Here is a 126,665-nt window from a genome sequence, read left to right on the forward strand (position 1 = left end):
AGCCCTGAATTTATTTCCGAATTTAGACCAATTAGTTTGTGTAATGTTATTTACAAATTCATGTCTAAAGTTCTAGCCAACCAAGGTATAAGATAGGGTGATCCTCTCTCACCTTATCTTTTTCTCCTTTGCATTGAAAGTCTCCATGGATTAATCAACCAAGCTATGTTATCAGGGAACATTAGGGGAATTTCCATTTGCAGAAATGGCCCAAGACTTACCCATTTATTTTTTGTAGATAATAGTCTCTTTTTGCAGTGCCACTAGCCAAGAATGTTAGCATATTCTAAATATCCTTTTGGCTTATGGAGGAGCATCCAGACAGCAGCTAAATAGAGATAAAACAACTCTATTTTTTAGCAAAACTGTTCCACAAGTGATGCAAGAAACTATTATTACAATGCTAGGTAAGCTTGAGATCAAGCAATATGAGAAATATTTGGGTCTCCCCTCCTTTGTGGGTCGAAGCAAAAAAGCTAGCCTTCTTTATATAAAAGAGCAAGTGTGGTCAAAAATTAGGGGGTGGAAGGAGAGACTACTTTCTCAAGTTGGTAGGGAGATTCTTTTGAAGGCGGTGGTCCAAGCCATTCCAGCATACTCTATGAGTTATTTTAAACTACCCACCACATTATGCAATGAGATTAAGATCATGATTTGCAAATTTTGGTGGGGTCAAAGAGGTGATAGGAGGAAGGTTCATTGGGTGAAATGGAGCAAACTTTGTAGGCCTAAGAACGAAGGAGGAATGGGTTTTCGTGAGTTGCAAAAATTTAATGATGCTTTGTTGGCCAAACAAGTGTGGAGATTGGCGTCAAATCAAAACTCTCTATTTTTTAGATTCTTTAAAGCCAAATTTTTTCCAAATGGATCAATTTTTTATGCCAAGGAGAAAAATGGATCCTACGCATGAAGAAGCATACTAAAAGGGCATGAAGTCATTATGAGGGGTATGAGGTGGAGGATTGGTGATGGGTCTTCAGTCCAGATCTACCAAGATAAATGGTTTACCAGCAGCTGAACATGGCAAGATCATCTCTCCCATTTCGAACATCACTTCAGATGCCTTGGTCTCCACTTTGATTGATCATGATTTGTGCAACTGGAGAGAAGCCGAGATTGACATATTATTTTTGCCAATGGAAGCTTCTATTATTAAAGCTATTCCCTTAAGCTTTTGTAGTAGGTGTGACACGATATTCTAGCCAAGGAATCATGATGGGGTCTATTCTGTCAAGTCCGGGTATAAAATGCTCATGGAGATGGGGAGTGTGAGTGAAGAAGCACCTAGTTCAGCCTCTGCAGGAGTGATGAAGAGCACATGGAATGTAATTTGGAAGTTGGAGGTCCCAAATCGTATTCTTCTACTCATGTGGCATGCTGGGACTGACTCATTACCTACAAGAGTTAACCTGGCCCGTCGTAAGATGATGATAGAGACTACCTGCCTCCACTGCAAGCTGGGACCCAAGGACACATTACATGCTCTCTAGACATGCCCACTTTTATCCATGGTATGGCAAGTATCTTTTGCCGAATTGGTTGATGCTACTAACTCTGTTTCTAGCTTTCTAGATGTTATTCAACTTGCACAACAGGACAGGTCTTGCTTTACTTTGTTTGCCTTGACGACTTCATTGATCTAGATGTGAAGAAACAAACTCCGCCTAGAGGAAGATGTAGTTCTGTTAGTAAAGATCAATTCCATGGCTCGCAAGGCACTTCAGGAGTACCATCAACTTTGTCCCATTCACGCCAAGATCTCGCATACAACAAGATCAATAAGGTGGCGTCCTCCACCGGTAGGTCTGCTCAAAGTTAATTTTGATGGGGCATTTTTTGCTGAAGAAAACACTGCTGGTCTTGGTATTTATAATCCATAATGATAAAGGATTGGTTATGGCTACTTTAACACAACAGATTCCACTACCTGCTTCAGTAGATGGTGGAAGTGCCAGCAGCACGCCGAGCTCTTTGGTTTGTAAAGGAGTTGGGTTTTTGAAACTTGATAGTTGAAGGTGATTCAAAAGTTGTTATTAACTTGATCAATGGTTACAATATGGCCCAATCTAAGGTTGGGCATATCTTACAAGACATTAATTTTCTTTGCTCTTTTTTTAGTTTTGTATCTTTTTGCCATGTTAAGAGGCAAGGTAATTGTATGGCTTATAGCCAGAAGAGCTATATCTAGTCCTTTGGATGTTTGGATGGAGTCTGTTCCTCCAAACACGATTAATGCTTATAATTTTGACCTTTGTTTCAATGCTTAATAATACTCCCTAATGATAGGGGTTTCTAAAAATTTAAAAAAAAAAAATTATCTCATTCATTTAAAAAAAGGGGGAGGGGGGAGGGGGTTGTAAGAAAAGTACAGAGAATGAATGCCTTCAAGAAGAGTAAATATAAAGACACCAGTGTGGTGTCAACCACCAATGCTTTGATGTTTAAGACAACAATATTTTTGTTTTAGCAAGGAGGATGAATATTTTTCTTAGGCTGTGTTTGTTTTGGCTTCAAATCACTTCCGGAAATGTTTTTCCGTAAATGCGGGTGTTTGGTTGCGCATGGAAAATAAATTTTCCGGAAGTTATTTTCAGTTGACCATGCGTTTTAGTTGGTTTGACCCGGAAATTGGATTCAGTCCAAATTTTCACTTCAAACCATTTCCGGACTCACGCGCAAAGAGAGAGAGAGCCCAAATCACTCCTCAGACCGAGCTCCAGTTCAACAACCCACACTCCACCGATCTCGTCAATCGCAGCACCGCGCCGATCGCACCAGATCGCATCGGTCTCATCACACCACGCCACACCACACCGACCTACACCAACACCGATCCACACTAGTGCCGATCAAGCAAAGATCAACTCCAACGCCGATCGCATCGCGCCAATCGACTCCAAAGTCCGACGACCCACACCAGCGCCAATTGCCAATCGCACCGCGCCGATCAAGCAAAGATTGACTCCAACGCCGCTCAATCTCGCCTCCGTCGTGCAATCTCGCCTCTAGATCGAACCCAGTCGCCTCTCTCTCTTCCTTCTTCTCTCAATTTGACCGGATTTGATGAATTTTTTTTCTGGGTTTTGTTTCTTTTGTGTTTCTGTATGACCGGATTTGATGAATTTTTTTTCCTGGATTTTGTTTCTTTTGTGTTTCTGTATTGAGAAATGATATTATATATTTGTTTGGCAGCTGAGAAAATGTGAGCAACAAGTAGAAAATGTGTTTTCTACGGTATTTTCAAGAACACAACCAAGCACCAGAAAATATTTTTTAAAACATTTTTTGAAAGGCAACCAAACACTTGAAAATATTTTCCTTTCCCGAAAATAGCATTTCCGGAAAATAAATATTTTCCGGAAAATATTTTACATGAACCAAACACAGCCTTAATGATTTTTTTTGGTGTACCTCTAATTAATTCCCTCTCTTCCTTGTTAAGGTTGTTTCTCTACAATTAATTGTGGTCATTTCCCTTAATTCTTGTTGTCATGATTAATTATTAGCAAATAAAAATCAATCTATAACTATTGACATTGATCTCTCTTTCTTTTTTTCTTTTTTTGATGAACGAAATGGGTGAGCAGGGCGACCATTGTGGCAGACCCCCATGAGTGTGACCATGGGGCACTCACCTACTAGGAAATGTTGGATTGAGCCATAGTTACGTTATCCGAGGTGACAACAGACTTCATCCTAACCCCACGAGAAGGCTAGTACCCTTGAGCTAGTTGCGGGAGGGAATTCCAACGTTCCGCCCATTGGGGTTCAAACATGGGACCTCAAGCAGTACTGCATTCTTGCCTTCGCGCCAAGACCATTAGACCACCCTTCTCGGTGGTCTATTGACATTGATCTCATAGCATAATTAGGTTGTGGTTTTTATTGGGCTTTCATGCTAAGGATTTGAGGTTATCATATTTTCCTGGTTTATTCCATATAGTTCATCTTACAAGCCAGCCTTACCGTGTTAAAATTGAGTAAGTGACGTGACCTTGCCATGGCCAGCTGAACAAGTTATGTGTGCTCTTATATACCGGGCTTATCCATATCAAGTGAGTTTCCTGTCAAGACGTAATTCTTACTTTCTTAGTCTAAATTTTCCTGCAAAAGATTTTAAATTAATATAACTACTAATGATAGTTCAAGTATTAACACTAATACTGCAACAATTATTTTGATTGCATGAGAGAGAGAGAGATTTTGATTGATTGAGGTAGACTTAGACTGTCCTACTTAGAAATATATCATCTTAAATTAGTATATTTGCATGGAAGAGACTCTCATTCGGTCTTGGGCATAATAATAATACATATTCTAGTCCATGTAGATTCTCTAAGAATAAATACAAATTTTGCAGGGTAGGTGTACAATCTTCATACAAAACTCAATTAAAAAGTAAGCTCTCAACCCCACATAGACAACAAGACCTAACTGACAAACTCATTTGACCTCTCAAAATTCAATATGGTCAACCTTGCACTTAATATATGAAATTTTTATCTCTAATATTTGCTTTTGATGTTGATTCTATCTCTTGATTAAAGCAGATGCAACCCTGAGGTTTGTCTCTAAAATTGGTAAACAATTGGATTGTGCACAAAAAGTAATTTACAACAAATTGGTAAAATTGGTAAAACTTTATTGGCTTATATTGGTGGACAAAAAATAATTTTAATGACCTGTTCAAGTTATAACTAATAACTGTCTGTCACTTAAAATTTGTTGTGAAATTATTATAGATGAAACAATTATATACTTGCATTGAGGATTACTTCTTTGATCATTTTCTTTACTTTTTTAAGGCAGGATAGTGGCACATCCTCAATTGCCCTATATATTCCACATGTCATTATATTGTGCATTGGAGGATAAATGTTACCTCATCATGCACAATAGGTTGAACTTTGAATTAAGTTTTTAGATTAAAGAAATGATTAAGAATAGCATAAGATGTATTTGAGATAACAAAATCTTTGAACCGTGTTTAGATTGATTGATAGATACATTATTATTAATATGTGGGCATTATTATACACGTTTGGCATTCGAGAACATATATAGCAGTTCTACATAATCAAGACAAAGAGAAAACTTGCTTGTTGACTTGTAAGTTTTAACTTTTAACGTAGTGAATAATTTAAAATTGCGATGAAGTTATAGTTTAATACAATTAATTGATTAATATTGTTGGAGGGTTTTTCTTTGGCTTGTTTAATGTCAACTATGGCGTTTACAACGATGGACAATAACATTCAAAAAAACTAATAAATACTCGATGTGGGACTCAACACACGCTTGCACAATATATACTCAAAGAATCCAATCCAATCAAGATCTATACAATTTAGAATATCACAATTACCTTCACACTTGTTAAGAAAATTACGCTTAAAAATCTGATGCATCAAAATCCAAGTGAAAATAGTGGGTTTTATACATTTTGTATGTAATCATGAACACTTGTGCAAGTGTGCTATAAGAATTTTGGGCTTGACTAAACTCAGAAATCTATTTCTTGTATAGGTTTTTCTTTTAGTAACTAAATCAGAGAGAAAATTAACACAAGAAAAGTTGGGAGTTAGCCAAAATTTTGGAAATGTGATTTCAGCTGCATTTTGAGACAAATTTGCAATCAATGGATGAATGCCTGGCATTAAACTATTTTGTAGTTTCATCTAGATTTTGAGAAAAGAAGAACTTGTCAAATTAAGTTGACATTTTGAACGAATCTAGAATGATGATAGTGCAAGTAACATATTTTTTTGTATAACTATTCTGCGTGCAAGTAAAATTTCATGATTAGGTCATATTGGTCAACCCAAGATGGAAAAGGTCTAATGGTGAAGCCATGGCACAAGCAGAGACAAGTAACTAGGTTCTAGCAATGAAAGACAAAAAAAGAGCTTTTCTAGTTTTTTAAAGAACTGAAACTCAAATCAAAATCAATGTGTATGTGATGTGAATATCCTATATCAAGAAATGAAAATTTATATTTGTTTTAATGTCTTGGCCGCCTATAAGTCAATGTAGATGGTGCAAGGGATTGGAGAAGCTTTGTTCTGGTAATGAGGGAAAAGTATGTCCACATCATCAGAAAAGCTTTTCCCTTGAAATTTCCTTTCTTGCACTTCATTTTAAAAGATAAAAAAGTAACTAAAAAATAAAAAATAAAAATTTTCCTTTCTTTTTCTTGATTTAGGAAAAAAAAGTTAGTGAACTTGAGAAGTAATACTTTCCATCTAATTAATATTTCATTTTTTTGTCTGCTACATTCTACACATTTTTCAGCATCTACCAAACATTTTCCTAAATCATTAAGCGGATGCAAGATCGAACCTGAAGGAGGAAAAAAGATTTCCATTGAATAAATGTTTGTATTTTGACAGACTAATTAATTTGTATGTCTTACCTCTCTAGTGCTGGGCACTAGTTCCATAGGTACCTTATGCTCCAGTTTAAAATTGAAATACACACACACTTAATAAGAGCCTTTTGTTTTAGACTTTTAGTGGCATTAACCTGGGTTTAGAGCATTCACATCCGGACTGCTAAATGGGATATGTAGGACAGATTTAGCATTAAAGCCCAAAAACCACCCAACACCAGGATTTGTAAAAGCTTAGACTTGCAAAAAAATTTGCAATACTGCTACAGTACCATTGTAAATTTACGATGGTACTGTAGCAGCATTTTACGATGGTACTGTAGCAACATTATAAAATAAAATAATAATTTTTTATTCTCACCAATAAATTTCTGCCACTTTCTCTCTCTTTACATTGTCTCATCTTCTCTCTCTCTAGAACATTCTTGGTCTCACATCTCTCTCATAGTGGTTCATTTTTTCTAGCGTGGTCATGGGTCCGGCAGAGTGGGTCGAGATCGTCGAGTAGTGGAGATCGGCGTGGTTTATGGGTTTCGATCAAGCAGTGGAGATCAAGTGGGTCGTGGGTTTTGATCGAGCAGTGGATTCCGCATGGTTGGACTTTGGATTTTGGATTCAGATTGGTTGGTTTGGATTGGTTTGGTGGTGGTGTGGTGATTGATGATGATGGAGGTGGGGGTTACCGTGGCTATGGTTTGCTAATGTGGGTTTGTGTGGTGGTGGCAATGGCAATGGTGGGCAGAGGGCAGTGGGCATGGTGGTGCCGAGTTTGTTTGGTTATTTTTTAATGGGTTTATGGTTGGTTTGTGGCTGGATATTTGCTGGGTTTGTGGTGGGTTTGGTGTCATGGTGGTTGCTGTGTGGTGGTGATTGGGTTGTTGTGTGGAGGTGGTGTGGTTGAGAGGGTGGTTGCTATGTAGATGGGTGTATTAGGTTTTCTCTGTGGTACTTGACCACTGGTTGAGAGAGAGGAAGGGAGACAGAAATTAGAGAGAGAATGAAATATATTTTATTGTATAATTTATATTATTTTAATGTGTTGTATTATAAAATAAAAGTTGGGATGTTGGGTGTATTGTAAAATGGTATTGTATAATTAATAAAGTAGATTTTTGGGATGGTAAAATAGGATAGGATGTAAAATTTGGATGCAAATGCTCTCAAATCCCTTCTCTTGTTAGCAAAAATATATAAACACATAGAGAAATATAAAGTTTCTTTATGATAATTGTTCTTTACTATCAAGTTAAGAGACACCAATAGGTTTTATTTTGGTGTAAATGACAAGATTTAAACTAAGGTCAGTTGGCAAGAGACTTTACCAACTGTGCTAACTAAAATCCATCATGGACGTGAGAATGCAGATTTTGTTTTTCAGCACTAATAATAACATAGTATTTGAGAAGAATAACGTGAACCAACTGATAATGGAATGCTTTCTCAAAAAAAAAAAAAAAAAAAAAAAAAAAAAAAAAACTGATAATGGAATGACTTCAAGACTCACCTCTAATCATCTTTATTCTTTATTACTATCTATCACATAGAACGGAGTCTAAAAAGCTCGTAGAAGTACAAAAAAGAAAGAAGAATCTTGCTCAAGCTGTATTAATAACTGCCTTCCTAGCCAATTAAAGTATCTTATTGGACTTATACATGAAATATAATGAAAGCAATATATAGTCTGACATTAATCACTCACCAAACTAATTAAGTGCAAATACAGAAAAGCATAGGCTAATTAAGTTACGCTAATTTTTCTCAAAAAAAAAAAAAAAAAAAGTTACGCTAATTTTCTATAAAAAGAAAAAAAGAGTTACGCTGCTTAAGCCTAAGAGGTGGCCAGCTAAATATTACCCTTGGTCTCCAGATTGCCCCCTCTCATTAGTTACTCAATAATAGAAATTAATCAATTCAATTCAGCTTTATTACTATATTTCATGGCCTTTTATCACAAGACTACCTGTTACAAAAAAATCCATATACATGGAGTGGAACAAGGATAAACTAGTACCGAAAATTTTGTTCAGAAGTCTTGTAACCCAATTGATTAATACTTTTTGATATTTAATGGAAAAATCTAAGGTTCAAATCTCTCTCCCGTCCACCCCATCTATTATCAAATTATCAAAAAAAAAAAAGTATTCTAAAATTTGAAGGAAAAAAAAAAATCACCTTATGTTAATTATAAATGAGAATTCAAAAAAAAATTATATATATATAGACACACACAAAAAAGGATGGATTTTAAAAATTTTATAACAATTTTGTTGAATAGAGAAGTGTATTTTTGCTATAAGTTAAAAGTACAAAGATAAAAAAGAGTAAGAGTAACGTCGGTGATGAGGATAAAATCATGATGGCAAGGGAGACGGTACAGACCTGACAAGGGAGACGGCACAGACCTAACAAGGGCGAAGATGCAGGCGTGATAGGGGTGACGAAACGATTCTCGCCGTCAGCATTCCTTTGAGGCTGACGGTGACCCAAGAGGCCGAACATCCTGAAGTTGACGGGATAAACGTATGCTGACGGGATATCCTAAACTGACGGCGTCAGTTTATGGAATGACTATTCTGCACGTTTACGTGTAGAATTAACTTGCTCCCCGCGTTTCATGAAACCTAAGGACTCCTATATGGAAAGAATCCCGTAAAATACGCCCAAGAAGACTCCGATAAGGAAAAGACTTCTACTCCAAGGAAAAGAGGGTCAACTCTCTCTACTATAAAAACCCAAGCACCCTCACAAACCAAGGTACGCATAATTTACCCTCTCTAGCACTCTAGAGCAGTGAGAATAATTCTAACTTGACCTTCGGAGGGTGTTTGGCCGGTACCACACCGGTACCCCCCGCTAGGTTACTCCTTTTCGTTGTGCAGGTGCCATTTGCGATCGGGTGAGGAACGTGCGACTCATTGGTGGTATTATTTTCGGTATCATCAGTCGGTAACTATCCCCCATTGAGTTCTACACAAGTTTATACTTTTTAAATGTTATTGTGTGAACTTTTGTATTTTTTAGTCAACAATAAAATTTGTAGGGAAAAAAAATCACCTTATGTTAATTAGAAATGATAATTAAAAAAAAAAAACGCCTATTGCATTGTTCATGGGAATGAACAGTGCAAATAGGCATATCTACAGAAACCTTTTAGTGGATAGTAAATTTTTTATTATTTTTTTTTTTTTTCAGTTTTCAGTAAAATAAGCAGTATTCAAATTCATTCTAAATATTAACGTGGCAAACTTATGTATTTTTAAGGCGACAAAGGTCTACTTAAAATTCTTTTGGCTATGAATTCAAAACTAAATTATTATGGTCCACATAGGCTACATCTGATAAAATTAGAGTGGTGCATAAAACTAAATTGTTATGATAACTTTTATTAAGGGTGTGTTTGGATACCGTTTATTTTGTTGAAAACTGAAAATACTGTAACAAAATAATTTTTAAATATGTGAATAGTACCGTGAGACCTATTTTTAATGAAAATTTTGTTGAAAAAAGAGGTTTGTGGGTCCCGTGAACAGTACACGAGACCCACTGGAAAGCCACCATAGCCATAGAAACTGAGAAACATGCTTCCGAAAAATAAAAAAATAAGCAGACACAGACGCGTAAACATGCTATCTAAATGGGTTCTAAGTCCATGTTTAAGTAATTGTACAAATACATCATTTGGTAAGGTGTTTATATGAAAATGCTTTTAAATAGGCAATATTTTTGTTTGATAATAAAAAATTCTCATTAGAAGCAGATATAATAAGTTAAAACTTTCTTTAAAATATATATATATATATATATATATATATATTTATACTAGGCAAAATTTTGATTTTTAAACTTAATAAAACTATATTTAAAATTCTAAAAATTAATTTATAACTCCATAATTTTAAAAAGATATAACTTTCCCTATATAATGGTAAACCATTTAAGGTACATACTTTGCCAACTCTGTTACATGAAAAAAGCAAACTAATTATTGTAATGAAACAACATCATCACATGCTAAACAATGCATATAAGATCAAACAAATAAGTTCACCCTTTTCATGTAGTGATCATATCAAACATCAATTAAGGAATTTTTTTATAAAAAAAAAAAAAAAAAGTGATATCATTATGATTTGACAACATAATTTTTATTATAAACATTGAACAAAGCATTATCAATAATAATATAGTGCTTCCTATGAGTCAACCCCTCCCCCAAAGTTAAATGAAGGTGCATGGGATATTATTGAGTAGTGACAACGAGTTCAAAACAAAAGGAATATCCACATCTGAGGCAAATTAATTCTTATCCATTTAGTTTCAAACTCTTATGTTTTGACTAACAATTATCATTTTTTTGCTGAGTGACTAACAATTATCATAATAATACTTGTAAATGTATATATTAGCAACTAGTATACATGCATTCTCAAAAAAAAAAAAAAAAAAAACTAGTATACATGCATTATTATAATTTAAAAAGTTATAGTCAAATAAAGTGAAAGCGAAATCAACTATTTATGATAATTCAATTACAAAAGCCGCCCTCCTGTTCTACCTTCTTAGTTACCTGGACGTATTCCATTCCTTTCAAGCAACAAATAAGCTTGTGAGTTTGTGACCACAGAATTATCTTTGAAAGGAATGAACCGTTGCAACACTCAAAGAAACCCTAAAAGTCCCACCATCACCAAAAACATCCTCATCGAGAAAATTCCTTACTATATATATAGGTCCTTTTATTCTATTGATATCATGTGGCTACAAAACAAGTTACTATAGCTTTAGCCTGAAGAAACTGAGAGAGAGAGAGTTGTTATTCTCTGCGTTTCAGATCAGAGGTGAGGAATTAATTAGCTCTAAATGACATACTATGAAGGGTTCAAGCTTAAATTTTTGTTCAGTTTTTTTTTTACTATATATGATATTAATGCTATTTTACTTTCATTGATCTTTCCATTTGTGAATTCTCATTTTTTTGTTGATGTTTTCCAACCACAAATTGAAAATATTTTCTTTTTCTTTTTCTTTTTTTTTTTTGAGGAAGAGAAAATATTTTCTTCTTGAGTTTAGAGTTTGAGATTTCTTCAAGAAATTCAAATTGAAAAATATCGAAGATAAAAGGACCCTGTTGACATGGTATATACACGAATTTGTTTGGATCAAAGTTACTTTAAAAAAAAAAAAAAAAAAAGTTTACATACACGTCTCTTTTGAATATATTTCAGTTTCATTTTATTTTTTCTCTTGAAAAGCTACATGTATTGGCTTCAAGCCTTCAAAGAAGAAAAAGTTTTCAATTCCTCTTACTTAAATGTATGCATGGTTCTTTCAAACCTTACTATGATAGTCACCCTTCATCGAGTTTTATATTTTAGGGCATTGGATAATTTGGATATAGCTTCCAAAGAACATGTATATGTTTTATAATATGTAGTCAATGGTCATTCCAAATCATAAAATGAGACTCGTTCTGTTTTGAATTGTATATTAGGCCACTGGCCAGGCTCAAAGCTTTGCATCAAGGTTTTTCAGTACGAGGTTCTGATCTGCAAGCATCGCTTTCACTCTGAAAATGAGGAATGCTCTTCTTCAACCCATCTCCTCACAGCTTCACAGCTTTGGTAATGTCTTTCTTTCTTCTTCTTTTTTTGGCTCTTAATGGAGACTAAAAACTTTGTCTTTGGTCGGTTCAAATAATTGATTGGCCTTTGGAAGATGTAGCTGACAATTTATTTATTTATTATTATTATTTTTTAAATTTTATCCAGGTATCAATCAAGGCCAGGTGCCAAATTTGGATGTCTCTATGGCTATGCCGATGGATAGCGAAGTGTATGAATTCTTTCTCACCATTATTATAATTCCAACAAAAAGAAATACTATTTTATCACATATCGCTACCCTCTATAATCTGTCATATCATATTACTACTTTCTCTTTTTTTTCCTTTTTCTTTTTTAATAAAACAAAAAGAAAGATAAGATCGTAGGACTAGTCACTTCCTAATCCATAAGATAAGCCCTACACATGTATGATCCCATGACCTTAAGAGTTAGGTAATCATGGTAAATCAAACCCAAATGTTTCCCTAGCCCTGACCCAGGGTTGTAATAGCACTACTTTTAATTTTGTCATTGTGGAAAACCTCATACTCTCAAATGTATTACCTTAAACCCCATACTTCTATTGATGTGTCAAACAAAAACTCACTAATAATAGCCTCAGATGTTTAATAATTTCTATTTTCTAAGTATATTTGGCACAATAATAAAAGTGTAGGGGTGAAGTTTCACATTTGAAAGTATAGAGCACTAGCAGAGGGACTGAGGTCTGAGGGGGGGGAGGTTTGAGAGGTGTTGACCTGACTTCTAAAATTTTCTTTCCTCCTTTTTTACAAAAAATAAAATTTATATGTAATTTCACTAATGGTTCCTCAAAAAAAATGCATGGCCCTACCACCTGGGACAAAGCTTAATTTGTCATCGGGTGTGGTTGGTGCCCTCTATTAAGCCTTTTCGCCATTCCACTGCCATACTATACGTGAAGGTCATCTCTATACAGTATAAAAGTAGGTAGGGAGAGACTTTGAAAGAGTTTGGTGTGAATGCATTTTGCTTAACACTAGCTTTTTCACGGTTCTCCAATCATCTCACTACTTCAAGTTTGGCTATAAAGAAAGTTCATAGGTAGAAAGCCTATGCTTATGGCCCATTGCCGAAAGCAGATAGGAATGGGAAACCGGCAAAGACCCAATCAAACGCTTTTTTAAAAAGATGGGGAAAAATTATATTTAAAATGAATTTTACAAGCCAACATATTCTGACATCTTCTCAAAAAATAAAATAAAAACATATTCTGACATGACATATTGTCCCCAAATAATTATAGGAAAAAATGTTTCCTCTATTGGTGTAATTTCCTCCGACCTAAAACACGGGGACTCACTATGTGACCACTGAAGAGATTATTAATGTATAGTTAAGTTACATGATTTATTTTATGAATCACATAATTTGTTCAAATAATATACATGGATTGTTTTATAAAAGTCACATAGTGAATTGAAAGAGATTTCTTTAAACCAGTTTGGAGCTCAATTTTCTTCAAACAGTTATGGGCACACCATTGTTTTTAGTTGGAATGAAATTCTATATACATACCCACATGGGCCCAAGAGGAAAGTTAAAAGAGATTTGAATAATTTACAATTTCTGCAGGGAAAGGATGCTGATTGAAATCTCTGTCTCATAGACTAATAGCATAGCTCAATTTTCTACCGTATTGCTGGATTTTGTAATCAAATCTTGCCTTCCAACTCTCAAATGATAAATAAATATTGAGATGGGATTGAAGTAGAGCTAGACTACTTGTGCCTTTCCCCCAAAATTTTTAAAAATGAAAAAAATCCAGACCTTACTTCTGAAGCTTGACCGAAGCTTGCAAGTTGGTACCAGTGATATGGTCATGACTCATGAGCTTGCATTTGAAAACGATACCTTGTACTTATGCTTGTGAGTTGTGTGAGTGAGTGCCCGACACTCTTATTAATATCTTCAATTTAGAGTAGTAGATCACTAGATTCCAATTCATTTCGCTATTCAAAGGTCAAAGTAAAAGGTAATTGAAGGTGACTCCCTATTTTGTCCGTACTTTTAAACATACATGCACTTAGAAAATAGAAATCCAACATTGATATGATATTTTTTAGAAAAATTTGTGACTTTCACATTAGGAATAAATACTACAAACTCTTATTCAATAATGTTACCGACAAAAGAAATTTCACAACCTTTTCCAGTTGAGATGATAGATTATGATTAGTACATCTCTTTATATGAGACTATTATTAATATCACTTTTATCAGATACGAATCACAATTTATCATTGACAAAAGAAATTTCGCTACTTTTTCCAGTTGAGATGTTAAATTATGATTAGTACATCCTTTTATATGAGACCATTACTAATATCACTTTTATCATACACTAATCACAATTTATCACTGTTGTGAAGAAAAAAAAGAAGTGAAATTTGTTTAATTATGTCATTACTCATTAGTCTTATTGAAGTTTTATTTAGTCTCAACCCCGTGTCAAAATTCACTACCGGGTTGGTCCACTAATAGTTTCCTTTTGTACTCTTTTGCAGAAACGTCCATGGCAGTGGCTTCTGTGACAACCAGCCATTGGGAAATGAATGCTTTACTGTTCCTTTTGGGTCCCTTATCAACTATAGCTATCAATCAGGTTAGGTGAATTTCCCTATCTGCCTTAAGCTTAGGAACATTTTTTCTAGTCTAAGCCTAATTTCATTTACCCTTTATTCTTCATTAGCCGTGAACCTGTACGTTGCGTGTGATAATTATTTTTATGGTGGTTTTATTAAATTTTTTTTTACAATTTAAGTAATCTAATAATGAGTAATGTATTTCGTAATTATATTTTTATTTATTATAGGAACAATCATAAATGTAATATAGGAACAGTCCAAAACACCAAAAAAACATAAACTAAAAAAATTAATAAAACTTAACAATGATTAATTGAACCAATATTAGGATAAAATTTTGTTTTTGATAATCTATTAAGGTTATTTTTTTTGTAGAAATTATAATTTTGGCCGTCCAAAACATATTATCAAATAAACAATTATTAGCAAAATCTAAGAATAAAATTGCAAAAGTTAAAATTTGTCACCTATCTGATTATTTTCGTTTGGCTAACATTTTCTTTTCTTTAAATAAATGGTATTATAAAGTACTTCTAATACAACTATTAAGAGTACTTTGTCCACCACAAAGGATTAGAAAATAAACAAAAATTAGTAAGGTCTTATAGTTTAACATCTAAATTGAGCACTATAAAAAACATGCTATGTAACAGAATAAATATCAAATTATCCAAATTATGCTATATAATAGAATAATATTATATTTTTATATGCTATATTTAATTCTTTAGAACGCAATAGGATAACATTTAACAATAAAAAAGAATAAAAAATAAAAAATAAAAAAAACAACAACAATTTAAAAAACAAAACTAAATCACAATTTAAAAAACTAAACTAAATCACATTAACCCAAAATAGAGTTTTAAAGAATATAAAAAATTATCAACCTAAAGTAGAGATGCAAGAAAAATAAAAAAAATCCACCAAAAAATTTAGAGAGAGAGAGAGAGAGGGAACCTTTTTTTTTTTGTGAGGGAAAACTATGCATAGAATAAAAGAGATAGTGACAAATTTATAGTAAAAGAATATGAATAAGAAGAGACAAAAATAAAGGAAGATGAAGAAAAAGAAGAAGAATGATATTAATGTAGAGGATAGTGGGGAGATGAAAAAGTAAGGGAGGGAGAAAGATTGAAGAAATAGTGGGGAGATGAAATGGTAAGGGAGAGAGAAAAGTTGGAAAAGTGTAAATATTAAAAATAAATAAATGTTAAAAACAATTATAAAAAAAATAAAAAATAAATAAAAACCTAAAGCTTGAAAGGCTTCAACATTTTGTTTTGTTTTGTTTTTTTTTTACTTCCTTTAAGCTGAAAAAGGCACACACAAAACCCTAAAACTGAACCGAAAAGGTTTTGGGTTAGGCTTGATAGTGGAACTAAATAAATAAGAGGTGGGCTAAATTAATTATACAGATTTATTATAAGGTGATAGTAGAAGTGAATGAATAAGTAGTGGGCTGAATTTATTATAGGGTGATAGTGGAAGTAAATAAATAAGTAGCGGGCTGCATTTATAGGGCTGAAAATTGTAAAAATCATTTAAAAATTGTAGGACAAATTATATTTTAAAAAAGAAAAAAAAAATGACGTGGCAACTGATGTGACACAATGTGAGAGCAGCAACATTAAACGCTACGCTTCAGTTTTTAGTAATATATAGATATACCAACTAGTCAACTACTCTGAGCTATAATTTTGCAAGTTAAATGCATAGATGCATGGTAATAGAGAGACTAAATTGCCTTCTTTTATGACAGGTTATCAATCTGGTGGTACCTCCATCTGTACTGACATTCCTCACCAGTTGATGTTGCTTAGCCAGAAACCTTCAATTCCACAATCTGTAGATGTATATACACATTCTCTCTTTTATTAGTCACTATATTCAAAACTCTTAATTGTTAATGATGACAGCAACACTCATGGCTATATGTCCCACCTTGAATCTTCAGCTCCATAATAATAACAATAAATAAACTTTTGATATTTTCACTTAATTAACAATTAATATATTTGGAATTCAACTTCTAAATTTTTGTTTTGGATGAATTAAGTGAACATTAATTGGAGGGCTGATGATGGGGATCACACCTAATACTATATGATCTTGGCTTATCTTTAAACAAAATTAATTGTTAAAGACAAATAGTCCAATTTTTTAAAGGTACCCTATTTATTGATTTGCTTTTTCAGGACTTGCAGACCATGCCAAATGCAAGGAAACGTCCAATTGAGGTCAATGACTTATTGCCCAAAACAGGCACTGATATTCTTGATAACATGATGGAATTGAAAGAATGGAAGAGAAACAAGAGAAACATGACCACAACCACTGAAAAACAATGGCAACATCAAGTCAGAAGAGCACCGACGCAAATCCAAGAGCAAAGAGTAAGTGAAATTACATAAATGAAAATGATATATCATGTTTTGATGGTATTTTCGAAACTAAGAAATCATTAAAAGGAAAAATAGCATATTCTAGCCCCTAGGAGCCTACGGCTTCCTAAATAAAATTTGATTGGTTAGTATTTGAGTAAAACTTAGGTATAGTTTCTTAGATATTGTACTTTGAAAGGTCCAATTAAATTGAAGTATTCAATCATGTGTATGCAATGGCCAATATAACATAATACTATTCTTGCTTCCTTGGTAAATATAATTTGAAAAAACACCCAAGGAACTGTATCTAAATTTCATTTAGCATGTATTGCCCTTCCTTGATCAGCTTCTCTATTTTATGTTTGCAGCTGCATGTGCCTGTGAGGAGAAGCCAAAAGCTTAGTGACAAGATCACAGCTCTTCAAAAGCTGGTCTCTCCGTATGGAAAGGTTAGCACTTGCAACTCATTAGGATGTTTAATCTTAATGGTCATTACAATTCTCAAAATTGAAAAATTTTACAGTAAATGAAACCAGGGTTTTGAATAAATTTATTGCAGACTGACACTGCATCAGTTCTTCAAGAGGCTTCTCTTTACATCAAGTTACTTCATGAACAAATTCAGGTATATATCTCTCTTTGCCTAATCATGCTTCACTTTAACATAATAAATAGTCAGAGAGGGAATAACAAAAGGAAAATGATAAGAGAGGGGATTCAAGCTTGGTTTTTTGCTTGTTGCAACTTGCTAGCTACTTTTTCACTACTTTTAAATATGTTTTGAAATTTAAATTATCATCACACATCCTTAAGATTCTCCTTCTTCTTTTTTTGGTGGGGGATTGTGACAGAATTTGTTTCAATTGCTGAGTAGCTCATACAAAAGTTCAAGTCAACAACCGGTAAACATGCAGTGACTTTTTAAATTGTACATTTTTTTTGGGGTGTAATTTACTATGATACAAAAGTCCTAGTTCAGATCAATGACATATACTGCAAATTAAATTTGATTATATAGGCCTTACAAATTGATATGTCATCAATTATAATAAAAATAATTGATCAGACATTTATTCATTATGTTCATAAAGCAGGCACTGATCACATTTTTTGACATGTCAATCTGTAAGTTTTCTGTAATAAAAATGATGGTAATTTTCAATTTTCAATTTAATTTGGAAGCAAAAACATAAATTTTTTTCTATAAATGATTTATATATAATCTTTCTCTAACCGTTGTTGTTTACAAAATGGAAATTTCAGCAGGAAATTGGAGAACAGCTAGACCTAAGGAGCAAAGGGCTTTGCTTGGTACCTGTGTCAATTACTCAGAGAGTCAAAATGGAAAGCCCTTTTGATCATGATGATCTGTGCTGGAAACCCATCACACAGAGTTATAGAAATGTCTAATTCTAAACCTAATTTAGCTTGACCCCAACATGACATCTTTCTTCCTCTACATTCGACTTCTGTTCCTGTGGTTTAAGAGAAGAGAATGCATACCATTGCATCTTTTCATATATAGCTCTTTAAGTTATGTTTTTCCCTCCTTGTGCTTTTTTATGCATTTATTTTTCTGTGTTATTGATTTGCCTAATGGGTATGGACAAACCACAAAATTAAACACAATAATGTTCTCATGAGTCATGGTCATTACTAGACAAATTAAAAAAAAAAAAAAAGTACCCACAATTTGCCTTTGCAACAACCCTCGATAGAGACTATTCCAACCACACGACGAACAACATTGCGTAGGGGTCTTGGAAGCCAATTTCAATTCGCATTCACTAACAATTTTGATGTATCTAAACTCTGGCAAATTATTGTTTTACAATACTTTACACAATATCCACATTTTTCAAGAATATCCACACTTTACCCATGAAAAAATATTGGATATCAAAGCACCTAAATTTTGTAGGATTGTCATTAAAAAAAGTACCCTTATTATCACACAAACATAACCAAACAAATCATATAAGATTCTATTGCTATTAAAGAGAGTGAATTTTTTTACTTCTATATTTTAACACTCCTGTCCTGTTCATGTGTGGATCATGACTCCCCTTAATTATTCTAGTACTCCCTCTCACAACTCACTATGCAAGCAAAGATTAAGGTCATTTTAGCAAGACAACAATAATATGACATGACACCATTTAATCCCATATTAACCAGCCTTAACAAGTTAATTTGGGCCCTATTACAATTTAATTTTCAAACTAAAATCGTGACTTCAACATGTTTTCAATTCAAAAACTAAATTGCGTGTACAGAGTGTGTAACAAGATGTGTGTAAGAGACATTACTCATATTTATTTATGGGTTTGTATGGCACATGGTTTCAAGGTACCAACACATACAATAATTTATTTTGAAGATTAGCCACCTATAGATGATTAAACAAAACCCCCCACCCCCCCACCCCCACCAAAAAAAAAAATTTGAAGGTAGAGAAACAAATAATTAATAAATAAAAAGCAAACAAGTAAAGAAGTCTGATGTTTTCTATTAAAACAATCCGTAAGCAAAACAAATCCTCTTTAAGAGAACCACTTGAAAGTTGAACATGAAACAGCAAATTCAAACTTGAATGATTTTTTTTTTTTTTTTTATGAATTAAACTTGAATGAATTTATTCTCTAGGCTAAAACTGAAATAAGGAATGTATTCCCTAAAGCAATGTACTTGTTAAACGAGAAACAACTTCATCACCACGTATCTGCCGCACCATTAATCTTGTACCCTCAGCATCAATATATGCTGCAACTATTAATTTGCATTTTGCCTCATCTTTGATCTTTCTGCAGAACAAAAGAGCAAATTTCATTCATGAGTCATGACTCGCATAAAAGTATGTGAACCTACGTATCCAATAAACTCTCTAAAACCAAATTTTCAACAAATTGGAGAGTGAACCTGCAAAATCATATTCCAACATACTCTATATTTATTTTTTTTTTTTTTTTTTTTTTTTTTTTGCTAGTATAAAAACCAACTTAATAAAATATACAATAATATTTATCTAAGTATAAAGAAATACTGAAAAAAATAATATTTAAATGAGATAAAGAAAGAAAAATCTGTTAGAAAAAAGTATTTGAAAAAATAGTTAAATAAAATAAAAGTAGTTTTTCTCTAAATTTAGTTGAAAAAAAATAGAGAGACAGATGGAGATACTCTTAAAATGATATTGAGAACAAAACACTTAAAATCTTCCCAAAGAACTACTCTCCTTAAAGATCTCAAAAATAGAAAAAATAAAATAAAAATACACTCTAAAAAAATTAAAATAAAATAAAAAAGAGAGAGAAAAACTTTAGGAACACTTTCTACTATATGGCTATTTCTTTGCCAATAAATAAATAAATAAAACAAAATAAAAAGTGCACACAACCTTGTGTGTAAGGTTTGAGTACTTCAAGTAATAACCCATCTCCAGCTATAAGCCTCAAGCTATTTATAAATTGTGGTCTCGTGATCTTATTTCCCTGTGATCAAAAGGCAAGCACAATCAAGTAATGCCCAAAATTTAAAAAGGCTACACATACAATTACTTGAAGATTATGATTGGCTTACCCGGAAATCGTTATAGGATTTGTCGATCAGAGCCATTTTAGGTGGATTTAAGAACCTTGAAAGTATGGATATCAGAGCAGAAAACGTCATTAACGATGTTCTGGGTTTTGGAACATTTGCTTGCACACTTAGAAAATCTGAGCATTTTTAACAAACCAACCATAGTTTTATATTGTAATAGTAAAATCAATAAAAGTTCAAGACAAAGAATGTTAGAATCTAGAAAGCACGAACACGGTACAAGTACAACACTGCGACACAAAAAAAATTTGAAAAATTATAGCATGAAAGAACTTATATGGCACCAGTATAACACGAAAGCGACATGAGTACAACACCCTAAATGAAATATTTGTGCTTCCTAAGTTGGAATTATTTACCATTCACTAACAATTAAGGAGGAATATGGGCAACGCGTGAGGGAGAGACTCAAAATTATGATTCAATGATTGAATTCACTATTTCCAATGATTTACGCTTTTGGAATAAGTGGTAATTTATCAAAGAATGTAAACAACATTGAATTGCTTACCATTTACGGAAGGGACCTTGAAACTTATGACGAAGGTTGGAAAAATGTGAGAATTCATATTAGCACTCCACACAATGTATCTTCTAGGAGCCAAGAGATTGTCCACACCAGAATCGAAATTCTGAGAACTTGGATGAAACTGGTTGGAACCAGGACAAACCACTTCCATATTTCCCATTATGACTCGGCATAGTAAAATATGCTTCAACCCATCTTCGTCAACATCAGAGGATAATGCGCTAGTAAAAATATAAAAACATTTCAGAAGCATAGCAAATCCACGTTTTCTATGTATTATAACTATATTTTATTTTACTTAGTTTATCTTTTGGTGGGTGGGAGGGATTGAGTGTTGATTGTGATTTATGACATACTAACGCAATGATCACTTAATGGAGTTCAAATTAACTTATTTACACACTCGAAGTATATGTCCCTTTAAGGGTAAAATACAAAAACTACCCTCTTGGTGAAGGCTTTTCAAAAATATTTAATTTGTTATCGAGCACAAACAATACTTAACACTGTTTAAAAGTTCTCCTTCTCCTCCAAGTTTTATACTTTCTTCAAATTGTCAAGACTACACAAGTCTCTCAATGATATATACATGAGAGAGTGACAAAGTAACCAATCAACCAACCTATATATCTATATATATATAATAATAGGTGAAGCTGAGAGAAACTCAATTTATAATTCCAAATTAGAGTTCCAATTTTGTGCTATGTGTTTTAAATTATTTATTCTTAAAAAATTTTATTTCTTAATTTTAGAATCAAATGTAGGACCACATGATAAATATTCATCCAAGTAAGTTATTAAGAACAAAAATCAAAGAGTCTGGAACAAATGAATCATAAAAAATAAAAATAAAAAGTGCTTCACAATAATTTTTTTTTTAAATGGACAATTTACATTTTATACCTAATAATATCCTTACAAATTTTTTTAAAAAATTAACAAAATATAAAAATGACTATTAATAGTATTTAAATTATATATATATGAATTATATTATGTATCTTATTGTATATCTTTAAGTGTATTCATACATATATATGAGGTTACAAGCTAATATATATATAAAAGCAGATACATCATGTTGAAAAGTATGAGGTTATGCCATATGGTGTATTCCTTGAAATTCTCTTTATTTAGTGTTTTTACTTCAACAAAATTTGTATTTATATTAAAGTATTAGTTCATTGAATTAGCCAATAAAGTAAATATACATATATATATTAATTATCTATTGTTGTGCATTAATTATTTATATTAAATGAATTTATATAATTATTTTTATAAACTCTATATACAAAATAATTTTTAGTTGGAATAACAATAATAAATTTAGAATATGACATTCTTACTCATGTTTAGTTGTTTTAACAACAATTGTCACAAAAGTCATTAAAATAAATAAATATTTATAAATTCACTAAAATTAATCTTAATCCCTTAAATTTCCCAACTCCTTTGTGTGAGTGTGTGTGCGTAAGTATGTGTTTGTGTGAAACTAACACTATAATATGTATTCTATGTAATTAGAAAAATTACTAATATAATAAATATGTTTACTTTGTTATATTAATTATTTTAAGCATAATGAAATTTTAACATCATTTTTCTAAGATTTATATGATAAACAATTGGGTTTTTTTTTTTTTTTTTTTTTATGTGAGAAACAATTGATTTGAAATATGGAATTTTTTCTCAAATTTAGTTGTTTTTGCAACAATTGAAACCATGTCTAACAAAAAGGGGAAAAAATTTTAGTAACACACAATCATAAATGTTAAAAAAATAAATAAATAAATAAATTGAAAGATATATGCATTTTTTAGTAGGCATGAAACATGCCTATATGTGGGGCCCAACAATTTATGGGCCAGGCCCACTTATTCATGGGGAGCCCTAAGGCCCAAGCCGAAAAAGGTTATAGTCCAAACTCAATAACGTAAAGCACAAATTGGTCCGGAGAAGCAGCCGAGGACAGTGCAGTCCTTGGCTGACCCAAAACTCCACCAAGAAGAGGGGCAAAAACGGTATAGGGACAAACTTGAAAGAAAATCTAAAATATCTAGGAAAGGCTGCCCTTACTACCCTCCCCATACATAGCTCTGCACCTAACAGAGCCGTATTCTTTAACTTTATCAACCACTCCCAACGACTTTGGTCTTGGACTGACGGGACAAGTATCAGTCTTGGAAAGGTCGACCCTACACGTGGACGAAGGAAAGTGAACGTAGGCTAGTATAAAAGAAAAAAATAAGTAATCTGGAGGGGGGGCTGGGAAGACTAGCCAAAAAGGAAGGGCCCCCCAGTCCACCTCCAGGAGAAAGACTCCAAGGGTGAAGACACCTCAATCACATATGAGCACCACAAAAACCCACCGCTGGGTAACCGAGGCCTAGCCTTTCGAACCCACTCTCTACAAATAATATTGTCTGGGCCCATTCACGTGCGAACCCAACACTACTGCGGTTCGTCGCGGAACGTGTCCCTACACCTATCTATATTAGCTTCTATATCGTGCAATTTTCAATTTGTAAATACATATATATAATATGATCAAATCACTATGCTAATCTTAGTGCATTTCTATTTTGTCTATATATAAAATAACTAAAGATTACAATTTTTTACAATAAAATTTATTAAAATGTCTCTTTTATACATCGATAATTGGGAGTGGAGATCTGAATTCTAAATGTTTCTATTGGAAATTGAGGTGCTAATCAGTTAAGTTACAAGATTTTTGGCAAAACTTATTGAAATATTGGAGATATTGGAGAAAACTAATAATAAATTACACCGCACATCGTGCGAGAACTCAACTAGAGATTGAGAATAAAGCAAGAAAGAGTAGCGAAATTTTCAGTTGAAAGTTTTGGTAGTATCTAACATTAGCCTAAACTTAGGAATTTTGTATTTTAACTTCTTCTTTTTTGAAAAAAAAATATAAATTGCCATCATACAACACAATTGATATATTCCATATAAAAAAACATAATTGATTTTTTTGCACAATTGATATATTCCACATAAAAAACAAAATAGATTTTTTGTTACTATTAATTGTTGATGAGCATAGTAATAGGTGACAGTGTGACACCTTAGATTTGATCTAGCCCTACCTTGGTGAAGGAACATACCTAAACCAAGAAGCAACTTAGCTGTAAGATGAGTCCTTCAAAAACTACTCAACCTCAATAAGCCTTAATAAAACCATCCAAGAAACCAAAATTCTTATATCAAAGAATAAGGAGAACCAAGGAGAAAATCTCTCTAAGGATAAGAAAAATTTCCTCAATTCCAGAACCTACCTTTTACCACCAAGCAGTAGGTAATCCCAAATGGCAGGATGCTATAGATGCTGAATTAAGGCATTGGAAGCTAACAATACATGGACTATCACTAATCTGCCACCTGGTAAATACTAGTCAAATGGTTCAGTTGAGAGGTATAAAGCCAGACTTGTTGCTTAGGGTTTCACCCAAAAGGAAGGGCTAGATTACATTGACACTTTCTCTCCTGTTGCTAAACTGGTATCTGTCAAGTGTGTGCTTGCTGTTGCTACTGTGAAAGGCTGGTTTCTCAATCAGCTTGATGTCAACAATGCATTTCTCCATGGAGGTCAACAATGCATTTCTCCATGGAGGTTTGCATGAGGAGGTGTACATGTCACTTCCGCCAGGCTTTCACAGCAAAGGAGAGCAGTGCAGCAAGAGGGATATGTCACAGATGGTATGTAAGCTCAACAAATTTCTTTATGGTCTTAAACAGGCATCTAGAATGTGGTTCTCCAAGTTTTCCACAGCTTTGATTGAGTTTGGTTTTGTTCAGTCTAAGGCAAATTATTCCTTATTCATTAGACAACAAGGTGTCTTTCATTGTGTTGCTATTGTATGTTGATGATGTCTAAATTGCAAGTAATGATCAGAAAGGGGTTGAGGACTTTAAAGTTTTGTTAGACCAGAAGTTCAAGTTGAAGGAATTGGGAGAGTTAAGGTACTTTCTTGGATTGGAGGTTGCTAGAACAGATAAGGGAATTTCCTTGTGCCAAAGGAAATATGCCCTCTAAGGTTCCTATGGATTAGACTCTTTGAAACTCAATAAATTTGAAGGTGAGTTATTTGATGATCTAAGCCAATATAAGAGATTGGTAGGAAGACTCTTGTACTTAACTATCACCAGGCCTGATATTACTTTGTAGTTCACAAGCTAAGTCAATTCATGGCAAGGCCACGAAAGCCTCATTATGCTGCTCTTAAGGTCTTACACTATCTTAAGAATGAACCAGGTAAAGGGGTCTTCTTATCTGCTAGCTCAGAACTTCATGTGAAAGGCTTTAGTGATGCAGATTGGGCTTCTTGTCCAGACACAAAAAGGTCTGTAACATGGTATTGTATTTTCCTTAGAGATTCCTTCATCTCTTGGAAATCAAAGAAGCAAGCTACTATCTCAAGGTCTTCAGCTGAGGCAGAGTACAAAGCAATGGTTGTGTTAACTTGTGAGATTGTGTGGATTCTCTATTTGCTAAAGGCTTTAGTGATGCAGATTGGGCTTCTTGTCCAGACACAAAAAGGTCTGTAACATGGTATTGTATTTTCCTTAGAGATTCCTTCATCTCTTGGAAATCAAAGGTCTGTAACATGGTATTGTATTTTCCTTAGAGATTCCTTCATCTCTTGGAAATCAAAGAAGCAAGCTACTGTCTCAAGGTCTTCAGCTGAGGTAGAGTACAGAGCAATGGCTGTGTTAACTTGTGAGATTGTGTGGATTCTCTATTTGCTAAAGGATTTACAAGTTAAGCATGATAGAGAGGCACTATTGTTCTGTGACAGTCACTCTGCCACATAGGGTCTAATCCAGTTTTTCTTGAAAGGACAAAGCATATAGAAATTGATTGTCACTGTGAGCGATAAAGTGTTGGCTAAAGTGATTCTGTTGAATCATGTAAGAACACATTGCCAATTAGTAGATTTGTTAACCAAATTCTTGGGATATAAGCAATTTTCTGAATTCGTCTCCAAGATGGGACTGATTAATATTTACTTGCCCTTAGTTCATCTTGAGGGGGAATGTCAAAGGCCTGATGGTGAGATGGTGAAACCAGTTCTGCAGTAGGTGCATTACACAGTGCAGCAAATAGTGCACCAGGGTAGCACAAGCATGCATCAAAACAAGCAAAGCAATCTGATGATACAACAGCAAGTGCTAGAGTAACAAATATGAAGATTGAAGAGTTCAAATATGAAGATTGAAGAGTTGAATGATTGTCAAAGAACTGAATCTTGTATTACACAGCCAAAGAGAATCAAGAATAGTACAAATGCATCTAAATGACAGAATAGAGGTGTAGCATAGTTAGAGTTGTTGTAGTTTTGTATATAACTAAAGCTAGATTAGTGGCTCATGTGTGTGTTAGTGTGTGTTTACACGTGGACTCATCCTAACCAATAAGAGAACCAAGGAGAAAATCTCTCTAAGGATAAGAAGAAGGATAAGAAGAATCAAGGAAAAAATTAGATAGAGTATTTTAAAATTAAAAATCTCCAAAATCACATAACACCATCTAAGGAACCAAACCAAAATCCTTATATAAGAATCAAGGGAAAAAATAGATAGAGTATTTTAAAATTAAAAATCTCCAAAATCACATAACACCATCTAAGGAACCAAAATTCTTATATCATATTTTTACTTGAGCATCAGAGAGTTCTCCATTAACGAATGTGCTTTTTGTTCTTTTGACTAGAGTTTCCTTGCAATCAAGGATATCATCAGTTACTTAAGCCCAATTTGAAGTTTTTGTTTTATTTATTTCCAAACTCCCAACCACTCAATATCTAAAATTCTTTAAAACAATTAAAGAAATAAATTATAATAAATTTAAACTTACCCATCAATGGAAAATTGTGTAGAAGCCAAATGAACTCCAACACCATACGACTGGCCGTTTACAGGCCTTCTTCCACAGTGACTAAATCCATGTTTCACAATTCCAAGAATTTCATCCCTCGTACCACCAAACCATCCAAGTCTTACGTTAGCATTGCCACCACATTTTTCTGCCACTGCCTCAGAGAAAAGCTGAAACGATTCCAACCTCGCTTTCCTTGTCAAAGTAGAAAGAGAATTCTTGTGTATTGCCACAACGTTGGTGTACTTTGCCACCGATCTCATACCCGTAAGAAAGCTACGCGTTATCATGCCATATTCCAGACTCCCTTCTCCAATTTGAACAAATACATCCTCAGTAAACAACCTAAAAGGGCTTGTTTCATCGCACACAGACCCGGAATCTGAAATTTCGTCGTCATTAATAGTCAAAGAGATTTGACTTTCAACATCACCATGAATCTGATCCATCTCTGTTCAATAAAATTTGTACACAGAATTAGATTATATGAATGAAGTTTATAAACTTATACCAGTTTTTTTTTAATATCAATTGGGATGTGTCATAAACCGTTACCTTGACAAAGAAGTTTGAAATTTGAATACACGAGAAAGAAAGAACAGAGGAAATAAAAAAAGTCAAATAGAACAGATCTAGAATTAGGAAGAGAAAAGAGATTTATAGAGGTCTTGTACTTGTAGAGTCAGGAAAATTCGAATTGCTTGCGAAACAAGTACAAAACAACGGAAGACCGGTTGTTTATATAGGAGAATTTGGATTGAGACCAGTGGCAATGGTCTTTCAATCTCAACCATTGAATAAAACAAATTAAAATTAAATTAAAAGTTAAAAAGTAAAGAAGTAAAAATTTGTTGTGAGATAAATATGCCAAATTGCATGATATACATTATATATGACCTAGGTATTGCACAAGATCCTTATCCGTAAAATTCTTCTTTTTTTTTTTTTTTTTGATAGATTACTATTTTTATTATTATTATTGGTATATATTGGTACATCCAATAATAAACCCTAGCAACATAGGTTATTTCATTATTTAATATGGATTATTTTAATATACTAGTAATATTTCTATCTATCATACATACCTTAACCGTTGTTTGATTTTGTCAAATATATTTAAAAGATTCAAATGAATTAATATTGTTATTAATATTAAATATGAAAGTGTATGTTATATTCCATAGAATTTTTCGCTTATGCAAAAAATTTTAAGTAAATATTATTAGTTATTAAAATTTTAATTTATTTTTATTAAATAATTATTATTTAAATTATTTACCACATTAATAGTTCAACCACAGGTTGAATTTGGATGAAAATTGATAACCATTGTCCATTTAGTCACTAACTCTACATCCAACTGATAACCATTGTCCAATGAGTCACTGACTCTACATCCAACGTGTTTTTGAAAGATGAAATTATATAAAAAGACCTAAAATAATTATCATGTTTGAAATTAGATCTCATTTTTTTAATCTCATCAATTAAAGTCTCAAAATTAGGAAATCATTTCAATTAAAAAAATTGTTTATCTTTGTTATTCTAGGTAGTAATGATTGGGAAAAGCAAAAAACCATTGATGAAAGTCAACCTTTTGCTCAGGGTTTGTTTATAAATCAATTTGGCAACCATTGGAGAAAGAAATCTTTGGTTAAAATGAAAAGGTAAAAATAAATAATGTTATATCATAAAATTGAAGATATTTACTTGAATAAGAAAGCAAAGTTTTGTCCATGACTTCTCTTTTTCTTTACTTTATTACTGGATAAAATCAAGAAGATAAATAAAGACTTCAAATTGAAATGATATTATAAGTTTAAAATTTTAATTGACATAATTAAAAATCTAAGAGCATTGATAGCAAACTCAACCCTTTAACATTTCACCAAAATTTGGCGGAACTCAACTAAAACCACCCTATATCAACCTCAATAATTTATCAAAAAAAAAATTATAATAAACAATTGACAACACATGATATATATATATATATATATATATATATATATATATATTCCTTTCTCAATTACTCTCTCTCTCCTTGAGTTGCCAAACATCTCTCCTCATGTTTCTCTCTCTCTCTTTCTCCTTGAGCATGTGTCGTACATGGTTGATGCCCAACAAAGCCGCATGATTGGGTTTTGTTTTGCTCACTACTCCAACCCACTCCTATATATATATATATATATATATATTCCTTTCTCAATTACTCTCTCTCTCCTTGAGTTGCCAAACATCTCTCCTCATGTTTCTCTCTCTCTCTTTCTCCTTGAGCATGTGTCGTACATGGTTGATGCCCAACAAAGCCGCATGATTGGGTTTTGTTTTGCTCACTACTCCAACCCACTCCAATCGCATTATCTCTCTTAGTCTCATGCAGGGCCGGCTCTATGGTGGAGCAAAAAATGCAATCGCCTAAGGCCCCAAGTAAAAAAAAGGCCCCTAAATTTTAACCAATAGGATTATTTATAATTAATAAATAAAATAAATTTTTTTATTAGATGAAAAAAAAATAAAAAAATAGAGAAAAATGCAACGTCGTCCACAATATTTTTCACAACACTTGTACAACTAATGCTAAGTAGCAAGTTATTACAGCCTATAGTTGATAGCAAAAAAATAATTATAGTGATATTTTCAAATAAAAAACAAAAAACAGTTTAAAATCTAGGATTTGTTGTAAAAAATATTGTGAATGTTGCACTTCTAAAAAAAAATAATAATAATAAGAGTTTAATTAGCAAACTTTTACTAGTTTTCATCTAAATCTACCACTAACACCACTGTTTTACTTACCACTATCAATCTACCACATCAACAAGTATGAAAAATTTTGTCAAATTTTTTTTGTCTTAAAAATTCAAAAAAAAAAAAAATTCTATGTAGTTCATATTAATTAGTAGTAATTTTGCATCTAAATAAGATGATCAATTTTCGCCTTAGGCCCCCAAATGCATCAAGCCGCCCCTGGTCTCATGATAGCTCAAGAATATTTAGTTGAGGGATACGACATGTACATGCAAGTTTAGATTTTGGAGATTGTCTTGTAAAGATCTCTAAAACCTTAACAGTAAATTTAGACATCATCTTTGTCAAAAATGGTGTCTTTGTGTTTGTAAGAAAATGAAGAACATAAGAGTAAAGTTGTGAGAGAAATATACAAAAGTTTTTTTAACGTGAAAACCCTCCATGTCGGGAGAGGGAGAAAACCCTGGGCACAAGCCAGTTGAACATTCTACTATTTTCAAAAAATGGTTACAATGGAGGTATTGTGTTACAATGGAGAAAAAGAGAAGAAAGAGGTGGAAAAAGAGCTTCCACTGTAGTGTCAAAAAGTGTCTATCCCATTTTTCATTGAGTCTTTTATCCTTCTTTAATAATGGTGAAAATGGGCACATGTCATTTTCCTAATGGGTAAGGTGTTACCTTTCCATTAGAGAAGGACAAGATAAAGTCTTGACAATGGGACCACACGCATTTGGTGCTTCTTTGACAAGTGTGCTTGTGCTTGTACTGCACGCAATAATGCTTCCTTAACAAGTTGGCCTCTATTGTAATATTCCTAAAACCTGTAGCTGTGATTTGTTGCTGCAGCTGTAATGGTCCAGACTGATCTTGCTATCACTTTCATCCACTATCTGGGACACATGGTGATGGTGAACTAAAAACCAGACCATCTCCAATTCGTCCCTAGAGTCGTCTAGGGCCAAGAAGGTTAACCTAACATAGGAAGGCCATCCACCGTGAGGAGGTCATCCATCAAAGAAGCAGCTGGACGACCTCTCAACACTTAGAAAATTTTCAGAATGAATTTACATACAAAAGCTTATGATTCGAACCACGTTCTACTATTTAGAAGTATAAGCAAAATTCTTGTTCATCGCTATAACTTCCCACTAGGTTATTAACTTCTAATAGCAGTTGTAGAAGATAAGATTAAACCTACTAACTTCTATAGTAGTTGTGGAAGTTAAGTCTGAACCTTCTAACTTCCATACACGTTGAGGAAGTTACTAATTAAGTAACCACTCCAAAACTCACTATATAAGGACTCATCCACATTAAATGAAAGTAAGTTTCCACTGCTCCTAAAATTGGAATTCTTGAGTTCTAGAGAAAAAACTAACTTAAATATCGGAGGGTTCTTGGCCGGTTCACCTCGGTCACCTTTGATCTAGTGTTTCTTTCTTTCAAGCCTTCCAAGCAACTTCCAGTCCATTGAAGTTTGGAGCATTCAGCCTACTAATTTTCTGTGGATCATCAGTTGGCGTCGTCTGTGGGAATAGAATAAATTTGTGATTTGCAATTTATCTTTCTTAGACAAAAGGCTGTATGGTCCAGACAAGGTCAATGGCCACTAGTCCAAGCCATCAGGAGAGTGAGAATGCTTCCAGCCACCCCAACCGTGCTCACCAGTGAGCACCTACCACACAACCGCCTTCCATCCAACAAATACAGTTCATGGCAGCTGCTATGGCAGAATTAACCCGTCAGAATCAAGAGTTGACCCAGGAGATCAACCAAAGGAGGCAACGTCATGAACGACGCGTGGAAGGACAAGCTCAGAGTCAAGAAGTTAGAGAAGGAGAAAATGTTGAGCATAAGAACCACTCAAGGGGTACCACTTCACGAAGGGTGCCACACTTGAAGAGGGAGATGGATCCAATGAAAAGAGTCACGGACGAGATGAAGGAGAATATGCGAAGAATGAATCACGTAAATAATTTAATTCATCGAATTGATTCCCCTTTCATAGCTTCCATCAATAGTCATCCCCTGCCTTCCAAGTTCAAGATGCCTTCCTTGGATTCATATGATGGAACACGCAATCCATGTGATCACAATGCACCTTCAAGACCACAATGCACCTTCAAGAAGTTCCAGATGAGATAATGTGCAGGGCCTTCCCAACCACCCTTAAGGGGCTAGCACAAGCGTGGTTTAGCAAGATACCTCCAAACACTGTTGATTCTTTCGAAGAGTTGAGTAAGTTGTTTGTCAACAACTTTATCGGAGGACAAAGGCACAAACGCTCCTTATCCAGCTTGTTGACTATAAAGTAAGGAGAAAATGAGAGCTTGCGGTCTTTCATCACTCGCTTCAACAGGGAAGCCTTGACGAGGAGTTAGTTCGGATTTATTTATCCACAAGCAATATGATCAAGAGCCACAGACCATGGCTGAACTCGTCCACTTAGCCCAAAGTTTCATGAATGCAAAAGATGCAATCATTGCCAAAAAGAGGAAAAGAGCATAGAGAATGGAAGTAAACCTCCTACTCCATCCTAAGGAAGGCCCTCGTCCAAAAAAGGCCTCGATAGGAGAGAAGAAAGATAGTGATAACAAAAAGGTAGGATTGTCTTCAAGAAGGAGTTAGCACTACAGGCCCTTGAACGCGCCACTTGACTAGGTGCTTATGCAAATCAAGGATAATCCATTCTTGAAGTGGCCAGAAAAAATGAAGGGAAATCCCAACAATCGCAATAAAAGCAAGTATTGCCGCTTCCATAGAGATCATGGGCATGACACGAACGAGTGTTATGATTTAAAGCAGCAGATAGAGAATCTTATCAGGCAGGGAAAGTTGAGGCATTTTATTGGACAAGATCATAAAGATGAGAAGTTGAAAGGAAAGGTAGAAGAGCCATCACAGCCCCCACTTGGAGAAATAAGAGTTATTGTAGGAGGAACTTCAACAAAGCAATCTTCCAAGTCAAGAAAGACATACCTGAAGGTGGTAAAGAGCTTCCAACTCTCTGGACGACCACCAAGGACGAGGGGGCGGACAAGTAGGCCATTACTTTTGCAAACAAGGACACTGGAAGGGTCCATCACCCACATGACATGCAATCATCATCATTTTGCTCATTGTGGATTACATGACTAGAAATGTGTTGGTAGATAATGGGAGTTCTGCAGACATTCTATATTACCCCACCTTCTAGCAAATGAGACTTGGATGAGATCAACTTCGTTTAGTAAATTCGCCCTTGGTAGGATTTGGAGGAATGAAATTACAATCTATAGGCACTATTACACTACCTGTAGTGGTGGGAGCATATCCACAATAGATAGCCAAATAAGTAAATTTCCTCGTCGTAGATTGTTCATCTTCCTATAACGCTATCATTGGACAACCAACTTTAAATAGTTGAAAGGCAGTAACATCTACATACCACCTATCTGTCAAGTTCTCAACAGATTACGGAATAGGGCAAGTACAAGGGGATCAGTTAGCCGCTAGAGAATGCTACTTAGCCATGTTGGCTATGGATGAGCAAGTGTAGACGATGAACATAGAGGAAAGAAGGGTTGTTGCAGAGCCCACTGAAGTACTGGAAGACATCCCTCTAGAAGAGGATAATCTCGAGAAGTTTACCAGAATTGGAACAAGTATGGAAGAGAAGACGAAGCAAGACCTCGTCCAATTCTTAAGGAAGAGTATTAATGTTTTTGCATGGAGTCATGAAGATATGTCAGGAATTGACCCAAGTATTATTACTCATCGATTGAATGTGTATCCATTTTCCAAGCCTATTCGTCATAAAAAGAAGGTTTTTGCTCCTGAACGGGATAATGCTATCAAGGAAGAGGTCCAAAAGTTAATCACAACAAAATTTATTCAAGAAATCTATTACCCAAATTGGTTAGCTAACGTGGTGATGGTCAAGAAGGCAAACGGCAAGTGGAGGATGTGTGTAGACTTCACTGATTTAAATAAGGCTTGTCTTGAGGATAATTATCCATTGCCACGCATTGACCAGTTGGTAGACTCAATAGCAGATCATCAGTTGCTAAGTTTCATGGACGCCTTCTTAAGTTATAACCAGATAAAGATGGATGAGGCAGATCAAGAGAAGACATCCTTCATTACTAGTCAAGGTTTATTTTGTTACAAAGTGACCTTTGGTTTGAAGAATGCGGGGGCAACTTATCAGAGGTTAGTCAATCACATGTTTCATCCACAAATAGGACAAAATGTAGAAATTTATATGGACGATATGTTGATGAAGAGCTTAGACGAGAAGAAACATCTGGACAACCTACAGGAGACCTTTGACACACTTAGACGATACAATATGAAATTGAATTCAAGTAAGTGTGTCTTTGGGGTTTCGTCACATAAAGGAATTAAAGCGAATCCTGACAAGATCCAAGCCATTCTAAACATGGAACCACCAAAGAATGTCAAGGAAATCCAGTCCCTCACTAGACGAGTTGCAGCTCTAAACAAGTTTGTTTCAAAAGCTACAGATAAATGTTTGTCTTTTTTCAAAGTTCTCAGGAATGCATTCGAATGGACGAATGAGTGCCAAAAGGCCTTCCAGGATTTTAAAGCTTATCTTACCATGGCTCCCTTGCTAAGTCCATCCATACCAAGTGAGGAGTTGTACTTATACTTAGCAGTATCCCCATATGCAGTAAGTTCAGCATTGATCAGGGAATAAGAGAAAGTGCAGAAGCCTATGTATTATACAAGCCGAGCACTAAAAGGAGTAGAAGGATGATATCCGATGATTGAAAAGTTGGCTTTTGCATTAATAACAACTTCCAAGAAGCTAAGACATTACTTCCAGGCACATGTCATCAATGTCATGACGGATCATCTGCTCAAGAAGGCGATGAACAAGTTGGAAGCCGCATGACAATTAATCCAATGGGCTATAAAGTTAAGTGAGTTTGATATTAGGTATCAGCCCAGGAATGCAATAAAGGCTTAAGCTTTAGCAAATTTCATTGTGGAATTCACTCCAGGTCATGGTAATCTAGACGAAATGGAAGAGACTAAGACATAGGTCGTCCATGTAGATAGGTTGTCTACACTATATGCAGGAGGAATAGGACTTGTATTGCAATACCCTGAAGGAGATAAGTTAAAGTATATGGCTCGTCTACACTACCAAACAACTAACAATGAAGTTGAATATGAAGCCCTTCTTAAAGGACTGGAATTGGCTAAGTTCTTAGGGGCCGAGTCAGCATTTATCCAAGGAGACTCTCAGTTGATCATAGGCCAAGTGAATGGAACATGTGAAGCAAAAGAAGAACAGATGAAGAAATACCTCAGTAGGGTGAAACGCCTTATTAAGAGGTTTAAGGAAGCCAATTTCTTTCAAATCCCAAGGGAGGAAAATATGGAAGCAGACGCCTTAGCAAATGCAGCATCTACGGATGGATTGGTGGATGAACTTGATGAAGTTCAATACATGTCTACCATAGATCTTCCAGAGGTGCAGCAAATAGAAAGTGAAGGGAATTGGATGACCCCGATAATAGCTTACCTCAAGGATGGAAGGCTTCCAGAAGAAAGAGACGAGGTTAGAAAGCTAAGGATCATATCAACTAAGTATATTCTTATAGACGAAGTGCTATACAAACGAGACTTTTCTTAGCCTTACTTAAGGTGTTTAACTCCAAACGAAGCAAACTAAGTGTTAAGGGAAATTCATGAAAGAGCATGCGAAAACCATTCAGGAGTTAGAGCACTCGTCCACAAGGTCATCCGTGTAGGGTATTATTGGCCGACCATTCAAGCAGATGCTAAGGCTTATATGAAGGTGTGTGATCAATGTCAACGTTTTAGTAACGTCCCTAGACAACCATCAAAGTACCCTACTCCGATGATGGTCCTATGGCACTTTGCGCAATAAGGATTGGATATTTTGGGTCCTTTTTGAATTAGAACCAAGCAAATGAAGTTTTTGGTGTTGGGGATTAATTACTTTATTAAATGGGTGGAAGTTGAACCCTTAGCAAAGATCACAAGTAGAATGTCAAGAACTTCGTCTGGAAGAGCATTATATGCAAGTTTGGGGTACCTAGGATACTAGTGTCAGACAATGGATGATAGTTTGATAACACACCCTTCAAAGATTTCTGCGAGTAACTTGAAATTAAGAATCATTATTCCTCACCCTCCCACCCACAAGCATAAGTTGCAAACTGATCCTTGTTGAAGATCATCAAGACTCGGCTTGAGGGGGCAAAGGGAGTATGGCTAGATGAACCACCAAGTGTTTTATGGGCTTACAAGACGACTATGAGGACCCCCATAGGGGAAACTCCTTTTAAACTAGCTTATAGAAGCGAAGCAATCATACTTGCAGAGGTACACATGGCTAACCATAGGGTGATGAAGTATTAAGACAAGGAGAATGAAATACAACTTCGTCTTAATCTCAATCTAATTGACGAGGTAAGATGGATGCGGAGCACAGAACAGTGAGATATAAAAATCTTATAGCTAGGTAATATGATGCAATGGTGAAACCCAAGCACTTTAACATTGGGGACCTCGTCCTAAAAAGGGTCTCTTTGGCAACTAGAAACCCGACCCATGAAAAGTTGGGGCCTAATTGGGAAATGCCTTATAGGGTTATCAATTGCAAAAGGCAGGGATCATACTACTTAGAAGACCTAGATGGACTGAAGCTAGAGCATCCCTAGAATGTTGAGCATCTAAGAAGATACTATCAATGAAGGGTCAGCCTGGACAAGCATCATCATGGACAAAGTTGAAGCTATGTGTTACTTGCTTCATAATTATTTATGTTTATTGCTAGTATTACATGTTTTTAATATTTTAGTTCCCTAAAAGTGCATTAGTTTTCAACTTTTGCGCTATCTATGGATGAATTTGTGATGGACGAAGTCATGTACTTAGTATATCTGTTTGTATATAAGTATTTTTGATTCCCTAAAGGCACTAGCTTCTAAGCATGTGCTATGCTTGTGGACGATGTTTATGTTATGTATATATAGTTTGGATTCCCAATGTATATAATGTTGTATGAATTTATGATTTTCATGTTGTTTTCATTTTAACTAATCCACAAGAAGGCTAAGGCCCAAGACAAGTAAAATCTCTAGATGCAGGGATGTAACGTCTATAAGCTTATCTTAAAATAAGGATAAAGCAAAGAAAAATAAACCTAAGATATATTTGTCTAATCAATGGACAAGGTAAAACCTAAGGTATATTCGTCTACTCAATAGACAAGGTAACACCTAAGGTATATTCGTCTAATCAATGGACAAGGTAAAGCCTAAGGTATATTTGTCTAACTAATGGACGAGAAAAAAACGTGCACGTAAAAATTATTCAAAATCCATGGATGAATCTGACCAACCAACCAGTCCAGTCTTTGGATGAGTAAATGCTAGAAACGTCTTAAGACGAGTATAGGATCGTCCAATCTATGGACGAGAAATAATGCAAGCTATAAGTCAAATCTATGGTCAAATAAAGCTAGAAACACCATTCATAGATGAGTTACACTTTGTAAAAATTTAAAGAATGGTAAGAGTGTTGAACATAAAAAAAATTATTCTAACATGGACGAGCTAAATGCCTTCATGAGTGGACGGACCACACTTAAAAATCATAAAGATAACATGGATGATGTAAACAAAGGAAATTCATTCATAAAGCACATAACATGTTCAACATTAAATGAAGCATGAATATTGAAACAAATATTCATTCATAAAATATAAAAAGGGTAGACAACCATCGTCCAAAAGCCCTTATATTGTTCAAAGCTAGTGAGGGCCATTGTATCTGCTACACGTCCATAAACTTGGACGAATAGATCATACTTGTAGAAATTTTAAAAATAAAAAGCCCAAAACAACAAGCACTTCCAATAAATTAAAATGATAAATTTTTTCTAAAAAAAAAAAAAATTTACTAAGATAAACCACTAGGGGCATCACCTCTAGACTTTGGGTTGTCCTTGCTAGCATCAGGGGCGTCCTAGACAGGTTCAGTTGAAGCATCATCCACCATGTTGACATTCTCGGAGCTCGTCGGAAGTAGGGAACTCTCTATGGCAGTAGGGATTATGAAGGAGTCAAAATCCGTCTCAGGGTAGCCCTCCTTGGCATCAGTATGGAAGTTTTCATAGCCAACAGCATAATGACAATCTTGACGAGTCTTGAACTCGTTTAACCTTATGAAGGCTGTGACAGCTTCCTTTTGAGCCTCCTCCATGGACGAAGTAAACCCTTGAACCTTCACCTCGAGATGAGTGATACAGGTTTCCTTCTCAATAGAGTCTGCCTTGAGCTCCTCCACTTCATTCTTTAATTTCTGCTCAATTCCTTATAGACGATTAAGCTCCTTAGTCAGCCTGATCACCTCCCTTTTCTTCAAAAGAACCTCATTGTTCAGCTCTTTTCTCTTCTACTTGGCAGCCTTAACATTGTCACAAAGCTCCTTGGTTTGGGTGGACGCAGTGTAAAATTTTGACATGGTCTATAGATGGATGAAGGAGAGTTAAAAATCTTCCTTGAATTTTTTTGAAAATAAAACAAAAACAATGAAAATTACATACCTTGAAAAGGTCATGGATGGCAAAACGCTCAAAGTCCTTCACTGACATGTTATAGCATGAGTTCACCTCATTGTCAGTGATGATTCCTTTGAACGTCCTCTAAGCATAACCCTCGTCCAGTACCAAGTTGGGAGGACGCTTGGTTTTCACTGAAGGGCTGCAGGAGGAGGGAGGTCCTCAGGCTGGATGGACGAAGGAGTAATCTGGACGAGAACCAAGTATATTGTTGAGGCGTCTAGGTGTACCGTCGTAGCAGGGAACTTTGGAACCTTAGGAAGAGGAGTCTTGCCAAACTTCTGTTTCTTGGAACCTCGACGAGTAGGAAGGTCACCAAGGTCCACAAAGCTGGATATACCCTTCCTCTTCCCAACCTAGACACCAAGCTTTTGGATGATCAAGGGAGTGACATTGTCCAAGACCTATACGTCATTTTCACCCTCAGTACCACTTGCAACGCCTTTCCCTTTATTTTCCTTCATAGTGGTTAACCCTATGGTAAAAATGCATTATTATTGTTATTATTATTATTATTATTATTATTTAAAGTTGGACGAAGCTTACTTCGATGAGTGGTCTCCTCATGGCAAGGTTTTCAGCAATAGGCTTAGGACCAAGTCCCCAAGCAGCTAGACGACTCAAGGTCACCATGCTGTGGAAGGACACCTCAGAGAAGGCACGAACTCTGTCAATACGTTCTAAATAAAAAATATCCAAGTGTGGATGAGTAACACCTACACCAATATAAAAGAAGATTAGACGAGGAAAAAGTTAGATAAAATAAATAAAAGAAATGAAGAAAGACATACCTTTAGGACGAAGACGACCTAGGGGGTTGGTAAAAGGAGGGAAGGGGGCACTATCTACATCAACTGGGTCCCTAGCCCAATTTCCAGAAATAAAAAAGTATTCTTTTTTCCAAAACTTGTCAGAAGAACTACGGCCCTTAATCAAACTAAATTGAGGGCCCCTAGAAAAGAACTAGTGAAAACCAGCAAATAGTTTAATCTCTGAGGAATTATAGCAATAAAGGAACTCATCCACTATGAATGGACGGTTCCCATCAAGCGCCTCACCCATAACACTTGCAAGGCGACTATTGTCCTTCATCCATTAGGGTTGAGCTGGTTTGTTCCAATACCCAACCTATGGAAGAGACCTCTACAAAAGGAATTCAAAGGAAATCTAAGATCTGTTAGAAGATAGGAGGTATATACACCAAAACCTGAAAAAGGAAAACAGCACCATTCCCCCTCTTCAAGTAGATGAGGTCTAAACTTGTTAGGAATTTGGTATCTACCTACAAAAGTTTTTAACTTATTTGCATCCAAAGTAGATGCTACCTCAGGGGCACAACTATAGATTACATTCTCTTCCTCCTCTTCGTCTTGAGGAGGACTAAGTGACCTTCTGGACGAGCTAGCCTCAACGTCAGAAGTCATCCTACGTTGCATCTCCTGGAAATCCTTTAAAGGAAAACCAAGGACCCCAGACGAATAATACTCGTCTAAAGAACTACTATCACTACTATAACTTGTACTACCCTTACTACTCTCATAACTATTGCCACCATTCCTAGAGGACACGTCCTGATACTCGTCTATCTCTCTCTCTAGGCTACTACTAGAAGCAGACATAATTAGAAGAATGAATAAAGACGAAAACCTAAGGATGAAGGGAGGAAGTACCTGACGAGACTAGAAGACGAGGACTAGACGAGGCTCTTGGACGAAATGGCAGAACGAAAATTATCAAAACAGTAAAAGGTAAGAGAGAGAATACATATTTATAAGGCTCAGAGGTGGGCCAACGAAGTAACGCGGACCAACCAAAGGTTGACACGTGGCATTTTCCTTAAAAAATAAATCGATGCAACCAGCCAACCGATGAGATTATGACACGTGCAACAATCTGGAACAATAAAATTTACCAGAGTAAGGACAACACGTGGTACAACAATTGACCATAAAAATGTTGATGCGTGTCAAAAAAACCAATGGTTATACTACAGTGTTTTGGACGACCCTTAGATAAGGGGGCAACTGATGGTAAACTAAAAACCAAATCATCTCTAGTTCGTCTATAGAGTTGTCCAGGGCCAAGAAGGTTAACCCAACATAGGAAGGCCATTCACTGTAGGGAGGTCGTTCGTGGGTATAAAGGTCGTCCATCAGGGAAGCAGCTGGACGACCTCTCAACACTTAGGAAATTTTCAGAATAGATTTACATACAAAAGCTTATGATTTGGACCACATTCTACTGTTTAGAAGTATGAGCAAAATCCTTGTTCATCGCTATAACTTCCCACTAGGTTCTTAATTTCTAATGGCAGTTGTAGAAGATAAGATTAAACCTACTAACTTCTAAAGTAGTTGTGGAAGTTAAGTTTAAACCTTCTAACTTCCGTATACGTTGAGGAAGTTACTAAACAAATAACCACTCCAAAGCTCACTGTATAAGGACTCATCCACATTAAATTAAAGTAAGTTTCCACTTTTCCTAAAATTTGAATTCTTGAGTTCTAGAAGAAAAACTAACTGAAGTATTGGAGGGTTATTGACCAGTTCACCCCAATTACCTTTAATCTAGTATTTTTTTCTTTTCAGGCCTTCCAAACAACTTCCAGTCCATTAAAGCCCAAAGCATTTAGCCTACTAATTTTCTGTACATCATCACATGGGTCCTTCTATTTAATTTCTTCTCCATTATTTCAAAAATAAGTCATTTTATCCCTTCATAGATCAAACTTTATTTCTAGTTTTAAGTAACAGTGTATAACTTTTCATATCATTTCAAATTTGAATTTATATATGTGAAATCTAAACCTGACCAACAAAATTGACCAGATTTGAAATTGATAGATCTGATGGACTGGTGTACAGTACAACTGTACATACACGCAAACGACATCGTACCAATAGCGAATAGTACACAGTCAGTCAGTAACAAAAGCCCATTGCGTGACGCCAACGCCACACTCACGATCTCACTGCAGGTGAGGTGGCACTCGTTCAATGGTTCAAAAAACCGTTCCCGTGACCATCACCGTTGCATTAGCAAGAGCCACCAAACTAAAAAGAAAGAAAGAAAGAAAGAAAGAAAGAAAGGGCTTCCATTCCATTTCCACATTTCCTATCCATCCATCCATCTTTTTCGTTCTTCTCTCTCTGGGAGCCCTAGATTCTCTCTTCTCTCACAGTCTCTCTCTTTTCTCCTCCGATATTTTCTCTAAACAAAAACAATGGTGAGTACTTCGATTTTTTTTTTCTTTTTTTTGTGTTCGGATCTGTAAAACTATTTGTTGATTTGAGTGAAATCTCTATGGATTTTCAGTGGACTAGAAATTTAACTAGGGTTTTGTAACTTTTGTTTCGGCTACTGATCTACTTGATTCTGATTTGATCATTTTTTTGTTGTTGATTTTTTCGATGAACCGTTTGGTCTTCGCTACTCATTTGATCTGTTCAGATGATTTTGCTTTTGAGTCCGTTTGATCTGTATGTATATTTGCGTTCTGTTTGTGTGTATCTGTGTACATAGTACTATGTATGTGTTTAAGCTTCGCTGAAATTAATGCTCTGTGTTTCATATTATTCTGTCGGTTGTGTATTCTGTGACTAGGTTTCTGTGTTTGTGTGGTTGGCTTCAATGTTTTGCTTAATGAAATGATTTGGGACAGGAAATTTTCTGAACTCTGTTTTTTAGTTTTTAACTGCCTTGATTTAAAGCTTTGAGAACTTCTGATTTGTTCACTTGATGTTTTATGCCAAAATGAGTTGTGCTTGTGATCTAGTTTGCTTAGTTAAAAATGAAGATAAACTATGAATATAATCAAAGTCATTGGGAAATAACTTGGAGTATTTTAATTTGCTTAGTTGTTATGACAAATGCCGTGAATGTTAATAAGGAGAAGAAAGAAACTAGGATCTTGTGTTGTTATTTATATAATTATATCATTATTTGCTCGTCATGGTATTTTCGATTGCAAGTTGTTGAAAATATTTTTGATGAAAGTTGTATGCTCTTGAAGAAACCCTTGACATCTTCGTTGGCAACACCAGGGGTGCCAATTGAGCTACAAGGCTCTTGGCAATATGTCGCAAGGTTCTATGTTAAAGATTTAGGGTTATTTTTATATTTCATTTCAAAAAAAGCCTCTGTCTATGTTAAATATGGAAATGTTGATTTCAAATAGTTGGTATTTGATACTTGCAACTATTTTATCCAACATGGCAGGCAAACGCAGCATCTGGGATGGCTGTACACGATGATTGCAAGCTTAAGTTTTTAGAACTGAAGACAAAAAGAACTTACCGCTACATTGTTTTCAAGATTGAGGAGAAGCAAAAGCAGGTTATTGTTGAGAAGCTCGGTGAGCCAACTGATAGTTATGAGGTTTTCTCTGCAAGCCTCCCTGCCAATGAGTGCCGTTATGCTGTGTATGACTTTGATTTTATGACAGAGGAGAATGTCCCAAGGAGCAGGATTGTTTTCATCGCCTGGTATTCTTTAGTGTTTCTGAGTTTACCATGTTCTTGTTCCGTGCTCCTGTATTATTGTTTGTTATGCTTTGTGCTTTTACTGATCTATTATATTATGTATGAAGGTCCCCTGATGTTTCAAAGGTGAGAAGCAAGATGATTTATGCAAGCTCTAAGGATAGGTTTAAGAGAGAGTTGGATGGTATTCAGGTGGAGTTGCAAGCTACTGATCCTACTGAGATGGGCGTTGATGTTATTAGAAGCCGCACTAATTAAATTTGAAGTGTGAGCTATGCAATGGAGATCTTTCCAACTATCTGGTTCAATGTTTATAGGTCGTGGAACTTAGAACTTGCTTTAATCTATGCTAATGGCTTGGTGTTTATTTAAATTTTTTCTTATTTTTTTGAGTGAAAGGCAATTCGGCTTGGTGTTTTTTACATTTAAAACTTCCTGAATTGTTATCTGTGGCTTTATTGGGTATACTATTTAGTGTGAAACTATACACACTACTTATATGCTGGATTATGAGGTACATATCAATTTCAGTTTGCTCATTTGAACCCTATATTGTATTGTAGATCAGGCTATTCTTTTGCCTTCCCCAATACTGAGTTTGTCCTATGGTTACTTGATTTTCTTTCCAATTTTTTTGGTGACATAGGAACAGTTTTTAAAGTGCCCGATAGGCCGAAGATGTATTCATCAATTGCCAATAAGAGTAGATCAGTATTAGCATTGTCAGTCCTTGCTATTCTTTTTAATCTTTTTAGGTCCTGGGAATTGATAATTTTATATTTCTAACTTATACCATTACCATTAAATCGATGGGCAATAGTGAGCAACATTATGTTTAGTGTTTATCCATAGACTTGCTTATGCAATCTAAACCCCTGGCCAAGTGAAATGTTCTTTTTATTCCTTTGATCGGTCAAGGGACTTTTGCAAGATTGTATGCCATAGCAATATAGCATTATTGTGGCAGTGGTAACCGGGACCTTTAATAAAAATAACATTTTCGTAATTTTAATTTTAATTATCTTTGTGAGGTTGTATATTTCCCGAGTACAAGGTTTTTGCCTCTCTTTTTATTAAAAGTTTTTCTAATATTAAAAAAATAGTTAAAAGTTAATTGTGATCAAGCAGTTCTTTTATAATTTTTATGTAAGGGAGTGGTAACATGCACAATACATCAGAGTTATGCTGTTCGCTCAATACATTCCTTCCTCTCTATCCTTGGAATGTTAGGTCATGGCTGCACTAAAAATATAGATATTCGGGACTTCCATATCCATTGTCAAGCATTCATAGGCCACAAAGAGTCATGGTGTTGGAATAAAATCTACTAACTCGGTTTGCTGTAAGAAGCTCGTAGTGTAGAGATTATCCAAGTAATAATATTGTGCCGAATAAAAATCATTTGTCCCATTTTAAAATAACTTTTTATGCTATTAGTCTTAGCTTGTCATATTTTTATTTTTATTTTTTCCTTTTAAAATCACCAAAGGTTAAAAAATGAAAAAATGGTTTTTAGTTAGCTTACTTGTAAATTTTCTTGTTATTGAATAAGAGATACGATGATTAAGAGCAATCATCATAGAATAAACATCATAGACTTAAAATATTATCATATCTATCAAAATTCAAAAGAGAAAAAATTAGTTATATGACATATTGTAATTGGTATAGCATAAAGTGAAACACTAAAAATAAATAAAATTTTCATTCAATTGTGCCTAGGAATTCGATTTGGTCTAAATGATAGTCAACCTCATAATAGGTCTACTTAAGAGATTTTGTGTTGATTTAGGGCATGTTTGGTACATAAATTTAAACACACGTTTTCAGTTTTTAAACAACATTACACGTATTTTTACATACTTTTTCACCCACACGTATTTCCAAAAAAATTGAAAACTGTTGTTTAAACACACGTACCAAACAAGCCCTTATAGTTTCAATTTTCATTTGGGTTGAGAGACCAAATGATCATATCTTCAACAAGGAGATGCAGGAGTTCATACAGAGCAATCTCTTGCATACTGTGCAAGAAGAGATGTTCAACTTAGCTGCTAATGTGAGCACAATCAATGCTTCATTTTGGCATTGAAGGAGGTTTAGCAAGACCGGTATAGCAAGACCGGTATAGCCCCAAATTTCACAATTTGGATCTTATTTTAGTATAATAAGTAAAATTTAATTTCAGAATTCCCAAGTGTACTATTCAAAAACTTTATAGTAAAACACTTTCATTCAACACAAGAGAAATAAATTCTCAATGTGTTTTGTACATAGATGTGGGTACAGAATCATCATTGTGATAGGGGGGCCATTATTACATGAACATATCCCAGTCCCACTAATCAAGCAAAGAGCATAGGGTAGAAAAAGTAAAACTTTCTATTATAATTTTGCAGCACACTATTTGTAAATAGCATCATGAAAGTTCAAAGCGACCCTAGATCGTAAACAAACTCGATAACAAAAGACAAATGAATTTGAATGAAAATTGGGTGGAATTAAAAGAAATAAAATTAGATTTAATGAAATTCTAACTAAAATTTTAAATTATTTCTATATATTTAAAATATGTTTAATAATAATATTGTTATAAAATGATTTCATTCATTTTTTTTATATTACTCCTAAACAAAATTATTTACATTACACGTTTATTTTAAAACATCCAAAAAAATCTCATCGAAAAAAAAAAAAAGAACAAGATTACTTTTTTTTTTAGAAGAAAAAGAATACTTAAATACATTCTATTTAATTCCATTTATTTCTATTCTTTATGATATACTCATTTTATTTTTTAAATTATACTCATATTGACAAATTATATTTTTACCAAATGAGTAATGTCACATCCACAACATTTTAATAACTGTGTTATAGCTCAAAAAAATAAAACAACTATTTTATAATAAATTTTATATGGCAAATTATCATTTGTAGGTTAAAAAAATAATGTAACTTTTTTTTTTTAGAGAAAAAAAATAATGTAACTTAGTGTACCAGATTAAAACAAATAATACCTTTGTAATTTAAAATTTGTTGTAGACTAGTACGATAATATCCAATAATTATAATACACACGAACGAAACACGCAAAATCCAACTCACCTTCATGATCTCACAGCAGATGAGGTGGCACCCGCTCAGTGGTTCAACACACCGTCATCGTGACCAGCATAGTTACATTAGCAAGAGCCACCGAAGTTGAAAGAAAAAGGCTTCCACTTTTATCCATCCACCTATATCGTCTCTCCTCTCTGTCTCTCACTCTCTCTCTATATTTCTTGGAGCCCTAGATTTTCTCTTCTCCAGTCCTTCTCCTCCGATATTTTCTCTAAACACAAAAAAAAAAAAAAAAAAAAAAAAATGGTGAGTGCTTCGTCTACTCCTCACTCTCATGCTCTCTTTCTCTGCTAATTTTATTTTTCTTTTGGATCTGTAAATTTGTAAATTTATACGTTGATTTGTGTGGAATCTCTATGGATTTTCTTGAAATTTGACTAGGGTTTTTGCTAGGTTACTGATCTGCTTGATTCTGATTTGAGATCGTTTTTCTATTTTGAGATTTTTTGCGTCAAACCGTTCGGTCTTCGCTGCTCATTTCAGCTGATCTGTTGAGTTACTTATGCTTTGAGTCCCGTTTGATCTGTATGTATATGTGTGTTTCTGTTTGGGTGTATATATACAATACGTGTTTCATATTGTTTAATAGCTAATTTTTTTAATGTCGGTTGTGTATTCTGTGACTGGGTTTTGTGCTTCTTTGTTTTGCTTAAGGAATTGCTTTGGTATGTGAAATTTTCTGATAGTTGATTTAAAGTTTTGAGAATTTATGATTTGTTCGCTTAATTGTGGTTTAGTAAATAATTTGGAGTGCTGGAAAATAATTAGAATTTGAGAAAGAAAGCTAAATAAGAATTCTGTGGTTTTCTAACTGATCTTAAATAACGAATAAACTCTTTTTATATACAATAGTTAGTAACAGAGTAAAGAAAGTGAAACTAACTAACTAACTGGACCGATAGGCTATAGGCTACTTACATGTGTCAAGAAATAACAGGTAAATTACAACCAAACTAGATGTAGTATAGTCTCACTGGACTACAAGTGTTGATGCTCTCGTTATCAATTCTGTCCTCCATCTGAACACAATTCACTTGATTGCTTCTTTGATACTTCCCCTCAAGATGAGCATGGATATTCTTGAGGCTCATCTTGGAGAGTAGATTATGAAGTTGTTGTCCACATTGTTTAGTAAAGGGATCCACAAGTTGATGTTTGCTTGAAACATGAAATGTCTTTCTATCCCGTCTTGAATCCTAGATCTATATGCTAGTTCTATATGTTTAGTTCTTTCATGATAGAGTGGATTGGCTCTATATATAGAGTCTTATCATAATTAAAAAGTGTTGTGTGTTGAAGTAAAAAGTCCTTTAATAAGGCAATCAACCATACAATTTCACTCACAACGGTAGCCATGGTTCTATATTCAAATTCTGCAAAAGATCATGATGCAGTATATTGTTTCTTTGATTTCCATGAGATCAAATAATCTCCTAGGAAGACACAAATATCTGTTATAAATCTTCTAGTGTCTGGGAAACTTGCCCAATCTGAATCACAATAAGACTTCAAATGCAGAGTTGACGGCTGACCTTGATCGGAAGTTGGTTTCAAATATCAAGATCATGTGTGCATCTTGTAGATGAGGGAGTCTTGGCTTTCCCATAAACTGTCTGAGTCGATTAGCACTTAAACTAATATCTAGTTTGGTTAGAGTCAAATATAGAAGTTTTCCAATCGATCTTCTATGTTGATAAGGGTCTGATAGTTCATCTCCCTCATGGTTTGAAACTTTGAGATGCTCTCTCATTGGTGATTTTTACATCCTAAATATATCAGCCCGAGTTCTAATGTATACCTCCTTTGACACACTGCAATTCCATTAGAAGGTCTTGCTACTTCTAACAAGTATTTGAGTGGTCCAATATCTTTCAGCTTGAATTTATCATGCAGCAAATGTTTGAATTCTGTATAACCTTCCAGCTCGTTGCTAGTTATGATTATATCTTCTACATAGACTAGAACAACTATGATTGATGAGCCTTGAAGTAAACACTGTGGTCAGCTTTGGGCTGTATGAGTCAGCGGGAAATATTTTGGAGAATTTTTGTTTGCTCGGTTGATATGACAAATGCCATGAATGACAGAAAGTGAAGAAAGAAACAAGGACCTTGTGTTATTTTTTATATAATTATATAGTTATTTGGTCATCATGGGATTTTCAATTGCAGTTGTTTAACTTATTTTGGATGAAACTTGTTGTATGCTCCTGAAGAATTGATATGTTGCAAGGTTCTTAATCATTAAGTGATATTATTTCTTCCAATTTTTTTTTTATTCATTAGAAAAAAATCTCTGAACATGCACCTTATATGTGTGAGGATGGTGTGTATATCTGTGTGTGGGTGTGGGCATGGGTGTGTATGTGTGTTAAGTATGGAAATTTCGATTTTAAATAGTTGGTATTTGATACTTGTAAGTATTTATGCAACATGGCAGGCAAATGCAGCATCTGGGATGGCTGTACACGATGATTGCAAGCTAAAGTTTTTAGAACTGAAGGCAAAAAGAACTTACCGCTTCATTGTTTACAAGATTGAGGAGAAGCAGAAGCAGGTTATTGTTGAGAAGCTTGGTGAGCCAACTGATAGTTATGAGGATTTCTCTGCAAGCCTCCCTGCCAATGAGTGCCGTTATGCTGTGTATGATTTTGATTTTATGACAGAGGAGAATGTCCCAAGGAGCAGGATTGTTTTCATCGCCTGGTATTCTTTAGTGTTTCTGAGTTTACCATGTTCTTGTTCTGTTCTCCTGTATTATTGTTTGTTATGGTTTGTGCTTTCACTGATCTATTGTATTATGTATGAAGGTCCCCTGATATTTCAAAGGTGAGAAGCAAGATGATTTATGCAAGCTCTAAGGATAGGTTTAAGAGAGAGTTGGATGGTATTCAGGTGGAGTTGCAAGCTACTGATCCTACTGAGATGGGCATTGATGTTATTAAAAGCCGCACTATGTGAGCTATGCAATGGAGATCTTTCCAACTATCTGGTTCAATGTTTATAGTCATGGAACTTAGAACTTGCTTTAATCTATGATAATGGCTTGGTGTTTTTTACGTTTAAAACTTCATGAATTGTTATCTGTGGCTTTATTGAGTTATATTATTTAGTGTGAAATTATACACACTGCTTATATGCTGGATTATGGGGGTACATATCAATTTCAGTTTGCTTATTTGAATCCCTTCTTGTATTGTAGATCAGGCTATTCTTTTGCCTTCCTCAATGCTGAATCAGAGTCTGTGGCTACTTTTTGTTAAAATTGAATTTCGTAACTTTTATTTTTGGATAATTTTTGTGTGAAATTGAATGAGTTTTTTAAAGTGCTTGACGATAGGCTGAAGAACTGGGATTGGCATGCAGTCCTTGGTTTATTGTTTAACTTTTTACCCTTTTTTGGTACCAATACTAAATCTATAGGTACAACTCTTCTTCACCCAAAAAAAAAAAAAAAGCTCAAGAACTATTTTTGGAAAATGTTCCATAGTCCCACTAATCAATCAAAGAGCATGGAGGTAGACAAAGTAAACTTTCCATATTAAATTTGCTGCACACCGTTTTTAAAGAGCATGTTGAGAGTTCAAAGCCACTCCGAATTAGATTGTAAACGAAGTCAACTAGTCATGCGAATGAAGATTCATAATCAAAAGTGACATAACAGCTCTTTCAGCCTATATGAGTCTACTGTGTTCTCTAGACGCTAGAATATGTGCTTCTCTCTCACCATTAAAGTGCTACAACTACATCCTCCAAGAAAGCAAGCTCTCTCTCTCTCTCCCTCTCATCTCTCAACATCAGCAATGGCATTGAATTGACCTCAGAAATCTCAAAGTTAACTTTAACCAGTTTGTTTGTTTTATTTTTCCTGAGCAATTGCAAAAAATATACTACTTAATGGTACAAGCAACTAAGAAGGAAAAAAAAGCAAAAAATAAGTCATAGATTATACTAAAATTTTGCTATGTTTCAAGAAAAATAAAAATAAAATGTGACTATGAGTTTGGATTCAACTATGTTATATCAAGATCAATATATACGGCATTTGGAGCTTTGATCGTCTTCTTTAGCCTTTTGGCAATTCAGTTGCTCATGCAACTACAAAACTCTCTTTTAGTTCTGTTGAGTCTTTTTGTTTTAATATGGACAATTTACCAAGAGATTTAGCTTTTATTTGTAAGGTAGATTGTCCATCTATTCCACTTTTTTGAATGGAATTTATAGATTTAAAAAAAAATATATATATATATATATATATATATTTATATATGTTATATTAACCATTCATTTTGTTATTATTGTTCAATGTGAGACTTTACTCATATGTGTATACTCAAATGCTTAAGTGTGGCATGGTCTTTTTTGAAGCCTTAAATCTTAACCTATATATCTATCACAATGTAAAACTAAAAATGACAAAATCTTCTAGTGAATTTATTCACATCAGGAACCAGCTCAAATGGTTAAGATCACTCTTCATAATCACATTAATCCTAGTAATGATTTACATCTACATCAGCAATACATTGAAATGAAACCAGAAACTTTAAACATTAACAAGTTTAAAAAGATATACTAATAGTTGTTACAAGCAACTAAGAAGGGAAAAAATAGAAAACGAAAAATAAGTCATAGATTAGCCTAAAATAGTACTATGTTTCAAGCTCCACAAATTAAAAATAAATAAATAAACTCAGCTTCTATTAACAAGCTATTTGACTATTAGCTAACGAGTCTATAGTCACAGTAGCGGAATTGCAAAAGAAAACTAGTAAATCAAGAGCGGATTAATTGCTCGCAGCCCGGTTGAGAACGCTGAAATTGAATCTTGAATTTGCTTTGATCCCAAAAAAGTCCAATCTCATCACCTACTTTCAGTTGCCTCCTACTCACAAAATCTCGATTCCACATTCCATTGAAGACATAACTCCCATTACTTGACCACTGTTTGAAGCGCAATTGATGTTCGGTCTTGGTATCAAAATCCCAAACAGCAACTGCTACCCCATCCTTAATGCCTTCAATGAAGCTTGTGTCCCATTGCGGCAAAATATGCTCCTTTACCAAGTCCTTTGCTATCAAGAGCCTTGACAAACCGTCAATATCACTTGCTGTAATCTTCTTCTTCATAACCCAAGGGTCATATAGACCAAGCTTCAATTCCGTTGAAACCTCCTCAGAGTCATGATGGGTTTTGGGGCCAAACTTGTTTACCAAACTGGATTGGAGTCGATCGATCACTGGAATAGGTATAAAATTATGGAAGTTAGGCTGTTTTTCAGTAGTTTCAGAAGCAGAGGAAGAAATAATGTCATCGGTTATGGAATTTTCTGTGTTGGCCTCAAATGAAAGCGATGGTTCCAACGAAAGTTCACTGTTTTCGCCGTCTTTTTCTCCTTGGTTTTGCTTGGATTGTAGCGCAAGAAACATAAGAAACGAAAGAAATTAACAAAGACAAAAGGTTCGTGTTTGTGTTTCATGGATGTTGAAGAGAAGGGATAGTGGGACTTGTATACAAAGGAAACTATTCCTAAACCATGAAGGTGTAAGATTTCGAACGTTGTGAGGAATGGTATAGGAATCAATATTATATATATATATATATATATATATATATATATAATAGCAGAAACTAAGAGAAAATGAGTTCTTAGAATTAAGGAGATAATAACAAATAGAAAAAGTACCTACCTAAAATTCAGACATGTATAACTTTAAAAAGCGATACATTATATTGTTTGGTAACACTGAAACACCGTTCAAAAATGATAAATTATAATTTTTCACTACGTTAAACACTGTTTGGAGCCCTCTTGGTATAAAAAAGAAAACTAACCGCTAAGAAGAAAAAAAAAAGAAAGAAAAGAAAGGACTGCTACACGGAGAAAGGAGAAAGAGAGACCGAGAGAAAAGAGAGACAGAGAAATAGAGAGGCAGAGAACGGAGAAGGAGAGAGAGATTGAGAGATCAAAAACTGTAGTTTGCAATCAAGAATGAAAAGTTGTCTCTCACTTCCTGTCAAATTTCTTCATCTAACTGTCCGCTAATTTCTTTCCCTCGAATAAGAAGAAGTAAGGAAGATGAAGCGTCAAGAACGAAGAGGAGTCAAGAATGAAATAGAGGGGCAGAGATGGAGACAAGGGCACCACCCAGATCTTCTGCCATCACCATAAGCCGCCACTCACTACCCAACTATGGGAATTGGAATCGCTACTGGCATAGCTCTGTTTTAAATTTAAAAATTTAGGGTTTTTGGTTTTTATTTGGAGAATCAATTGGGTGTTGATTATGATTTAAATTGGTATTTTGGGTTAGATTCGGTTTTGACTTTTGATTAAGGGATACGGAGATAGAAGAAGCAAGCAGAGTTTGTAGGCACCAAGAGAGAAGAATATCTATGGCTGGCCATTGCTTGTTCCCTCGCCATACTTGGGCCATCGGAACCGCAAGCACACATGAAGAAAAAACTATGACCATACGCCACCCAGATCGTCGGAATCGGCACCGGTACAATTTTTTTTCCCATTTTTTAGATTTGGCCATTTGGGTTTTTTTGTTGATATGTTTAGGTTAGATTCGTTTTTGTTTCGGGTTTTTGGGTGCTTCTATTTCTAATCTTTATGAAAACATTGAGATTAAATAAGTATAGGATTGAAATCATTGGGTATTTCCGTTTCTAATATTTATTTTCCTTTTTCAATCTTATTTTAGGTCTTTCTGCCGGAACATCATACACCCAGATAGAGTCCGTAAGGCACAGAGAGGCAGGTCGCCGTATACCTGTAACCGGTAAAGTTATTGTTTTTGGTTTTTTCCTTTTCGTTTTCAAATCTGGGGTTTGAATATGATTTAGGTTTGAATTTCTTGGTTGGATTGGTTTAGATTTAGCTATTTCAATTAGATTTGGTTTTGAGTTAGGCTTCCATTAGCATGCCACTGATAGGTAATTTGGCCAGTTGTTAATTTTTAACATTTTAAATTATTGTTGTGTTAGTTCTGGCTTGAATTAGATTGGTTTGGTTTTGAGTGATCATTTACGAAATTCATTACAATTAGTATTTTTTCTCTTTTGAAAATTGAGACTACTAAGTTTTTGAAATTGACAGCACTGATCAGCTTTGCTATGCCTAAGATATAATCAATATATACATTTTATTATATGCTTACAAATTGTTTGATAAAATTCTGCTGTTTTTTAATTCTAAAATTTATTTTTATTGTTTATAATTTAAGTTTTATGATGTGTATAATTCTCCCAATAGTACCTAAATGATTCAAATCATTGGCTTCTTTCTCCCTCAGGTTTGTATCAGTTTATTTTATAGTTTCTTTTTGTTTGTATGGAATCAATAATTTACTTCTTATTACATAATAATTGTGTTAATTTTATAATCATTGTGAAACTGAGGGTGGGAGAGAGGGACTTACTTTTAATGTGATATAGGTCAAAGCTTAATGAAAGTTTGGGCAATAATGGAGTTATTTTTAGGAGGAGCATGTAATTCAGCAACACAAATATACCTCTGTTTGGAAGAATCTCAACTTTTCAATTAAAATAGTGACAATATTTTGAATATGATGATTGTTTTTGTAATATCTCCTGTTCAAGGTTCTAATTTTCTTTTTCTCATACAGGTGGTGTGTACATGGGAAAAAGGGATTTTGACTCTGATATAGAATGCTCCAGAAATTATCATGTAGCTGTTTATTTCTGTTGTTGCACTTGATGTGATTAATCAGTGCTTACCTTTGGAATCCTGATGTGTTGTTGCATTGTTATCCTTCATCTCTATATTTTGTATATATATATATATAGTAAATTCATTTTTTAGTTTTTTAGTTTTTTGGTTGGTTGTAATTTCAACACTCTTTTTGCTATAACATACAGCTATTTAGACAATTAATTCATTTGGTTTCCTTGCATGTTCTGTGTTGATTTCTCAGTTTATGTAGTTACTTCTTTTCATTTGTAACATGACTTAATAATGTAGTCACAAGAGCAAGCCTATTTAGGTCCTTATTCATGTGATCAATGCTACTTTGTTGTTGCTTTCCTACTTCTTAATGTTGTATATTGAAAACAAATTTGGGAATGTTGAGTGAACTTCCATTATAAAAAAAAAAAAAATAAGGAAGAAAAATTAAACAAAAGAGAGATCCAGAAGAAGTGGATGAACTTTATAAATGTTGGATAATTTTGTTTTAATTAAATTTTTTTTTTGGTTGGGGAGCTGTATTAGTGATTGGGTTCTACAGGGTTATTAAAATGAGTACTAGGTGTTCGATAAAATCCTGCAAAGAACTTGGGATAGAAAAGGTTACGTTTGGGTTATTCTAAAGCAAAATAAGAGGAACTGGATTGAGTTTATTAAAAATTAAAAATTATCCCGCGCATTGTGCGGGTTAAACACTAGTATATATAAAAGCAGAAACCCGCACATTTTTTGAAGTTCTCTTTATTTAGTTTTCTACTTTAACAAAGTTTGCATTTATATTAAAGTATTAGTTCATTGAATTAGCTAATAAAGTAAATGCATATATTAATTATCTATTGTAGTACATTAATTATTTATATTTAAATGAATTTATATAATTATTTTTATAAACTCTATATAGGAAATAATTTTTAGTTGAAATAATAATAATAAATTTAGAATATGACTTTCTTACTTATATTTAGTTGTTTTGACAACAATTGTCACAAAAGTTATAAAAATAATTAAATATTTGTAAATCCACTAAAATTAATCTTAATCCGTTAAATTTAACTCCTTTGAGTGTGTGTGCATGCGCACGCTCATGTGTTTGTGTGAAACTAACACGGTAGTATGTATTCTATGTAATTAAAAAGATTACTAACATAATAAATATGTTTATTTTGTTATATTAATTATTTTAAGCATAATGAAATTTTAATATCATTTTTCTAAGATTTATATAAGAAATAATTGGTTTTTTTTTTTTTTTTTTTTTTTATTTATAATGTGAGAAACAATTGATTTGAAATATGGCATTTTTACTCAAATTTAGTTATTTTTGCAACAATTGAAACCATGTCCAACAAAAAGGGTTTTTTTTAGTAACACACAATCAAGAATGTAAAAAAAAAATATATATATATATATATATATGCATTTTTAGTAGGCATGAAACATGCCTATCTATATTAGCTACTATATCATGCAATTTTCAATTTGTAAACACATATATATAGTATGATCAAATCACTATACTACTCTTAGGGTATTCTTATTTTGTCTATATATAAAATAACTTAAGATTACAATTTTCTACAATGAAATTTATTAAAATATCTTTTTTATACATTGATAGTTGGGGGTGAGGATTTGAATCTTGGATGTTTTTATTGGAAATTGAGGTACCAATCAGTTAAGTTACAAGATTTTTAGCAAAACTTATTGAAATATTGGAGAAAACTAATAATAAATTGCACCGCACATCATGCGGGAACTCAATTAGTTAGGATAAACTTTGAAATCCTTTGTATTTTTGCCGCATTTAGCCGTTTTATCATTTATGTTATGAATTTTGATAAATGCTTTGTTTCCTTATTCACGTAAATTGGGTCGAGTCCCACTAAACCCTTTATATGATCCAATGCTTTTTAGATTGGATTGACAATATATATTTTTGAAAACCTTTTTATATGTATTTTGATTTTTGAGATAAAAGAAACTGATTAAGGTCCAACGGGGAGACATTTTTCTTGATAAAATATAGAAGTTTTCCAATATCATACCCTTCTCAACACAGAAGATTGATGAACTTTCGTTGGAACCATCGCTTTCATTCGAGGCCACACAAAAAAATTCTTGTTAGAGTCAAACATAGAAGTTTTCAATCAATCTTCTATGTTGAGAAGGGTCTGATAATTCATCTCCTTCATGGCTTGAAAGTTTGAGATGCGCTTTCATTGGTGAATTCACAGTTTTACAGCCAAAATAACTAGAATCAGCCAAGAGTTCTAATTTATACTTCCTTTGACACACTGCAACTCCATTAGAAGATCTTGCTACTTCTAACAAGTATTTTGGGTGGTTCAAGATCTTTCAGTTTGAATTTATGACACAGAAAATGTTCGATTTCTGTATCACCTTCCAACTCATTGCTAGCTATAGCTTATGAGTATATCATCTACGTAGACTAGAATAACAATGATTGATGAGCCACCTTGAGTAGTTAGCTTTAGACATTGAATTAGCGGGAAATATTTTGGAGTATTTTGGTTTGCTTGGTTGAGATGACAGATTCCGTAAATGTTAGAAGGGGAGGAAAGAAACAAGGACCTTGTGTTATTGTTTATATAATTATATAGTTATTTGGTCATTCATGGGATTTTCAATTGCGGTTATTTAACTTATTTTGGATGTAACTTGTTGTATACTCTTGAAGAATGTATATGTCTTAAGGTTCTTAATCATTAAGTGATGTTATTTCTTCTAAAATGTATTTTTTTTTAATTTATTATTATTTCATTTTTTAACTTTCAAATTTTTCATAGAAAAAAGCCTCTGAACATGCACCTAATATGTGTGAGAAGGATGGTGTGTATATCTCTATACCTTAGAGTAAGGAAATGTTGATTTCAGATAGTTGATATTTGATAATTGCAAGTATTTATGCAACATGGCAGCCAAATGCAGCATCTGGGATGGCTGTACATGATGATTGCAAGCTTAAGTTTTTAGATCTAAGGATAGATTTAAGAGAGAGTTGGATGGTATTCAGGTGGAGTTGCAAGCTACTAATCCTACTGAAATGGGCCTTGATGTTATTAGAAGCCGCACTATGTGAGCTTTGCAATGGAGATTTTTCCAACTACTGGTTCAATGTTTATAGGTCATGGAACTTAGAACTTGCTTTAATCTATGATAATGGCTTGGTGCTTTTTACATTTAGAACTTCATGAATTGTTATCTGTTGGCTTTATTGAGTTATATTATTTAGTGTGAAATTATAAACACTACTTATATGCTGGATTATGGCGGTACATATCAATTTCAGTTGTTTGCTTATTCGAATCCTTTATTGTATTGTAGATCAGCCTATTTTTTTGCCTTCCCCAATGCTGAATCAGATTCTGTGGCTACATTTTGTTATAATCGAATTTCTTAACTTTTATTTTTGAGTAATTTTTGTGTGAAATTGAAGGAGTTTTTAAAGTGCTTGACGATAGGCTGAAGAAGCTTTTATCAATTGCCGATAGAGTGGATCAGAATTGGGATTGGCATGCAGTCCTTGGTTTATTGTTTTTAACTTTTCACCCTCTTTTGGTTTCAATAATAAATCTATAGGTTCCTTTTCACCAACTATTATGGTAAAATGTTCCATAGTCCCACTAATCAATCAAAGAGCATGGGATAGAGAAAGCAATGGTCTGTTTGGTAAAGTTGTTTGAATAATAGTTTTCGTTGTTTAAACAATACAACACGTATTTTTACAACATTTTTTTACTCACACGTATTCCCACAACACTTAAACAATGTTTCTAGAACAATATTACCAAATGAACCCTAAAACTTTTCATATTAAAGGCTCATTTGGTAATGTTATTTTAGTAATGTTATTTGTATTTTTTGGAAATACATGTGGGTGAAAAAGTGTGTGAAAATACGTGTAATATTGTTTAAATACTAAAAACTGTTATTTAAACAACGGTAACAAACTGCCCTAATTGTGTAGCGCACTCTTTTTAAAGAGCATGTTGAGAGTTCAAAGCCACCCCGAATTAGATTGTAAACGAAGTCAACTAGTCATGCGAAAGGAGAAGATTCATATCCAGAAGTGAGATAACCCCTCTTTCAGCCAATATGGGCCTCTGCTTACTACTAAGTTTACTGGGTTATCTAGAGTCTATATGCTAGAATCAATGTTTCTCTCTCACCATTAAAATGCTTCCCCCCACATCCTCCATGAAAGCAAGCTCTCTCCCTCTCTCCCTCTCATCTCTCAACATAAGCAATGGCATTGAATTGATCGACCTCAGAAATCTCAAAGTTAACATTAACAAGTTTGTTTCTTTTCCAGAGCTACTGTAAAAAATATACCAATAGTTGTACAAGCCACTAAGAAGGGAAAACAATAAATGAAAAGGAAGTCATAGATTAGACTAAAATTTTGCTATGTTTCAAGAAATATAAAATAAAATGTGCTCGTGACATTGGATTCAACTATATTATATCAAAGTAGACTGCCAGGAGCTTTGATTATCTTATTTAGCCTTTTTCGGTGTTTGTGGGGATGTTCAAGGTGTTGAGTTCTGTGGATTGTGTTGGACAACGAGGGGCATGGTTTTTATGGGTTGTTGGGTAGAGGTTATTGGGAATTTGCTGGAGCCTTTATTTGTAAGGTAGATTGCCCTTATGTTCCTCTTTTTTAAATGAAAATTGCAGATTCAAAAAAAAAAAAAAAAAAAAAAAAAAAAAAAAAAAACCTATATTATACTAACCACTCCTCTTGATACTATTATTTAATATGAGACTTTACTTACATTTGTATACCCAACAGATGGTTGAGTGTAACATGGTTTTTTTTTTTTTTTTTTTTTTTGAGGCCTTAAATCTCAACCAATATATCTGTCACAATGTAAGCCCAAAATTGACAAAATCTTCTAGTGAATTTATTCGCATCAAGAACCAACTCAAATGGCTAAGATCACTCTTCATAACCACATTAATCCTAGTAATGATTTACATCTACCTCAGCAATACATAGAATTGAAACCAGAAACTTTAACAAGTTTAAAAAGATATACTAATAGTTGTACAAGCAACTAAGAAGGGAAAAGATAGAAAACGAAAAAGAAGTCATAGATTAGCCTTAAATTGTACAATGTTACAAGCTTCACAAGTTAAAAATAAATCAATAAATAAACTTGGCTTCTATTAACAAGCTATTTGTCAATTAGCTTTTTTTTTTTGAACCAAATTTGACAATTAGCTAATAAGTCTATAGTCACAGTAGCGGAATTGCAAAAGAAAACTAGTAAATTAAGAGCGGATTAATTGCTCGAAGCCCGGTTGAGAACGCTAAAATTGAGTCTTGAATTGCTTTGATCCCAAAAAAGTCCAATCTCATCACCTACTTTCAGTTGCCTCCTACTCACAAAATCTCGATTCCACATTCCATTGAAGACGTAACTCCCGTTACTTGACCACTGTTTGAAGCGCAACTGATGTTCGGTCTTGGTATCAAAATCCCAAACAGCAACTGCTACCCCATCCTTAATGCCTTCATTGAAGCTTGTGTCCCATTGCGGCAAAATATGCTCCTTTACCAAGTCCTTCGCTATCAAGAGCCTTGACAAACTGTCAATATCACTTACCGTAATCTTCTTCTTCATAACCCAAGGGTCATATAAACCAAGCTTCAATTCCGTTGAAACCTCCTCAGATTCATGATGGGTTCTGGGTACAAACTTGTTTACCAAACTGGATTGGAGTCGATCGATCACTGGAATAGGTATAAAATTATGGAAGTTAGGCTGTTTTTCAGTAGTTTCAGAAGCAGAGGAAGAAATACTGTCATCGGTTATGGAATTTTCTGTGTTGGCCTCGAATGAAAGCGATGGTTCCAACGAAAGGTTTTCGCCATCTTTTTCTCCTTGGTTTTGCTTCGATTGTAGCGTAGGAAACATGAGAAACGAAAGAAATTAACAAAGAAAGGCAAAGGGTTTGTGTTTGTGTTTCAAAAGGGATAGTGGGACTTATATAAAGGGCAATTAATCCTAATCCATGAAGGTGTAAGATTCCCAACGTGGTAAGGAATCGTATAAATAGTTAGGCTAAATGTCTTCCGTTGGGCATCAAAGTTCATAACACCTCTATATAAATAGCGCGAATGCGCAAATAGTGATTTCGCTATTTGGTTTGTTGAGACTGTTCATTAGACTTTTTTTTTTTTTTTTTTTTTCTCTGCAGCAGTATGCAGGTTTTGTTCGCGCTCTTTTTTGTCTTTTTTTTTTTTTTTTTTTTCCTACAATATTTTTACAATTATTGACAATCTGTACTATTTATTGGCCTTTTTTTTCACAGTACGCCGGTTTTGCTTGTTATCTTTTTGTCTTTTCTTTTAAATATTATATGTACATACACAGTTATATTAACACAATAAATTCTTACAATATTTTCACAATTATTAAGGTATCAATTTTTTAAAGATGAAAATAAGATAGTAAAATAAGAAACTAAGACCAATCACAACTGAAAATAAATGTATTATTAAAATGTTATAACATCTTCTTCTTGTCACAATATTTTCACAATCGCCAAGATCTCAGTTCCTTATAGATCAAAATAAAATAAAATAAAAAGAAATGTTATATCCACAACATTTTCACAATGATTTCACAACAAATTTTTTGTGGCAAGATATCTTTGATGGATAAAAAGTGATATCAGTAGCGAGTTCAGTTTAAAACCAATAACAACTTGTTATTTAGAATTTGTTGTAAAAATGTTATGATTGTAGTATTTCTCTCAAATAAAATAAAAAATTATCTATTCGGATCCTAAAAATGAAAATATTGTGAAAATGTTGTGATATTTTATTGTATTCTTAGACTTCTTTTTTAGTATATATAGTCAAATTGGATGAGCCAAAATTCACCATTTCACACACAATTTTCTTGTGTTACCTTTTTGTTTGTTTTTTTTTAATGCATAATTTTTCACCTAAAATTTGTTGTGAAAATGATGTGGATGTAAAAAATAAAATATCAAACTGGGACCTACCACAACTGGAAATAAAAATATTGGCAAAATGCTGTGACATTTTGTTGTGTTCCTAGGCTTCTTTTTTGTGTGACAGTTTGTTGTGTTCCTAGCCTTTTTTTTTTAGTCAAATTTGGTAAGCCAAAATTCATTGTTTTAGGCACAATTTTCTTCAATTGGCTTTTTATTTGGTTTTTAAAAAAATGCATAGTTAAAAGTGATTAGCCTAATTTAAAACCAGTAACAATTTACCACCTAGGATTTATTATGAAAATATTGTGGACGTAGCACTACTCTAAAATAAAATGATAAAATATCAAACCAGAACCCACCATATCTAGAAATAAAGGTACTGTATAAATATCATGACATTTTGTTGTATTCCTAGACTTTTTTTTTTGGTTTAGTTAATTTGTTAAACCAAAATTCATTGTTTTATGCATAGTTTTTTTTAGGTTGATTTTTTTTAACACATTGTTTCAAGTTAAAATTTAAAAAAAAAAAAAAAAAAAAAAAAACCACACACACACTCACACTCACACAAATTGACGAAGTAGCACTTTCCTCCTTTATGTTTGGGATAGTTTCATTCCCCCCTAAACTAAAGTTGAATAATTTCCTCATTTATATGTTGTAAATGAGTATATACCCCTATTGTTACTCTCTTAGTTAAACCCTAACAAAATCTTATAATTCCTAAAATATTCCATTGTGCAATGTCTAAAATACTACTACTAAATTTTAATGTCCCAACAAATTTCTTCATGTATTTTGAACTTTATGTGGTAGATTGGTAGTCATGCATAGAAAGTTAGAATGATGACATATGATGTTCTATTTGTTATCTAGAGAACACTAATTTATTAGATTTAAATCTTCTAAACTTATAATTTTATTTAATAGAAACTTTGATGACAGATGTCTTTTGTTATTTTTTTCTTTTTTTAATTTTTTTTCCTGCTTAAAAGGGTGTTCATTAAAAATAAGTAAGCTAAACATCGTAATTAGACTCAAAACCTTAGAACCTTATTTTGGGTTGAGGCCCAATGAGAACATTGTAATATATATGGTCCAATTAAGAATGCTCTAATATGTATTTTACTTTACATTTTGAATTTTTAGTTTTGAAAAACACAGGAACCATAATAGAGGTTCTCCGCTCTGTGGCCGAGAGAGCTATGACAGTAAATAATGTACTACTGCTACTACGTAGACAATACCATGCACTCGCAACATTAGCCTCTGAAATCCAAACTATACCCTCCAACAGTTCAAAAAATTACACCCACTACCTTGGCCTCCTCTCATCATGCAACGACCTTAAGTCACTGCTTCAAGTCCATAGCCATTTGATAGTTTCAGGCCTCAAAGAAGACCATTCCACACTCAACCATCTCATTAATTCTTACTCTTTATTTCACAAATGTGATTTGGCTCGCTCTGTTTTTGAATTCACGTCAAACCCACGTGTTACTTTGTGGAATTCAATGATTAGAGCTTATACGAGGTCAAAACAATACAAAGAAGCTCTAAATATGTATCATTTTATGTTAGAGAAAGGGTGTGAGCCTGACAAGTATACATTCACGTTTGTTTTAAAAGCTTGTACTGGTGCTCTTGACTTGCAAAAGGGTGTTCTTGTTCACCGTGAAATAGCCCGTAGGAGACTGGAATGTGATGTGTTTATAGGGACTGGTCTTGTTGATATGTATTGTAAAATGGGTGATTTAAGAAGTGCACGTGAGGTGTTTGATTGTTTGCCTAAAAAGGATGTTGTGGCTTGGAATACAATGATTGCGGGGTTGTCACAAAGTGAGGATCCTCATGAGGCGTTGGGGTTATTTTGGAGTATGCAGTTGGGAAGAGTGAAGCCGGATTCAGTGAGCTTGTTGAACTTGGTTCCAGCTATTTCGAGATTAGCTGATATTGATTCTTGTAAGTCTATTCATGGATATGTGGTTAGGAGGGATTTTCAGGCTGCGATTTCAAATGGGTTGATTGATATGTACTCTAAGTGTGGCGATGTGAATGCTGCTCGACGGGTTTTTGATCACATGTGGGGACGAGATGATGTGTCGTGGAAGACGATGGTGGCAGGGTATGTGTTTAATAGATGTTTCTTTGAGGTTTTGAAGTTATTTGATAGAATGAAAGTGGAGAATTCTAAGATAAATAAGACTTCTGCTGTAAGTGCTCTATTGGCAGCAGCAGAAATGAGAGATTTAGAGAAAGGAAAGGAGTTCCATGAGTGTGCAATACGAGAAGGGATTGATTCAGATGTTTTGGTTGCTACTCCTATCATGACCATGTATATAAAATGTGGAGAATTAGAAAAGGCCAAGAAATTGTTTAAGGGACTTATGGAAAGAGATCTGATTGCTTGGGCTGCTTTTATATCTGCTCTTGTCCAATCTGGATATCCTGAAGAAGCATTGTCTATATTTCGAGATATGCAGAATCACAATCTGAAACCAGATAAAACAACTCTGATGAGTATCCTTCCAGCATGTGCAGATTTATTGGCTATAAGATTAGGTAAAAGCGTGCACTGCTATGCTATTAAGTCTGACTTTGATTTTGATATTTCAACAGGAACAGCTCTAGTGTTCATGTATTCTAAATGGGGATTATTTACTTGGGCAGTGAATGTTTTCAATAGACTTCCATGTAAAGATGTTGTGACATGGAATATTTTAATAAATGGCTATGTACAGTTTGGTGACCCATATCATGCAATGGAATTCTTCCATGAATTACATCTATCTAAAATACATCCAGACGCAGGAACAATGGTGGGTTTGCTTCATGCTTGTTCCCTGTTAAACGGCCTACACCAAGGCACCAGCATTCATGGTCAAATTATGAGAAGTGGATTTGAATCTGACTGTCCTGTTAGGAATGCTCTCATTAACATGTATGCAAAATGTGGAAGCCTTTCCTCAGCTGAATTCTTATTCTACAAAACAGAGTTTGCAAAGGATGAAGTATCTTGGAATGTGATAATTGCAGGATACATGCAGAATGCACATGCAAAGAAAGCCATATCCACCTTTTACCACATGATAATGGAGAACTTTCAGCCCAATTTGGTCACATTTGTGAATGTCCTTCCAGCAGTGGCATCTTTGGCAGCCTTACGAGAAGGCATGGCTTTTCATGCTTACATTATCCGGATGGGATTTCTGTCTAATACACTTGTTGGGAATAGTCTTATTGATATGTATGCTAAATGTGGGCAGCTCAATTATTCAGAGAATTTCTTTAATGAGATGGAAAACAAAAACACAGTTTCATGGAATGCAATGCTTACAGGGTATGCAGTTCATGGGCAAGGCAACAATGCCATTGCACTTTTCTCACTCATGCAAGAGAGCCATGTCCAGGTTGACTCTGTGTCCTTCATCAATGTTTTGTCAGCTTGTAGACATGCAGGTTTAATAGAAGAAGGAAGGAAAATTTTTGAGTCCATGTGTGAAAAACACCATTTCGAACCAGAGTTGGAACACTATGCTTGCATGGTAGACCTTCTGGGTCGTGCTGGTCTATTTGATGAAACTTTGATTTTGATAAAAACAATGCCAATGAAACCTGATGCTGGAGTTTGGGGAGCATTATTGGGAGCTTGTAAAATGTACTCTAATATCAAGTTAGGAGAAATTGCGCTGCAACATCTTGTTAAACTTGAACCTGAAAATGCAACAAATTATGTAGTTTTATCGAGTTTGTTTGCTGAATCTGGTAATTGGGGCAATGAGGGCAGCATAAGGTCAAGGATTCCTGAATCTGGGTTGAAGAAAACTCCAGGATTTAGTTGGGTTGAGGTCGAAAACAGGTTCCATGCATGCATTCAGAGTCAGTGACCCAAAGAATTTTTTTTAGATTGTGGACCAGAAGCTTAGTTGGTTTCTTCAGAATAGATCTGGCCACTCGGCTTCTGGAGCAAAAAGAAGCTGAGATTTGGTATGCAAGCCAAGAAATGAAGGCGGTATGGGATTGAGGAGATTAGAGGAGTGGACTAAGGCAGGCTCCATCCAGCTTGTATGGGTTCAATTGAATCTTCTCAAATGAAGAAGTCTTTGGATGGTTAAAATTCATCAAGACTGCAGCTGGTCTTGGAGGAAGATTTTGAATCTAAGATAAATTACAAGGCCATTCATTAATTCATGGTAGGTCAGGAGAAACTGTCTCCCTAACCTATGGCATGACTATCAACACTCCAATGACACTTTGCTCCTCCAATATGGTTATCAGGTAGTATATGATGCAGCAAGTTCCTATGAAGCAAAATTATTTAGTGTCTTAAGGATGTTAACTGGTTTTGGCACCCTGCTAGATCAGAGGACCTGGTGGTGGTGGTGGGTATTCAAAGCAAGTTGAGATTGATGGAGATTGGGAGATGGATTGCTGGAAGCTACTATAATTCTTTAAAACAATTCCCAGACTTGTTTTGATTGGCTTGTTAACTATTCATATTTGGTTCACAACTAAGGATTGATTGATAAGCTAGGACATTTCTATGGACACTCACTTGTTTTTCCAGTGTTCTTTTCTGAAAAGGATTCAGGGAACATTGATTACATTGTGTCTAATCAAAAATCCTAAATATCATTGGGAGGATGTTGTGTGCTGGAGTGAATCTCAGTTGAAAGGTAAAAGTATGAAGTCCCTTCTTCTTTGCAGACTCTCATTGTGGTCTACAGTTTACCACATAGAGGAATGCAATTAACTCTGAAAAAGGCATTGCGAGGAATAGAATGTGGTGGGGAAAATTTTGTAATCTGTAGAATAATATATAGCACTCTTTGTGGCATTTGGGATATTTCTTCTCTGTTTTTTTTTTTGTTTGGCTAATCAATACCTTTGGATTATTTGTGTTTTTGTTATTAGGAGTACATCTGTAACTGGTGTCTCGGTAACGAGGCCAGAGTTTGTAAGTTGAGTTCTATTGTTGGTGTAGCTGTTTTGTGTTGTTAATGAACTATTTTGACCTGTGTGGGAATTATAATTCACTTTAAAATGTGAAACTGTAAAAGTAGAAATTGTAGAATGTGGAGCTATTTATTTTAACAGAAACAATTTTCTGTCCGGGAAAATAATTTCCCTAATTTTGCTTCTTGAAGGAAGCTGTAAGGAAAAAAAAAAAAAACCACTTTAAAAATGTTTTTCCAATGGTAAGGTGAATTACAAATTCTGGAATGTCAGTGGAAGTGTGAGGTATACAGCGAATGCCATACGGGTCTAGCATCTTTTTTATTATGAATTTAAAACTTTAAGCTACATTAACGTCCAAGGGTCCATAGCTCAGTGGTAGAGCATTTGACTGCAGATCAAGAGGTCACCGGTTCGAACCCGGTTGGGCCCTTTTGCTGATGATTTCTATTTCCTATTTTATTTTTAAATTTTCTATTCGCCAAACTTCAAGCCTTTCCATCTTTAACTTCTCACACATTCACTTCATTACTCCAAAATCTTTCCATTCCAAACAGCAAACCAAATGTGAAGAAACTCGGGAGAGACTAGTGGTTCAATCAATATTTGCTAGGACGCTTTGTGATTATTTATATTAATCTTCAAGAAAATCCTTTTTGTTTGTTTGTTTGTTTATTATCTTCTTGAATCATTTGCTTGAACAATACCCAGGCTAATATCTTTCCTAATTATCGAATTTTTTATTAAAAAAAATGGATGCAAGAATGTTATTGACTCGAAACCCTTCTTAACTCGAAGTTGAAATCTAAAGCCCACAATTAAAGGAGTGGGGGGAAGCACTTTTCACAATATTTTCATACTGCTTTCCTTCTTCTTCGTCCTTTTTTACAAAATTTTCTTCATTCACCCATGCACTTCTAAGGTAATCCTAGTTCAGCCCAAAAATACAAAAAGGAATTGAAATTCTACCCAGCGCTGCATAGAAAGAGGAGCAGATCGAACAATTAGAATTACGATTAGTTATACGTTTTATTAAGCTGCAACAGCCTATTCGAACTGCCATAAATGAGGACTTCCCTGTTCGTTCAACAGATAAAAAATTTTCAACGGATGCTGTTGATTGATTGTGTTAAACAAAATCATCTTGCTATTGACTTTATCAGAATTTTCTGTGACGGAGAATTTTGGAAGAGAAAATTTGGATCTTGTGATAATTAGAGTAGGGCCAGACTCAAAATTTTGACGAATACAGTGAAATGCAGAACGCACGTCTAATTTAAATTCAGAAGAATTATCAGGTAAAACCTACTAAACAGACCTATTAAGGAGAAAGAAATATTTTAGACCGCCAATTGAAAGCCTCTGAATCTTTCACTTCATTTGACAACTTTTTCATGTAGCGCTCCATTGTATGTGCATGCTCGTTTATGATATCAGTGGACATTGTATCTTCAGCTAGTTTAACCGCTGCCATTTGAGACAGTTGAAAGTTCTCTCCTGCACATTGCAGTTTCCTCGCAGTTTCTTCCTCACCGAGCATCATGAGGGAAACCAGTAAAGATTTAAGCTCAATCTTTGCCCCAGCTGTTAGACACATGCCCTTTAAATGCTCTACCAGAGCATACTCCTCATCAGCACTGGAATGTCAAGTGTTAATTTTCTTTCATGAGATTGTGACTGAAGTTAAGCTGTATCAAAAGAGAAAAGAGATCCTAAAAATATACCTTCCAGGACGAATTTTTCCTCTTTTTCTCTGGCGTCTGGTGTCTCTGGCCTTGCTAGCTGCACTTGAGATGATGGAAGATGCAGTGCTCTTCCTGGTCCTGCTCATGAAGTGAGGTAAACCCTTTAGTAATGCAGGCTAATATCAGAAGCATTCAAATGAACGCAAACCAACTACCATGCAAATTTTAAGAGTGAAAGAATCTTTCTTTTTTTGTGGGGTGGAGGGGGAAAGTGAAGAATGTAGCTTTGTCACTGGATTACATAACAAAGCAGCACATAAAAAAATTAAAAATGATATGCAAACGGTGTAGAAGTTGTGAAGACTGATTATAACCAAAAATGATTGAAATAATATGCCCATGATTAGCCCATGTATTAACAGCCAACAAACAAAATATTCAACAACCATTCTAATACTGTCTTCTTGTTAGTCATTTAACATTTATGAGTATCCATATCAGTACAACAACAACAAAGTCTTAGTCCCAAATTTTTGGGGTCGGCTATGGATCTTCAACGAATTAGTTAGGGTAGGCCACATGTACTCTTTTCCTCCATTCTATTCTATTTGAAGTCATACTCTCTATTGCTTCCCTAACTGACATGTCTTTTTTTATTAATTCTACTAATGCTATTTTTGGTCGGTCTTACTTTTTTCGTTCCTTCAACTTGGATCAACTCACTCTTTCTCACTGGTACATTAGTCACTCTCATCTGAACATGACCAAACCATCTCAAGCAACTCTTCCTCATCTTTTCACTATATTAGTAGAACAAGCTTGGCAGAAATTACACTTGGAGTGGCAGGGGCAGGATAAAGCTGTAACATGGTTCAACAAACCTAGGAGAAATAACTGAAACTGGGCCCTCCCTGATAAAGGGAGAAATAACCGAAGGATTTCCCAAGAGAGGGAGGGGGAGATTTGATCCAGCAACCTCTACTTGATAAGGCATGGTCCCCACCCAATTGTGTTACCCTTTGGAGTCAAGTCAAACAACAGTGTTTATGGCTGATAAAATAATGTATTCATGAATAAACTTAATGATGCAGGATCACCACTTGTCCCAGCAGCTTAAGCTGATAAAATATGGTGAATTTAATCACTAAACCATAATTCTAAAACTCCTCATGTTCCTAGAATCTCCTTCAATAAGTATGGCTTAGCACGTAGAATTTTTAATTTTTTTAATAAAAGATAGAGTAGACACTTGGTTCGAACTAAGGACCGCTTGCTTTGATATCATTATAAATTACCATTTGTCCCAAAAGCTTAAGTGGATAGGAAATGGTGAATTTAATCACTTAATCATTGTTCTAACAACTAAAAAATCAAAGACCAAAGGTAACAACCCACAAGCAATGGATTTGTACATAGAACTACCCACTAATGAAGAATATTGAGTGAGAAATTGCACAGAACCAACAACTCTGGTAAAGAATAATATGCTATGGAGTCAAAAGTTATATGCAATGGAAGTATAAAGACAAACCCTGTAGTGTAAGCACTCATTCCACTGAAATTACTGCTAGCCTCTGAAGTTGCATCATCATCGAGATCACTCATTGACCGTTCCTCTGACTTGATCTTTGCAGCAAGAAGTAATCTTCTCTGTCGAACAGCTAAGTAGCGGGTCAGATACTTCCCTACTTTCTCCAAGCCTTCCTTGTATTCACCTATCAACATACTTGCACATTCCAAAGATGCATTCTTCACTTCTGAGATTAAATCCTCTCTCCTCTGCATAAATGCAACCCTCAAGGCCTCCTCCCACTCCCTTGCACTAATCAACATATTCAGCCCCCCATTAACATCTTCACAGTACTCCAGAGCAATTCTGGCAGCCTCCCCTGGTTTACCAAGAGCTTGAAGTTCTTCACAAAGCTCATGAGCCAGTTGCATTATCTCATCTTTTCCCATCTTAAGGAGCCCAGCAACTGTAAATACTCCACTCCAATTACCACAAGCACGATATGACTTCAACGCCTTTTCCAAACTTGAACAACACAAATAAGTTGTAGCCGCATCCTCAAAACATTTTTCATCATTAAGATGATCTCCCCAGGCTTCAAGGATTTGCTTCCTCTTTGGAGGATCAGTGATAAGCTGAAGTCCCAGTGGAAAAAGCTGAGGATTTTTCTTCATGAGGTTCATACAATCTTCATAATGAGCATCACCTGCAGAAACAATGTGTTTAAGAGCATTCCTAAACCTGAGCAGCCTAAGGTCAATATTGTAGCGCATTAAGACAGCTGGCATTTGTTCCAACTCTTGAAGGAAAGGAAGAAATTCTTTAGGATCCCGCTGAGAGTTCAATGCCACAATAGCTGCAAGGTTCAAATCATAAAGGCCTAAAGCAGCCTCAAATACAGCCTCAGAATCAGATAACCACAAGAGATGGTTCAGAGCCTCCTCAGCAGAAGGGTAAGACATTCTCCTAGGGTCATTAGAACCTGATAATTCCATTTCACGGGTAACTTTTATTCTCTCCAAAGCTTCTTCAAGTGCCGGGGGATCATTACGAGCAAGAGTGGTCAAGATGCAAAGCTCCCTTGCAGGGCTTTCTGGTAGTTTTTCCTCAAGAGCCTTCCTTATAGCCAGAAGGACAGAAGAAACCTTGTTATTATCACCAAGACCCATTGAATCTCTAGCTTGCGCATCTTTAGCATCCTTTGAGCAGGGTAAAGATACCAAATCTTTGTATAGTCGCTCTGTGATATTCTCATTCTTTATGGCACAAACAAACTCAGTTATGTAGTTCAAATTGCTAACCTGCCTGACAAACTCTGCAGCTGATTGGAGAAATGCCTGCCAACCACAATGGTCAACAATGATGTTGAAATCTATCCTATGCCGTCTCACCATGAGTAATGCATCTCTGAAGCGCCCTTGGACCAATGCATTGATGATTGAGGCCAAGACCAATTTTCTGGGATAAATGCATTCAAGGTTTCCCCGAGTTGTTTGTAATATGACAGCAGCTTCATCTCCATGCAGGACACCAACAATTTTGGCACCTCTTTCCCATATATTTATGAAGTTTTTATTTTCTTCTCTTCTCCTATTAGGAGTATGGATGAAGTTATCATATTTCAGGTCTAATTCTCCATGCAATATATCACTAATTTCAACAATATAGAGCAAGTCCTGTTTAGTTGAAAGAATTAAATGCGTGATCACTTGATCAGCCAAATTAGAGTAAGACGAGAAACTGTTGCAATTGTTGCATAATATCCTCCCACCAATATGCAACCTGCCGATGTCATCAAGTCCAAAAGGCAAAAGCTTCAATGATCCATTGTCACCAACTGAAACCACATTCATCCAAGGGCAAGATGATGAGAAACTCATATCATCATGTTTCAAAGCTCCCATCCTGGTTGTATACTCGAATATTTTTCCACCGTCAAACTGAATAAACGCTGAACATAGTTTGGTTGGGTTGGAAGCAGTGCCAATAATCAGTCCTTCTAGAGAGTTTTGATAGGAAATTTTTGCATGCCAGCCTGAGCATGTCAGTAAGTCTGGAACATGATCCTCAGAACATACAAGCTCAATTTCCTGCAAATAATAGCCAAGAAGCTCACCCTCATTTGATGAGGTACTGGACAAGTAATGATTAAACCCATAATGTGAAACGGCAAGAAGTATATGTGAATCCAACCATAAGAGATGAACAAAAGATCCAAAAACTGATTCAGAAATGGAAGCTTCAATGACAAATTGTTTGCCTTCTAGTTCTTCCCAAGTATCAGGTGCAGGAAGCTCTACAACACACAAAGAACCATCTGATAAAAAAGCAGCTAAACGGTTCTTGGAATTCTTAGAATATAAAGATATGTCTCGGACAGCACTTGGAAATTTCAGATTGAATAGATACATAGGAGGCGGCATAAGCGACACAGAAAGGGGAGTCACATGTATCTCAGAGTCATCAATAACTAATGCCAATGAGTTCTCCATGACAGCTGTATTCCAGATGAAGTTGTAAATTGTGATATGGCCACCAAGAGTCCAACAAATCAACTGCAACGGTTTTGCTGGGTCCCACATGAACCTCACTCCGTCCTGCCTTAAGTACCTAATTTCAAACTTCAAGTACCAATGATTATTGCTGAAAAACCAGATCTTCACAGAGTCATGTTTTTCACATCTGACAATGGCTGCAAGAAGATCTGAAGTGCAATTCCACCTCAGCATTTCTATTGTTGCATCGATTTTCTCATTGATGCCAAAAGAGATTCTTTCTAACCCATTCCTCTCAAAGAAAACTATTGAGGGACACTCATTAGCTGCTTTCCTATCATAAACAGCTGCAATTTTCGCTCCACTTGGCATCCATTCTATAACTGATCCCATAAATGCCTTTGATTCTGAAGTAGCATGCAACGCCCCAGAGTCCCGTTCCCATATCTTAATCCTCTTAAGCAAGCTAGTAGAATCACACACCTCACTTAGCGTAGCAAAGTACTTCCCATCACCTCGCCAAGATATGGGACTCTCGTTCGTAGAAGAAAGAGTGGGTTCAGCTGAAAACCAAAGTCCATTCATTAGATTTCCAACTAAAGGGAAAAAACAAAAAACAAAAAAAAAAACAAAAAAAAAAAAGAAAAAGAAAGACACCTCTCTGCTATAATCATACCATTTCTATTCCAAGAATTGAAGCAAAATTAGAATTTTCAATTCTATAAAACTAGGGAATCAAATGATTTCAGGAACAAGCAAATCATGATGATATCATCCAGAGGTAGGTAATATAACCAATAGAGAACATTCAAACTGCAACACACTATGTCTCCAATTAAGAAGATGATTCCCGTTGAGCAATTATAAGGGCACTAATCCGGTCCCAAATTATCAAGAAGCGTGTCTTACAAATCACAAAAATATAAAAGAGATTAATTTCCAGTCAATCAATGTAACATATACTAGCATACACTACGCTTGAAAAATTGGAATGACACAAAAGCAAGGAATAATAATGGAAAGAGGTCCTTACTTACGTCAACACCTTCATGTGATTCCTCTACCGTGGTCTCATACAGCAAATCCCAATCGTTTGTCATAATCAGTGCCTGCCCAAGACCCGTCATTACGGCAAGCAAATCTCCATCAGGACTGGGTGAGATGCACCTGACCCCACCCTCCACTCTACCAACCACTTCAGTTCCATTGTCATCCACACTGTGCTGCAACAAAAGCCCACTACAAGTCCCCACTATCAGCGCTTCTTTCTCCATGTGATACTCAAAGGCCGTTATGTAATCATTAGGCTCCAAATCAATAGAATTAACCTCTGCCGGCAATGAAGCTTTTCCCCACGTCCTCTCATTCTATAAATCATGAGAAAAAAATAAATAAAAATATATACAATTCAAGCAATGAACTGTAGTGTGTTAATTATGTACAGAAATATTGAAAATGTACTTTCTTCAAACTCTTTGCTCTTTAGTCCTATATTGATAATAGGTTAAAATATAGTTTTCATCCCTAAACTTTGCAGGAACTTTGCTTTTCGCCCCTTAACTTTAATTAGTTCGTTTTTCGACCCTAAACTATTGAAAATGTTACACTTAATCCAATTTTCAAACTATTGAAAAAATCTCTTTAAAAAGTTCAGGACGAAAAACGAAATTCATGCAAAGCTTAGGGACGAAAATAATCATTTAGCCTTGATAAAACAGTAATTGGAAAATTACACTATCTAATAACATATTTTCAATTCAATCCTTTAAGTTTCATTTTTTTTTTTTTATAACGTCCATTCGTTTTCAATTTAGTCCTTCAATCCAATCAGCACGACGTCGTTTTCGAACATGAAAATTACCATAACAGCCAGCGAGATTGAACGGAACGGAACTGAACAAAAACAAAATGCTAAATTGAAAACAAATTAAAAGGTGTAAAGCATCAACAGTAATCAAAGTTAACTTTCTACAAATTAAATCGCTCAATTTGTAAAAACAAAACCATTAACCATTTCGAAAAAGAAAAAAAAACAAGAGATGATTTGAAGGAAGAGAGGCATACTTGGAATGAAGAGAGGTGGATGGTGTAGATGAGATTGGCGGAAGAAGCAAAAAAGAAGCGGCTCCGCTCAATATCGTGTGCAAAGAAGAGAACGACTTCTTCGTTGGATAGAAGCTGGAGTTTCGAACAGAGCTCCGAGTACAGCTTCAGGTTTTTCATTTCGAAATTTCCAGTTCAATCGGAGAGGAAGAGATTTTGTATTGTGAGAACTGGGAAAACCGCTTTTTTTTTCTTTTTTCTTTTTTCTTTTTTTTGGTTTTTTAACGAGGGTTTAACTTGGGAATTTAGGAGGCGCTGGCTCTGTGATGGGAATTTCGGTTGGGCAAACAATAACTAGGGCTGAGAATGAAAAAGGAGGGTTACCCGTTTGGAAAACGAGGCCCAAATGTTGATGAGAAATGGGCTGCGTATCTGGGCTCGGAACTACAAGCCCAGGTATTAGCGTTCATGCATTCCTTATCCAACATAAAAAGTGGTCAGCCAGTCCACGCGAAATATAAATGAAAAATATGTGATTCTAGACATGGAGAATGTCTAATTCAAAACTTGTAACTAGCTTTCACCCAAAATAAATAAAATAAAATATATAAAAACTTTCACCTAAAAGTAAAATAAATAAATAAACTCGTAATTAGCATTTGCTGTTATCATTTTCTAAAAATTATGTGGTATATGTAGGATGAAGGGACTATACTTAACATATTTTAGGAAGAGTCAATTGCTTAAAGAATCATTGACAACTACATTAACAAAAAAAATATTGCTAATAGTCTACCATTGTGTAATTTAACTAATTTGTTTTTAAGTAGCCTTCAAGTAATTTAAAGGTCCGACCCCCGACCCCCCCCCCCTCCCAAATGGGCATTCAAACCCTCAACCTCAACTATTGTTATTATTATTATTATTATTTTAATTGTCTTATATCTAAGAGAGATCAAAATTTCATTTTTTTCCAAAAACCGTTAATCATTTAATGATTTATCCATATCAAAGCTTAGGCTAATGCTCATGACTCATGAGCTCATTGAAATGGTTGAGTTGAGCTTGGGCTGAAAATGGTTTGTTTGAATTGAGCCTGAGCCAAACTTTAACAATCAAATTACTCATTCCTAAAGCAGTTTGAATAAATCTTCGATCAAACTAGAGAGAAGTTTAATGGAAAAGGAAAAAAGTAATATCAAGCAAACCCTAGTTATCTTGTCTTGAATTTAAGTCCTTTGAATTATTATATATTGAAATGAGCACTTGGCCTTGAAAGAGGAGACGAACATCTAACAATGGCAACTAATGACATACAATAAATGAGAATTTAAAAATAAAAATGAAAACTTCAAAATAAAACACTCTGGCAGTTTGACCTAATCTCTATCGTCCGTGTCTATAGCTTTGGGATAAGATTCACTTCAATTGAACTCTCCAATTTTTATTTAGATGAAAGATATGTGAGATTTAAAAATGAAATAAATGCCACATATGGCACATCCACTTAAAAATGAGAGGGAATTGGAGGATTCAATTAGAGGGATTCTTTCCCTTAAGTTTTTACATCTTAAGCCATTTAAGTCTATCAAAGTTATACAAATTCCGATAATAGTGACATTTCATCACCAGGACAGTGCTTTCTACCACAGCATGAACAATATCAATCTATAAAATATTTGTTAAGCAGGGGAAAAGAGGAAGAGAGAGATATATATATATATATATATATATAATACGAAGGAGAAATCAGCACTCTTACTCGAGAACAATCTCATCTTCATTCCATGTATGTGTTAAGTACAAGGATTTGGGTAATTACAATTAAGCAATAGGGTAAGACATTAATGTCAGATGAGAGACAACAAGATCAACCAAAAAGTAAAACAGGAAAAAAAAAATACAAAAGGGAACAGGGGAGAGAGTGACATAAAAAGACCACTAATCCAAACCCTGACACCTCTTCTTAACCTTATCTTCACCACCTAAAACATATACTGCCAAGTGCCAACTTAATTAAATCTAAAACCTCCATTAATAATTCTATTCTCTATTTACTTCTGGAACTCCTAGTTGGAGATTAACATCTTGAACACTTTAACTTGCCAAAGATGGTCAATCTAAAATGGTAGCCAGCTATAAACTCAAGGCCTCTATTCACTACTTAAAAGCAAAATTGACCCCCAAGTTTCCCTCGAATAACTGCTGTCCTACTGAACTGACATCCTAACTATTCTATATTTAAAAGATGATTTTAGTCAAGTTCAATACCCTTTTCTTTTGCTGCTTCCACAACACTGCTCGTATTTCCTGTGGTCTTCTTAGATAGGTCATAATAAGATTTCCACAACTTGACCGAGAATGGGTAAACTGAAAAAGCTCTCTCATAAAACCTTTTAGAAATGGCCTCATTACCTGCAATATTTCCCAAAATACCTGCAGCTTCTACCCATACATACTCTGGTGGAATTGGGATTGCATGAAAGATTGCACTGACCAAGTTTAAGCTTGCCCAAAATAAAACACTGGCAGAAGCATTGGAGTTGTCATTTCTGCTTAACAGCTTACAGACAGAAATTGCTAATGGATAATTGGATGGCAGTATCTCCAAGATGGCTTCGACAAAATCCACCAGATCCTTTAGCTCACCAACCTTTTCGGGTAATAGAGATGGGCCGTACCACACTTCAAGAACTGAGTTTACCAGAGAAGAATCAATTGAAACTGGACTGAGTATGTTACTTAATAGCCACTGAACTCTTTGTTTCTTGATTTCACCAATGAATTTTCTTGATAACGGCTCAGAAATGGGGAAAGCATGAGCATCATCCAGATAACCTTCCAACATGTTCCTGATCTCAGTGACAGGAGAATCTTCCCTTGATAGTAATTCATCAGTGAGCAAAAACATGGCATGCTCTCTCAAGCAATGCTTAAAATATTCAGGAATGGCAGACTTCATTGCCCTGTCAATGGCTAAGCAAGCTTCATTGCGATCATTCTGCAATAGTTTATGAAGAGCAAGATTGAGATAACCAAACATTATATCTATCTGCTTAGGATTGGAATTTGAAACCAATCCTTGTGACCCAGATGGGTTACGAGTACCACCATCCACGGCCTCCAACAAACCATTTTGGATATAATTATCTTTCCAAACAGAGTGAAACCAACGGGCCATAAGTTCCTCCGCAAAATTAAATTTTCCATTCCGGAGGGCATGCTCAACATATTGATTCCATATACATTGAATTCCAGGGACTTCTTTTGGCCAGTTACTGATTGCTTTCTCAAACCCCACAAAACTCACATCTCCAAAATCATGGTTCTGCATCCGTGCTGATATTTGAACAAGTTCTAAACAGGATGGATACAATTTAACATATTTATCCAACAAGTTTCTCAAGCATTCTAAGCTGCCAAGTGCCACCATGCTCCTAATATGATTGACTGCAAAACATTGTGCTGATCTCAGATTAATTTCACTTTTACGTGATTCAGTATAGATGTATGAATCAACCGACTCCACTGCTGCTTCCACAAGCTCAAGAGCCCTCTGCTTCTCATCATCTATAAGATGAACAACAGGCCATTCAATCTCAAGGAGTTCTTTCTCACATTCAAACCTATGTACTACACCATCAGGTAGTTTCCTGTAAATAACCAAATACACACAACAAACCCAGTATACACATTTGTCAGAAACTGTTAGGCATGCCAGGATATCTGAGAGCGAAAGAGAATAGGGCTCATCAGAATTTGTGGTAGTAGGGAAGAGCCCATAGCTTCTCTGGATGGCCTTCTCAACATTCCCAGACATGCACAAACAATCCATCATCTGCAAAAACAAGTCTAAGATGCATGAACTAGCATGCATTCCATCCCAGTCAGAAGCAGACGCATGGCGACAAAGCGCTTTGAGAGCAGCATCATATGCAACCATCCGGTCATCAAGCTGCATCCGACTGTTGATGTACATAAGCCACAGTTCATAAGATCCCTCATTTTGTTTGACCTGAAAAACGAGAGGAAAGTGTTTCCATGTGAAAGTTTAATGTCAGCACTCTAATGGAGAAGCAGAAGAAAATGCTTAAACTAGATAAACCCTGGAAATTGAAACACACAAGCAGACAAAAATAAAACAAAAACAGTATAAAAAAAATGACTAGCAACCAAAAAAGAAGAAAAGCGATAGCAAGAAGGCTTTCCTATACAAAAAAAAAAACATTCTGCATTGATTTCCAAACCAAAAAAATGCATATTTTTTAAGAGCTCCATTTTTTCCAAGTTTTGCAAACACTCTCTTCTTAGATCTTTACCAGCAGGAAAAGAAACAAAATTCTACTAAGTGGATAGAGCTTGGGATGATTACCAATTCCCTTTTAACACATTATTGCTCAAACAATTAAGTTGCAACCTCTCATATGTTTAGTTGACAAACAGGTAAAACTCAAAAGGCCACAGCAATACAATTAATTACTACAGATATCTGGAAACAGAAGATATGCTTTGGAAGCTTAAGCATAAACACTTATCAAACTAACCAAAAAAAATACATATTGCTGTAAAACAGGACATAGATACTCTCGCGTAAATCATCAACACTGTTTATCTCCTCCGTGCCCTCAATCAACAGAAAGAATGGGGGGCAAAATAAAAAGAAAGAAACAAAAATCACCAAGATATAGTATGTAGGGTGAGAAGCAAGAGATTTTTTTATAAATTTATTAAAAGAACAGCAGTGGGGTGGGGAGGGGAAGGATCACCACCAGGCACCATGTACAGATGTTATGTACTAGAGAGGCACCAAAAAATCAGCAAAATTTACAACAATCAAGAAACTCTAGCATATTAGAGAATGAGACTAGTTAAAGCAGCCATCCAATCATACAAGGAAAGTGCAAAGATCATTTTAAGATCTGTTATAGTTTAAAATCTAGTACTAAGCAGATGAAATTGATAAACTACCACTTATCCTAAAAGCTTGAACTAATAGGAAATGGTGAATATAACCACTTAACCATTATTCTAACGCTCTCCCATGCGTGAACCCAAACTCTCCCTCAATAAGTGGGGAACACACGAAATTTTAATTTTAAATGGGAGGTGGTGTAGAGATAGGCTTTGAACTCAGACCACTATTCTAATACCATGATAAACTACCACTTATCTCAAAAGCTTAATCTAATATAAAATGATGAATTTAATCAATTCAATCATTATTCTAACAGAAACAACATATCAACAACACAATTGTGGATCAATCATGATAAATTTCATTATGAAGCAATGCTATGGAGAATCAGGAAGTCTCATCAGGTGTGTAGACGGCTATCATCAATAAATACTATTAAGAGTAATGAACAAAAACCAATATAAGATAGATATCTCAAGTGTTTTCTTAGAGTTACCAACTTGAATAGCAACACCAATAGGGCTGTCTCCACACATGCAGAAACTCCCCAGTCTTCATAGCATACTCGATGTAAGAGAAGGAAATAAAAAATAACATACCGCATAAGAGAACATGTCATCCTTCCGACGAGAATTCCTATTGCTATAGTAAATAAGCAGATATGTAATCCAGAGTGTTACAGAAGTTGGATCGGTCTCAAGAGCTCGTGACAGCAAAAGGAGAACCTGCGAAGCTCAAAAATATGAGACAACACTTGACAGGAACTGAAGTTTTTCAACATAATAATGAGACACTGAAGGTTGAAATTCCAACACGTGACACAGAAGTTACCTTCTCCACACCCTCTTGTTTGTTATCCTCCTGATTGAGAGTATTAAGAGCCATTTCAAGGGATTGATCATAATCAGCCACATCTCGTTCAAGTTGATTCTGAGTATACATAATGTGAGGAAAAAGAAGAAGGTCAGCATGAATGAGCCAATGGACCAAACAAAACCAATAAGACAATTATTCATATATAATAGGGGGAAAATCTTCAAAGACTCTAGAGATTAAAGAATAAACAAATGGCTTAAGATGAATATCGACATATCCAAGAGCGAGGGAAGAAAGAAAAGAACTCAACAGGAGAAATCACAGGGAAAATCATAAGACTGCTTATTTTATCAAGGATAGTGAAGATTATATTGTTATCTTCTCACAAAATTACAAGAAAAAATATTCCAAAAAGAGGGAATTCTAATTTCAATTTTACATAGAGAAGCAAGAAAAGAAAGATCCAAGACAATTTGGAAGTCTTCAGCATCAAATATATTCATTATGGATAGTAAGGCACACTCCTTAACATATCCAAAAGAATCTTGACTTATGAGATTTCCGAACCCCGCAGAATACGTGAAAGCAAAATGTATATTTGAATAACTAAAACGTAGGTTGAGATAGAGCTAGTTGAAAATTCATCTTTCGACCACTAGAAGTTGCAATCACCAAAAATATACAGCAGTACTATGCAACTTTAGGCATGTGAATCTACTTATCCAAAAAAAAAAAAAACTTTAGGCATATGAATCAAGAGAATAATCTAGAAATAATGAACATACCAATTTGCGATTTCTACTCTGGAAATATGATGACTGTCTGTTCCAATTCCCATAAATTTCTACACGACCATCATTGCCATGCAAAAATGGGCCATCTACAGGAAACGGCTTTTGATGCAGATTTGAAATTGCTAATGAGAGACTGAAACACTTTTTCCACCATCGACCATTCCTCCCTGCTAGAAAAGACTCATATGACTGTGGATCAGCTTTAAGCATATCCAACCCAACTAGATAAGTTGGCGAAGTCAAATAATCATACTTGGGACCTTTTGTTGCACCAGTACACATTCTTTGATGTAAGATTAATCCAACCTTAGAATCTGCAGAAATAATATTAACCAACCTCAAAATCTGCACAAATATTAATTCAAGAATGTAAGCAATAGAATGCATGTTTCCAAAATCACCAAAGGAATTTACATACCAGCATTATCAGAATCACCAAGCTGTTGCTGATGGATTTTTCCATTAGTGTAGTCCTTAACATGTTGCCAAGGACATTCATCATTGTTGCATTTTCCTCGAAGCTCATACATGCAAAGTGGCCAAAATGGATCAACTATAGGACTGCAGGTATAAGAACCAATTTCTCTTCCGCTTAAGTCTTTAATTGTGTTTGCTGTTGCATTGCTCCTCTGAATCCCATCAAAGTTAACACAAGCACCCTCTTCATTATATATATTGTTATCCTGACTTTGATGATTTTTGGTCCGCAATTTTACTAAACTGTTTGGCAACGCAACCTTCAGATGACCAAATGCACTCCTCAATATTAGAGGAGGAGAAGAAAATATAGAAGCTGGCAAGCCAACTTGTCTGGTAGATAATCTGCAATCCTGAGAATCAGCAGTGGAGTGAGATTTCGAAGAAAATTTTTCAGTTTGGCTCTGTTTCCGGATCTCAAGAGGAGCCTCAAGGATACTTCCCTCTTGCCTATCAGTGCCTGGATTAGGGAAACCAATAAGAGACAGAAAACAAACAACAAAGTAACACATTAACCAATAAAAAATCAAGCAGAATAAATCATTTTACTCTGCTGATTAATAATAAAAGGATACTTATAACTGATGATATACACAATATTGAGCTTTGGTTACAAGTTTGACCACAATTTCTAAAAGCTATAGACAGTCTTGATCTGATTAGATTCAGAAAAATAAGTACTAGTTACTACATTCAGAATAGCCAGTAATCCTCAGCATGAAATCAAAACATCAATTGCCTAAAAACTTATTATGCTAGAATTTCCAAATACAGTTAGCCACACAAATCTTGCATTGCAATTATTGAGTTTGTCATTGCAAGAATGATTGTAAGGTTTTACAAATGTACAGGCTAAACAACTAAATCACACATTTTCTCAAATTTATGTTGCATCACCCCCTCCCCCTCCCCCCCCCCCCTTTTCCCCCAAAAAAAAGAACAACACCACCAAAAAGGAAACAAAATACCATATTCTTCGTCAACTTCCTTAAATTAAAAGTCCCTTTTAAACTGTAATACACAATAAATTTGGCAGATGTTAGTCTGGAAAAGAAACAGTACTAATAAATTTGTCCAATAAAAAGTATGTAAAGGACTAGTAAATTTCTTAATGTATTTGAAAGACAATGAGAACCAAAACCACAAGTCTACTGAGGATATAGCTTTTTATTCTCCCTGAAGGTACCTCCATAATGTCATTTATATCCATTAATCTGATCACCTTCAACAGTAATACAGATGGTAAATGATGAGAATTTTATTTAGAAGCAAAAAGGAAATTTATACACCACCACTTGGGAAAAAAATGGCAAGAATGAGGATATGGTGGAACTAAAATTAATTAAATAACTGGCATGTAAAAATAGTCTCTACTTTCAGCATGACACAAACACACAGTTTTTATTATATGCAGAAAAGGCCACCTCAGATATGTTCATCCAAAGGACATTACCTCCCAGATCAAATTTTCCATCTTTCTCTACCCCCGGGAATGGACCATTGCCAATTTGTGTTTTATCCTTTCCAACATCATTTTCAGCCCCTTGTTCCACTACAGACTCTGTGTTGTCACATGAACCACTATCTTTTGATATAGTTCTTGTCCCTAGCCGAGCAAATAGTTCAGATCTTAGTGCTGCTTCAAGAAGCAAAGTATCCTGGGAGCTATCAATTAAAATTTTTTTGTTCAACTCATCACTAATGTCATTTTGCCCATCTTCAAGATTTTTCTCTTTTATATGGCATTCGATGTTGGGTTGTATAGACTCAGGGTCAAATGGAAATGTCTCTTCATCTTCATCTACTGAATTATTTGGATCAGTGAATGGAGAGCAAACTCCATCTACAGTATTCTTGCCACTACGAGTCAATGGCTCTGATGTACTACCATCTGGTTCACTGCAAGGTTCTGACTCCAAATTATGTCCATTGACATGCCAATGAGTTCTATTGGTGGGAGCACTATCGACACATTGGATATTTGAATCACACCCTGGTTGATCAAAACCATCAAAGACAGGCTGCATCTGATGACTAGCCATGGGTATTAGATTCACATTTTCAGGCACGATATTTGGGGGATCCAAACCCATTGCAGCATCTTCATGCTGCATTGAGGACGACAGTAAACTGGAATTCTGCATAAGATAAGATCGCAAGTTTGCTGAATAGATTTCCCTTCTGCGATAAAGATCAGTACATCTAGCATTAGCCACAACCAAAGCCTTCTGAGCTTTACGATAAGCTTTAAGAGCATTTCTTTCTTCAATTTCACACTTGCGCCTGAGTTCTTGTGCTTCCTCCAGGTCCTTGTCCAGTGATTCCTCCTTTTCAACTAAAGATTGCAGACTTATGTTGCTATGTCCTGAGACATTAGCATTGCCCAAATAATTCCAAAAGCTTGCATTGTTCAGCGATCCCTAAAATACGGTACATTTATTTAATATTTTTTTATAAGTATAATACATGAATGATAACAACAGCAACAACAACAACTTGAAAGAAAACAATCACCAAAAAAGAGAAAAACGCTGCAAGCAGATGCGCATCAGAGGTCTGCAAATCTGGAGCTCAGAAACAAACCTGGCATATGTTGTTGAAAAAGGATTCATGTGCCTTATCGCTGGCTTCGACTTCATGATGGTCACTGTTTCTTACTGAATTGTTTTGAGTTGTTGCTTTTTTTAAGGAACCAGATGGTTGATGACCACTGATCTTACTTGGATGACTCAACTCAACAATGCTCTGTAATGTTGAATAATATCAATAAATAAAAACAACATAAAGGAAAGCCTGAACTATGAAGATTCAAATACAGATACATGTGAGATTATCAGAACTTCATCATAAATGTTAGAAAATACTTAGGTCTGACAACAAAAGAACATTATAGGGTTCATTAACATAACTAGTAGACGAGAAATTTTTTTAATAATAATTGTTTCCTGCAGGTTTGTGAATAGCTTTAAGAAATACTGCACAATTCTTTTGATGAAATTTCTACAATGTTTATGTCCAGGCAGATCTATATGTAAAGGTGCAATAATGTCAAGCAATATCAATCAAAGCTGATTATACAAAATTGAAACATGAAAAGTACAGCAAAAATGATGAATATATTACATGGGCAGCTTGGACAAGAAATAAAATAATTAAACATACAATGAAGGAGCATTAATTAAGAAGCAGCAAATATTGTTTGATTATAATATTGACTTACTGAATTCTCTGGCAAAATATTGGAGGTTACATTTGGTAGAGGTGTAGTCTGGGTTAATGCAACACAAGAATCCACCTGCCTATTATTGTCAGACTGATTGCAACCACTATCAACGTCAACACCTGCAGAGCATAACCACTGCATTAGCTGGGGCATCTCAAAGCATTCCTTGGCTAAGGTACAGAGTGAGTATGCAAATTATTACCATCTTTAGCTCTGCTGGGTATACTTTCTGGTATAACAGCAACCCGTTTGTCAATACTTGACTCTGCTCTACCTGAGGAAATCCCTCTACTGTCAGCCGTATTCCTGACCTGCATACTAGTGTTTTCCAATGCTGGCCCTTTTGATGGTAGAGTAGAATTTGCAGAAGGTATGTCTCGCTGGCCACCTGGACTTGGCTGGGTATTAAAAGATCCACTAACTTTTAAGCGTTTCTTGTCTGGCTCTTTTGGTTCTGACTGTAAAGAGTTAGCAGTGGTTGCATTGAATCTCCTAGCTGTATTGTTGCTTAGGTTCATTGCATTATAATCCCTATATGGAACTAAAGCAGATTCCTTAGTTTGCAGGGCAGACTTGGACTTCAATTCAATTTCACGAAGTGCAATCTGTTGCCGCAAATCCTGAAGTTTATTATTGTTCAAGCCCACACTTTGGTCAAACCCACGCTCTCGGCTTGCAAAATTTTTGTTGAGGGCATTCAAATTTCTGCCTCGTGATCCTTGATCAACAGTTGAAGGCCCGGCACCTTTGGAATTGGCTCCCTGGATAGAGTTCATCGATGGCGTAAATGTGCGACTTGAAGACAACTTTTTGGGCATTACTTTGTTTATATTTCTGGCTGTCTGCCTTAACATGTTTGATTTTGGTAGTGAAGGAACAGGTACCCTTCGGTTGCTGTTCACCACAGTCACGTTGCCTTTACCTGAAGCTTTCTCCTGTCCATACTCTTCAGAGTCACTGCCACTGTCATCATCTGAGAATCTTATAACAAGATTATTATTGTTGGGCCCCGAAGGAGCACGCCACCCAGGCATAGCAGATTTAAGTGGGACTCGGTTTTTATCAAAGCTCTTTTGAGGAATTGGTGGTAAAGATGTTCGGGACTGGACATCAATGGAGCTTGCTGATGAATTACAAGAAATAACCTTACCTGAGAATTAGATATAATCCTAAGAAAGATACTTATAAAAGAAGAATATTTATACCAAAACAAAATTCAATCCCAAAAGGTAATTTAATAAATAAAAGGAAAGAAAAAATGAACACTTTCCAAACCATAAGAAAGCACCATGAAAGATTCAAATTTAGAAAGAGATCGGATGTATAGCCTCAAATCCAACCCCACCATCACAATGTAAATAAAAGATATGCTGAGAGGATCAGATTATTACAAATTTAAAAGGAAAGAGAATGTATGACAATAGTCCTGATCTTGTGGCAGGTGCAAGAGAACAAAGAGGAGTATGATGGCAAGAGGATATGATTCTACATAAAAGATACACTTTTTTTTTATAAGTAGATTCTACATAAAAGATACACAGATGTAGATTTCATTGCTTCTCCACCTTTTCGCTTGTAATTCTCATTCTTTTGTATTTCTTTAGGCTAGCTTGCATTTACAAGGTGGTTCTTTTGCTTCAATAAAATTACATTATAAAAAAAATTCTAGACATATTAACTTATCAATTTACTCTACATACATCTGTGAATTAATTATTTCATATACAATGCAAAATAACATCTACTCTCACATTAATAAGAACATCACAGTGACAAAAATAAGGTCCAAACAGAGTCAATTTGCAATTTTGGGTGCAAATCCGAGGTTGGGTACTCTATATGAAACTTTTTTTTCCATATAAAATTAAATTGTAACAATTTGAGCCATGGTTCTCCACCAAAAGGAGACCAAGCATTGTCACTAAGCCACAGGGCTCCTGGCTGTACTCTATATGAAACATCCTGACACATAGGGTTATGAAATTAATACAACAGGCTTCATTAGGTTCTCTTACATCAATTAGGAAATCAAATACTGGGTTCAAATTTTATAGTCCTCACTTAGTAGATCAAATGTGCGACAATTGAATAAGAACTTACTAGCCTCATGCATGTGCTACGCACATACTCAGATTTTTGTAAATTCATTCATATTCAAAGAAAAACAAAAACAAAAAAGTAACTGTTTAGATGTGACAGAATTTTGAAAATTTCAGTATTATAGTTTTATCAAAATTTTAAATTACTGATAGTTACAATTATAGACTAAATGTGGGTATGGGAGTCAAATAAATATGGGATTTTTTCATTTTGACTATTTATATTTTACCTTTTTATTTTATTCCAATGTGTCTTTTAATCATTTGTCAACTACTTTTTTCTCCTTAATTTTTGTTTTTGGGAAAATATATTTGAACTAAACAGCAGTTGTAGTTTTGGAAATAGTGAAAAGTTGACACCAAGGCTCCCAATCTCAATTAAAAAGGTCGTTTTCAGTCTCAATTAACTAAACTTTATTAGAGTTTATGAATGGTCCAGAAGTTATCAAACTATTGATCAAAACTGAGAAAATAGATTAATATTAACATCAGCAAAATGATCGAATTTGTCAAACTTTAAACATTGAATGAGACATATGGGATGATAGATCTTGATCTTTTTTCATTAATGTCATGCTCTTTCAATGGAAACTAATGAACTTGACCATAAAACCAAACCTAAGCTTGCCCAAAAAAAAATGAACAATCGCACTTACTTTCCTTGTGTTTAGCTTGTAAGATTTACCTGGCGGAATGCCTTGGGCGCCTTTGTTTGCTGAAAAAACTCGCACAGGCCCTGAAGGCGGTGCAACAGTACCAACAGACTGTGCAGCAGAGCCAACAGGATTTTCCTGTGGGCCAGAAATTTCAAATAACCCATTTAGATTTCAAAATCATCTTCCACAACATTTTCAAACAAAATTTAGAGTAAAAACGAAAATCAAGTAAGCTCCTTATAAGAACATCAATTTCACTACAATGAAATGAAAAAATAAATGTAACATCACAATTTCAAAATGTTAAGAACCCTAAAAATTATTCACGCTAAATATAAAAATCAACAAATTGCGAACCATTAAAGCTTATATAAACTAAAAATTAACTAATTAAATTCAAATAAAATTTTCGGTAAGGCCTTGTGGTAGCTAAAATTGTACGAAAAGAAAAATAAATTGGAGCTTCTAAATCTCAGATTCATTATCATTTGTGACTACTCGACCTAATACAACTATGTATCTTGTTCTAAGTGAAAGCTCCTTATCAGTGGACAAAACTGAAGAAGAACAAACAAACAAAAAAAACAAAAAAAAAAAAAGAGTGGTTTCCTCTATTTTCCTCTGTTTTCTCAGCAACCAGACAGAGGCCAAGTAATGAGAAATGGCACGTAAACACAAAAATCAAGCATTGAACTCGATGAAACCAAAAATACAATAAAACTAGCTGAAAGTTTGAATATGAGCTAGGGTTTTGGAGAGCAATACGTCGTTGTTGTCGTCGTCGCCGCCGCCGTCGGCTTCGTCGGAAGATAGCTCGCCTTCTTCTTTGGCTTTGGAAGGCTTTTCGGAGAGCTCCGTGTTGGGATTCGAATTCGTAGGCTCTGACGCAGTGGCTTTTGCCCTAGCTTCATCGATATCCTCCATTTCTCTCTCTAGAAAAAAGAAAGCTTCACTCTCTAGAAAGCGGTTATATAAGGCACTGGAAAAACGGAGCAGTGAGGAATTGAAGAGGAAAGAGGGGGGGTGGACAGTGCGAGAATGCACATAATTGAAGAGAGCGAAAACTTTGGGCCGGTGTCGAAGCTGCTTGTGGAAAATGACTCAAATACCCTTGGTTTGTACTGAAATTACCGTCCCAGATCGTTTATTACTCGTTAGTCGTTAATGCTCGTCACTCTCAGTCGTCCTTGTAGAAGGATGACAAAAGACTTTTTGCCCGTAGTAAATTTCTCTCTTTCCCTCCCATTAGTGACATCTTTTCCTTTTCTTTTTCTTTTTCTTTTTCTTCTTTAAGGAAAATTTCTTACCACAAATTATTCCACAACTTCTTTATTATAATTGTGATAATATATTCTACCTTTCCAGTCAAAAAAAAAATTGTGATAATATAGCATAGTGTGAGGAGTGAAAAAAATGATAAGTCAATGTATAAGTCATAGGCAACCTCGTCAAAATTGTGATAGTAACACCTATCCATTTCTGATCATAAAATATAAATTGTTCTTAGAAAAATCATATGTATTTTTTAATAAAACAAAGTTTTCTAATTATGACAAAGCTTCCTCTTAAAAACAACTCATAAAATTATTCATATGTTTTTTAAATTACATGATATATTAAAGTTTTTTATAGTTGAATAAAATATCTGGGATTCAATCCCCGCTTACACAAAAAACCAACTGATATCTTGGTTTAATAATAAATAACTATTATTAGGAGCGAACATCATAGGTTAAAACTCTCTTAAAAAATGATATATTAAACCACAAATAAGTAACATAACTATTCTTCAAAAGAAGTAACATTACTTTTTTTTATAAATGATAGGCCAAGAATTTATTGACCCATTTGGTAACTTGATCAATTAATTTAGCCAAGTGAAATTAATTAAATTCAATTACACGCAATAAGCTTGGTACCACAAACAAATCACCAACGAAGTTAAATGCAGCGGAAAATAAATTTGATACAGGTTATTTGTTTACGAATGGGGAAAACCACCGAGGCAAAATCCTACCGGGTGAATTTAAGATCACCACTCCCAAAATCCACTATTATAAAAAACAAGCGGTTACAAGTAAAAAAAAAAATTCAATACTTAATATCAACCTATAGTTAAACTCTTACCCCAATACTCAATTGGACTTGTAATGTAGTGACAATCTCTAATTTCAATACACGGCTCCCAGTACATGACTAACCAATTTTTACACGGATCCAAGTACGTGACTAATACACCAACTTGAGGAAGATGTTGGCTGCAAAGTTCTTCAATTCATCCAATGATGAAGATTAAGAAGCTCCTTGGTTACAAAACTCGTAGCGCAAAGACGCAGCAGCTTCTACAAGGAATATGATGAACTAAGGCAAATTTTGTCTCCGGTCACAACTTGCATGCACAATCAATTTGCATTGAGTTGCATCACTTTGCATCACATTTTACGGCCCTTAAAATGATCCTTATATATGTCTAAAGTTAAAAAAAAAAAAAAAAAAAAAAAAAAAAAAAAAAAAAAAAAAAAAAACTGTACACAAATATACATGGATATGCGTGAAATTAGATCTAGAAATCTGAATTTTGTAATTCTCAACAGATACATCTTTTGTCAAGCATCAACATTAAACCTCGATGGATATAGATCTGTCGAGTTTTAATGAACAACACTTCTTCACTTGTTTCTTGAATAGATTTGCATGATTTCAATACTAAACTTAAAGTCTTGTTCCTCAAAGTACTAAACTCATCATAGATCTACTCAGTTACAAGTAAAGTGTGTTTTGTCAAAGGATTACCTAATTACAAGTAAAGACCGTTGAATAAGTTATATGAATAAAAATACACATGGATATTATTTTTCTTTCTTTTTTTCCTTTTTAAGAACACATGGATATCCACTTGAATTGGCATATAGTGAGTTTGATGAACTAGTCTCTAAAGTAGTTTAGGAAAAAAAAAATTTCTTTTGATTAAGATACTCTAATTTACCAATAATTTTTTAAAATTTTATTCATCTAATTTAAAATGAGCGGATCAAATTTTGATGAACTTGCAGGGATCATATCTATTAATAGGTCATTACTCATCACTAATTATGTACTTATATATCAATTTGAGTTTCCAACTAGTGAATTTGATATACTCTCCTTTAAATCAATTTGGATCAAAATATTGTCGTCTAGTTAAGGTGGTTTGATTTAGTAAGAGTTTGTTAAGATTCTATCTAAGTATATATAGGTATAATCTTATCACATCATCAATAATATAAATACATACAAAAATGACAACAATCAACATTTATTTAAATATTGACGATGTAATAAGATCCAATCTACTTGTTTCAAAATAGATTGATATGATTTTAGAAATTCATGATATAGTACTCCTAATATCCTTAATTGTCCTACCATCTTCAAAATCCATGTCAGAGAGTCTTTGGAGGCATGGTCTAAGGTAGGGAAATATTTGTTACCCAAATTATTTTTTAAACAAAATCAACCAATAAAAATAATTTATACAAAAAAAAAAACACTTTGTTTACTTATTTATAACACTACTTTATTTCTAAGCATAAATGTACATTTATACTATATGAGCAATCATCATGGAACAAAATTGAGTTTCTATGTATTAATTGAAAAAAATGTGACCTATAAAAATAATTTCTCTCTTTCTAACTTTCTTTTTTCATACCCTATCAAAACAAAGAGGACATAAGAGAATGAAGAGATGAAGACTCAGTAGCCAGCAGTCCGGCCCAGGCCCACAACATTTATCCAGCTGTCTCTCACGGAAATGTAACCAAAACCTCACCACTTCTCTCTGCAAAAAGCCAAAAACAACCAAAACCTCTCTCTCTCTCTCTCTTTCACAGTGTTGCCAAAACCCTAAAACCCCAATCACCAAGCTCAAAACACACACACACACACACACACTCTTTGCTGAAAATGGCCAACAAGCTGGACATGTCCCTCGACGACATGATCAAGAATAGCCGAAGATCCGGAGGGTACAATGGTAATTCTAATTCCCGTGGCCGAGGCCGCTCCTCCGGTCCCGGTCCAGGCCCAGGCCCAGGCCCAGACCGCCGCTTCCCCAATCGCAACTTTCAAAGAACCGCACCGTACTACGCTCCACAGGCCTGTCACTCTCTCTCTCTCTCTCGCTTTTCATTTCTTGGAGAGTAAGGAAGTTCAAAATAAAATAACCTAGCAAAAGTCGCTACTCGCTGGGGTTTATATAAATTTTACTATCAAATAATATTGGGGGGGCTAGGGTTTTGTATGTGACTGAGTTGATATTGAAATAGTGAATTTGAAAAAAATGGGCAGGGAATGCAAGTGATGAATCCGATGTTGACACAACAAGTGGTGTTGGGTGTGGGTGGTGGTGTTGGTGTTGGTGTTGGTGTTGGTGGATCTAACATTAACAACTCAGAGGACGGTACCAAGCTATATATATCAAACTTAGAGTACGGTGTTACTAATGACGACATTAAGGTATATAGAATTTTTTTATTATGTGTTTGATTTATTATATTAGATTTGTGTTATTGTCGTTGTTGTTGTTTTAAGCTTTTGCTGCATAGTTTAAATATTTAGAGTTAATTGTAGCTATCTGTGTCTTAAACTATTGGGTGTACCCTAGACTACCAAATGTTGCAATTAAGGACCTAATTCAAGATTATTTTTGCAATCTCCACCTCACCATGTTTGAATTAATGAGTCAGTGAGCTGATTTGGGTGAAATTTGACATATTAATGTATGTACCCATCACTCAATTGACTCACTAGATGGGAGGGTGTTGGTTGCAAGAATTTTAGCTTAGAGCAGATATTGAAAATGACTTTTATAGTTTATGGAAATAGTTGTAAATTTGTAATTAATCATATTGTTCAGGTTTTTTTTATATTATTATTATTATTATTATTATTATTATTTTTAATGAGTCTGGTTTTAGCAACACAGATATGCGGTTTTATTTATTTATTCTGAGGTCTGGCAGAGTTGCTATAAGGGGAAACTTAAGCGTGTTTTTGATTGGAGGAGGAGGAATGAAGTTCCGGCATGGTTTTGGGGATTTCAAATGGTGGTTTATCAGAGCTTGCCCAAAGTTAGAGAATCTTAGGCTATGGGCATTTTATAGGGTTAAGCAAGTAGATGGGGTTGGATATTTTCATCAAGGGGTTTGGGCATGGTCGTACATGGATATTGGTATATATCCTTTTGAAATCTTTATTTGGGTGGTGACTGGTGATGTTGATGATGTCTCCGGTTTGTCTGGAGTTGCTGCTTGAAATGGGTCATTTTTTAGACAGTTTGACAACTAATTTAATCTGGAATGAGAGGTTTGGAAGGGTGGAGCCTACTTTGCCATCTTCAAGGGTGTGTGTTTCAGTGCAAGCAGGTCATTCATATGGACATGTGCAAACACATGCATGGTCTCTATGGGATACTGTTGAATTCTAACCATTTTTTGCTGACGATTGATGATCCTGCCCAACAAAAATTCATCATTTCGTGAGACTTCTTGATTATGTGAAATTTGAATGGCTACCCTTTTAGCTAGCTTGTTGTGTTATGGACCAATCCTATTATATCTTGCATCATGTCTTCAAATTGTATACCATTGGCATCTAAGTGAGATGAATTTTTGCAGGTACTTTTCTGTGAGATTGGTGACCTGAAAAGATATTCAATCCATTATGATAGGAGTGGAAGATCAAAGGTATCTTTATAGCATTTACTCAGTTAGGTTCTTCTGTAGATTTGATTTGAATTTTTTGTTGTTGTGTTCCAGTGACTTAATAAGATTGTTTTTGTTTATGTTTAGGGAACAGCAGAAGTTGTCTTTTTACGCCAGGCAGATGCTCTAGCAGCTATCAAGAGATACAACAATGTTCAGCTTGATGGGAAGCCAATGAAAATTGAGCTTGTAGGAGTGAATCTGGTTACTCCTCCTGTTGTGCCACCTTTTCCAAACAGCATATTAGGAAAACCAAATTTTGCCTTCAGAAGGTATGGACTATGGAGTAATGTAATCAATTCCGTTTTTCTCTGATTTTATATACTTATCCATGAATTCCATCTGGTGGGCAGATTATTAGAGGTCATTTAATTTTGGCTTAAGTATACTGTTGGTCATTAAATATTAGTCCATGAACAATTTTAGTCCTTGATGTTTAAAGTAATCATGTTTTGTCCCTTAAATGACGTGGTCAAACTAAAAGTTGACACGTCATTATTCCATAGGGATTTAAAGCAATCACCTTAAGTTTGTTATGGTCTAAAATCAATTACTTTTAAGTTTTTAAAGGGACCAAAAACAATCACTTTAAACTTCAAGGACTAAAATTGCTAATGAGCTAAATTTTAGAGACCGACTATTTTGGCCTATAATTTTTTCACTCTTGATAGTTATCAAACAAGGCATTTTATTTTTGGTGCTTAATTTTGTTTCCTTTAAATGAGGGAAGGAAAGGAAGACGGATTGATGTATTGCATCACTGTAATTGAGTGAAACACTAAAATAAGCATTCTGTAATTTGAGGTTAGTTTAATTTTGTTAATTTTCTCCTTCCCCTATCAGTTCAAAGCACTTACTACTTAACAGCAGGGCGTAATGTTTGAGCCATGGCAACTCTCTTTAGTGAAGTGTGCATCTCTAATTGACTGATGGGAATGAGAAAAATGTATTAATTTTAGGGAATTATATAAATAAGCTTTGTTCTCAAGTCATCAGTGTTTAATATTTAACTTTGCATTTGGTAAAACTCACATGCAATCTCCCTCTCTCTCTCTCTCTCTCTCTCTCTCCCCCCCCCCCCCCCCCTCTGATCAACATAATTCTGATTATTTATTTGGACAGAGGAAGGCCTGCTCCTGGAGGTTGGGTTCGTGGTGGTGCTGGTGGCATTGGCGGTGGACCTGCAAGGGGCCGTGCACGAGCAAAAGGTCCTGTTGAGAAGTTGTCTGCAGAAGATCTTGATGCTGACTTGGAGAAATACCGCCTTGAAGCTATGCAAATAAACTGAAGTCTCTTCATAGTTGATTTTCCTTGGTACCTTGCTTGGCTAATGAATCTTTCAAGTATGTTGGCTGTTTCGCCTGAAGTACTGTATTTTCAGACAGTCGAAATACCAATTAGAGGATACCAGTAATATACATATATCCGGTACGGCTTTAGTTCTTGTTTGCTTCCTCGAATTTAACAACGTAGTTTAGTTTGTAATTGTGATGGATGCTGACTTCATGGGTCGGTTTTTGTCTTGCAATGCCCAGGCTGCTTATGTGCATGACCTGTTCAGTAATATAGTAGTTGAAACTTGAAAGTTACTTTTACCTGATCTGGAAATATTACATCCTTTTGAAATTACTGATACTTATTGATACTTGTTTGGCCGTTTGAATTATAAGCAGTTAGCTTTTTCTTCTCCGCTTTCTTTTGACTCCTTTTGACGTTGGTTTTCTATCAAAGATCATTCTTCTCTTTCATACCTTTCTCTCAAAAAAATTGAAAAAATAAAGTCATTCTTCTCTGAGCTAGGGCCGCAAATAAGGGACAGCGGGCCCACAACCCAGCTCGTCTGGTATTACTTTTGGTAGATTGGTGCTTTAGAGCATCCACAATGTTTTTTAAATCTTATCTTATTTTACCATCCCAAAAAGCTACTTTACAAATTATTCCATACCATTCTTCAATATTTCCAACATCTCAATTTTTATTTTATAATACTACATACTAAAATAATATAAATTATACAATAAAATAATATTTAAAGGTTATCTATCACTCCTCTCTTTTCATCCTTATACCTACCTCTCTGAGACTCTGCCCCTCTCTCAACAGCCAAACAACCCAATCATCACCACACCACCACCACCACCACCACCACCATGCCCACTGCCAACCAAAATCCCACCGGAACCAAAAACTCAAATTAAAAAAAAAAAAAAAAAAAACCACCGAATCACTGCCACATCTGAACCCAAAAGATAAAAATCAATCCATACCTCACTGCAAAACACACACAAAAACCCACACAAAACCCAAATTGGCGAAACCACAAAACCCAGATCAGCGAAACCATTTGACCCACAGTGCCACCAAATCAATGCTGCCAACATCACACCACATCTAGCCCACATCAGCGATCTTGAGCAACCCATCATTGGTGACATTGGCAACCCACCAATCTCCACCGAGAAACCCACCAATCTCCGTCGATCCATGCCGATCCAAAATCCAAAATCCACGCTAATCTCCATGCCGTGACCACGAACCAAACCCAGCTCCAATACAAACCTTGAATGAGAAAGAGAGATGTGAGATGAGAGAAAGAGTGAGAACTGTGTGAGGGACAAGCTTTGAGAGAGAATGTAAATGAGAAATGCTGAGAGTGAGAGAAAGAAAAGTAAAAAAGAATAAAATAATATATTTTTGTTTTACAATTGAGCTACAGTACGATTCTAAATTAAGAATCGCACTGTATAACAAATTTATTTTATTTTTATTTACATTGTACAACATCTAATAGAGTGGGCATTTTGGGCTAAATGGTAAAATAAGCTTAAATTTGGCATTTACCTATTCCGTTGCTGATGCTCTTATGATGAACCCAAAGATAATTTTGGAGGCTGGTGCATGAAATGGTCTAGTCCTCAGGGCCCAGCTCCCAAAGTATTATTTAAAATTGATTGATTTTGTTGTGTGAGAAGAAATCGATTCCGGGTTAAGATGGTTAGGACGATGGCTTCCTGGGTAATTATGTAATGTTAATGACTGTTTAGAGGACATATCATTTCGTTTTGCAGTATTTTTTTTTTTTAATTTTTTTTTATACAAGATATAAATTTTACTCTAACATAATCTAAATGTATATGTGTGTGAAATTCCCTCCTAGAGACTTATAAAAGTTGATGTACATCTATTTTTTAAAGTTTATGAATAAAATTTCTAATATATATAAAGCATTGACAAACAATTGAAAGTTTAAGCAAATAAAAAAAAAATTAAAAAAAAAAACCTTCTACAAACCCATGTTACATATACATAAATCAAGCTTATTACTCTAAACAATTCATCACTCAAAAAATTAGGGGGTGTTTGGTACAACCACTCAAACACACATTTTCAATTTTTAAACAATATTACACGTATTTCTACTCACTTTTTCACTTATACGTATTTTCACACATTTTCAAACAACAAAACACATGTTTTTAAGTGCATGTACTAAACATCTCCCTCATCAGTTACAAGAGGAAAAAGCAAAAAATGGGAAAAAGGTTTTTGTATATGTTTGAGTTTGAGGGTATACCGTAGATTATTGAGCATCATTTGGTTTTTTCAGGGGTTGGAAAGTAGTAGATTGTTTCAGTTGAGAACTACTTTTTTGGGGAGTATTGAGTCGCTTGTTTTTTGTATACCAACTAAGGTTACTCCCCAGTTCCTCCAAAAAAAAAAAGACTAAGGGTACTCCCCAAGGCTTAACGTCGCTCTGCACTCGAGAAATAGTTGTATTCTTGGTGACAAGTTTACGTTTTATTTTCATGGGATTTCCAAACAGGCTAGGTAACTGAACGAGGGCAGAGCAGCAGTAAGCTAAAATTCAAACTTAGGAACAGAATTTTGTGTCCAATGCCCCCTAAACCATCATAGCACATTGTTATGGGTTTTATGTGCATAACATAAGCAAATGAGAGAGAGAGACAGAGAGAGAAAGTGATATATGATCTCACAAATCCAATGTAGGCTTTTATTTATTTACAAAAAAGTTGGAAGAGAGAATCCACATTTTCGAAGCTCCTCTCGTAAAATAGATCAGACAATGTCACAGAGGCTGTTTGACCAATGTAGCCTGCTTATTAGTTCTACAATAAGTCAGTAAGTCTAGATCCACAACCTAAGTATGACTTCAGACTTGTAGTTGTTGAAGAGAGAACGTCAAGTTCCTCAAATTATGTACTGATGGAGCCACGCTACCCAACCCACAACCAAGTATAACTTCAGGTCACTGCACATGCATTTTATTTGTTGTGTCGCAGGCAAGAGCCGATTACTCACATTTCACAAGTGTCCAAAAGAAGAAGAAAAAGAGCCCGTAGAGCTTAGAAACTTTATACTTCAATTTAAAATCAAACACTAAAGATATACATGTAGCAAAATTTTTAAGAGCCATTTAAACTCTAAAACATACATGAAGCAAATTTCTCAACAGCCATTTTACAACAATCGCCAGGGAGATAGAGACAGGAAAAGAAATATGATGCATATTTACAAAGTCGAAAAATAAAAAAGAAAAGAAAAAATCAGCCAAAAACAAAAATAGGTACACTTAGGAGATGCCCCTAAAAACAGACACCCCGTAATGCCCCTTCTAATGAACACGGATAGCCATGTGAACAACTCTACCCTCTTGCATCATTATGCCTTATCCACTAAAAAAATACAACATTTGGACTTTGGAGTCTTCTCATTGTTGTCAAGTTGATGAAACTCTAAAACTTCACAAACGTGAGATCATTACCCCAGGATACCAAACAAAAAAGATGGTTTGAAAGGTCGCCTTCAAGAATGACCAAAAAATAAATAAAAGAAGGCTCAAACGAAATCTGATTCTGTACAAATACTCTTCCAAAATTTTCCAGAAAGTCTCCCGCAAATGTGACGAACACCAACTGTTCCACTCAAATATAGGAAATATTTCAGTACAAACGACAATGTGATAGCACTTGCTGTATACCTTGAAATGAATTTAAATGAGTTTGCAATAAAAGAACCCTAGTATTAAATGATCAACTGATTATATGCGTTTTTCATTATGTGAAAGAAGGATTTAGGGAAATCTTCAAACCCTGGGAAGACAAACAGAGACAAGTTTTTGAGATGCATAGAAAAGTTAGAGCTAGACAATAAGTGTGAAAATAGGATATCTGTGCAAATTTACTAACCATTACAGTAACATACGGAGGTAATCTAGAAGTTGAGTAAATCTAAACAAATGTCAAATTCATTCAGTTGAGGATAGATGGCAGTACCTGAAGATACACCCGAGCTCTTGATGTAACATCTATTGGCAGAATGATAGGCAGATATGCCAATGAATCAAGTAATTCAAAAAATTTCCTGGACAACTGCTTTGGCAAACATTCAATGAAGCAACTCCAGTCCTAAACTTCAGCATCAAACCTAATATATTTTATCAAAGGGCGATCTCTTAACAGCCATACATGTATTGGAGATGGAGATATGGGAAGCAAAACTCAATGTGGCTCACCATTTTCTAATATCTCTGCGCAAAAATCTGTAGCCATTTATGGCTGATTCTTGGAGCATGAAATAGATTCTGGAAATAAATTCCAAGGATCACCAGGGCTCACCTGAGTCACCTCACAACCTATACTCCAATCTTGAATTCAGTACTTTGCCAGATAGTACTTTAGTGGTTCAGATTTCAAATTTCTTTTGCACGCTTACGCAATCAAGTATATCCCAGTCACACAAATAACTCCAAGCGCTGTAAGTTCATAAGAATTATTGGTGGCAACATCAAGTCACCCAGCCATGTCTCCAAGCCAAGAAATAAAACTTCCACTTAACTACACCATCAGATTACAACCCAGTTCCAAGATCATTTGCCAGCTGAAGTATGCCTCGCATCTGAAGATATGGATTTTCCAACAGCTTTTCATTGTTGCTCTGCACAGGAGGAGTAGATAGCAAACAAAAAAATGACATGTCACTCCAGTATCTAATAAATAGTTCTACAAAAAAAGAGTACATTCATCCAAAAAATAGCTCAACAAAATTATGACAAAAAAAGTCATGGATCTTTGTAATTTTAGGTCTTAATTTGTAGCATTGCTCTTGTATACTCCCCATGTACTCAGGCTTTGCTCACTTTTCTCTACAATAAAATCTTGTTACTTATAAAAAAATTTATAACAAAAATACAGAAACAGATAATGAAATAGCACATCAAAAAGAAACAGAAATTAGCACCTTTTTCTACTCTTTAAGCATGGATTTCCTCACAATGATATCTTACCAATTATAATTACCCATCTAAAATTAGGATTCATTTCTTACAGAAATATGCACTTGTAGAATATCATATGAGAATGGATTAGCATGTATGTTAAAGAGTAAAAATATACATGGAATTTAGCAACACCAGATTATTACTAATACACCTAATTAAAATGACATGATCTACTAATGTGTGTAAATGATACGTACATCCAGGATAGGCAATTCACAAGAATGCCTGGTTAAGTTCACAAGAAGACAGGTTGGCAGGTTTGTGGTCCATTCAAGACACTTTGCAAAGCTATATTCACAAGTGATTCCACAACTGTATAGATGCTAGTACGTAGTACATGAGTTAATTCAGAAAACATTATTCCAGGAAGTAATCAGTTAATTACAATGATGGCCAAGATAATTAATTTTTCTAATCATAAATGTTCTCATTTTCTTGTAGAAAGAAAATATGATAACAAGACACTATGAACTAAACTTCGACACTTCTCTTTGAAAAATGCCTAAACTAGACCCCCCTACAAATTCAAATTATGGACTCCAATCATAACTAGGCAGGTTTGACATATTTATGTATAACTAATAAAAATGAATACTGTACCATTGTATTTTCAAACAGTCAAGGTTCAAAATCACACATTTAACTTCACTGAATAATCACACATTTAACTTCACTGAATAAGGCCATACCTGCTGAGCTCTAACCACGAGATTCTGAAGCATGTGTTGGTACTTTTCAGGCTTTTCTGTCATCATTCGCTGCAAAATTCCAAACTTAAAATGAGTTGGCCACAAATTGAATCCAGGGGCATAAACAGTGCATGGTTATCAGTGGGGGAAAAAAAATTAAAATGAAAGCACTCTTACCTTCAAAAGAAAAGCTGAAGAATAATATGCCACCCTTGAATCTGTATCATCTAAAAGTTCCCTGCCAAAAACAAAAGTGCATTGAATTTTGAATGCATTTCAAGAATAGGTTAAGTGGGTAACACATTATAGGCTGCAAAGAAATGTAATCACCTGAAAAATTCTTCCCCACCAACTGCTTCGAATGCAACAGGATCTGTGCATTTACCAATTAGAAGTAACAGAAGGGTAGCCCGAATATCTGATGTAGCACCAGGGAGGTTTCCTCTTCCTTTGCTACCTACAGCAACACCTAATGCAATATTGTCTGTTGCCGCACCGGCAAGCTGAATCAGTGGCCAATAGAATAATGCAGCAGGAACAGAAGCCACTAACTGCATGGGCACAATGGCATTTCCACGAAGAAGAAGTGCTGCCAGTGAGGCTGTCTCATTGTCTAGTGGATTGCTGAATCTGCTATCAGTTTCTTTCCTTTTATCATTTTGGTGCCCATCATCTACATATGGCATTGCAGCTGCACGGGGGACTCTCAGGCACAACTGAGAGAATAGTATATCACACATCTGACAAAAAACAATGAGATGCCCATTAAAAAACATGAAACAAAAATATTTCACTAAACCATAAAAGTACATATAAAAAGCTTGATATAATCCAGATAAACCGAAAGCAAATCCCCCTTTTAGTTCAAATAAATCAGATGTAGGCCAGCTTGTTTCGTCTACTAAATTTTGATTTATTAGAAACAAATATATTAGTCAAAATCCAAAGTAACCAAATTCTTTTCTACAGTTAGAAATAATGGTTAAGTGATTTAAATTCAAAATTTCCTGTCAGCTTAGACTTTTGGAACAGGTATTAGATCATAATGGTATTAGAACAATTTTTTCCACCTAAGAGCAAAGAGACATAATTCTTGACCCATACGAAGTTATTTGTCAATATTCTATAAAAGTTGTGTATCACCATTTTATTCTTTAAACATCCAAACATATACAAAATATAGACTTTTGGAACAGGTATTAGATTATCATGGTATTAGAACAATTTTTATTACCTAAGAGCAAAGAGACAAATAATTCTTGGTCCATACAAAGTTATATGTCAATATACTGTAAAAGTTGTGTATCACCATTTTATTCTTTACACATCCAAACATATACAAAATATATACTCCCTCCATCCCAAAATAATAGTCCCGTTTCCATTTCAGGATGTTCCAAAATTATTGTCCACTACTGAAAAAGTCCAGAGAATATTTGGGATTAAGGCTTGTTGTTGTACTAAAAAAGTCCAAGGCAAAAACAAATGATTTTCAAATGAGACGTACAATTTAGGACTAGAAAACAGAAAAATGAAACTTGATAATGTATATAATGCAGTCTCCTTAAATATTGTGCACTCTAAAAAAGAAAAGAAAAAAAGCTATAATTTCGGGACAGAGGAACTGGGGAGTATCAAATGTATGGGCATCCAACAAAAATAATTTATATCCTAGGTAGTCCATATCCATCCTTCTTTTATACTCTACCTATATTAATATACAAAAGCTGAAACATAGAGAAAATTAAGATCTTAAAACCCTAGAATCGTCTAAAATATGGCTGTGTTAAGGCATAGATTTCAGCCAAGTGTAGTTTTTCCTTTAAAGATCTTATTTATTAATAAAAATAAATAAATTAATTAAAAAAAAAATTTACTAATATTCTTATCTAACCAACAAACTATTAATTAATTAATGTCAAATCATTAATATTGTATGAGATATATCCTCATGAACAATTGTTTCACTTGGCTCTTTCAATGAGCCAATTATCTCTTTGAAACTATTAATTAATTAATGTCAAATCATTAATATTGTATGAGATATATCCTCATGAACAATTGTTTCACTTGGCTCTTTCAATGAACCAATTATCTCTTTGATCGCTAAACATATTAGCTATTAATAAAGTGCACAACAAATACTTCATTTATATAAACCACATTATTATTTATTTATAAATTTTATATAAATAAAAATCTCATGTATAAGATGGGTTACAGCTTACAAGCTAGTGTATCTATAATGTCGGGATCAGACATAATATATAGTCAAAAGCTGTGCATGTTTTTCAAGTAATTACCTTCAAAATATTGATGCGGTCTGTTTCATTTATCACCAATAACAAAGCACTGCTCATTACATCTATCACTGCATTGGCTTTGTCAAGACGACCATTGTTGTCTACATGCCCAGGATCAGTGCTGCTTGAGTGCTGCATTTCGTTCTCATCTAACAAAAATTTGCATCGCATGAGAAGCCTCTCCAGAACAAATAAGAAACCCCATCTTATGTAGTTGTGCCTTGACTTTAAAAGCCCGCACAAAAGGCAAATGGGCAAAGGAACATCTGAAGTAGCTGAAGAATTGGCATCACCAGCAAGGGAAATTTTCTGCTTTAAGTTTTTAATATTGGACCAGATACTTGCATCCCTTTTCTCACTTATTTCTGCAATAAGCAGATCACCTAACCATATATAACCATTCCGGCGGTATGCAACTCTTTCTGAATGAAGAAGGGAATGTAATGTGGCCCATGAAGCTTTCATGCTGACACCATTTCTTGGAACCACATCTTCGATGCTTTCCAAAAACTTATATGATTTGGTTATCTGTATCATGTGGGAGAACTCATTGTCTAAATGAGTGAATGAACTTACTATTGTATCAAGTTTCTCAGTGACAATATCCAAGAGCTGCAATAACAGCAAGAACGTCAGACAGCAGCAACTTTAAGTGAAAAAAATGGTGATGAAATATAAATTCCCACATAAAGAAAATAATTCTGAATATATGATGTCCATATAAAGCTGGTGAATATCAGCAAGCACAGAAAATGATTACCAATGCAGAAGTCCATCGAAAGACAAAACCAAAAGAGAAATTGATAGGTATAGGGCCTTAGGTTCAAATATCACTAATCAAAAGATTACAAACAGACAGAAAAGAAAAACCCAACACTGAAATGAGATTATAGGACTGATCAAAGCTGAGCAATTCTTAAAGCCTCAATAGCTTGGATAACCTGACCAAGTCAAGTTTTGAACTCATTAGAGGCCAAGCAGACTAGAGAGAAAAGATTGCAACCTCCTCACATTTGGTTTTGGTCTAGTTGACTGGAAGCTCAGATTCTAGCTGTATCTAGTGCATAAACGCCAATTACTTTGTGTATGTGTGTTTATAAGGCGTAAATTCAAATTTATAAATGTGTATTGATTCATGTGTGATTAGTAGAAATAATACTTGTCAAGCAATTACTTCAAACTCTTGGAAAAAAAGATCTTTCAAGAATTCCAAAAAGAACCCCACAACACCCCCATATAAAGACCAACCTACTTCACACACACTTCTGAGACATTACCATATTTAATCGTTCACTGTTGGGATATCTGGACAGTTTTGAAGAAATTGATCTTCTCAAAATCTCCCCAATGCCTTCCACCCCAAGTTTAACAGAAATATAAAATGCTTCAGGTGCATCTGTAAGGGTGAGCAGGGCAGCAAGAGGTTGAATCTCATCATCACTATATTCATTGACTCCTGTAGCTATGCACGTTTCATTTATTTGATTCAAAACATAGTCAAAAAGTACCAAATACAGATTTCTCCTTTCTTCCCTAGAGTTTGCGAGAGAATACTGCATTGCAAAAGATATTAAGTAAATTAATACTTGCTTAATTGAGTTCTGGTAGAAAAAGGAAAGAAAATAATATTACATAAACTCCTACTTAGATTGTGGAAAAAAGATGAGAACTTTTGACCGATTGTTGCATTTTACAACTCATACTTTAAGAAAGAGGATACAAAAATTAAAGAGTATCCAATAATAAATGACACATTGAATTGTCACCATAAAAAATTCAGAATGTTAATTAAATTATTTCCTTAAATCAACATAAGAAACAATATCAACTAGGAATTATAAAAATTTAAAATTTCTTGCAGCCATCAATCTTCTTTAAGTACAAAACCTTCAGAGTATGCAAGTATTCTTGTGGCTATCATTTAGGACTCTACAATTTCTTCAAGCCATTACTCTTCTGTAAGGATTGTTTAAACTTTAAACATTCAGAACATCACCTTATCAAAAAAATAAAATAAATAAATAAAAACAAAGAACATCAACATTTTAGTAGTCTCCCTAAGTTTATAGAGTTGGCACATATTCTTCAAATGTGACACACATGCTAGTTACTAGGATAAATAGCAAAATGCTCCACTGTTATAAAGTTGGACATAGATGTTATTGTCCCCAATATGCTGATTACTGAGGGTATGGTGTCATATGCCAAAGGACCAAGGTATTTTTTTCTCTATCTGCCTATCAGAATGCCTATCATTCTTATCTTACTAACTGATCCAAAATAATAACAGATGAGGTGCATACCTCAAGAAAAATAAACTCAATTCCGCCAATCAGATCAACCTGGTTTATGAGAAAATTTGGAGTACTTGAATCGGTATCATTGGGTTCATCAGGAACTTGATAAAACATATTTGTTAACATGGAAATAAGCTTGCAATGAACTACTTCTGCCCACGAATTCTTCCTGCTAGTTTCCACAAATGCTTTAACAACCTGACAACAGAGACAGAAAATTATAGCAAACCTTAAGACTCAAAATTATTGACATAAGGCCCAATTTTTATAGTTAATAGAACAGAAAAGTTGAATGGCTAAGTGGAGACTGCAGCACAAAAGCATAAAAATCAAGTCACATACTCCACAAACCGAGCAGCTTTTTAAAATACCATTGTTCAACAAATTGACTTTCTTTCCTAAGAGCAGCTAGTGTAACAGGTGCAATTTTCAATCCAAGAATTTAGTAAGCCAAATAAGTAATGTTTATACAGTTTTTATCTAGTACTCTTTGCTGATTCAAGGTAATTCAGGCTAAACCAACAACAACTCCCAAGCAGAAAAATGATACCAGGACCAGACCCCATTCCCCTTCCAAAAATGCATGTCAGAAGCAAGGCCAAATCTTGAGCCCAATTGGATGCGAAGGAGTCTAAAGAATTAAAAAAAAAAAAAAGGTATTACGTACAGAAAGGCAATCTAAAAAATCAATAATAGTAAAACTTCAAACAAAGATCTAGTGAACAATGGTACCACCACTTGAGCCCCTAAACTTTCCATATCCTCAAACGTATGACGATTTTCTTCCTTCACAATGTCCACATCAAACATAATGAGACTATGTTCTAAATATCTAAGGAATGCTTACTGACCCAATTCCTTCATCAAAACAAGAGTTCAATAACCTTTATGGTAGTACCCACTGACTCGCGACAGATCTAAAAGTGAAGCTCCGCATATCAAATGCAAAAGTGCAGTGTAACAAAAGATGATCTACCGTCTCCCCACAACACAGGCTCATATAACACCACCCTACTAGCACGTCGCCTCTCTTAATGAGATTATCAAAAGTGAGGATCTTCCTCTATGTTGCCATCCATGCAAAGAAAGACCCTCCTTGGGGCAGCACCAAATACTGTTCTAAGGGAAGAGCATGGAACATTGAACCCTCAAGGCATTGTAAAAGGAGTGGACACAATTGAATATGTGATTTATTCCTACAACTAACACATAGCTCATTGTTTAAAAAGAACAATGCACTTCCTCAGGGAGACAAGTAACTCTAATAAAGATCTGTCAAATCAATATGGAATAAGAAGGTAAAATTATCTACCCCCAAAAGAATGAAGCACCAGTTGCAACATACATCAAGAGCAAAAGCGAAATATCTTGTATTATCCCACCCAGAACAAACACTCTATTAAGAGAATCTCATGGTTAGAGCAGTGAAAATGCAAAATATAATCTCCATGAAAGTATTGCATGAGCAAAACTAGGAAGTAAAAACCAACTCACCCTTATGTCAAGACCATTTAGTCGTTTTCTCCGGATTTTTCCTCTATCACAAACGAAATAAAGAAAACAGCTTAGAGCAGATGCCCAGACAGATTCTTCATCCTCTTCTGTCTGTGAAGTAATATCAAGGGTATGAGATAGTAAAAAACTAAAAAGAACATGATACACTTCTTATTAAATATAGCAAAGAGTAGATAAGGACAACATCATGGTTGAAACATCTTCTAATATTAAATTAGAAGAAAATATCTTCGTTTTCTTTGTTCCCCAAACCAAATTGCTCTCATTTTTCCCACCAATTCCTATTTGGCATGCTTATTTATCTTTAAAGTTTCTTATCTACCCTAGTTGTACAACCCAAATCTTAATCAACCCCTCCTCACAATCCGTCTTCTTAAAATGCAAAACTTGTAAATGCACATTATCATTAATTAACCATTTTTATACTTCTAATCCCACTGGTGATTAACTAATGCAACAAAATTTCAAGAAACAATGACCTCCAATAGTTCTTAACATCCCAATTCTATAGATCAGAAATATATTTAATCGAATTTATGAACCAAAAGAACAAAACCAATAAAAGTGTAGCTTCGCCAAACAACAACAAAAATTACACAAAATGGGAGGTTAGAACTGTTTTGAAACAAGTTACTAATCTCTTACAAGTTTCTAAAGCATAATACTACCCAATTACAAAGCTCCTCACAGCTTGAAAATCAAATCCAATAATTTGCTAAACTAAAATAACTTCTACATTGAATTGCATGATGCATGTCATGTTGCACTACTGAAGAGAAAATGAGATGATCACATAGTACAATTAAAGTCATCTGCTCCTCAAATTGTTACATCCAAAGAATGTTCAATTCCTTAAAGTAAGAAAACTCAAGATAAATTAGTGCAAATAAAAGTTGCTTTAATGATGTTATGTGAAAAGGAAAATTTCTTTAGGTCCAACCTTGCAGAGCACCCTTATATGATGACAGACCAATTATACCTGAACAAGAAGAAGTAGTATCTCATATAAAATGTTTAAAATCCAGGACTCAAAATTATCAATAGCTGAGAAAGTGCCAATCTTCTTAACAGAATCTTCCTTTCCTTTCCCATGGATTGTCAGTTGAGCTTCATTATCAAAATAAGACTCTGGAGAATATTCTTCTTCTATTGTGGAAGCATCGTCAATTATAATTGGCTCTAATAAATGAGCATGGACACCAAGATTCAGAATTAAATCAAAAGCACGAGCCCTGCAAGCCGGCTTTGTAGAACTAAGCATTTCCTGGAACATAATTTAAATTATATTTTACTAAAAACACAAAAAAAATGAACAAGAAGGCATCACTGAAAGTAATATAGTTGATGGATCACCTCAAGCATAGATAGAGTTAGAGGAGCAGCGGTCCCAGAATCTAAAACATACCTGCAAAAAAAAATCGATAACCTTTTACCATGATCAATCTGTAATACCATTCGACAAAGAAAACAAAACAATCACATGAACCAATCGACTACGTCAATAGGCCAGCAGTGGAAAAGTTGACTAAACCTTCAAAGATACTGAAACCCACGTTGTTGTATGTACATGCAGGCATACACACACACACTCACAAGCACTTAATGGATCTTGAACCCACGACCTCAACCCTCCATCCCATTATTAAGGGAAAGAGGAAGTGTCATTTGGGACAGATAATTAGCAAAGCCTATTTTTTGGAAGTAATTCTTGACTCAATAAGAATTATGTTTGAGTACTTGGCCATCTAGATCATACAACCAAGACAAAACACACAATAAGAAAAGTTCATGGCTCCAAATTTGAGTTGAGATATTTGCATAGTATTGCCTTTTATATCTACAGACCATTGTACATAATTATCAGATATCTCTAATTTCTAGAATGTCAGAGGCTTTCAATCAAGGGTGAAAACATGCTAATATTCACAGTTAAATAATTCAACATTCATTCATGGACAAAATTCAATCTATAAATATTCGAAGTTGTACATTCTCTGCAAAACAAAATTATCATCTAGAAATAAGCTTCACAAAGGGTCACTCTCCAAAAAATGCAAAAAAATGATGATGGTCAACCAAATTTCTTAAGTACACAGCAGGATACAGGATCAATCTATCAATTATCCAGGCATAGCACACACATGTACATGCACATAGGTCAAACATCAAGAACATATTGAACAATACCAGCCAACCAATGCATTGGAACATACATGTCAATGACAAGTTTGACAAGGACGCTCACAGCGACATCCATGGACGGCTTTCGACTGTTATTACTTAATTTAGAAGATAGTGTCATTAGATTTGTTGAAGATGTCTCTGAGCAAACTGCAGCAATAACGTCGCGTACCTCAGCAGGATTCAATCGCAAAGGTTGTTGTTCACTGATCAACAACAAAACGTTTGATAAGAGAGAGGAACAAAACAACAAAAAGTTTTTTTTTTTTTTTGATAAGTAACAAAAAATAACAATTTATAAAAACTAATAATCTAAATTTCCTGTTCAGATACACATAAGCAGCAAGCAGTGCCTCATGACAAATTCAGACAACTAACCAGCATCAACAAATATGCTAACTCATCCATCAACTGTAATGTTAACTTTTATATGAAAAATAACATAACCAAGCTTGAAGTGATAGTGGACAAAAGAAGTCATATACTGTTGGCCTGAGCTTCACATTCAAAAACATATAATTTCATTATATATATAACAGAACACATCATTTTACAAATAGATCATCCTGGTGCAGATACAAGGAAAACAACCAGTTCAAAAGCACTAAGGATAAAATTAACAACTTTGACAATTTATTGAGAAAAAATAGTGCTACTCTGAGAATTTAAAAAATAAATCAAAATAAATAAAAAAGAAAGAATACTTTAGGTATTATTGAAATTGCTGAGTGCATCACCAACAAGACCACTGTACCTGTAGTGACGATATTGGAAGAGCGGTTTAGCCCTTGGACGGAATGTGCTCACAGGAGAATCCTCCCTGAAAAAGTAGGCAGTGTATAAGTGGCTTAAGAAGCATAATTCAAACATTTGGAATTTGATTCCAAGGTGCTTAACATGGATTGTTTGGTTGGAACGAAATTGTCGCTCCTTTGAGGACAATGAGAAGACGTTGGATGAGTTAAAGGTTTTATGCCAACATAGTCTTTTTGAGTGGTCTCATTGTTGGGGTTTTACTGATTTTTCTTCTCTCTCTGAGTTTATGTTTTCCCTTAGATTAGTTTCCTGATTACCCTCTTTTTTGCTTTGCTGTTTGTTTTATCTTTTTCTTGTTTTTCATCATCATGACCAACTTGTACTCTTCCTTATTTACTCATTAATAATAGTTCTCTGATTACCTATCAAAAAAACAAAAAAAAAAAAAAGTAGGAAGTGCAATACTCAAAATTGTAGTCATATGATCTAATTCTTTTACTAAACTACAGTTCTGGTTTTAATTTATGTGAAGATTTAGTTTATGTAGGTCCAAAACCATCTGTAAATTTGTTCAATAAGCCTCCACAAGACAGCGTCGCTTCCACAACTACCACAGGTTCAATTCCAACAACGTGCATAATAAAAGAAACACCTTCAAATTTTCATTTTTTATTATTAAAACCATATGTGCAACAAAGAAGAGAACCAAAGAAAATAGCATCAACTCAAATGTAGGAACACATCAATATAGTATGCACATATATTCTTCTTTTTTTATAATTCAATAACTACAACAATGGGGAATGGGGGGATTTGAACCCTGGTTCTCCGCATGAAGGAGAGCAAGTAATGCCACCGATCTACAAGGGTCTTGGCACGTGCGCGTGCGCACATGCACACATACACACATATAAATCTGTGTCTCAGTGTGTGTATAATTTCAATAAGCACGTATTTAATCTTAAAAGACAAGATCAAAATTGAAAACCTCACTCTATCTTGTTTAACAATGTTCTATGCTCAATACTACAACCCATTTTAGGATAAGTTAGTAAAAATCATACGACCAGAATCAGGTTCAAACCTCATTGAACTTCTTTTTTTAACATCCCCTCACCTTACTAATATATCACAAAAACCACTCTCAAGTCTCATGATGTTAATGCACTCACACCATCAACATTATTTAGACACAGGGGTAACCAGGTCCTGTAAAATATATAGTAGGACCCAAAAAAATTCAGATACATTAATCTACAAAGTGGACTGGAATTACAATCAAAGGGAAAGAATAACAATGATTGGAAAAACAAATTACTCCAAACATGTCAAAGCAATCATGTGAGAGAGGACATGCCAAATTTGACAAGGGCCTAACTAGGTGATCCAACACGTTATAGAACACAATTAAATCCATGGACACTAATTAATGATGTACAACAGATTTATGAGCAATAGGCTTAAAAGAATAACGATAATTCAGAGTACCAAACAAGTCAAAGCAATTTTTTGAAAGAGAGAACATGCCAAATTTGATGAGGGCCTTGTTTAGTGCGTTTAGACGCTGTTATTGCTCGCAAGTGCGGCCTAGCATACGCAGAATTGGTAATTGTTGTCACTGGTAAAGGCTGCAATAGTTGATCAAGAAAAGGCATATCAGAAGTTCCAAAATATTTCCAAGGCTGGCCCTTCATTTTAGCTTCCATGTCTCCTACAAGTAATGCTGCAGCACCAACTTCTAGAAAATTACGTGTTCTCATGTCTTGGGGATTCATGGCTCGTTCACTGTATACAAAACATGTCAATTACTCTAGTCACTTATTTGAGCAAAAAGAAGGAACATAAAATAGACAAATTAAACTAAACACACATAAAACATCAATTACCTTTCAAATGGCAAAGATGATGACTGATATTCCCCAGGCCAGCGCCATTCCAAAACATCATGTGCAATAAATTCATGATCTACTAATTCATCAACTTTTTCAATGATTGGTAAGTTTGAAACAGATACAGTAGAAGCATCTTTCTTCTCTGAAGTTTCTCCAGCATTTGCAGGGCTTAATTGTGAATTGAAGGATCTACTCAACAAAGATGACAATGTTGGAAGTGATTGTCTTGATGTAGCTCCAGCAAAGGCAGCTGGTTGGAAAGACCGTCTTGGCATATGTTGAGCCACAAGGGAACGTACATAATTTAATGACTTAACAAGTGCCCCAGAAGCAAAACTAGATACAGGCAAAGGAGAGATATTTGTAGATGCTGCTGATGCACCTGCTTGTTGATCTAATGGCCGTGACAATGGTGACACCTTTTGGTTTGGACTAGTATCACACTCAGCAATTGTGTTCACACAAAATCGATCTATCTGCTGTAATGTGTCCATACTTGGTTTATATCTGCAGAGAGAAGAAGGAACTGTAAACTCCTAAAATCAAAAGGTACAGGCTAACAGAGATGGCTTCTCAATCAACAGGTATTCCAGCAGAAAGACAGAAACCGCTTGCTTATTCCATAAACATAGGGGTTGCTGCCATAGCAGTAAGCACCCACCAACTTATAGATTTCAGGCAGGGCAAAGAGAGTTTTCTAAAATCCACATCAATGAATCAACCAAGTCCATCAAAGATTTCTTTTTCTTTTTTTTTTGTGCAGAGAAGCATATTTGAAAGGCAACTTAACAATTCACCAAAAAAGAAAAGGTGACTTTAACAAAATAGCATTGCCAGAACATCAAGGATGGTCCACGCACTGTTGCACCAAGTATTGGCTATAATTGAAAACCAGACTAAATAAAGAACATACCTCAAAAGGTACCGTTTCAAAAGTGCCACACACCTTGCGACTACAGCTGGGCTGGTGCAGAAAAAAAAAATTCATATAGTTCAGAAGAGTCAATGTAGTAACAAACATTACCCAACGTACTTTGCTCAAAGCAAAAGCGAGAAATAGAAAAAGACACAAATAGCAAGTTTTGCACATGGAATAAAACATAACTATAATATATATACCAAAAACGCTGCATAGACATAAATTTTCTAGGGTGAGCATGCACATGCACAAGATAATTCATACTCATCCAACTAAAAGTGGATGTCTCAGCCCTTTTGTCTGTTGTAGAATGAGTGTTCACTTTCGTAAAGCCAATATACTATATTTTTCATTTTACAATATAGCCCTAATAAAGGCAAGCAATGCTCCTACCCTCAATTTGGGATAGACGGGGGGCATCTAAAGCTTCAATCCTAGTTAAACCCAGTACATATACTAAAGTGCAATAATACTGGGACTCAATAAAGTGAAATATGCACCATAAAGAGAATGGGAAATGGTGCTTTTTGCTTTGGTTTTGTGCCAAACTTTCAATTTAGGAATTTACAGTTTATGTGTGCAGTCCACAAGTGACATTAGATGTAGACAAGTTTTAAAGTTTTGAAGATCATTACACTATTGAGGTTATAGTCAAAGCAGTTTCTTATTAGAGTAAAAAAAAAAATTGAGAGTTATAAGTCAGTTTTGGTGTGCAGAGGCAGAATTGCAATTTCCAGGAAATCACGCACAATGTCCTATTTGTAATTCATTTAGAGGTATCTTCATAACCAAGTATCTAAGAGTCAATAAAAAGTATTAAATTTTTTTTTCTTTAGTATTAAGCAACTGTGCTCTGCCTATAAATTGAACGTTCTAATTCTATTAAAATAAGGAAGAATTTAAGAGATGTTATCTTCCTCCCCTTTTGCATCTTCTGTTATTCTAATTTTCTGCTTCTCTAAAAGTGCTCTGCTTCACCACTGATTTCTCAACTCAAACAACAACCGTTCCATATTTCTCTATTTTTTCTTGGTAAATTGCACATACATGGTCATGAATTCACAACCTCACTATCCACCCCATTCTTATGGGGTGTGCAAGTGCCATTTGAGCTAGAGATTTCTCTGTTTTCTAAGTTGTAAAGCCCCTCAACCCCCCCCCCCCCCCAAAAAAAAAATCACAAAAAGAACACATATATAAAAAAAAATGGAGCTCTAAAGCCACTCTATCAACCCTAGCAATCTCCCACCCTTTTTTTTTTGGGGGCGTATGTTCTTACTATTTTTTTCTTGCAAAAAAGCCCTAAGGTTTGATGCCATTTTTCACTCGCCCATTTGTTATCATGCTAGTGAGCCTTCCAGCATGTACGATCGTCATACTCAAATGTTACGTCTGCAATACTAAAAGTAAAACACTAAGGTTTGATGCAGGACAGCTCCTTAACGTAAGTTCAAGGATGCCATTAACGTATGTATATTTGTGTCCATTTCCGTAAAAACATGTAACATATTCAGCTCATACCTACTTTAATATTACAAAATCTTATAGAAACATGTGTAAGCCAGTACTTCTGAGAATCTTTCTACTAGAAGACATCACATTGTTTTCTAATTCAATTCCAATTACACTAAGTTAACTAAGGTACTATGTGTTAGAAACATCTCAATCATGTAAATATGGCACCAGACCAGGATACCATGCCATTCATGTCGAATACCCTGAACCATTTGATAAAAATCTGTTACTATATCAACAAGCTATATAGCAAGAAACACGATGATCAGACTCATTTTTCTTATATCGAGCCATCTATCATCACATGATTCTCAAGTTCAATTCCAGGTATATTCAGTTGCATGTTGTTGTCTACAGCAAAGAAACAACTGAATCCATATAAAGATGGCACCACTGACCCCTGTACAGCTGTACCACATCATCATGACCAATAAGTTAATAACTTTTTGTATTGACTAACATTCACATTAATGAAGCCCTTAAAGACATGTAGAATACTAAGCAAACCGTGTAACTGGAATGAGTATAATCAAATACACAACAATAACGAAATCGCTACAACATACCTGCGCTCCCTCTCTGCAATTGTATGGTCTAGAATCACACTGTAAGCCAGGTCAGTTGTTGCAGGATTTGCCAGATAGTCCTGCCATTGATAAATTCAACATTGAATTCTCAATCAAATGGGTTTTAGGTCAATGAGCTACACCCATAGTTCTCAGCTTATCAATCCTGCTTCGGGCCAAGACAAATGATATAATTTTATTCTGTGAAAAGTCTATTGAGTTCAGTTTAACCCCCCCAACCATATTAAGAATACATCTGTGTTTTATAACCATTCCGGGCCAAACTTTAAATTCAACTCTTCACAGTACTCAAGACCCACATTTGGCATCATTTTCAGGCCAATACAAATTATATAAATTTATGCTATGAAAAATTTACTGAATTCAGTTTAATCTCCAAGTCCCAAACATATAACCAATGCTTTCAATCAGTGAAACTTTGTTTTATAACCAGTCCACATCAAATTAATACAATTTTACAAAAGAATGAGATCCATGAGGTCTGGGGTTCAAAACCTCTAACCAGTATCTTGAGGCACGCCCAAGGGATTTTTCCTTGTAATTACCACACCTAGGGCAAAAGTTGTGCTTGAAGAGACATATAGGACCGCACCCTTTTGTGCCACAACTCTAATATGACAGACTGTGAGTAATGGGAAAAAAAAAAAAAAAGGTAGTGGGTTCATGTGAAAGTAATAGCCAGCCAATCACAATCTGTCACATTGGATAGTTGTGGAAAAGGGTGCACCAAAGTGTATGGTCTTAGAATTACTCCTAGAAACTCTCATTAGCAAAAATAATACTAATAAATAAATAATAAAGTAATACTTCTGCACTGCCTCATTTTATTTATCAAAAAATATATCCAAACAAACCTAAGCATTAAATTCAACTCTCCACGGTAGTCAAGCGCCAAAAATGGCAACATTTTTAATAAAGGCCAGCAAGATTCTAACCTCAATTTCCAAAAATAATTTCACGTAAATTTAAAAAAAAAAAACAAAAACAAAAACATCCACAGAGCTACTTTATTACACGTAATGAAGAATGACAATTCCAGCAATAGAATTAAATTCCTCTGGTTAACTAACAAAATGTAAGAAGATAAATTCAGTAATAAGCTTTTAATGCACACTAATTTGGTTCATTTTATAGCTGAGCTGTCCACATTTAGAAAACAAACAAAACCAACAAATACACGAGACCTAAACTTCTTTATTTCCATTTCTTTTATTTCTCAGCAACCAAGCAGAGAACAAATCTCGAATTCAAAATAAATAAATAATTCACAAATCGATACTCGGAATCCAACAAATTTAACGAACCTTGAGAGTTCTGGAAGCTTCGGAGACGACGACAGCGGAGGGACCCGCATGGTGCGACGTGGCAGCAGAGGAAGCGAAAGAGAAAGAGAAAGACGACGACGAAGCCAAAGACAGCGAGGACGACGAAGACAGAGAGGACGACGAAGAAGAAGAGAGGCAATCGGCAACGGCGCGGCGCAGCGGCTCGGGCGGCTTCTTGAGCGACGAGGATCTCAGCCGCGAGACTCCGCCGGGACCGCCGAGCTGGAGCCTCGAGCTTCCGGCGGGGCTCCGCGAGGGGCTGTAGGTCGACGACATGGATTTCGAGGAGAGGCACGGAAATCTCAGTGAATCTCGCGGTGAGCTTAATAAAATCGCTCCCCCTTCAAACCAAAAACAAAACAAACAAACAAAAAAAAAAACTTGGTTCTAGTTTCTCTCTTACAGTGTATTTCTTTGTTTCTTTTTTTTTCTATTTTTTCTCTCTACATTTGTAACTATAAGAGAAAATTGAATAAACTGTTCGTTGGCGTGAAAGTGAAATGGAAAGAAAGTCTCAAAAGAGAGAGAGAGTTCTTCAATTTCGGAAGTGAAAGTATTAGCTGTACGTATAGGCGTAGTTTTATGAGGGATATTAGCTGGCATGCGCTAGAATTTGTCACTTTTTTAAGATTGAGGCATTGAAGATTATTTAAAAGGTCAATTTGGGAACCTAAATATTAAATAAATAAATAAATAAATAAAAATTATTCCTATCTAGGGCTGAGTAAGAGTGGAGTGTGACTGTCTGATGTGGGATTTTAAAGGTACTTATTGGGCTTGAATTTAATAGCTCGGAACGAATCACACACAATACTGCCGTTTGAACATGTAACGTTGGAGGGCCCGTTGATTGTGGCCTTGTGGGGGAGACAAAGGGGAGTAACCCTAGTTCTTCTTCTTAGATCCAAACCCAGACAAATCTATATACAGGGTTAGGTTTAAGTTACATTTTGTGTAACTCTAAGCAATATTATACCACCCAATAACTTATTATTGAATTAATATTTTGAAAATCAAACCGTTAAATTACATGTTCTATATGTTCTTAAGATGCATGCCAATTTTCATATCAATCGGATATTATATACCATTTGATCTATAAACTCATCTTTTATGCATTATTTTAAACTACAAAAATTTGAATTTTAACAATTGATTGATGATATGACTATTAATTTTTTATCACCTCGATATTTTACAAACATGAAGAATATACCAAGATAATGTAATCTGACAATGGATTTGTCAATATTCGCATCCAATTAAAAAATATTGAATGGTGTAATATTGCTTAGAGTTACAACAAGTGTAACTTGAACTCAACCCATATATATATATATATATATATATATATTAGGAATTGGATAATAAAGTTCTATTATAACAATAACCATAGCTTTAGAAATAAGGACAGTTAAAGAACCGGAAAAAGGTTTGATTTCCAATTTTTATCCAATCAATTGAGGGTTTGATTTTCGACTGAACCAACCGATTTGGTTTAGTTTTTAAAACCGTGACAATAACTATATTTTAATCCCAATATTTTGGGATTTACTATAAATTCTTAGGGTAAAATGCAAAACTAACCCTCTAAATTTTTTCAGATTTCATTTCAGTCCTCTAACTTTCAATTTTATTAAATTAAGGCTTTTCCATCAATTTTTGTTATGTGCTATGGTTAATTTTTCAATTTTATAAATTTTTCTTCAAATTTTTAAATTAAAAAAATTCAATTAATAATTGAAAAATATTTTCCATATTTTTTTTTCAAAAAATTATAACAAAAATTATCGGAAATGCCTTAATTGAATAAATCTAAAACTTAGAGAACTGAAATGAACGAAAGTAAAACTAGAGGACTGAAATGAAATCTAAAGAAAGTTAGAGAGTCAATTTTGCATTTTAGCCAAATTCTTAATAAATTAGTCGAGTAGTTTTCATTGTTGATTTTAACAAAGAGTAATATTGGCCGTTTCTTCCTTAATTGAGGTATATTATAATTTTTTGGAAAATGTTATAATGTACCAATTAAACTATAAAGCTATTACAGCATGTTAGAGTTGTTGTTTTTTTTAGAAGGCATGTTAGAGTTTTAAGTTGTGTATTTTAAATAACAAATTATTCAATATGTTCTCTTTATTTGTAAATGACTATGTGTATATGGTGAGATTTGAACCCACTATAATTAAATCTTACCTTGGATACACTAAGTTTTGATGTTGGATGATAACATTTTATTTTATTTTGTTTTGTTTTTGTTTTTTGTTTTTTGTTTTTTCTTTACTTTTTGCACATTAAAGCTATCCTATAACTCGTAGTGTCACTTTTCAACTATGGACTTTTGGGAATTACCAAATTTAGAACTGTATTTGGCTTATTTTTAATATAGAAAATTTTAGGCAATAACAATTTTGGACTTTTTTCCGTTAATGATAAATTTTTCTAAAGTTTAATCTCATCTCTAAATTATCAATTTTACTAATTCAGATTATACAAAAATTTAGCAATTTAATTATATCCTCACTGCCACTTGTTAAGAAAGTAATTTAACTACCGAAAATGTATAAATTGCATTTCTTTTGACTTATCTAATCTCATATTTATAAGGATTTAAGCGAGAGCAAGATGAATCACTCAATTTATTAAAAAATTGGCAAAATAGGACAATTATAGCATTTAACCATTCAAAAATTTACAGACTAAATTGAAACAACTAATAACATTATAAATAAACTTAATCTCTTGCATATAATTCATGAACCTACTTTGTAATACTCATTGTCATTTTCCATAAGACAAATATCATAAATAATTTAATAGATATGTTATTTTTAGAATAGAGCAAATTATTTTACAAAATATTTTACAAACTACTGATATGGTGAATGGTTATTAGTATGTAAAAAAATGATATTAGTATCGGACTTAAATAAGGAGAAATTATAAGATCCACATGGTGGACAAGTGATGTGATCCATCATTCCAGTAAAGTACTTTTAAAAAAAAAAAATTATTATGACATTTAGCAAATAAACTATAAAAAATTACGAATTACTAAACCAAAAAACATGAAACATAATTGCATACAACCATCTATTCCTTTATTTCAAAGGCATTTAGCAACTTGTTTCTTCTCATCTTGGTTCCTCGTTCTTATCCATTTATTTGAGTTGTGTGTGTAAATGTTCCCACTAGTTACATAAAATGCGTGACCCTTTTGTCTTCATTTTCGTTCTTTTTGACTTAAACTTCTTGAAGCCGTAACCTCTGAATTTAATTGGGAAAAAGCATGAACAGTCACTTTGACTTTTTTTTGGGGAGAAACAACAGTCACTTGACTTAAGAGTGTTAAAAAACAAACAATGTCTTAAAATAAAAAAACAAAAACAAAAACAATAACAGTACCGCTAGGAATCCAAGAAGACCATAAAATTTCACTAACAAACATGATCAGTCGCATTATTGGATAAATAAAAGCCAGTAATTTCGTTTTCAAACAACATACATTTGTAAAAAAAGTCCAAAAGCCATTGAATTTTAATCTTAATTGAACTAAAAATCTGGAATTTATTACACAACCTTTTGTTACGTCATTATCAATGCTTTATTTATTTATCAAGTACTTGTCGTTAAATTATACATGCACCACAGAACGACAGCATAGTTACTAACTTACTACCGTTTTATAACTAAGAAACAAAAGGACTCGCGTTTTGCTTAAAGCATTCACATACAGTTGGAAATGTCATCTTATCTTATTTTACTATCTCAAAAAATTACTTTATCAATTATACCATACTATTTTATAATACACCTAACATCCCAACTTTTATTTTACAATACAACACATTAAAATAATATAAATTATACAATAAAATAATAAACAAATTATCTATCACTCCTCTCTCTCTTATTTCTATCCCTGCCTCTATGTCTCTCTCTCAACAACCAAACAACCCAATCGCCACCACACCACCACAATACTCACCACGCCACCATTACCCACTGCCCACCAAAATCCCATCGGAACCAAAAATCCAAATAAAGAAAGAAAAAAAAAAAAAAAAAAAAAAAACCAATCAACCCAGTCACCACCACCGCGCCTCCACCATTCCCATCACGCCACCACTACCCATTGCCCACCAAAATCCCACCAGAACAAAAACCCATATTAAAAAATAAATAGAAAAACTAGATCAACCTCAATCAAAACCCAAACAGTTGTTGAGCAAAACCTCGACCAAAATCCCCGGAAAACACACAAAACACAACACACATCGCACCACCGCTAGATCAACACCGCCACTGACGCTAGATCAACACCATAACAACATCGCCATCGCACCGCCGCTAGATCAACACCACGCCGATCTCAACCCACTCTACCAGGACCACACCACCGAACCACCGGATAACGCTGGACCCATGACCACGCCAGAAAAAATGAACCATTGTGAGAGAGATGTGAAACTAAGAATGTTCTCTAGAAAGAGAGAATATGAGACAATGAAGAGAGAGAAAGTGGCAGATATTTATAGGTGAGAATAAAAAAATATTATTTTGTTTTACAATGCTGCTATAGTACCATCGTAAATTTACGATGGTACTGTAGCAGTATTACAAATTTTTTCGCAATTCTAAGCTTTTACAAGTTCAAATGATGGAGGTTTTTGAGAGACAAATGTTAAATAAAAGCAACATATGGCATTTAGCATTCTCATTGTGAATGCTCTTACATGAGTTACATCCGCGATCGAGTCTAAGTGTGAGTACTCTCAATGGTGTCAAGAGCAATCTCATCCAAGACTTTAGCGAACAATCGCATGCGATTCTGACTGTACACGTGTCCATCCCATCCCCTTCTCGCTAACTCTTAGCCCAATGTTATAGCAGAGTCAACAGTCTCGTCAACGCTATCATGAGCCAAGTCGATGATCCCCAATTCGACGGCTTGCTTAGCTGTGATCTTAGCTGCTGTCAAAATGACGGCACGCAGAGCCATAGGCAAGCCAATCTTGCACTCGACAAGAGCTATGAACCAAGGCATGATCACGAGCTTGATATTGAGCTCGCTTGTGTAGAGGAAGCCTCGGTCACTTCGCATGATGTTAATGTGTATAGTGTTGTGGGTTTTAGGCCCAACTAGATTACTTGTATAGCACACATTCTTGTACTACACTCTTACTTGTACTGCACTCATATGCCTCCTATATAAAGGCACTCATGTATATTCTTTCATTCTTGAGAAATACAATACAATCATTCAGTATTTCTAACATGGTATCAGAGCCATTGCTTTAACATTTTCTTAGTAGTCTTGTCTTTATTGGTGTTACTCCATTCTCAATATTCCTTCCGCCGTCACAGCAGCAGCTGCAGTTTCTCGCCGTTGAACCTCCAACATCTCCTAGCCGTCGTCCTTGGGTTCCGAACTTGCAGCCGTCGATGTTAAGGAGTCCCACACCACAAAGACCACTGCTCTTCTCATCACCACCTCAAACATTACTCCGATCAATTTTCTGCAGGTACCACAAAGATCATCTTTCGCCGATCTACTCATTCGTGGAAGTCCTGCAGCCAATGGAGTCTGTACGCACCCGCACGCGCCGCCAAAGTAATCTGCGTCGAAAGCCACGCGCCTCCACTCGTCGCCGCCAGTCCTGGTTGTATTGCCACGCGCCCTCATGCGCCACCTCTATAAGTCACGCGCTTTCACTCGCTCACACGCGCTATCACGCGCCAGAACAGTCTGCTGACGTCATCCTGCCAGGTCAGCCCTTATTGCTGACGTCATTCGCTTGCTTCATCTGGCAATTGACTTGCTGACGTCATCCTGCCACGTCAGCCCTTATTGCTGACATCATTCGCTTGCGTCATTCGGCAGTTGACTTCTTCTATCAGCTTTGACCGTTGACCTTTGAGGCTGTTTGACCGTTGACTTTTTCCAGGGGTTGAATTTTTTGCAGTTCAAGTGCTCCTTACCTAGTTTTTCGCGTAGATTTCATTTTTGCAGTCCATTTTTGCATATTTTGCTTCTAAATGAAGAATAAGGACAAATCTTCTTCCTTTTGCAACAACCGTCGCCGACAATCCAGTAAACGTTTTTGCAATTTTTGTAAACGTTTTGGTTATAGTATTGAGACTTGCTATCATCGCAACAAATCAGCTATTTCAATTTCTGCTGCTACTGTTGTTAACACTGAGAGTGTCCAACCAATGGCTCCCGTCTCTGCACAGTCTTAGTCTTCTGGATCCACTTTCACCATTTCCAAAGATGACCTTATAAACATCATTGCTAATGTCATTCGTATAGTTGGTAATGCATCTTATTCCTCTTCTCTCTCAGCTTTATCTGGTATGTCTCCTATCTCTTGGCTTATGGATTCTGCTTGTTGCAATCACATGACAACTCACTCATCTTTATTTTCTGAACTTAAACCTGCATCACACCCTCTTAATATTCGCACAGCAAATGGTTCCACAATATCTGGTCATAATATAGGTTCCGTTTCGACCTCCAACCTCTCAGTTCCTGGGGTCTTTAATGTTCATGACCTTTCTTACAATTTATTCTCTGTGGGACAATTAGCTGAGTTGGGTTATCGCATTATCTTTGATTATTCTAGGTGTATTGTGCAAGATCTAAGGACGGGACAAGAGCTTGGGACCGGTCCTAGAGTTAGGCGTATGTTTCCCATGGACAACCTTCATCTTCCACTTGTTGCTCTTGTTTCTGTTACTGCAGTTTCTTCTGTTCCCTCCCTTGCACTTTGGCATGCTCGACTTGGTCACGCATCTTCCTCTCGAGTATAACTTCTAGAGGTTTGTTAGGTTCAATGTCTACAAAAAATTTTGATTGTGTCCCATGTCAATTAGGAAAACAACCAACTTTGCCTTTCAATACTAGTGAATCAATATCCACTGATATCTTTGACCTTATTCATTTTGATGTTTGGGAGCCTTCCTCTGTCTCTAGTATTGGTGGGTCTCGATATTTTGTTGTCTTTGTTGATAATTACTCTTGCTATAGCTGGATTTTTAAAATGAAACATCGTTCTGAATTATTGGAAGTATATTCTAATTTTGCAAAAATGGTTAAAACTCAATTTTCCAAACGCATAAAAAATTTTCGATTTGATAATGCTCTTGAGTACACTCAATATGCTTTCCAAGTTGTTTTGCATTCCTATGGCACTGTTCATCAACTAACTTGTCCAGGTACCTTTAAGCAAAATGGTAGAGCCGAACGAAAATTTCGTCATATTCTTGACACTGTTCGTGCTTTCATTCTCTCTGCCAAAGTTCCTGCTCATTTTTTGTGTGAAGCTACTCTTCATGCTGTTCATACTATTAATCGCATTCCAAGTTATATTATCTAAAATCAAACTCCATATGAGCGCCTTTTTGGGTCACCTCCAGACTATCACGATCTTCGCTCCTTCGATTCTGCTTGTTTCGTTCTTCTTCAGTCACATGAGTATAACAAACTTGAGCCTCGGTCAAGGCTTTGTTGTTTTCTTGGCTATGGTGAAACTCAAAAGTGGTATCGGTGTTATGATCCTGTCTCTCATCGTCTTCGTATCTCCCGCAATGTTGTCTTTTGGGAACATTGCCTCTCTGTCGAGCTCTCTCACTTCCGTGCCTCCTTATCTTCCTCCTCTGTCTTAAATCTTTTTCCAGATGAGGCACATATTCCTTCTGTAGCTGCTCCTGATCCTCCTGTAGTTGCTCCTGATTCTCTTGTAGACTTCTCTGTCCAACCACCAGATATCATTGATCCATTTCCTAGTTCACCTTTTAATGAACAGGTGGAAGATGAACAGGCGGAAGATGAACAAGTCGTAGACAAGCTACCTAACCCCAACCCTGAGCTTGGGTCCCCTACTCCTGCTCCGCCTGAAGATCTTGCACAAGACATTTCACCTCGTCACTCAACTTGGGTAAGATCCATTCCTGCACATTTACTTGACTATCATTGTTACACTGCCCTTGCTACACTACACGAGCCTCACAACTATCGTGAGGCTTCCACTGACCCTTTATGACAGATTGCAATGAAAGAGGAACTTGATACATTATCTAAAAATCATACTTGGGATTTGGTAACACTCCCTCCTGGTATATATGTGGTTGGTTGTAAGTGGATCTACAAGATTAAGACTCACTCTGATGGATCCATTGAGCGGTACAAAACTCATCTCGTTGCAAAAAGTTTTACACAGGAGTATGGGATTGATTATGAAGAGACCTTTACTCCGGTTGCTCATATCTCATCTGTTCATACCCTCTTAGCTGTTCCTGCTGTCAGTAAATGGGACCTTTTTCAGATGGATGTCAAAAATGCATTCCTTAATGGGGATTTAAGTGAAAAGTTTATATGCAACCTCCTCCTAGTATCTCTGTTGACCCCAACAAGGTTTGTCACCTTCGACGTGCACTTTATGGCCTTAAACAAGTTCCACGTGCTTAGTTTGCCAAATTCAGCTCTACCATCTCTCGCTTGGGTTACATGGCCAGTCATTATGATTCTGCTTTATTTCTTCGTTGCACTGACAAAGACACTATTTTACTTCTCCTGTATATGGATGATATGATCATCACTAGTGATGACTTTAGTTGCATTCAAGAACTTAAGGATTTTCTCAATCAGCAGTTTGAGATGAAAGATCTTGGATATCTCAGTTACTTCTTGGGTCTTGAAATCACTCATTCTACAGATGAACTTTATATTACTTAAGCCAAGTATGCCTTTGAACTCTTGTCTCGACCTGGACTCACTGATAGTAAAACTGTTGACACTCCAGTTGAGCTTAATGCGCATCTGACTCCCTCAGGGGGGAAACCATTGTCCAATCCCTCTCTTTACAGACGCTTGGTTGGCAGCCTAGTTTATCTCACTGTCACTCGTCCAGACATTTCCTATACTGTTCACCAGGTGAGCCAGTATCTGTCTGCTCCATGATCGACTCACTATGCTGCTGTTCTGCGCATTCTTCGATACCTAAAGGGCATTCTCTTCCATGATCTTTTCTACTCTGCTTAGTCTCCTCTTGTTCTCCGTGCATTTTCTGATGCTGATTGGGCAGGAGATCCCACTGATTGCAAGTCCACCACTGGTTATTGCTTTCTTCTTAGTTCTTCTCTGATTTCTTGACGAAGTAAGAAACAAACTCATATGGCCCGCTCCAGTACTGAAGCAGAATATCGTGCCCTTGCTGATACCAAATCGGAGCTCCTTTGGCTACGATGGCTTCTCAAAGACTTAGGTGTGTCTACATCCTCTGCTACTCCTCTTTATTGTGACAACCAGAGTGCCATTCATATTGCTCACAATGATGTCTTCCATGAACGGACTAAACATATCGAGATTGATTGTCATTTTATCCGTTATCATCTTGTCCATAGTGCTCTCAAGCTGATCTCAGTCTCCTCTAAAGATCAACTTGCAGATATCTTCACCAAGTCATATCCTAAATAACGCCTTCGTACTTTGGTTGACAACCTCAAGTTGGTCTCACATCCACCTTGAGTTTGAGGGGGGCTGTTAACATGTATAGTGTTGTGGGCTTTAGGCCCAACTAGATTACTTGTATAGAACACATTCTTGTACTACACTCTTACTTGTACTTAGACGTGGCAAAACGGGCGGGTCGGGTCGGGTTCGGGTCGGGTCAATCGGGTTTGCGGGTTAAACGGGTCACGGGTCAAAACGGGTCATTTTTAAAACGGGTCAATCGGGTTGCGGGTCAAACGGGTCGCGGGTTGAGTCGGGTCGTGAGTCGGGTCGAGTTGACCCGTATTTTTCAAACAATTTTTTTTTTTTTTTTTTGGAAATAGATGCAATCTGTCAATTGTTTATGAGTTCCTTAATTGTGATTAGATTCTCACTAGTGATATTGTTACCAATTACCACTAAACACTTGAATTGATACCCAAATTTGGTGCAACTCCTGTTCCAGCTTTCTAGAAACTAATCTTGGTATAATCTTTAATTTATTTAAAGTAGGAAGAGAAAATAAAGGTGGCAAGTAAAAAATAACAAACTATAATGGAGTACATAACATATTAAGTAAAAAAGAATAAGTAAATATTTTATAAAAATTACACCTCAATCTAAATCTACTCAACATTGGTAAACGTGGCAAAACGTGCGGGTCGGGTTCGGGTTCGGGTTCGGGTCGGGTTAATCGGGTCGCGGGTCAATCGGGTCGCGGGTCAAAACGGGTCACGGGTCAAAACGGGTCATTTTTAAACGGGTCAATCGGGTTACGGGTCAAACGGGTTGCAGGTCAAACGGGTCGGGTCAAAACGGGTCTGACCCGTTTTGCCATGTCTACTTGTACTGCACTCATATGCCTCCTATATAAAAACACTCATGTATATTCTTTCATTATTGAGAAATACAATACAATCATTCAGTATTTCTAACACATAAGGATGTAGTCATGGTTGAGGGCGAGGATGAAGCCGACGACGAATGCGTGGTCGAAGACGGCGGCGATGGTGGGAATTGGGAGAGAGAATAGGTCGGTTATGAGGGATTGTAGCTTGGAGTCCATGAGTTCCCTTCGAGCTTTTGAGGTGCCGGCCTAGGCGAGATTGTAGCCATTGGAGAAAAACTTGCCTTGGGCGATGGTGATGAGAGCTGAAGAGGAGGCTGACTTGGCTCAGACTCAGTGCAGAGTCGATTGGATTGCGTCGATGAGTGTTGGGTTTAGCTTGTGTTCATCAGAACCTGTTATCATTAGGATGAATATACTGCCTCTTTTCTCTAATGTGCACATCTCCGATCTCTCTCTCTCACACACTAACACACACATATACAAAGACAGAGATAGAGAGATACTCTTACTTTTGTGAGTTCGAACTTTGAAGTGAACGAATGCAAGTATTGGTTGGAGCTTTTGAATTCTAAAATGGCATGGACAGGTACATGAATGGTACTTTGACCTGTGGCGGCTTTTGATTATTATGTTCTCTTTATTAGTAAACAACTATACACTATATCAATACGTATATGGTGTGATTTGAACCCACTATAATTAAATCTTACCTTGGGTACACTTTTTCTTTCTTTCTTTTAGAGAGACTTAACTTATGGTGTTCGTTCCTAATGATAGCTCATCAGATCAAGACACTAATCGGTTTTTAGTGTAGGCGGAGATTGAATCTCAAATCTCTTATTAAACCATCAGTTGAGCTAACTAAAATCCACACCTTGGATACACTTAAGTGTTTAGTGTCGGATGATAACATTTTTTTTTTCACTTTTTGCAGATTAAATCTTACATATAGTTTCACTTTTCAACCACAGACTTTTGGGAATTGCCAATTTTAGAATTGTATCTAGCTTATTTTTAATATAAAAAAACAATATATTTTAATTCTTTTAGGTAATAACAATTTTGAACTTTTGTCCGTTAATGATAATTTTTTCTAAAGTTTAATCTCATTCCTAAATTATCAATTTTACCAATTCAGATTATTAAAAAAAAAAAAAATTAACAATTTAATTATATCTTCACTCCCACTTGCTAAGAAAGTAATTTAACCACCAAAAATGTATAAATTGCATTTCTTTTAAATTATTTAATCTCGTATTTATAAGGATTAATGCGACAACAAGACGAATCACTCAATTTATTAAAAAATGGTAAATGTTAATTGTAAGGACTTTAATTTGAATCACCGTACACCCTTGGTGTAATGGTCACTTCACAAGTATAAGTGTTTGTGGGGTGTGCGGGGTAAGGGCTGGGGTTCAAGTCTCCAGGAGGGAGTTTCACACACATATACACTTAGATTAAGTTTTAATAGAATTTCTATCTTGTATAAAAATAAATAAATAAAAAGACTTTAATTTGAACTTCAGCCCACCAAGAACAGTGGAAGATAGCCCAATAAGCCCAAAACAATATATTTATTAGAGAATCGGTCTTACAAGAAAACTTCCTAGCAAGTTAAGTACGGGCCATGGTTAATAGGATCCATGCCAATAAGACTAAAAATATGAATTGATGGAAATTACGCACCTCGTTCAAGTCCAAGGATGAGATGTTCTTATATTGAATCAAGCTTATCTGTGTACAATGTGTTCTTTTTTTCTTCCTTCTTAGATTACATGCCCCATTTTTTATGGTGGTCATTTCCTTATATAGTCCCCTACTTCTACATCTTAGCCCTCTACCTATTGATTTTTTAGGAAATCCCCTGGATGCTTGTCCCATCATGACCTCTTGGAAACTTTGTGAGGAGCTGTGAGCTGGGAT

General features: G+C 35.1%; 11 protein-coding genes, 1 non-coding gene and 1 pseudogene across 22 annotated transcripts; 6 read left to right on the top strand and 7 right to left on the bottom strand.

The window, feature by feature from the left end:
• The first annotated feature begins 10,941 nt into the window (after window positions 1–10,941).
• LOC126697444 (transcription factor bHLH114-like) lies at window positions 10,942–18,616 on the top strand. Of its 6 annotated transcripts, none has more exons than XM_050394446.1 (11): window positions 10,942–11,226; window positions 11,880–12,009; window positions 12,157–12,220; window positions 14,538–14,635; window positions 16,381–16,472; window positions 16,817–17,014; window positions 17,374–17,454; window positions 17,565–17,630; window positions 17,857–17,907; window positions 18,097–18,130; window positions 18,269–18,616. In XM_050394446.1, the coding sequence occupies exons 2-11, from the start codon at window positions 11,961–11,963 to the stop codon at window positions 18,361–18,363; spliced, it is 828 nt and encodes a 275-aa protein (XP_050250403.1). In that variant the 5' UTR covers window positions 10,942–11,226; window positions 11,880–11,960; the 3' UTR covers window positions 18,364–18,616. The 6 variants fall into 6 exon arrangements, with proteins under 6 accessions (XP_050250403.1, XP_050250404.1, XP_050250402.1 ...); XM_050394447.1 differs by having other exon boundaries at window positions 18,100–18,130; XM_050394445.1 differs by lacking the exon at window positions 18,097–18,130 and having other exon boundaries at window positions 18,272–18,616.
• Window positions 18,617–19,492: 876 nt separating this feature from the next.
• Window positions 19,493–27,738, bottom strand: LOC126697446 (probable inactive poly [ADP-ribose] polymerase SRO2). Its single transcript, XM_050394450.1, has 6 exons — window positions 27,598–27,738; window positions 27,022–27,493; window positions 21,117–21,355; window positions 20,585–20,721; window positions 20,403–20,496; window positions 19,493–19,809 (listed from the first exon to the last, which is right to left on the bottom strand). The coding sequence occupies exons 2-6, from the start codon at window positions 27,489–27,491 to the stop codon at window positions 19,778–19,780; spliced, it is 972 nt and encodes a 323-aa protein (XP_050250407.1). The 5' UTR covers window positions 27,492–27,493; window positions 27,598–27,738; the 3' UTR covers window positions 19,493–19,777.
• A 13,718-nt stretch (window positions 27,739–41,456) lies between these two features.
• On the top strand, window positions 41,457–43,429 carry LOC126697448 (actin-depolymerizing factor 2-like). Its single transcript, XM_050394452.1, has 3 exons — window positions 41,457–41,624; window positions 42,617–42,882; window positions 42,987–43,429. Exons 1-3 carry the CDS (start codon window positions 41,622–41,624, stop codon window positions 43,135–43,137), a joined length of 420 nt encoding a protein of 139 aa, XP_050250409.1. The 5' UTR covers window positions 41,457–41,621; the 3' UTR covers window positions 43,138–43,429.
• A 2,667-nt stretch (window positions 43,430–46,096) lies between these two features.
• LOC126697447 (actin-depolymerizing factor 2-like) lies at window positions 46,097–49,185 on the top strand. Its single transcript, XM_050394451.1, has 3 exons — window positions 46,097–46,248; window positions 48,442–48,707; window positions 48,812–49,185. Exons 1-3 carry the CDS (start codon window positions 46,246–46,248, stop codon window positions 48,960–48,962), a joined length of 420 nt encoding a protein of 139 aa, XP_050250408.1. The 5' UTR covers window positions 46,097–46,245; the 3' UTR covers window positions 48,963–49,185.
• Window positions 49,186–50,777: 1,592 nt separating this feature from the next.
• LOC126696571 (B3 domain-containing protein At2g33720-like) lies at window positions 50,778–51,431 on the bottom strand. The gene has a single exon (XM_050393287.1). The coding sequence runs from the start codon at window positions 51,429–51,431 to the stop codon at window positions 50,778–50,780; it is 654 nt and encodes a 217-aa protein (XP_050249244.1).
• A 7,591-nt stretch (window positions 51,432–59,022) lies between these two features.
• LOC126696572 (putative B3 domain-containing protein At1g78640) lies at window positions 59,023–59,658 on the bottom strand. The gene has a single exon (XM_050393288.1). The coding sequence runs from the start codon at window positions 59,656–59,658 to the stop codon at window positions 59,023–59,025; it is 636 nt and encodes a 211-aa protein (XP_050249245.1).
• Window positions 59,659–61,851: 2,193 nt separating this feature from the next.
• Window positions 61,852–65,750, top strand: LOC126697449 (pentatricopeptide repeat-containing protein At2g39620). Its single transcript, XM_050394455.1, has one exon. It carries the CDS (start codon window positions 61,912–61,914, stop codon window positions 64,591–64,593), a length of 2,682 nt encoding a protein of 893 aa, XP_050250412.1. The 5' UTR covers window positions 61,852–61,911; the 3' UTR covers window positions 64,594–65,750.
• A 273-nt stretch (window positions 65,751–66,023) lies between these two features.
• On the top strand, window positions 66,024–66,095 carry TRNAC-GCA (transfer RNA cysteine (anticodon GCA)). The gene has a single exon. It is a non-coding gene; the product is annotated as a tRNA-Cys (tRNA).
• A 749-nt stretch (window positions 66,096–66,844) lies between these two features.
• On the bottom strand, window positions 66,845–73,727 carry LOC126697450 (elongator complex protein 1). The gene is made up of 5 exons (XM_050394456.1): window positions 73,417–73,727; window positions 72,386–72,719; window positions 68,879–71,915; window positions 67,387–67,485; window positions 66,845–67,299 (listed from the first exon to the last, which is right to left on the bottom strand). Exons 1-5 carry the CDS (start codon window positions 73,573–73,575, stop codon window positions 66,984–66,986), a joined length of 3,945 nt encoding a protein of 1,314 aa, XP_050250413.1. The 5' UTR covers window positions 73,576–73,727; the 3' UTR covers window positions 66,845–66,983.
• A 1,426-nt stretch (window positions 73,728–75,153) lies between these two features.
• On the bottom strand, window positions 75,154–87,469 carry LOC126697451 (uncharacterized). 3 transcript variants are annotated; one of them, XM_050394458.1, is made up of 11 exons: window positions 87,141–87,469; window positions 86,405–86,510; window positions 83,823–84,743; window positions 83,618–83,739; window positions 82,981–83,142; window positions 81,851–82,817; window positions 80,339–80,857; window positions 79,912–80,234; window positions 79,142–79,240; window positions 78,910–79,035; window positions 75,154–77,410 (listed from the first exon to the last, which is right to left on the bottom strand). In XM_050394458.1, the coding sequence occupies exons 1-11, from the start codon at window positions 87,297–87,299 to the stop codon at window positions 75,650–75,652; spliced, it is 5,265 nt and encodes a 1,754-aa protein (XP_050250415.1). In that variant the 5' UTR covers window positions 87,300–87,469; the 3' UTR covers window positions 75,154–75,649. The 3 variants fall into 3 exon arrangements, with proteins under 3 accessions (XP_050250415.1, XP_050250414.1, XP_050250416.1); XM_050394457.1 differs by having other exon boundaries at window positions 83,823–84,770; XM_050394459.1 differs by lacking the exon at window positions 86,405–86,510 and having other exon boundaries at window positions 83,823–84,770; window positions 87,141–87,285.
• A 2,670-nt stretch (window positions 87,470–90,139) lies between these two features.
• LOC126697452 (THO complex subunit 4A-like) lies at window positions 90,140–93,748 on the top strand. The gene is made up of 5 exons (XM_050394460.1): window positions 90,140–90,512; window positions 90,705–90,872; window positions 92,033–92,101; window positions 92,207–92,391; window positions 93,242–93,748. The coding sequence occupies exons 1-5, from the start codon at window positions 90,321–90,323 to the stop codon at window positions 93,405–93,407; spliced, it is 780 nt and encodes a 259-aa protein (XP_050250417.1). The 5' UTR covers window positions 90,140–90,320; the 3' UTR covers window positions 93,408–93,748.
• A 2,735-nt stretch (window positions 93,749–96,483) lies between these two features.
• Window positions 96,484–114,950, bottom strand: LOC126697453 (uncharacterized). Of its 4 annotated transcripts, XM_050394462.1 has the most exons (19): window positions 114,376–114,949; window positions 113,051–113,130; window positions 110,964–111,014; window positions 110,045–110,557; window positions 109,686–109,943; window positions 108,157–108,222; window positions 107,435–107,608; window positions 106,575–106,626; window positions 106,201–106,485; window positions 105,201–105,311; window positions 103,713–103,904; window positions 102,687–102,962; window positions 101,410–102,021; window positions 99,437–99,846; window positions 99,284–99,344; window positions 99,107–99,175; window positions 97,653–98,074; window positions 97,414–97,564; window positions 96,484–97,053 (listed from the first exon to the last, which is right to left on the bottom strand). In XM_050394462.1, the coding sequence occupies exons 1-17, from the start codon at window positions 114,670–114,672 to the stop codon at window positions 97,988–97,990; spliced, it is 3,594 nt and encodes a 1,197-aa protein (XP_050250419.1). In that variant the 5' UTR covers window positions 114,673–114,949; the 3' UTR covers window positions 96,484–97,053; window positions 97,414–97,564; window positions 97,653–97,987. The 4 variants fall into 4 exon arrangements, with proteins under 4 accessions (XP_050250419.1, XP_050250418.1, XP_050250421.1 ...); XM_050394461.1 differs by having other exon boundaries at window positions 97,414–98,074; XM_050394464.1 differs by having other exon boundaries at window positions 97,414–98,074; window positions 113,051–113,216; window positions 114,376–114,524.
• A 4,205-nt stretch (window positions 114,951–119,155) lies between these two features.
• Window positions 119,156–125,180, bottom strand: LOC126696573 (enoyl-CoA delta isomerase 1, peroxisomal-like; annotated as a pseudogene).
• Between the last annotated feature and the right edge of the window lie 1,485 nt (window positions 125,181–126,665).

This window comes from Quercus robur, chromosome 8 (genome assembly GCF_932294415.1).
Source record: "Quercus robur chromosome 8, dhQueRobu3.1, whole genome shotgun sequence".
Classification (NCBI taxonomy): domain Eukaryota; kingdom Viridiplantae; phylum Streptophyta; class Magnoliopsida; order Fagales; family Fagaceae; genus Quercus; species Quercus robur.

What these genes read in the sequence shown, in the direction of transcription:
- LOC126696572 (XM_050393288.1), bottom strand. Translation starts at nt 59,658, where the DNA reads ATGTTTCCTACGCTACAATCGAAGCAAAACCAAGGAGAAAAAGATGGC.
- LOC126697446 (XM_050394450.1), bottom strand. Translation starts at nt 27,491, where the DNA reads ATGGATCAGATTCATGGTGATGTTGAAAGTCAAATCTCTTTGACTATT. An exon ending in CAAGGTCCCTTCCGTAAATG is followed by an intron (nt 20,722 to 21,116) that starts GTAAGCAATTCA and finishes AAAAATGCTCAG; the next exon opens with ATTTTCTAAGTGTGCAAGCA. An exon ending in ACTCAAACCTTACACACAAG is followed by an intron (nt 19,810 to 20,402) that starts GTTGTGTGCACT and finishes TTTGTTCTGCAG; the next exon opens with AAAGATCAAAGATGAGGCAA.
- LOC126697450 (XM_050394456.1), bottom strand. Translation starts at nt 73,575, where the DNA reads ATGAAAAACCTGAAGCTGTACTCGGAGCTCTGTTCGAAACTCCAGCTT. An exon ending in ACATGAAGGTGTTGACGTAA is followed by an intron (nt 71,916 to 72,385) that starts GTAAGGACCTCT and finishes TTTGGTTTTCAG; the next exon opens with CTGAACCCACTCTTTCTTCT. An exon ending in GGAAAAATTCGTCCTGGAAG is followed by an intron (nt 67,300 to 67,386) that starts GTATATTTTTAG and finishes TTGACATTCCAG; the next exon opens with TGCTGATGAGGAGTATGCTC.
- LOC126697451 (XM_050394457.1), bottom strand. Translation starts at nt 87,299, where the DNA reads ATGGAGGATATCGATGAAGCTAGGGCAAAAGCCACTGCGTCAGAGCCT. An exon ending in TTTTCAACAACATATGCCAG is followed by an intron (nt 82,818 to 82,980) that starts GTTTGTTTCTGA and finishes ACCGTATTTTAG; the next exon opens with GGATCGCTGAACAATGCAAG. An exon ending in AACAAGAGGGTGTGGAGAAG is followed by an intron (nt 79,036 to 79,141) that starts GTAACTTCTGTG and finishes TGAGCTTCGCAG; the next exon opens with GTTCTCCTTTTGCTGTCACG.
- LOC126697448 (XM_050394452.1), top strand. An exon ending in AGGATTGTTTTCATCGCCTG is followed by an intron (nt 42,883 to 42,986) that starts GTATTCTTTAGT and finishes TTATGTATGAAG; the next exon opens with GTCCCCTGATGTTTCAAAGG.
- LOC126697447 (XM_050394451.1), top strand. An exon ending in AGGATTGTTTTCATCGCCTG is followed by an intron (nt 48,708 to 48,811) that starts GTATTCTTTAGT and finishes TTATGTATGAAG; the next exon opens with GTCCCCTGATATTTCAAAGG.
- LOC126697453 (XM_050394462.1), bottom strand. Translation starts at nt 114,672, where the DNA reads ATGTCGTCGACCTACAGCCCCTCGCGGAGCCCCGCCGGAAGCTCGAGG. An exon ending in TTGAAACGGTACCTTTTGAG is followed by an intron (nt 110,558 to 110,963) that starts GTATGTTCTTTA and finishes TTCTCTCTGCAG; the next exon opens with ATATAAACCAAGTATGGACA. An exon ending in ACAGTGAACGATTAAATATG is followed by an intron (nt 102,022 to 102,686) that starts GTAATGTCTCAG and finishes CTGTTATTGCAG; the next exon opens with CTCTTGGATATTGTCACTGA.
- LOC126696571 (XM_050393287.1), bottom strand. Translation starts at nt 51,431, where the DNA reads ATGTTTCTTGCGCTACAATCCAAGCAAAACCAAGGAGAAAAAGACGGC.
- LOC126697452 (XM_050394460.1), top strand. Translation starts at nt 90,321, where the DNA reads ATGGCCAACAAGCTGGACATGTCCCTCGACGACATGATCAAGAATAGC. An exon ending in CACCGTACTACGCTCCACAG is followed by an intron (nt 90,513 to 90,704) that starts GCCTGTCACTCT and finishes AAAAATGGGCAG; the next exon opens with GGAATGCAAGTGATGAATCC. An exon ending in TTACTAATGACGACATTAAG is followed by an intron (nt 90,873 to 92,032) that starts GTATATAGAATT and finishes GAATTTTTGCAG; the next exon opens with GTACTTTTCTGTGAGATTGG.
- LOC126697449 (XM_050394455.1), top strand. Translation starts at nt 61,912, where the DNA reads ATGACAGTAAATAATGTACTACTGCTACTACGTAGACAATACCATGCA.
- LOC126697444 (XM_050394444.1), top strand. Translation starts at nt 11,961, where the DNA reads ATGAGGAATGCTCTTCTTCAACCCATCTCCTCACAGCTTCACAGCTTT. An exon ending in TACTTCATGAACAAATTCAG is followed by an intron (nt 17,631 to 17,856) that starts GTATATATCTCT and finishes GGATTGTGACAG; the next exon opens with AATTTGTTTCAATTGCTGAG. An exon ending in AAAGTTCAAGTCAACAACCG is followed by an intron (nt 17,908 to 18,268) that starts GTAAACATGCAG and finishes TGGAAATTTCAG; the next exon opens with CAGGAAATTGGAGAACAGCT.